The following is a 135,300-nucleotide window of genomic DNA, read 5'->3' as shown; positions in this document are numbered from 1 at the left end:
AAAAAAATAACAGATCATTACATTTAACAACTCCGTTTCCAATCTGACAATACTTTCTGTCACCCTCCCTTCTCGCTGCCCCTCTCCCTCTATCCGCACACCGTCAGGCTGGGGCGAGGCGAGGCGGGGCCACGGGACGGGCGAGGGAGGCATTGTGGGGGCGGGGCTAATATGGGGCGTGGTAATGGAGTGTAGCGGGCGGGGCTGCGGAAGGGGCGAGGCGGACCGGACGGTGCTATTGGAGGTGCTGAGTGGGCGTGGCTACTGAAAGGTCGTGGGTACGGAAGGGGCGGGGACACATGAGGGCGTGGTTGTATAAGGAGTGGGGTAGGTGCGTGTTTCCGGATCGCTCGGGACGGCGGGAGGTGACCGCGGGGCGCTCGGCTCTGACCGCTGAGGGAAGCTGGCTTTGTACAGGGGTACGGAGTGACAAGACGAGGGGCAGTGGGTATAAACTGGAGAGGGGCACATTTAGGCTAGACATAAGGAGGAATTTCTTCACCATGAGAGCAGTGAGGGACTGGCACAGGTTGCCCAGGGAAGCCGTGGCTGCCCCATCCTTGGAGGTGTTCAAGGCCAGGCTGGATGGGGCCTTGGTCAGCCTGATCTAGTGGGAGGTGTTCCTACCCATGGCAGGGGCGTTGGAACTGGATGATCTTGGGCCCTTCACCACAAGAAGGATGTTGAGGCTCTGGAGCGAGACCTGAGAAGAGCAACAAAGCGGGTGAAGGGGCTGGAGAACAAGTCTTACAAGGAGCAGCTGAGGGAACTGGGGTTGTTTAACCTGGAGAAGAGGAGGCTGAGGTGAGACCATATTGCTCTCTACAAGTACCTGAAAGGAGGTTGTAGAGAGGAGGGAGCTGGCCTCTTCTCCCAAGTGATAGGTGATAAGACAAGGGGGAATGGCCTCAAGCTGTGCCAGGGGAGGTTCAGACTGGACATCAGGAAGAAATTTTTCACAGAAAGGGTCATTGGGCACTGGCACAGGCTGCCCAGGGAGGTGGTTGAATCACCATCACTGGAAGTATTTAGGTAGGCGAGGTGCTCAGGGTTTAGTGGCTTGTTCCAGCCATTTTTATACCACAGTTTCAGAAGAATTCCAGTCTTACTTGTCCTCCATTTAGATTGAATGCCTTCAACAGAAGGAATAAACCACCTGCTATTCCCTACTTGGCAAATGTAGATCTAACTGAAAACACTGACTTAGGGGCAGTCTCAGAAACAAGAAGTTCTAGGAACTAAGCCCAGGGCAAAAAAACTGGAGCATTTTGGTGCTAAGGAATTTATTTAACGCTTTTTTAAAGGAGTTGCCATGTGTCTTTCTGTAAATCTGGGAAAAGCAAGGCAAGAGGAGAAAAGAGTAAGAATAGAATTGCGCTAAACCATACCTCTTCTGAAGGTACTGCTGATCTGCTTAATGCTCCTGTTGTACTTGTAGGATAGGCCAGGTGTTCTTGGCATAGAATGATGATCTTAGAACTTGCCATTAATTTTTACTCCATTTGATTTAAAGAATCAAACCATCTCAGGTTATTTTGGTTTGGAAAAACTAAAAAATAGTAATGCCTTCTGCTTCCAGTTGGTCTTTAAAAAAAAAATAGGAGTTAAAAGCATCCTTCACACTGGCTTTATGCACATATTACAAAAGGTTATGTATATCATACAAATTCACTGTATTTCACTTCTAAAAAATGTGTTCTCTTTCTCTAGAACTTTCCTCAGTTTATGGTGGTAACGAATGGTGCCTCTGCATATTTTCTTCAGTCACTGTCATATTGTTTATGATGTGAGAAAAGTTTGATTTGTTTCTTATGCTAAAAGTGCAAACATTTGCTGGTGTAATGGCATTACTGACTTCCACTGTAGAGTAAGCACAGTCATATTTAGAAGTAAATGTCCATCTCCAGTATTGTTTTTTACTGTGACCGCTGCCGTGGTATGAGTGATAATGCAGTTGCTAGCCTCATTTTCTGTCTACCCATGCGTGGTATCTGGAAGATCTTTAAGCTGAATTAGTACACAAGCATCTCAACCAAAAGCTGTAAAAATGACAAAAATAGCATTTTTGTTTCCTCGGGATGTCAGACATTCAAATAAGTAATATAAACTTGCATTGTATACTTCTTCTACTCTCAACTTTTTTAACCACTCTGTGTTGCTTTCTTTTCTTTCATCCAATATGTTAATTTCTTTGATTTGGGTTTTTGTGGTTTTTTTGTTGTTTTGTTTTAAGAACTGTGTTTTTTTTCTCCGTACTATCATAGAAAGCAGATACTTCAAGTATGTATTAATAAAAATGCTTTTGTTCAGTATGGATTTTTGTATTTACTCAGGATAACAAAAAGCAGGTCAGCAGTTTTGACAGTGGGCCTTTCTGTAAGGCAGTGATTCTGTCTTGTCTGTATGCTTTATAAACCCTTAATGCCACAGGTAGATTTGAACTGAATATGAATAGTATATAGAGGAATGATTTGCCCAGATTTCATGTGAGCTGTCAGGTCATTGTTAGTTTATATTCAGTGCACGCTTAACTCATTAATTTCTGCACAGAACAGTTTCATGAGTGGTTAGAAAATTAAGCCAAGTTCTGTTCGTGCACAAATTGTTTACTAGAGCATGGCTGTGTTTTTAAATTGCTCTGGGCACATCTGACAGTTTATAAATAGCTTATTGAATTAGCACAAATTCTAAGATAACTGCTCAGGAGATAACAACTGCACCACTTGAATGTTATTTTGCTATGCAAGTGTTATCAGCCAAGCTAGTGTAAATATTCAAGCATTTTCACTCAAGTGCACTTAGCAATGACATGGAACGTAAAGCTAAATATGCAATATGATGTTTTCATGCAATATAAAGACAGTAGAGTGGCTTCTGGCTTCTGAGTGTATACCTTTCCACTTCAAAATTTTGAAAAGGAATTATGAATTTTATTCTGAGAAGTATTTTATAACAGAACTACAAAGTCCTGTGGCCAAGATCACATGGGAATTCTATAGCAGAGTAGTAGAGTAGTGTGCTGAACCCAAGATCTGCCAAAGTTTATCTTAGGCCATCCTTCCTGTTAGGATTTTGTGTGAGTATATTTATTCTGTAGATCGTGTCTACCCACAGCTGTGTGGGTATAAAGTTGGATTTCTATTTCCCTCTTAAATGTTTAATGCTCTTTAATGCTCTTTAATGTTTAACCCAACCAGTAGCTAGTGACTTCATCCAAGTGTGGGGTTTTTTTTCTTTTGTTGTAGACTGATGTTCTATGTTGTAGACTGATGTTCTATGTTGTAGACTAATGTTCTATGTTGTTCTGTCCAAAGAATGTGCAGGTCACTTACTTTTCACTGATGTGACACTAGAGAGACATAAGTGAGATCCACTTCCTGTATTTTTTCTTGTAGCACCCTTAGATATAGAAATACTGAAAAGAAAATAACTCCTGAATTATTTTTACTTATAAGTAGCATTTCAAGAGCAAACTCAATCAAATGTTAAATCTTTGTGTGGTTTATGAACAAGATAATTTTGTTTTGAGTCAGTTGTGGGTTTTAGAGGAGGGGGGAAAGGCCAGGAATATAACCATTTTCTCCTGAAAACTTTTTAATTATGTTTTTCAGCACTCCAGGCTGAAAGACATTTTGTGATGGTCTGTAAGGGCTGTAACGTAAGCACTATAACAGTACTGATGGAAGGATCTGTACTTTGCAACGTTCAGAGGGTGAAGATGTTAGATAAGCTGTGATGATGTACTTCTTGTAGGATCCTGTTATATGATTCTTAGGCATGGATGCTGAAGTTGGTGAGGCCCATATTTCATCCCTAGTTTCCAAATTCCTCTGCCTGATATTCTTTTTCAAGACAATCCCTCAAACAATGTTTTCTTTTGTAGCAGCCCAGTGCAAAATTGTTGCAAAAGCAAGGATGATTATACAGAGAGTAGTGCTGAATTCACGCCCTGGTATGTATTTTTCTCCTGTGAAGGAGCAATGTGTTTGTGTGATGGTTGTCTAATGCTCAGAAATGGTGAGAAGGAGGCACTGACTTAAGAATCTGACATTATTTGTCTTAATACTGCATGCAGCAATAAATCAAGTTTGTCATGAAGTGTATTTTGGTCTGTATGTACAGATTTCTATACCTTTAGGTAAAGAAAAAGTCATACTGGATAATGCATGAGAAATCCCGAAGTGAAGAAAGATTAGCAAGCATTGCTTTTTAGTTCTGACATTTGTTCTTGCACTTTGAGAGATGCTTAAAATGTTTTGTTCCTGTTTGGGTTTGGTTCCTTTAAGTAAATATTGATTCTTTTCTTCTTCAGTGTTTCAAAGTGTTTGGTTTTTAACTTTAAACTTTTGAGGATATGTTTACTTCCTGACATACTTGCCTTGTTACAGGTGTCAGCACAATTTTTTGAATAGTGAGTGTCTGTTGTAGAAGGCCTAGGTGTATGCATTAAGTTTTTTGGGGGATATCATATGCTGCTCAATGTCAAAATAGTCATAGAAGGTACTAATGTTGCGTGACCTGCAAATAAGTCTTTTGCAAGTCAAATGTTAGTTAGTAGCCAGCTCTCTCTAACTTAAGATATAAGTGGATATCTGGCTCCATTCCTTTAATGCCCGTAGTTCCAATTGTCAGTCTGATTCACTGGAGGATGTGGTATCAACTGGAGGATGAAGCTTCCAGTTCTGGGTCTCTTGACATATGTTTTATAGATGTTTCTGGGAAGCTTTAATTTCAGCAGGTCTGCCTGTAGCTGCAAAGCAATGCTTTTGCAGCGTATGCATGCACAGTGGCAATGGTCTTTATTTCCCCAGTCTCACTGAGTCAAAAGAGGCTGAAAGGTGAGAGTTTAAAACTTACCTAGTTAAAATTTATGGTAATTTCCTATCAAAATAGTACACAGTTGTTTTGTTATGTGAGAGGAGGCCCAATGAATGTCTTTGGTTTTAAAGTTAGCGGCTTTTCAACACATAGGGTACATAGAATCATAGAATAACCAGGTTGGAAGAGACCCAACGGATCATCGAGTCCAACCATTCCTATCAATCACTAAGCCATGCCCCTTAGCACTTCATCCACCCGTGCCTTAAACACCTCCAGGGAAAGTGACTCAACCACCTCCCTGGGCAGCCTGTTCCAGTGCCCAGTGACACATAGAACCTTTTTTTTTTTTCTTTTTTTTTGAGAATGGGAGCAGCCTTCCCCCCCCTTTTTTTTTTTTTCATTTGGTCTAACTGTTCATAGGAATTATATGCAGCAAACAGCATGGAAACTGTCAGTCAGGGCAAGTGCCTAATATGGGCCCAGGTAAGCATAAGCTGGCAGGTCAGGAGGTCTTCAGTTTGGATTGTGGCAGTGCACATGTTTAAATCGTAGTCTCTGAGACAAAATCTGTAAGTTAGTTGGTAGTTTTATATCTGAGTAAAGATATAGCCTTACTTAAAAAGTATTACCTTAAAAAAAGGTCCTCATATTGATCAAGGGAAGCTCTGTATTGACTCATTTATTGGTTTGATTCTAAAATAATTTTAGGTAAGAATGGAGTGCCAGTGGCTGAAAATTTCCGACTGGAACAAAGTACAATACCAGATACGATCCAAGCAGAACAAGTGCGTGTTAGAACCCTTTATCTTTCTGTGGACCCTTACATGGTAAGTGATGGACTTAGAGCTAACCCAAAATTTGTTTTTTTAAAATGTCTTCAATTATGTACCTGTCATGACGTTTAAGCTGAAAAAGGGGAGATTTAGGTTAGATATTAGGAATAATTTTTTTCTGTGAGGGTGGTGAGGTGCTGGAGCAGGTTGCCCAGAGAAGTTGTGCATGTCCCATCCCTGGAGGTGTTCAAGACCAGGTTTGATGAGGCTTTGAGCAACCTGATCTATTGGAAGGGGTCCCCTGCTTATGGCAGAGGAGTTGGAACTAGATGGGTTTTAAGGCCCCTTCTAACCCAAACCATTCTAGAATTCTTGATTCTACAAAGCACCAAAGTTACCAATTACAGGACAAATGTATCTTTAGCAAAACTTAGTAGTTCTGTTCATTGAGTTACATTGGGAAGGAATTTGGCATTAATGTGCCTGTGACATATATAAGAATATGATTTTATAGGACCAGGAAGACACTGTGAGACCAGGTATACCGTTGCAGATTTGTTTGTGTTGGCTTTTTCTGAACTTTTCCTTTTTTTATATATGTTTATAACGTTGTTTGGGGTTTTTTTTCTGCTGAAGGAAGTATTTTTCGGTTGAGGGGAGTGTGAGTAGAGAAGGAAGAATAATGATGGAGCAGGACAGGGACATGATCAGGCAAAAAAATTGTAGACAAAACACATGAATCATTCAAGTGAAATGTTATTTAACTATTACCATTTTTATTTACAAATGAAAATCAGATTTTCTCCTTAAGTGAGTGATGGCAGGACAAAAATGTGTCAATACTTTGTAAATAATGGAAACGGAGAGAGAATTAGTGAAGCTGTAACCAGCACTTGCACCTAATTGTGCAGAACTGTAGAAATGCTGTGGTTGGGAAAGTTGTGAGTTGAAATGGAAGTGGAGGTAGGGGGAGGACCAGGCAGACCCAGCCTGCTAGTATATAACTGTTTGCTATAAAGAGAATTCTGATCATTTGTTCCCTGCATAGATGGAGGCAGTAGAAAAGAAACAATCTTAATTTCAGAAAAGTGAGTTTAGCTTGGGAATTAAGGAAAAGTTTAAGAATCCTGAATCAATTACTCGGGCTACAGGGTGAGATATGAAGAAAAGACTTCAGATTTCAAGGTGCTTCATTGAACAGATCTCTGGTCTGCATACTCGTATATTTGATTGTTCTTCAATGCCTAGGCATGGGCTAAATGACTTATGCTTGTTTTTTCAATCCTACATTTAAGCAATGGCATTTATAGTATTCTTGTCAGCCCCAAGCCAATTGTTTTCAGTTGCATGGCTGATTTTGAGGCAATGTGTGTAGAATGGCTTGGCTTTGGTGACACTTCTGGAGGAGATCAGAAAGGTCCATCCTCCCTCTGCACTGAGCAAGTAAGAGGAGAAAGAGGGATCTAAGAAAAGATGATAAATATTTGGGGCTTACTGAGAGATTTTTGAGTAGCCTTTTGTGTTTGAAGCTTTAAATGTCCCTAACTTCATTTGAACTCATAAACAAACTGCATGTTCCACCAGAACCTTTCATTAAAGTTTTGTCTTTCAGCGCTGCCGAATGAATGAGGATACTGGCTCAGATTACCTCCTGCCCTGGCAGCTGTCTGAAGTTGCTGATGGTGGGGGTGTTGGGGTTGTGGAGGAGAGCAAGCATGAGAACCTTGCTAAAGGAGACTTCGTCGTCTCCTTCGTTTGGCCCTGGCAGACAATGGCAATTCTAGATGGAAGCTTGCTACAAAAGGTAATATAAACGCAAAGCCCAGTTTGTCACTATTTTCTTTGAATAAACATTTTATTTTTTTTTTAAATAGTAGCCAATGAAACTATTTCTTAGTCAAAAACAAGCCAATGTTATTGGAGCAACCAGTTCTCAAAAGGCGGATCAACTCACAGGTGGCAAAATCTGTATCAATTGCTGTCTTTCCTTAACAAAGAAAAATACAAATGCCTTTGTTGGTTACCAGATGTGCCAGTATTGTTTCAGTTGTTGGATTTCTAATAAATTTCTCTGAAGCTGCTTCTGGTAATTAATTCTGGTAATTAATTCTGGTAATTAATTCTGGTAATTAATTCTGGTAATTGTTCTAATCCTAGTAGAACTCTTGATCCATGAGTGTAGTCATAAGAGGTAAAAAGCTTTAGATAAACGCTAATTCAATTTATTTCAGTAACGTGTTAATGAAAGCTTTTACTTGAGATTTTACATCCATACAGAAATGTGTTCAATATTAAGCTTGAAAGTGGAGAGGTAACAGTGCTTGAGGGAAGTTGTGTTAATCATCCTCATGTAACACAGAAAATAATTGTAGTTTAGGAATGCATACTTTCCAATAAACTCCTTCCAATTAATTCCTTCCTTTAGGACCCTTTGCCACTAATCTGCAATCAGAATGTTTGATAAACAGTACTATTTCATCTTTTGTTCTAACATAGGGGTAGTTCAACATTGCTGGAAACTTCTTATCTCCCAAGTGCTGTTTGACACCTCCATTATTTAAGTTTTTGTGAGTGATTTTGTTTAAAAACTTTGGAAATAAAATAGTTGCTTCATTTTAAATAAACATGAACTAGTTTATGGATAGGTTTTTTTTATAGTTTAGTAGAAATAGTTTATGGATAGTTTATCCCTAGCAATTTTATAATACATTGCCTGGTAAGTATCCTGACTTAGTCTTCTATGCTCAATCAAACAGCAAAGGGCAAAACCTCACCTTAAAAAGAAATAACCACCATCATGAATTTCTGTTTTGTAGATTGTTCCGCAACTTGTAAATGGACGCCTTTCCTACTTTCTTAGTGCAGCTGGCATCACGGGACTGACGGCACTGCTAGGTATAAGGGAGAAAGGGCATGTGACTGTGGGTGCAAATCAGACAATGGTGGTGAGTGGAGCAGCTGGTGCTTGCGGCTCTTTGGCTGGCCAGGTAGGCTTGAGACATACAAGTGTGCTCTCTTATCAAGTTTAGTAAATGTATGGAAAAAATCAGTATAAATGTGAGCTGATTTAAATCCATGGGAGGGGCCAAATTCACAGATTTGGCTCACACTCTCACTGAGAAAGATTAGGTGTGAAACTTAAATTTTGTGAAGTTGTAATAGTCCAAAACAGCCTGTGGTGTTTACTTGCCACTAACATAAATAAAATAGATGGTATAAGTAGATGTATTTGCTATATATTTATATGGTTGTCTGACATTTGAAAGCAGTCTTGGAGTTGACTGGCAGCTTCCATTTATTTCTGTAGTAGAAAAGGATAAGCAAAAAAAATGTACTAAGCCCTTCTTCATGTTGTGTTCCATGACATCCTTTGTTTTTGAGATTTACAGCCCTTTTATCCTCCTCAGCTTTGCAGAACCTGTTGTGGTGTGTTTGTGTGTATGCATGTGCATATCTACAAACATATATTCATACACACACACATACATGCAAACACAATAGGTATTAAGCAAGCTTATGATTTACTGATAAGAGAAGCTATGAAGAAACAACTAATAAGTGAATTTATGGAAAATGTATTTAAATTGATTATTGTCCAAACTTTTTTGCCATTTATTAGCTCTTTTACAGTGCTTGGCAGATGGTGATTTTATTTATATTTGGCTCTCAAATACTGCTAGTCATTGGTGACTCCACAGACTAAACCTCCTGCAGTCAGTGAGTTTGGAAAGGTGTTGGATTTTGATTGTACCTGCCCCTTCTCTAGGTGTGAGGAGGGAGTAACAAGGGGCAATTGTGTCACATGAGATGAGATTGTGTGCTGAGCTTTGTTGGCTGGTGTTTAGTGGGATGGGAGATAACTGCAGCATTAATGCCCCCTTCCTCCCAATGGTACTTTTCTGCAGATGTCTAACTTCTTTGTATTGTTTGGGATTTTTTGTTTAACTGTGCACCTACAGATTGGTCGCCTGGAGGGCTGCTCTAGAGTTGTGGGGATAGCTGGCACAGATGAAAAGTGCTCCATTTTGGTCCAAGAAATGGGGTTTGATGCTGCTATCAATTACAAGAAGGGGAACATGGCAGAGCAGCTATGTGAACTCTGCCCCAGTGGTGTGGATGTTTACTTTGACAATGTTGGTGGAGACATCAGTGATACAGTTATAAGTCAGGTGATTATACCAGCTGTGAAGTTTATTCTAGTCATTCTCCAATGTCTGCATACTGAACTTTGAATTAATTTATACTGGAGACCAGCCCGCAATACAGCAGAGAGGCTTTCCACTTTGTTGATCTAATCCAGGTGCTGATCCTGGTCTTCTGGACAAATCAGATATTTAAAGGCAGTGTCTGTCATTTGGACTAGCCCAGCAGTATAGTGATAGAAACATAATTTCTGCTTCTTGTCTTTTGACTCTTTGACCAGGAGACTCGCTAATATTCTGAAAATCTTGTCTGTCAGTGTAGTAATCTTGTCTTTTGTCAGCTTTAGTTTTCTGACTTCACAAAAGACCAGCTCTGCTGGACCAGCCCTCTTCATTGTTACTGTGAAACTGCTCTGTTTCATGGCAGAGAGGCTTTGGTAGCAGTGCCATCTGTGGAAGATCTCTGTATCCAACAGTTGTATCAAACTATTTTGTCTTGGTAACTCCTCTCCTCCTGACAAAAAAGGCACACAGTAAGATAACAGTTTGTTACATTCTTTGTGTTTAATGCTTTAAGTGACACGTAGGCTGGTATAGCATTTATTTTCCTACTATTGCCCTGCATTTATCTGTTTTAATATTGTTGTAGGTTGAATGGAACTGCCTGCAATTCTCCCACTTTTTACTAGGAAAGGTGGTTATAAATAAGGATAGCTGTGTGAAAATTTTGCAATATCTACTGCATCTCTAGCAAGTGTAGCTTCAAGAGCAAGGAATGTAAGTTTTATTGCTTTGTGCTATCCCAAACAGATGAATCGGAACAGCCATATCATCCTGTGTGGACAGATTTCTCAGTATAACAAAGATGTGCCTTATCCTCCTCCGCTGCCTCCTGACATAGAAAAAATACAGAAGGAAAGGAATATCACAAGGTACATTTCTCCTCCTGAACTTGTGACCACATTTCAGGTAGATTGTGCTTGTGGTGCTGTGACTCTAATGCTTGGAAGTTCGTTTGTGGATCTGCAATAGGCATGTGTAACCAGAATAGAATGCTGCCATACTGTAAAAGAAAACTGATTGCAAGATCAGTAAATCCTTTCTCTTACATTTGTCTGTATCGGCATTAAAAAATGGGAAGGGATGTTGTTACATGTTAACATAGTTATTATACTTCGCTTGTGGTTGCTTGATTTAGTCTTAGTGTCTTGCAAATTCTCCAGCGTGAGGGGAGGTGTTGCCATGGTTCTGTTCTCAGATGTTTTGCAGAGTGCCTTCTCTCCAAGTGTAGTTGTTCAAGCAGAGAGAAAATAAAATATTTTTAAAGTAAAGATGCAGCTGGTGCAGTGATTGTTATGAAATTGCATTTTTAGTGTTTGAGGGTTTATTAAGTGATGAGACTGTAAATGTGACAGATATGCACAGGTGAACCATTTTTTTATGACTCTAGGAATTGCTGAATCTTCTGTCAGGTGGAGCTAAGGCAGAGATTAGGAGTGAAGGAGATTTTTCATTCATTGTATTGCAGAAAGCTGGGGAAACTTTTGATTTCTGTGCAAACGAATTGATCGCTTCTAGTTAAAATTCTTTTCTTGTCCTTGTTACTGTTCTGCACCTTTAAAAAATGGATAAAAAATACTAAAATACAGAAGAAGGCATTGGAGAATTTAGGCAATGCATTGCTACAACTAATAATTATTTTTTATGATCGTTTCAGTTTATTGCTATAGACAACTGTGACAGCGGTATATGCAAAATTTTGGCAGGGCTGAATGTTAATTTGTACTGCTCATCGAGTTGCAGGTCTGTTAGTTATTCTCTATAGCATTAAAAAAAAAAAAAAAGATTTGCTCACGTTTGTTTTATGGACACTTTCTTATTCTGGCAATATTACTTGATTTTTATTACTTTCCTCTCTGATACTTGAACAGAGCTACTTGTCTAAGACCAATGCTACTGTCAAGCTCCCACTGCAGGAAGCTGTCTCGACAAGCTGGCAAAGCTCTGAACTATGTCTTGTTGTAATTAGTACTTCACAGCTCTTCAGTTTTGATAATGCTGTTTTCTGAAAAGATCTGTAAAGACTTCAAAATATGCTTACCAGTGTTTCTTAAATGAAGTCTCATTCTTTTCTTTCACAGAGAAAGGTTCTTAGTGTTGAACTATATGGATAAACAAGAAGCAAGCGTATTACAACTCTGTCAGTGGATCCAAGAGGGTAAACTGAAGGTAAGAACTTTTACAGTTGTCTATGGCGTTTGATGCTGCCTCCTCAGATTATGGTCTGACTACAAGAACTCCAATTTCTTTGTCCCTGACTCTCTTACCATGCTTCAGAACTAAACAGTTTTTCTTAAGTATGCTTAAATATAACTGAAAGCTTACTGGGTAGCACTGTTTCAGTAGGTACCTGCTGAGGATGGTGTGATGTAGTATGAGAGACTTTTCTAATTGCACACTGCTGATATCTATATTCTTTCTTTTAGCATATGCTGCAAGTTCTTCTTTACTTAAGGTGTCAGACCTTCAAAAATAGGTGCTTTCAAATACCTGACTAGTATCCTGAATTCTTTTGGGGATCTTGTCTGAAATTGTTTCAAGCTTTAAAGTCACCATTTATTATTTTGTGATGGGTAGATGCTTTACCTATCCCTTACCTGTGATCTATCTGTAGATTTTGATTCTTCAGGTGATCAATATATTTTTCCAAGGAAAATCCCAAGATGTGAAATGTTGGCCAGGGCAGGGGTGTTCTGGTTATGATTGAAGAGTTCAATTGCCTATTTGTTTATCAGAAAGTATTCATTCCTCTCTTGATGAAAGAGTCTGGCCTAAACACAGCACTGCCCATTGGAGCAAGAGAATTCTTTACATTTTGCTAGTTTCTGTGGCAGCTTCCTGGTACATTTCTAAGAGATGTTAGTCTTGTTTGAAGGAAGCTAAAATGGCTTGTTTGCATTGGCAGGTCAGAGAGACCATGGTAGAAGGCTTAGCAAACATCGGTGGTAAGATTTTTACATCATTTTCTAAGAATAACAATTGGATTGTGACAATGACAATAGAAGTTAACTACCTCTTTTGTTCCATTTGCCAATTCAGATTTTGTATTTTATTTAAAACATGATTTTTATGTTATAAAAAAATTTATATTTTTTTCACAAGATAAATGTTCTGTGAGAAGATTATTTTATGTTAAAAGTGTTTATATAAATTGTCAGGGTTTTTTTGTTTTACAGTTGAGAGAGAATTAATTGGTAAACCACTACTTTAGAAGCTGATGATAGTTATCCCGATCTTAGAGGTTTGAGGTTCATGTCTTTGAACTCATGTAAGAGAATGTAATTTTGGAAAACTTGAACTTATACTTTTAAAAAAACCCAATATCTAACAGTACTTGTTAATGGATTTCCTATGAAAAAATAAATTGAAAAGTACACACAGTAAAACGGAATGCATATTAGAAGTTGCCAAACAAATAAAAAACCAATTTCTATTAAAGAAACAAAGGAGCCTGTAGCCCATTCAGAAAATCTGTAACAAAGAAAATATAAAAACTAAATGAGTCTTTTGACTCCTGTGAGACAAAGCTAGAGAGCTAGGTGATTCAAGATGTTCTGTAAGAATGCTTCCCTATCAAATAACAGGGAAGAGTATGATTTAATCTTTAGTCCCACAAGACTGGAGGAATTAAGGGATAGACAAATCTTATAGATTTAGATTTATTTCAGTCATAGCTACTCACTATTTTTGAAGGAAATTGATTAAATACAGCAGTCATATTTCATATATTGTTTACTCAAAGACTTATTCTTTTGCACCAGCTTCTTGCATTTATTGTGCTACATAGAGTATTTATAAAACTTTTCCTTTCACAAAGGTTTGTGAATCCCACACCATTTGTGGACTCTCCAGTCACACATTGTCTTTCTGTTTTGTGGTTTGGATGGCATATTACAAAAGCAGCAAATGTAATCATTAACTTATATAGGGCCAAATGGTTGCTTGCAAATAATTTTTTTCAATTGCCTTAGCAGTTCATTACAGACTAACTTTTTTTCTTTACCTTCTTAATTTGGGTTGTCATTAAGGATAAAAGTGTTTACGTCCAAAACATGATCTCCTTTTGGGGAGCTGTTTAATACATTTGCTTCTATCATTTTTGTTTGTTTTAAAAAGTTACTTGGCACATTTTGCTTGGCATTAACTTTTTTCATTGTTTCCCTTGAAGCTGCTTTCCAGTCCATGATGAGTGGAGGCAATATTGGAAAACAGATTGTCTCGGTTTCTAAGTAAAAGTCATTACTTCGGGAAAAATAATTGGATTCTATCTCTACCTGTCAGCAAGTTTTTACTTATACTAATTTCCTTTTTCTTAAATGAACCATTACATTTTTCTGTGTGTACTGAAAGCAGAAATTCTGGGATGCTAATAAACTAAATAGAACTGGAAACAGGAATGCAATAATTTATACTAGAAATGAGTAATGTTCTTTGACATGATTTTGACAGTTGCCAGCTAGCACTTGCAAATATTTCGTGGGTACGGTTTGAAGGCTAGAACATCCAAGGAACCGTTTGCAATAAGCACTTTGTTCCTGGATCTGGATTCCCTCATCAGAAGACAACAGTTGAAAGTAAACCTCATCCTGGTACCTGCAAGGTTTAGGATTCACACACACACAGAATCACACAGAATAACCAGGTTGGAAGAGACCCACGGGATCATCGAGTCCAACCGTTCCCATCAAACACTAAACCATATCCCTCAGCACCTCATCCACCCGTGCCTTAAACACCTCCAGGGAAGGTGACTCAACCACCTCCCTGGGCAGCCTGTTCCAGTGCCCAGTGACCCTTTCTGTAAAGAATTTTTTCCTAACGTCTAGTCTAAACCTCCCCTGGCGGAGCTTGAGGCCATTCCCTCTTGTCCTGTCCCCTGTCACTTGGGAGAAGAGGCCAGCACCCTCCTCTCTACAACCTCCTTTCAGGTAGTTGTAGAGAGCAATGAGGTCTCCCCTCAGCCTCCTCTTCTCCAGGCTAAACAACCCCAGCTCTCTCAGCCGTTCCTCATAAGGCCTGTTCTCCAGCCCTTTCACCAGCTTTGTTGCTCTTCTCTGGACTCTCTCCAGAGCCTCAACATCCTTCTTGGGGTGAGGGGCCCAGAACTGAACACAGTATTCAAGGAGCGGTCTCACCAGTGCCGAGTACAGAGGGAGGATAACCTCCCTGGACCTGCTGGTCACACCGTTTCTGATACAAGCCAAGATGCCATTGGCCTTTTTGGCCACCTGGGCACACTGCTGGCTCATATTCAGTCGGTTGTCAACCAACACCCCCAGGTCCCTCTCCTCCAGGCAGCTTTCTAGCCAGACTTCTCCCAGTCTGTAGCACTGCATAGGGTTGTTGTGCCCCAAGTGCAGGACCCGGCATTTGGCCTTGTTAAACCTCATGCCATTGGACTCAGCCCAGCGGTCCAGCCTGTTCAGATCCCTTTGCAGAGCCTCCCGACCCTCCAGCAGATCGACACTTCCACCCAGCTTAGTGTCGTCCGCAAACTTGCTAAGGGTGCACTCGATGCCTTCATCCAGATCATTGATGAAGACATTGAACAGGGCTGGACCCAGCACTGAGCCCTGGGGATTCTTACAGCAGCATTCCTTTACTTGTGAATGCTGCCTCATGTTACCTCTTAAGAATAAATATAATCATCCGGCTGGATGGTTGTATTCCGAGAGTGGTGGTGCATGGCTCAAAGTCCAGATGGAGATCTGTGACAATGGTGTCCATCAGGGTCCGTACTGGGACCGGTGCTGTTTAATATCTTCATCAAAGATATTGACAGTGAGATGGAGTGCACTCTTAGCAAGTTTGCAGGTGACACCAAGCTGAGTGGTGTAGTTGCCACAGCAGAAGAATGGGGTGTTATCCGGAGGGACCTGGACAAGCTGGAGAAATGAGCCTCATGAGGTTCAACAAGGCCATGTGCAAGGTCCTACACCTGGGTCAAGGCAATCCCCAATTTAAGTACATGATGGGCAATAACGTGATTGAGAGCAGCCCTGCAGAGAAGGACTTGGGGGAGCTGGTTGATGAGAAGCTCAACAGGAACTGGCAATGTGCACTCACAGCCCAGAAGACCAACCGTATCCTGGGCTGCATCAAAAGAAGCATGGCCATCAGGTCGAGGGAGGAAATTCTGCCCCTCTATTCCTCTCTTGTGAGACATCATCTGGAGTGTTGTGTCCAGTTCTGGAATCCTCAACATAAGAAGGATATGGAACTGTTGGAGCGGGTCCAGAGGAGGGCTACAAAGATGATCAGATGGCTGGAGTACCTCTCATGCGAGGACAGGCTGAGAGAGTTGGGGTTGTTCAGCCTGGAGAAGAGAAGGCTCTGAGGAGACCTTCTAGTGACCTTCCAGTAGCTGAAGTGGGCTACAGGAAAGCTAAGGAGGGACCCTCTCAAAGGCTTGTAGTGATAGGGTGAGGGGGAATGGGTATAAACTGGAGAGGGATAGATTTAGACTAGACATAAGGAGAAATTTCTTCACCATGAGAGCGGTGAGGCACTGGCACAGGTTGCCCAGGGAAGCTGTGGCTGCCCCATCCCTGGAGGTGTTCAAGGCCAAGCTGCATGTGGCCTTGGTCAGCCTGATTTAGTGGGAGGTGTCCCTGACCATGGCAGGGGGGTTGGAACTGGATGATCTTTAAGGTCCCTTCCAACTCAGACTATTCTGTGATTCTACATGGTGCTTTTTGGACCATAGTGGAGTTGCAAAGAGCATCCTGTTCTAAACATCTTGATAAGCAGTTAGCAGAACAGACTAACGTTTGTTAATGGCAGAACTTGCACTAAGTAAAAGATCAGAGCACTCATAATCTGACATAAGAAATGCCTTGGACATCTGGACCAAAGCAGGACATATTAAATCAGGCCTTGTCTTCAAGATTGCTGATTTTGTAGACGAACATAAAAAAACCCACCCCCAGAAGCAGGCCCCCTACACACTGCGCACATCTAGTAGAGAACTTGTATTACACAATCACCTGTAACTTTCGTAATAAATTGAGCACAGACACTCCTGTCACATGTGCCTGGTTTGTGGAAAAGCCACTGAGCACCCAGACTTACGAAACTAATAAAAAGAAGTCTCAACTTGGCATGTGAGATTGTCCATTTACATGCCAGATAATGAATCTGACTTTTGGACAACAGTGTCAGCATGATGTTTTCCTGTTTTGTTCCAGCCTGGAAAGCCAGCCTCTTCCTGCACACAAGTTTCAACATTCTATGACATTTATTTCTCCATATTTGGCTTCCTCCTATCTGTCAACCTTACTTCAGATTCAGCAGCCTGTTGTGAGAAAAATGCCTTTTATTCTTAAAACAGAGCAGTTCTCCTGTTTTGCTCTAATCTGCTTGGAAGGAAATGTATCATAGGGTAGTATCAAAAACTAGCTAATTAAATATCTCTGTATTTCAGGAGTCTTCGACTGTGAATTGCACTGTTTGTTTTGTATGAATGTAAGAAAGCAATTATAACAATAACCACTACTGAAAAGGTGTTAAAATGTTGTTTTTCTTTCCTGTGTTATGGGTGAAGGACTCAGACTGATAGATTTCTGTTTCCAGATTTGCATTTGTTTGTCCGGAGTACCAGTTTTGTACTTTTGAACAATATTTGCTGAAGAGCTACTTTAGAGTGACCTCAGCTGTGGCACTGTGAGTGGACACACCTTCTAGGAAGGACAATCCACTAGGAAGTTATTTTTCACTGCTGAAAGAACATATGATAAATTATAAAATTCCTGGCGCTGTTATTTTTACAACAATTGCTTCGTAATCCACACAGGTCATACTCCTGTTGAGAGCTGATGATATGAGAGGTGATCCAGAGTGAGATACCAATTCTTTTAAAGGCAGATTGATTGCAACAGCATTCCTGTAGCCAGGAAAGCTGTGGAGGGCAGTATAGGTTCTGTCAGCATTAGTCAAATGGCTTTAGGAGAAAAAGGTAAAAATAAATAAGTGTTGCCCCCAAAATAGAGTTATTTACCTGGTGTGCATAAATCCAAGTAACAGAGTTGAAGTATTTGTGTTAATTCAGTTCTGATCAGAAAAGGGTGCCAGGAATTTAACACAGCCAGCACACCTGGTCATTTTGATTACAAGGTGTGTATACACATTCAATCAAAGATCTAAGGTACAGTTGCTTTTCTTATCAGTTCATTATGGTTTCACAGTAAAAGATCCCTATGTGCACACCTATCTTCTACTTAAATATCCACTTAGCAGGACGTGCCTTATTTACATCTAAGATCTTCTTCTGTAGGTGTGATTTTTAGTACTTAAATGCCCTAAGGTGTGTTAAGGTTACAAATTTTCTTGACTTCATTCCAGTTTTATTGTTTTAAGTTCACATAAGATTAACTACCTTCTTCATTAAAAAGTGACAGATAATCATTACTATGTGCAGATTCTCATGCCCCTGCACATGGTAAAAAGATCCTCTTTTTGTATGCCAAGTTCCTGCTATCCTGGTACTACGTGTGCTTTTGATTTTGGTTTCTATCTTCTTACTATTTGTACTTGGGTCTGGATTCCCTCATCAGATGATAACAGTCAAAAGTAAACCTCATCCTGGTACTCACAAGGTTTAGGATTGTCACAGCAGCATTTCTTTACTTGAGAATGCTGGCTCATGTTACCTCTTAAGAATAAATATAATCAAAGGGAGAAAATGCTTTAAACCAAATGCCCACAGTTGTAAAAAATGTTGGTACATATTTTCTCATAGAATCATAGAATAGTTTGGATTGGAAGCGACCTTAAAGATCATCCAGTTCCAACCCCCTTGCCCTGGGCAGGGACACCTCCCACTAGACCAGGCTGCCCAAGGCACCATCCAGCCTGGCCTTGAACACCTCCAGGGATGGGGCAGCCACAGCTTCCCTGGGCAACCTGTGCCAGTGCCTCACCGCTCTCATGGTGAAGAAGTTTCTCCTTATGTCTAGTCTAAATCTACCCCTCTCCAGTTTATACCCATTCCCCCTCATCCTATCACTACAAGCCTTTGAGAGGGTCCCTCCTTAGCTTTCTTGTGGGCCCCCTTAAGGTACTGTGAGGTTGCTTCTTCGTAATGTCTTAATTTCTTAATTATTGTACTAGTGTGACTTTTCAGCAATCATATATTTTTCACTATAGGAGAGGTCTCATTTAACAGAGGGTGACAAATAATTGGTAACAGAAGTCCAAGATGTTTTGGATGTAGTAGATAGTCACTGGCTGCAGAAGTACCAATGTTTATCCCATGAAGTTTTACCTTACAGAGGTGGTGGGTAATAGTTATAAGATATTAAGCAAGAGCAAGCAAGAATTCAGAGCAGGAATTGTATGAACACATGTTCAGCTATAAAATTTTTATAAATAAACATTTCTTGATACAGAGGGTAATAACCAGTATCGTGTCTTACGTCTATCATGAGGTTTAACAAGGCCAAGTGCCGGGTCCTGCACTTGGAGCACAACAACCCTATGCAGTGCTACAGACTAGGAGAAGACTGTCTAGAAAGCTGCCTGGAGGAGTGGGACCTGGGCGTGTTGGTTGACAGCCGACTGAACATGAGCCAGCAGTGTGCCCAGGTGGCCAAGAAGGCCAATGGCATCTTGGCTTGTATCAGAAACGGTGTGACCAGCAGGTCCAGGGAGGTTATTCTCCCTCTGTGCTCTGCACTGGTGAGACCGCTCCTCGAATACTGTGTTCAGTTCTGGGCCCCTCACCACAAGAAGGAGGTTGAGGCTCTGGAGCAAGTCCAGAGAAGAGCAATGAAGCTGGTGAAGGGGCTGGAGAACAGGCCTTGTGAGGAACGGTTGAGAGAGCTGGGGTTGTTTAGCCTGGAGAAGAGGAGGCTGAGGGGAGACCTCATTGCTCTCTACAACTACCTGAAAGGAGGTTGTGGAGAGGAGGGTGCTGGCCTCTTCTCCCAAGTGACAGTGGACAGGACAAGAGGGAATGGCCTCAAGCTCCGCCAGGGGAGATTTAGGCTGGACATTAGGAAAAAAATTCTTTACAGAAAGGGTCATTGGGCACTGGCAGAGGCTGCCCAGGGAGGTGGTTGATTCACCTTCCCTGGAGGTGTTTAAGGCCTGGGTGGACGAGGTGCTAAGGGGCATGGTTTAGTGTTTGATAGGAATGGTTGGACTCGATGATCCGGTGGGTCTCTTCCAACCTGGTTATTCTATGATTCTATGATTACTGCAGTTTACAGTAGCTGTGGTTATGAAAGTGGAGAGAGGAAAGGCAGATGCCTTTCAAATAGCTTCATCTCTTTATTCTGTAATTTAATGCATTAAATACGGAAGAAGCAGATGCAGGATTACTTAGCCCTGTTGTTTGTAACATTGCTCTCCTCTGTCTCCATGCTGCCTTTCTCTTTACTGGGTCCTCTTCGCAGTGAGAAGTGTTTATACAATCCATTAATAGACTGCCAGGGAATGAAAGACGATTACAGACAGATGGCATTATCCTACAATAAGAAAGGGTAACAGCAACTGGACTAAGTGTCAAACCTAGAAAATATTTTGTGAGACACAACTGGAAACTCTTTAGAAAAGAGCACAGAAAGAGGCAGGAATGTGTCAAGAATTTTTAGCCACAGGAACATAGAATTTTGCAACCAGAAAGGTACCTTAAATAGTAAAATTCTCTTTTGGTACAGCCCTCTGCTCTGGATGGATTGGTGGTAAGAGGATGGCTGAAGAGGTAAGCAGTGTTGGAAGAAAACTGAAAGTAGGAAGTAGCAAAGTAGTGTTTGTACAAGAACAGGGAGGTGCAATTTATTTTTATAGGAGACTGTCTGAGGGCAAACAGTGAGAGAATGCAGCTAGGTTTTATGGGGCTATGGGTCTACCCTCCTCTGCTCCACCCTTCTTGGACTGGCTTCTCGATATCTCTGAGACCTTCCCACAGTCCTCTGCAAGGAACCTTCCCCACCCCTTTAGTCCCTACTTGCTTTCCTTTGCCTCTCAGGCTGGTGACTATGGGAAGGGAAAGTAAAGGGCCAAGGACCAGGTTCAGATGGGGTGAAGTCTGCACAGGAACCAGCATGGTTGGACTTTCTTCTGGTTCTAGGGGTGACTAGGGGAGGCAGGATGCTGTCTACTGGTGCTTTTAAAGCTGGGATTGGGCTGCCTTTATGTCCCACTTCCCCAGATTAATACCTAAATGTCGCTTTAGGCAATAACAATCCCATTAGAAAGCTGCATGGGCAGCAATGAGCATTTCAAACTGGAACAGCCTGTTCCTCAGGTGCCTGCAGGCAGCAGTCTCTCACTTCTGCCTAAGCCAGGTCCAGAAGGGGGTTCTTTCTCTTTGAACATTTGAAACTGTTGTTTGTTTGTTTATTTTAGTATGCTATGGAGATCAGGAGACAAGCACATGGATAAATCCTCTCTCCTTACCTTATCTGTGTGTTTTCCACTACACTGAATGCCAAGATCTCCCTATTGGGATCACTGAACTGGACAGGCCTTCAGTGATGACAGTTGTAGGAAATTACGCATGACAATGGCATTCCCCAGGGAATTTCCCTCGGCAAGTTTTGCTCAGCCCTTAGACCACTAAGGGTAATATGTGTAAATGAATATTTTCTCTTCTTCCTGGTTCATGTTATGCATTTTGCGGCTTTTTGGATGTAATTTGCCAGTGAACACAAGAATCCTCTCATAAGCAAACTGCAGCATGAAAAATTACTTGTGCTTTTTCTAAGAGACTTTAAAAAGACAACAAAATGTATTTGAAAGACATGGTCAGAATTTTTTTCTTTCCAAATAATCATTCCAAGTGTCATTTTAAAGTAGATTGAAATGGGAATTAAGTATTTTAAAGGAGGTCCTCCATGCAGATTACAAAACAAAAACCAGACCAAAACAACAAACCCTGCAGAGCATTGTAAAACAGAAGCAGTTATACCATGAACAGCTTATTTGTCATAGATCATACCAACGTCTGCCAGCAGTAGGTAAAGTACTTGAGCAGCCTGGTTTCATGATCCACCACTTGCTTTGCTCCCTTCATGTAGCTCTCAGTCTTCCCAGTGAACAGATTGGAAAGCAAACGCTTGGCTTCCGAAGACCTCTGTATTCTCAGGCTTACCCCAAACCAGCCATGCAGTGCTGTTCTAAAAGAAACAGAACTATATCCCAAAAGTGATGAATGTGAGAGTAAAAATGTTAAATAAAAACTTTTCACCCATAATTCATCCATAAACTGGAAAAAACACATCATAACCCAGGTAACACTCTGAGAGATCTTATAGTGATTGATGTAAATGCTAGGACACATTTAGATGCTGTGTAACCTTCTCAGTAGAAATGCAGCTTTCAGTGGGCAAAGAGCTTAATTTTGAACCCAGGTGATTCATCAGGACAACACAGGGCCTGTTGTCACTGAAATGTCTCTCTTCAGTCCATTATGTTGATTTGTGCCTTCTGGGCACCACAGGCCAACAGAGGAGCAAACAGTTTTGTTTATAGAGTGGTTTGCATACTTGTCATAATATCTGCAGAGCTGTCAGAAGTTTGTCCATTTATCATTATCCAGTTATCAGTGGTTCATTTAAGTGACTGGTGATGTGTACTGGGAGATGGGATGCATTTTATGAAATAAATTTATTTCATTTGAATTTTCAGGGAAAAAATACGGTGTGGTGATTTTTGTAACTTAGTTAACCTGGCCAACCACTTGCCTGTATAATAAGGACAGCTAAATTAGAGGCTAGCTCCTAGTTTGTGCTTCTAAGGGCTTTCAGCCTGCTGAAAGAAAAAGAATTAAAAAAAAATTTGAGAAGAGATAGGTAAATGAAGTCTTCCTGTATTAGGAATTTCTCCATCTTAAACAGTTTTCCAGTATTTTAAAACCTTAGCAGGAAAATCCTAACTTTCCTACTTGAGCTTGTACACTTTAATACAGCTCCATTTGTGCAAGTTCTATTTGTGATCCTTATGGACATCCCTACTTTCTGTATCACAACAATAAAAGGGTTTGGTAAAATAATGTATCTTACCTTAATAACAGCCTGTATACTCGACCCAAAAGCCACTGGCAGCCTTCTCCCACTTTTAGCCCAGGGGATAAAATATATCAACAGCCCTCAGAATTATATGGAAAATAGTTCAAACATGAGTCGTGAAATAACCAGTGTCTGAGCGCTACACCAACAAAATTACACCCATATAGCACAGAGCTGGGACAAACTAGATGCTAGTTCCCAGTGGGAGAAGTCTAACTATTGATTTCAACCAGATTAAAAGGGCCCAGGAGCGTGAGATATGAGCAGTATCTTGCCCTGCATTAGTGTCCCAGGGAGCACCAAGTAGCACTATTTCAAATGGAGTACAGATGATCACTGCTTAAAATATACTCAACTGAAATACTACTTGGTGTCTTAAACACACAGATGCCAGGAAATTACTGCCCAGTTATGCATAGTGAATGAGAGAGCTTCTGCCATCTCGGTTGTACATGGGCAATGAATGATAACGGTCTGAATTGGATAGGAGGTAATGAGAGAACATTCCCACCCGTAGTTTCACCAATATGGTCAAGTCAAAATTCAGTGTGATAATATAGATGAAGCTTCTCTATTCTGGCTGATAAAATGCATTCAAAAGGATGCAGGCATACAAACAGGAGTTATAGTGGACCTCACGGTCAAAATTGTAATGGGGAAGAGCTTTTGTCCCGCATTCACCTCTAAACCGAGTCATGTGAAACTTCTGTTAACACGCTTTTCCCTGGAGCTCATGCGGGCCTGTTCAGATTGAGTGCTTTATTCTTTACAAAGGTTTGTAGTGATAGGTTGAGGGGGAATGGCTATAAATTGGAGAAGATTTAGATTGTACATTAGAAAGAAATTCTTCACCATGGGAGTGGTGAGGCACTGACACAGGCTGCCCAGGGAAGCTGTGGCTGCCCCATCCCTGGAGGTGTTTAAGGCCAGGTTGGATGGGGCCTTGGGCAGCCTGGTCTAGTGGGAGGTGTCCCTGCCCATCACAGGGGGTTGGAACTGTATGATAAAGCTTTAAGGTCCCTTCCAACTCAAACCATTCTGATTTAACGATTCCTGTCTCTATCCATCCATACCAAGCTTAGCCTGCGCATTGGTTGCAGTAGCCCCATCTCCCACAAACATATAAGGCATTTCTCTAATCAGTGGTGGGGCCAAGTCCCGTGAGAACAAGAACCAGGAAGGAGAGAAGGCCCCAAGTAAATTGGTTGGTGGTTACTGGGGTTATGTGGACTTGAGATCTCACGAGTCTGCAATGCATCTTAGACTTAGGCCACCAACTCGGCGTGCCCGCCAGTTCCACCACAGATGCTGTGGGACTGCTCAACAAACAACAACAGCGCCCCAGTACCAAGACTCTCCACAACAGAACGGTGTTAGATTTACTTTTGTTAGAAAATGCTGGTGTTTATGGCACACTAAACCTATCAAACCACATGTTGTGTTCACGTACCAAATGTTACTCTTCCCTTTAAATAAAAAACTTGGGAAATTTGGAAAGGTAGAGATCATTTGCAAGCAGTCATCACTGGCTTAGGTAGTAACTGACTAGAAGTATTCAATTCATTTGGAATTTTGTTGATAGGATGGATCGCTAGTTTGTTGCAAGCCCTCATTACCATGGTTATTGTGATAGTGATTACAAAGTGATAAGCTGTGTTAAGAGAAACACGTTAAAATGTTTCAGCTGTTAGACAGAGGCTGTTGAACATTTTATGCAGTGTGCCTTGGAAACCTCTGGATATCCCTGAGGAAAAGGATGTGTAGTGATTGCAAAGACACTGCTTGGGAGTTGTGCTCCCTTGTAACCTTGAAGGGAAGAGGTAACCGCACTAGCACTTCAGGGATACCAGTCAGATCATGGCTGTGACCACAGGGCGGATTGTGGCAGACACACTCACCCTTGAGAGGAAGCTGGACTGAGGTGAAGTGCAGTTGACAGGCAACTTCAGTCACAAACCTCACCCCAATGCTGCCCTGGAGACCACTCCAATTGATGGAAGTCATTCGGATCATATATGTCCGTGAGCTCCGACCTGACTAGGGCATAAATGAAGCCCCCGTTGGAGGCCATTTTGAGTCCTCCTGAAGCTGCAGGCCTGGGACACAAGGCCCTCCCTGTCATAGGGATGCCTATCACGGACATTGCCTTGAGGTTGCATGCCGGCACTTTAACAGGTGAGTGACTGCACTATAGGGTCCTCCCCTTTGCACAAAACCCTAAAAGCTTGCAGTATTGTCATCACTGCTTTGTGACCTTTACTGTTCTGTAAAATCCAATCCTGTAAACTGCGTGGACACCCAGTTTTCAAATTAAATTGTTGCTTGTTGTGGTTCCATCTCAGTGATTTTTGGTTCTGTGACAACTGTAGACTATATTAACGTATAATGTATAACTGTATAATATAACATGCATTATACAGTATATTGTACAATACAATAAAAAGTATATATCACAAATTGTTATACATTTACTGTTTAATACAGTTCAGCAGTGATAAAGGTTCAGCTTCAGATCGTAGCACCTAATGGTTGGGCTGCATGGAATTCCAGCATCACAAAACTATAGGTTGTGCTTTGACAGCTTTTAAGTCAAAGAACTTTGAATATTTGTACTGTGCTCAGGAGCTCTGACAAGTTTTCATCTCTGCTATGTAAGTTCTGAGCTCAGATGATTTCAGCGTCCAGGTTTTATAAATTAGAAGTGAAGTCAGGACCACCAGCCATGTTCTCATTGGGGAGAGGAGGAAAGCCAAGGTCCCGTAGGTTCGCTGGAGGAAATAGCAGGAATAGACCTGCCAGGCCAGGAGGAGACCCATTGTCAGGTGAACCAGCACAGCCATGAGGCGTCGGACATGACGGAGGTGAGAACGGAAGCTGTGACCCTGGCATCGCAGCAACAGGCACCAGCACAGATAGGCCATTAATGGCAAGTTGAAAAACAACATCTGTAAAGAACAGCAGAGAAAAATAAGACGATGAGCAAGCCAAAAGTTACATACAGGAGGGCACAAAAAGGTAAGAGCACATAAAACCATCCCATTCGAAAGGCTGAGTACTATTCCCAGAGCTGGAATCTTGGGATGCAGCTGATAAAACTTGGTGGTGGCTGCCTGTGCCTCAGTCCCAGGTCAAGCACTCCTGCACACTCCTCGTGCAGCGGGAGGCACTAACATGCATCTGACCCTCCCTGGAGCTGGTTCAGGGAGCTAGACCTGGCAAAATACTAGCACAGTAAAAAAGGAAAATCCTCATGTCAGTTTAGATGTCTGACCCCACCCACTGCGGTGTCAGACAAGTTTTAGCACTGGCTAAGGGAGTGACCATGAAGGAGCAAACACTAGCTTAGTCTGGCTCAAATGCCACAGAACTACACCCTCTCTTTCAGACCAGCAGATGCTGAGAAAACCAGAGGGAAGCCAGGTCAGACGGCTGGGAAAATGAGCCTCGTGTACTTGGAGAGTGACACCTACTGATCTGAGGGGTTATTTAACGTGCAAAGGCTGCCCTGGTCATTCAGTTTTTTTTGCTTAATTGCTGCAACCTGTGCTTGAGCTAAGGACGAACAAAAATTTAGAGTGGTAAATCTGTAGAGATAGCCTCTAATCCCGACATCAAGGGAGTCCAAAACAACATCAAGCAGAAGAAAAGAGAAGTTTGAGAACATAATGCACAACCTCCTTCCCTTCTGCCTGTTAAATTCGTAGAAAGGTAAGAAGGAGCTGTTGTAATCAGGCATGGCCACTAATCTTCTCTACCTTTCCAAGACTCCTTTATAAAGCTATTTTAAAAAAAAAGTCAGAAAAAATTCCCAGAAGAAAGAAGTTTGTCAAGTCTTAATTTTTCTAAATATGTACCTGCAAAATCCCAACCACAAATGTCAGACCACCCTGTAAGAAGGAACCACCAATGAACACTCCAAAGGAAAAACAGGCCCCCACCTGGCCATCTATCAGTTCACCTACAAACCACGGTCCTGAAAGAGAGGAAACCAAACATCAGCACCATCAGAAAATAAAGTATAGGCATGGCCCTTTGCAATGCCGAGCACAAAGCGGTTAACTGGGGAAAATGACTTCTCTATGCTTGTCTATGGTAATAAGCTCACTGTATTCACCTTCAACAAAGAGCAATTTGATGAACGTTCCTAACGTGAAAATATCATGAGCTGTGGCATGTAATGAAAATACTTTCAAGGTGGCTTCCTATCTATGACATCATATTTTCCTTAAGAGAGAAGTAAAAGGTAGATCCTTTGAAATGCTGGCCTTTGCCCAGAATTACAGTAAGACATATGACATATGGTCATAAACAACTCTAGCTTGACTCAGCTCAGAAGCCAAAAGAGTCAGGTCTGCACGGAGTTATGTAGCTACACAGACTGCCAAGGAAATAACTATTTTAGCAACATACTATCAGAGGAGAAAGAAGCTACAATTGTCAGCATCAGAAATGTGTCATGTGAAATGTACATTCCATATAGTCATTTTACTCCAAGGTACAACCAGCTTTTACTCAAAGAATAAATGAGAGCCAAATTAAATATAAAAAATACTCACTTTGCTTTCAGAGTAATTTATTATTTTAAGTGTTTAATTAATTCTAGGGCTTCTAATTTAGGCTTCTGCAAACAAACCTTTAGTCTTTTTGGACATTAACTTCTCAGGTCCCACATAGGTTTTGTGACTTAAATACATTTCCCCCATTATCCAAGATGTTAAAAGTTTCATTTTTCATCGGGACCTGATGTGCAATTTAAAAATACTAATTCATGGCCTCCAGTACTCCAGATTACTTACCCAGAATGGTGTATAAATTCAGAACCAGAATTGAGTAATAAAAAATGTTTGTTTTGGTGAAGACATGAAGGGAATACGAGGTCAGAGTAAGTAATCCTGGTTTTTCTGAAGAGAGACAACATTTAAGAAAAATACACTTGATTAGGGTTGCAGCACATTTATATATATATTAGTTTATTATATATATTAGTCTTTCTGAAACAAATCTCCACATTATTTAATGATTCTATTAAATAAGAAATATAAAAACAGAGTCTGGTATGTCTGCAGAACAAATGCAAAAGAATGCATTTCTACTGTTACTGTGATAATTCAAAGTAAGGAACCGATTACATTAAGAACAGCAGAAGAAACTGCCACTCTAAATGAGCATGCTTACTGCATGTAAATAAAACAGAACAACCCAGAAAATAAAGTTAGCTGGAATAAAAACCATGGAGACAGTTCATATTAAAAGAAAAATAAAAAAAACGGTAACTATGCAAATCCAAAAAGGCAGGTCAACATGGACTAGATTAACTGGATTTTCTTTGATTCAATCTGCTTGGGGAGATCTGATAGCAACTCAGACATAAGGAGGGCTAGGCATTAAAATGGCAGCATTCTGACAAGTATCTGATGTTAGCAAAAGGGAAAAAAGCAATATTCATTTTCTAACCAAAGCAAACAATTCACAGATTGAGATCAAGACTGTCTTCCAAATAAAAGTTAGCTTTTTAAGTTTCACCTGTTATGTGCTGTCCTTCTCACAAAGCATTAACTCCCAGAGGACAAGCTCGACCTTTGGAAATCAACAGCTCTAACAATTTTGTTCACTAATTTGTGAAATATTTGCCACGGTCTACAGGGACCCAGCTGATCACAGGGTGCTAGCTCTTTCTGGTTTTAGCTGCCAAGTTCCATAAAAGCAACTGAAAATACATTCTTTTTCTATGCAAGCAGTTGCTGTAGTTACCTCAGGATGCTACGTGATTACGAGTATAAAAGAAAAATCTCATTAATAAGGTATGGTTCAAACAATTGTTTAAAGGATAAGCACCATGAGCTTAGCAATATTAATTTTCATTTACCAGATCTATCTATCACAGACAAAATATCAAGTCATGACAGAACTGGTCTTAATGGTATTTTGAGAAAGACCCAAGCTTGTTCATATTCTTTGCAAAGATTGACAAAAATTATATTTGTAGAAGGAGATTTGTTTCTCCACTCAATTGACAGAGAATTCTGGGCCAGCTACAGCAAAACAAGCACACACATAGCACCAACACAAAATAAAATATTCCTTTCCCTATGTATTGGATTCTTCAATGAGAAAATTGAAATGAAAATTTAAGACAGATAAATAATAACAACAGTTTAGGGAAAACGAGATCCTCCAAACCCCACAGACAAACATTGGTTCATACCTTTGAGTGCTGGCTTTTGGAGGTATCTGAAAATAACAAGGAAGGCAATCTGGATCAGCACAATCAGTCCAAAGAGCACACGAACCTGAAAAGACAGTTTTAACTCTAAGCCAGCTCTGGAGTAGTAGTGGCCTTTGAGCATGTCTTATGGGCCCCAGAGCCTTGGGCTGTCATCAAACATAAAAGTAAAAAGAAACTGGAAAGTTTTTTAAGTTATTGGATTTGCATCTTAACTGACTTGAATTCAGTTGGGTGGCTGATAGACCCGAATTGTTAAAAAAACGGGGTTTGTAAAACACACCCATTGAAAAAGTGTAGATATACCTCCCGTGTAAAACATTTTCTGACCTGTGTACAGAGTGAAACTGCATTTCAAGACACTGTGGAGAATACTGGTTGTTGATTAACAAAACTAATAAATTTGAGCCAATTATGATACTATCTGCAGTCATGTGGACTTTGTTATGTTGTTCTGTGAGTGTACCTGGACTACCATGATATGACTTCTTTGCAGGTACTGAGCTGTAACACTTCTGAGGTCAATGAGCTGAGGTCAATGAGAAATTTTGCCTCCCTCTTCACTAGAGCTAGCTACAATGTCAGCAGCTGATGTGAGACTTCCCAGCATTCTTGCCAGTACACATATTGCAATAAATTGCAGTGAAGTTTTGATTTGATGTTTCCTTTTTCTATTATCTTTGATAGCTTCTTTTCCACTTCTTGCTTGCAAAAAAGTGTGTATGTACCTATGCCCAAAACTGGACAACCGAGATTAAACACAGGAAGTCAACTGCTGACGTGAACCACTACTGCATATTCATGTTTGAAGCATGCAACTCAGGAAAGGAAACTTGAAATATTTGTGAAATTCCGATGGAACAATGTCTGTAAAAGCAAAGTATATTCGAATCTACCAGGAATTAGGAAAATGTCTCTTGCAGTCTCTGGGGAAACATGAAATGACAGCTGTTTTGCTGAAGATACTTACTAGAACATAGTAGTCAGTGAGAAGAATAAAAGACTGCAAAAAGCCAAATCGAAGAGAGAGATTTTTTTCCATAGCAAATAAATGACCCCGCACACTGGTTCTTCCTGAAGCATCCTACATTGACATAAAATAAGAAAGCAATTAGATAACAGTAGTGCACAAAATGTTTAGTTAAAGTTGCTAATTATCATTGCAGCTTTTCTGGAAAGGTACAATTGACACGTGCATGGCTGGCATGCTTCTGAATTAAATATTTCTACCTACAAAGGATTACTTACTGTCAATTTTGTAGCTTCAGGTAAATTGGTGATTTTAAGATCAAAATCTGAAAGTGCTACATTTGAAGGAAATACTGTGAGATATTCAGCAATTTTTGGAAGACAGTGACTATTTATTGGCCACCACCACCAAAAAAAAGAAGCTCAAGTTTTCTGAAAGCTCAATTCTAGAATGATAGCCCTTCTTTAATGATTTTGAAGCTTTTTTTGTGCTTATTTTCTGTCATATTTGCTGGAAACTGATACTGATAAACAATAATGGTGCTACATTTATTCACTAGTTTGATTTTTCTGCATGTATAACACTGACACCTCATCTTCCAGTACATAATAAATGGTTTATGTATATTTCAGTATGTTTAGTGTGGTAACAGCTGAGACAGTATTTGGACAATCTCAGAAACAATGTGCAGCAACTGAGCATTCATATTTTCTTCAGGTACCTAACTCAAATTAACACTTCGTCCTCCTTGTCCTCCCAAAACTGCTCAATTACCAGAGGCAACAGTGATTCATGACTGGAGGGGAAAGGAAATAAATGTTTTCAAAATCCCATTCAGTTATCTGCACATATTTGCAAGCAAACTATTGCTACATAGGCCTGTATAATCCTTTTCAAATGTTACTCAGTTTTGTGCATATGCTTTCATCGTAATTTAAAAAATTACAAAATCCAAACCACTTATAAAATGCAGTTTTTCCCAAGAAAGTATTACAGCATCACAGGAAGCATCACAGAAATCGGTTACAAGGAAGGAGGCAGAATGCTGATGGTACAGAATGGCCATTAGAATAAAAGGCGCTTTTGTCTTGTGAGAAATAACGCTTAGTTGGGTTCCATCAAGTAGGACAAAGCTGACTTTTCCACTGCTGTTGAGCAAATGTGCAGAATATTAGAACAGTCTGATCGTGTTCTTTGAAGGCCACTTGAAGGTACAAAAATAAAATATAGTACCAAGAATAGAAGCATTCACTGAAAAACTTTTTTTACACCCAGTAATCTAATGTAAGTTAAGTCTTGTGTTCTGGGAAATAGAAACCATGTTCACTGTCAGCCTGCAAGAGATCACGAAAACAGCTTCATACATAATCAAAGACATCATTCCAATCTTCCAGTCTCATTTGCTTTGCCTTCTGGACTAAGATGATGCTACTTCCTATTTTCCTTGATCAAGCGTAATTATTTTTTTCACCCAAGACCACCTTAGAAGTTAATTGTTGACTATTATTTTTGACTAAATACTTCCTCTTCTATCATGTTTTATTGTATTTCTCAGGAAAAATAAGAATCTTTTCTTTGTCCAGACACTTTAGGAATGTTTTAGCGCTCAGCAGTCAGTGTTGTTTCATTTAATAAATCCTTTGAATTTTGTAATCAGACAAATATGAAGGGAAGTCTGTTATCACATATTTTGTCCCTGATTATGTGATGCAGAAGGCTGATGGACGAGGTGTGGCAATATAATAATTCAGTACAAAGAATGCCAAGAGTACCTTACCTGGACAGCAACCTCTATGCGATGGAACCCTTCAGTGTAGTTTTGTGGGCTCCACTTCAGTACATAGAGAGGGCCAGACACCCAATGAGCACTCCCCAAGTGAACTCCGTCTATATAGACTTCGATGGAGGTAATGAAAGAAGGAGAGAAGGCCAGAATTCTAAGGAGTGAATAAACAGCAAAATAAAACAATTTGTTACAGGACCTGGAGATCTGTCATTACTCCCTAAAGAGAAGCCCCTAGAGATTAAGCTACTCTGTACTTGAGAGTTCAAAAGAGTTAGAAACTAAAACGGTGAAGAATCTGTAGGTTAATGGTAACATGGTAGCTCTTTCCTACAGTTAGAAGTTCTGTATGGTATTATGCAAAAGACCAGGATAGAAAACTGGCCTGTGGCAGAGATCCTCAGGTCCTGTTAGACATAATCTTAGAACTAATGCTGTCAAAACATTTGCTAACACAAGTGGGATGCATCCTCCTGCACACACATGGACACTTCATCAAATACTTGTAAATGTCTTTAATTAAAAATTATCAGTCTCTCCAAAATTCCCTGTTGTTGAGTGTGGGGTTTGTTTGGTTTTGTTTTTTTTTCTTCTCTTGTTGGTTTTCTGGTGAGGTTTTTGTGTTTGTTTTTTTTTGCTGTGGATGTTTTTTTTTCTTTCTGCAAGTCAGAATGCAACCACTCAATCTTTTATGAAAAAGGGAGTGGAATACAAGACTGGTATTATAGATCTGAGACACCAATAAATGTGATATCACTTGGCAGGGCTTATATTCAGAGAAATGGTGATACTAATATAGACTCAATATATCGCATAGATTTTCGTTCATTTGTGGTAATAAAAAAGGCATTCCAGAGTATGATTCAGTCAAATGAAGGAGTTTCATATAGCTATGGTGAACAATTCTATCAGTTCATATACTTAATAGAATCATATGAATGTTCAGATAAGGTTCCAGGAAACTGGAAAGTAGGTAGACTTAGAAGTAGGTAAACTTGGTAGGACCACTGCTTCCTAACAGAAAAGCATGATGGATTTCGTTTGATTGCAATTCAGAGTATGCAATATACCCATATCATGCATATTGGTCAAACAGCAAATATAAGACATTGGAAAGGGCATAGAAATTTGAAATACAAATGAAAAAAAAAAGAAAGGTAGAAATGGAAAGGTAGAGAGATTCATAACAAATGAAAATTGGCAGAGGCTTAAGATGTTTTAATATGTAAGACATATAACACTGAAAAAAAAAAACCCAAGAAGCAAAGAAGTCCAAAGAGAATGAAGAAAACACTTTGAAAAACACATGGACAAAATCCCCAAATCAGTGGAAATGCGAACATGTGAGATAAATAAAACAGGTGACATGTTAATCTAACTCTACCAGCTTCGGTTACATAAAAGAAGTTCAGTTGACTTTAAGAGGAAATAACCGCATAAATAAAACAAACATTATTACTATATTATTTCCTTTTATCACAGATATGATACAAAGTGAGGTCTCAGGAAAAATCTTCCAGAGAGAAGCGACTTCTGAGAACAGTAAGCATTAGCATCATAGAATCACCAGGTTGGAAGAGACCTACCGGATCATCGAGTCCAACCATTCCTATCAAACACTAAACCATACCCCTCAGCACCTTGTCCACCTGTGCCTTAAACACCTCCAGGGAAGGTGAATCAACCACCTCCACCTGGGTAGCCTGTTCCAGTGCCCAATGACCCTTTCTGTGAAAAATTTTTTCCTAATGTCCAGCTTGAGGCCATTCCCTTTTGTCCTGTCCCCTGCCACTTGGGAGAAGAGGCCAGCACCCTCCTCTCTACAACCTCCTTTCAGGTAGTTGTAGAGAGCAATGAGGTCTCTCCTCAGCCTCCTCCTCTCCAGGCTAAACAACCCCAGATCTCTCAGCCGCTTCTCATAAGGCCTATTCTCCAGCTTCGTTGCTCTTCTCTGGACTTGCTCCAGAGCTTCAACCTCCTTCTTGTGGTGAGGGGCCCAGAACTGAACACAGTATTCAAGGAGCGGTCTCACCAGTGCCGAGTACAGAGGGAGAATAACCTCCCTGGACCTGCTGGCCACATTGTTTCTGATACAAGCCAAGATGCCATTTGCCTTCTTGGCCACCTGGGCCAAGTTAGAGCATTAGCATTTTAAAAAACAGGGTTTGTGTACATACATATAAATATAGATCTATATTATAACCAAGAAGGACCCCAGCTATTAAAATACAGTTAAATATTGTGAAATCTGGAGATTGCAGGGTACCTGATATGAGTGGAATGAAGAATTTTGACTAGTGGTTCATGAGCAGAACTGCTGTAAAGGAAGGATTTGGGATTGGTGATGAGAACTACAGGCCATTCTTCAAAGGTAAGATCTGCAAAGCTAAAGAGGTCGTGATCAAAGGCAAAGATCCGGTACCTATAATGAAAGGGAAAAAGTCTTGTTGATACAAACCACTGCATGCACAGATGATTTTCATGCTTCCCAAGTTCCTAAACAGAACTTGTTTTATTTAGTTTTCATTTCTTCTCTTCTGTAGTTGATCCTATATTAACCAACTCTGCTGTATTAACTGCGCAGCTGGTTACCTCTGATCAGGTTCATTTGATTATAAATTACTGAAGCACAACTCAAAATTCCAAATGCCAACATCTATTGAATTTTGCACATGAATCAGGTAGATGAACACCATGTTAAAGAATTCAGATATAGCGTACATTCCAACAGTGTCTGGATAGGTATACTAGTTACGGACAAAGACTCCAGTGTGCTTTCTTGTGTGCATACAAGTATCTCTGTTAAGATTATCGCAGAATAAAAGCTGATAAACTGTTATACATTCAGTGGAGCACTGGATACTCTTTTATATGCTGCTAAGGTAACATTTCTCAGGTAGACTATTTTTTGCATATGCAATTCTAACAGCTGGTTCAGAGCATGGACATTTTGAAGTAGTGATGCTGAATTTTATTACAATTTAATTATCTATTTTGAATACTAAACACACACTAAATAGACATTTAAAAGTCCCCTCTTTAATTTCTAAACATCAAGAAATAACAAAAAAATTACTTAATTTATTAGCACAATGGGGGGAAAAAACCAATCCCCAACTTAGACACAGAGACATTTTTCAGAAGCATTAATGGTAATAACCAGTCAGACAGACTTAATGCTTTTTTCTAGTTCTCCAAACAGCATAAAAGGGAATCACAACTTAACCAGGTAAGGTCCATATAATAATATGCTCCCATAGGGTCTAATTACCTCCTATTATCCTTCCAGTCACCTAGTTCAAGTTCTAGAGTCCCGCCACGGTGTTGACTGTGCAAGACTGGCATCAGCCCACCCAGTGTATGGAGATGTCCACATAAATAGGCTGTGGCAGAACTAAGAACATAGGAATTATGGTTATTTGCATGGGAAGGAAATACCACTGCAGAAAATCTGTAAAGTGACAGACAAGTATATGAAAAGAGGCAAGAAAACCAAAAGATCTTACCTCATTAATGTTCGTATTCCTGGGTCTTGGGAGATGATTGTTGAGGTGGGAAAATGGCCAAACCAGATAGTATGATTGCTGTGCAGACTTTCTGTTGCCATCAAAGACAGCTCTTTCATTTGATTCTGAAAGGGGCAGGTAGACAAAAAAACAAATAAACCTCTTTAACATTCAAGGCTATTTAGAAAGAACAGCAAAAGGAATGCAGAAATAAAGTGACAAAGAATGCAACTCATCCTTTTTTTTTTCTTAACAGAGAATATTCTAGTTGCTTCAGTTATGTGTACACAGAAAAACTGTAACACTAGACGTATCCCTAAAATTCGATGTTGGAAAAACAAAGTGAAAACAGGACACTCAACACCTTCCTTGCAACCAACCAAAGGAAAAATGCAATATAAAAAAAAAAAATCAGTAAATTCTATTTCTACCATTCTGCTGCTTATTTATATAGTCTAAGATGACATGCTTCAGTTGATTTTACAAACATCTGTAACTTACAACTGTAATCCCTACGATCTCTTGAGTTGCTAGACAGCCTTTTATAGGCCTGACAGACCACAGAAACTGTATACCACACGCTTCTCTCATTTAACTTGATGAGCTATGATGCTAAATCTTGAAAATATTACTCAGCCATCACTGTTAAAGTAAAGCAAAGTAATACTTCACACAGCAAGTAAAATTTCTCTCCTTTACTTGTTTGACTTCTAGTATTAGATCAACCATTTACAGTCCAAGTCCACAGAAATTCCCAATATGAGTAAGATCTCAAAGTCTAACAGAGCAGGCAAGAAAATTAAAACCAGAAAAGAACACAAATCCACTCTTCCATGATTTTGCAGATCATCTTTTAGGGTAACCCAGAGAACCACCAACATACTCTTTTCCCCTCCTACCTGAAAAAAAAATAAAACTGAAGAGCATGAATAAAAGAAACAGAAATAATGGTATATTAAACAAGAATGGATGCAGTTTAATATTCTAGGTTAATGTAATGGGCTTATTAAGAGAAATTTCCTTTACCATTAGGAATTTGGGCTTTAAGCATATTTTTACCTAAGCCAGACAATCAAATTACTGAAACAAACCTAATTTATTTTTCAAATTCCTGGCAGAAGTTTAATTCTTAACAAAGTTACAGGTACCTACCTTTACATTCAGTTTTGTGCAAAAATCTGCAGTTGATGTTCTCCTGTTGCTGGGTAATTAGCAAGCAGATGATTGATTTACTGCAGCCAAAGACAGGAGCTCTAGATCTAACTGCGTTTATTAGTTCCTTGAGAGTTTGTCAGCAAATCTGCTGCATCCACTATAGGTTACAGTAAACGATGAGAACAATGCTTGGCACTCCTATATCACCTTTCATCTAACTATCACCAAGCCTTTACAAATGCTTGATTAAATGTCAAGCCTCCTTTAGACAAAATTAGAGGGTGAATATTTTACTTTTCATTGCGGTCATTACCACAGGGAAAATACGACATCTGTTTAACAGAACACAGTAACTCTCTGCCCCTCTTCAGAAGGGCATCTCAAGAACAGAAGCATCAATAAACTACAGAGAAAAATCAAAAGGAAGCAAAATGTTATCTAAGCTGACATGTGATTTAAACATTGGGATTAATGTTAATTCTTTCAAAACAATAACACGTAATTTTTATCATGTCAGAAGATTAGACCTTACTTTCATAAATGACATATTTCTTTATAGCATTATATTTCACATTACTCCACTGGTAAATGAAACTGTTTTATCTGTAATATTAATGAAAAGGTATCTAACAAAGCATCAAAGAAGTGAAATTAGGAAGTTTGGGGTTTGTTTTTATTTTATTTTTTCTTAAACTTCACAGCCTATGAAGATACTATCACTCAAGACACCTAAATGCTAAGAAACTACTGACAGTGTCCTTAAAATGTCTAATTTGATATTTTTGTACTGGATTGTTTCTCAAGAGGGAAAACTACAGATACTTTATATGTTAAGTGACATTTTTCTAAATGTCCCACATGCATAATAACTTAAAAAAATTTAGAGCCTTCTAGACAAATCTTCTTTTTAAAAACAAACAAACCAACCCCCCAAACAAACCACTATAGAAGTAAAACAACCAAAGTAGAATGTCAAGGCTTATAAAAATACCATGTTTAAAATCCCAAAGAAATTATAGGGTCTCTTAGGGCCTGGGCTGAGCGTGGCATCCATGCAGATGAATGAATAGTTCCCAAAAGAGGTGGTGTGGATGTAATGGAAAGAGCCGTCTTTACGCCAGGCAGAGTATTTCCTGATGAAATTAAATGGAAATATTGCTGTTAGAATGTCTTGCAGCAATGACAAAAGGTGACTTGCATAGTATAAATGCAAGTCTTCCGGCATTATATCTAAGTCTACCTTCTTACCACACTAAAGTTCATAAAAATCAATGGCACTGATAAGTCTGTACTTCAAAGGAGATGTGTTACATGGGTCATGTGTTAAAACAAGCAACAGGTTAGCAAATATTTATAAAAAAATTTAGCACAAATACACTTTCCCTCAACAACACTGTGCTTTTTTATAGACAAAGCATAGGCCAGCAGTATAAATGATGCAAAACAAATAGGCAAGATGACAGGACAGCAGTATCTTATACCATTCTTAATTAAAGGAGACTTGCAAAGGAAAAACAGTTGTCTTGTGTGTATTGTTGGTATCTGAAAGAACTTTTCAGAACATCAAGTCTATTTTGTTAGAGATTTCTTAACTTACTCTGATGTTGAATGATCAGCTGTTGGCTAACAGAATATAATCTTGAATCAAAGAAATATTGAACCTTTTCAGTTATTTTTCAGAAGATCCAAACCAGAGACACTACACTACACCAAATTTATAAATGACAAAGAAAACAGCATTTCGTCTTACTTCTTACTTTTCTTTGTTTCTTGACATAGCAAATTTTACCAGTTCTCCTGCCACCTTTGTAATGTCAAAATTCTTCATTCAAAGAGTGAAAGAAGAGAGCAAAAAGGATTGCTGTTCTTTTGCATGCTACCTGATAATAATTCAGCTCTTGAATCTCAGTCTTAAAATGTTATAAGAAAGAACTGTAAACAGGGAAGGACATAAAAGACATGCCAACTAATTCCACCACTTTTCCCCCATGGTTTTATGCTAATATTTGCTATGATAAATACAAGCAATAATAAATATTTACATTGCTTTTCCACCTTCCATTGACAATAGATATTTTCAGTTTTTCTAACTTCTAAAATTTAAGTGCTTTTGATACTTTATGTTAGATGGGAATTGCATATATCCTCCACTGTCAAAACCAGATAACATTCCAACTAATGGAACCTACTAAATTGCTCAATTAAGAATTAAATTCTGTAACTAAAATGATTGTGAGTAAATCTTAGATTAGCTAAAACTTTAGTTTAGTTGAGGGGGTGTTTTTTGTTTTCATTTAGGTTGGGAGTTTTTTTATGGGTGTTTGGGTTGGTTTGTTTGTTTAACCACCCTGCATGAAATGTGAAAGCTGAAACATAACTGAGCTCAGATGATGAGTATAGTTTGAACGCAGTCACTCAGGAAACTCTTTATATCACCATTCCTCCACCAATCAGAATTGAAAAGAAAATTGCCAGAAATGTTGACCTGAACAGCATAAAATCCAATATATTAAGAACAAGTTTCTGGCATAACTCAGTACTTCCTGTCCTCGTTTTGGCTGTGATAGAGTTAAACCCAGACTGCCCACCTGGACCCCTTCCAAATTCACATTTTTATACTGAACATGTTGTTATGGTATGGAATATTCTGTTGACTACTTTTAGTTAGCTGTCCTGGCCCCGTTCAGTAGCAAAACATGGAAACTGAAAAATCCTTCATTTCCTAGGAACAACTAAAACTACCAGTGCATCACCAACACGTTTGTCATACTAAATAAAAAACCAGCAGCTACTGGGAAGAAAATCAGCTCTGTCCCAGCCAAAACCAGGACACTTCTAATGCCATAAAGATCCTTTCAGAATGTTTATTTTCTTGAAGTTAATGTTACCTTTATGAACATCATGAACTTCAATGAGAAAATAGGAAGCTCAATATCATGATCCTAATATTTCTGCATTTAGTCACACTTTCAGTATGTGTAACAGTTGAATCATCCTCTGCTCATGCTGCAGAGATAAAACAGGAACTCATGTTTTTGTATAAAACTGTAATTTTATTTTAATACAACTACTGCCTTCTTTAATTTTAGTACATAATGAACACCAGAATGTGGTGTTGAATAACTGTTTTCCCTAGCCTCTATTTTTATACCTACAAGTTCCAGTACACAGAACATTTCCTAGACAATGGCAGATTTACAGTATATTCAACTACAAAGCACAGAGGGCAAAGAAATAAGAATTTTGCACAAAGAATTCTCTATTTTCTCAGTCTATTTTGCTCTACTAACTGGCAATGAAAAAGATAGAGGGAATAGCAACTATGCTCCTGGACTATAGAAAAGTTGGTGAAAAAGCATTTATGTGATAACTGAAAACAGAATATTGTTAAGTTGGACCTCGAGTATTATGGCATATATATGGCAAATAAAAGTACCTGTAATAATTTTGAACGCTATCCAGGTGTGGAATGTTGAATGAATCTGTAGAGAAGAGAAAAAGGATATTAAGAAAGTTTCAGATCAAATTAACCTGTGATCTCTGTATTTTATTTCCTAATGTTGAAATAAAGCAGTTTCAGCAAGCACTGAAGAGCTATTTTTTAGAAAATGCGTAATTCACAAGCAGACTACCTAACTGCAGAGAAGACTTTATATACTGACCTAAAAGTGGGAATAGTTTCCTCATTTAAATTAAAATTCAAAAATAAAGTTGTTGTGGGAATGTAAATTGTTACTTCATGGCTAAAAGCTAACCATGTGTTTCCACTTTGGCCATAATGTTATTCAGTAGCTTTTTGGATTGGGTGCATTCTCTATAAGTAAGACCTAACTCATCCAAGCAAAACAAAGTAGCAACAGCATCAGAGAATAACATGTATAAAACAGCAACTTGGGGAGGCTTGTTCTGCAGCTGAGGTCCACCTCTCCATTAAGGCTGTTAACAGAAGTCTGATAGGAAAATTAGAGCAAAACATTATATACATATAATACATATGTATATGTATACATATATATATACATATATGTATGTGACAAAGCATTTTTTTCTTCAGTGCTTTCTAGTTTTGCCCTTCCTGTAACAGCTGGCTTATGAGGCCTACAAAATTCTTAGCTTGTGTTTGAATGCCTAGAATGCAGCCACAACTATGACATGTACAGACTTCCATTAGTTCTTGCTATCAAAAAGAAACCAAATTCCCTTTAATTGCTGAATATGTGAGACATTAACTTAAAACTGTGGGGGAAAGTCTGTGAAAAGTAAATTGAAACCATACCTTCAGCAGGGTAAGGTTACAGTTTGTCCTTCCATTAAAAGATGGGGTATATAAATTAATGACCTGGAAACTAAAATCTGAGGCTATGTTCTATCATTTGTCAGGCAGAAGCGATAAATCAAGACTCTTACTTCCCTGGTACTAAAATGTCAGTAAGTACCTGTAAAGCATGCCCTCATCAGAGCAAACATGTGGATAGTAAGCCCTTCTACTGATTCACAACCACCGCAAACATGCTAGTAAGTACTAACACTTTACCCCTATATTTTAACTTGCCTAAATCAACTCTAATGAGAGAAGAGGAAAAGATATTTAATGTCCTTCTTACCGTGATTTCCTTTGATGTCTATCCACTTGGTTTTCTCCATGACACTTGATCTCTTCAGGATTAACTGGTAAGTTCTCCATTCTATTTCTATCTGATCAGATCCCAGATTATCTCTTGTCTTAGCATCCGTCAGGTCACCTGGAAGTGTACAAAGGTAAGATATAACTAGAGGCCTATGCAGTTCACACAAATACTGTAAAAAAGCAAGCACACAATCCAAGTCTCCTAGTGTAAGTGGCTGCAAGTCTCCTGTGTGCAGTCTGGAGGTTCCTGTCATCTTGCCCAAGAGGTTACTATAAGGCTAAATGTCTTCTAGAGCAGATGCAGCAGCCTGTTCAAACATCTATCAACCATGTCACTGCAGCACATTTACTAACACCATGCCAAAGCACAGAAAATTGTTACACATTCATTACACCTGAAGATGCTAGTCATAAAAGCTTTAACTTCACACCTTCTGTATCCCCTCAAGCTCCAACTGAAGTCTGAACCATTCCCATTTATGTTCATACAGTAAAGCCTCCCTCCATTTCTAGTTAAAAGATGAATACTAGCTGTTTCTGAACTCTTAACTTAAAAAGCAAGCAGCAGATAAATAACAGTAGAAACAGAAGTCCACCTGTAGCAGGACTTGTTCCAATAGAGGAACTTGCTCTTAATGACTAATCAGAGACATAGCTCGCTTGTGTCATTTCAAATGTGAAGAATGATGTAGAATAATAACCAGGTAGACAAAAAGGAAGGTAGCTGCTACCAAGGACTAAGGTATAGTGACAAACACTGGGAAAACAACAGCTATATTGCATTTGTCTTTGTTACATATACTCCACACTGAACTCAACATCAGACTCAAGACATTGAACAAAAACTAATTCTCTTGAGTTTAGAAGTAATATTCTGCTTCTAGCAGTCTATCTTCAGCTGAAATTCTATTTCCATCGCATAAGATAGCTTAAGGCTTTCAAGCTTTCTCTTGAGATCATAGAATTTTGCTTATTTGCTCTTCCCTTGACAGCATATTCAACAGGAAATCCACACTTTTGAATCGCTCACCTGTTGCTAGAACAAGTGCTGGCCGAATTATATGAATTGTCTCAGAGCAGAATTTTTCAAAGTCAGAAGTTCTTTTGGGATCATGAAACCTGCTGATATGAATATCTGATACCTGCAAAAGAGGAAAATTAAACACTGTCCCAAGTGGAGGGTTACTGCTGCCTAGGTTGTTCTGCAAAGCCAGGTACGTAAGAACGCAACGTAAGAGCAGTGATTCACATCTCCCTTATAGGGACAAACAGAAGTGGATAACTAGGAGAGAACAAAAGCAAAGCAAGCATATGATATTGCATCTCTAACACGTAAAATCATATTTACATCAAGAAGATTTCCTTAAATACAATAACATGGGGAAACAGTAAGTTTTGATGGCTCAAGTGGCCTGTTGACTTTAAAATTCTGAGAGCTTCTGGTGCAACACAGCGATCTGGCTGCAAGAGAGAATACTAACATATTCTTCCTTTCCAGAACTGCTTAATGTCACCTTTGACTTGCAGCATACAAATAACTAATTTCGTACCTGGAGTAACATTTCCAGTAGCCAGGTGGAAGCATTTCCAACAGTCTCCCTATGCATTTTAATGGAGCTGATGAGTGTGTTTAGATCCTATTCCATTGGTCAAAGATTGCCCAAAACCTGATGATACCACTTGTACATAACTGTAAAAGATGCTTTCATCTCTGATCCAAACAGTCAAAGTCCTCACATCAGAGGGTAGGATGAGGAAAATAAGAAAAGGATCTGAACAGGCTGGACCACTGGGCAGAGTCCAATGGCATGAGGTTTAACAAGGCCAAGTGCCGGGTCCTGCACTTGGAGCACAACAACCCTATGCAGTGCTACAGACTAGGAGAAGACTGGCTAGAAAGCTGCCTGGAGGAGAGGGACCTGGGGGTGTTGGTTGACAGCCGACTGAACATGAGCCAGCAGTGTGCCCAGGTGGCCAAGAAGGCAAATGGCATCTTGGCTTGTATCAGAAACAGTGTGGCCAGCAGGTCCAGGGAGGTTATTCTCCCTCTGTACTCAGCACTGGTGAGACCGCTCCTCGAATACTGTGTTCAGTTCTGGGCCCCTCACCACAAGAAGGAGGTTGAGGCTCTGAAGCGAGTCAAGAGAAGAGCAGCAAAGCTGGTGAGGGGGCTTGAGAACAGGCCTTGTGAGGAACGGCTGAGAGATCTGGGGTAGTTTAGCCTGGAGAAGAGGAGGCTGAGGGGAGACCTCATTGTTCTCTATAACTACCTGAAAGGAGGTTGTAGAGAGGAGGGAGCTGGCCTCTTCTCCCAAGTGACAGGGGACAGGACAAAAGGGAATGGCCTCAAGCTCTGCCAGGGGAGGTTTAGGCTGGACATTAGGAAAAAGATTTTCACAGAAAGGGTCATTGGGCACTGGCACAGGCTACCCAGTGAGGTGGTTGATTCACTTTCCCTGGAGGTGTTTAAGGCCCGGGTGGACGAGGTGCTAAGGGGCATGGTTTAGTGTTTGATAGGAATGGTTGGACTCGATGATCCGGTGGGTCTCTTCCAACCTGGTTATTCTATGATTCTATGATTCTATGAAAAGCAAGTTATTTGTGGTTTTTTTTAAAAATTTTTTTGGTTTTTTTTAAATTTTGGGGCTTTTTGCTCTGTCCAAAATAAATTTTGGGTGAATCCTTTCAATTCCACTTTGATTCCATTTTAGTCAATCAATTAATAAATTATCCTCCTCAGCTTAGACATGATATTTGACATCCAAAACCACAGCGAGCACATGCTCACACCTATCTGATGGCATCACTAACCAAGAAAAGAAAAACATTAACGTTTACATTCAGTTTAATAAACCTGACTTTTGTAGAGTTTTTTTCCTTTCTGAAAAAAAAACCAAAACACATAAAACAGCTTGGAGACAAAATGGTTTAGCTTCTACTTATTCAGTCATTTGAACATGTAGAAAACATTGCCTGAATTCAGTTTTTAAATTCTGCTTAGGAAAATTCCCTACTTGGAACTTTTGCCTAGATCAGAATCGGATTCTAAAAAGGGTAAACACTTTCAGACATATCCTTAACTTCATTTTTATTGACACATTCAAGTTAGTGTGAATCTAAGAGCCCAGTGAACTACCTCAATAAGACTGATTTTCTACAAAGATCTTCTCACCTTTCTATCCTACAACAATACTAGTTTAAGTACTACAAAAGACTTTTCTTGTAAGTTCTGAGAGTTACAGTGGTCCAGGACTTTGCAGAGCTGGGACTAAGTTTCTGCAATCACTAAAAACCAGGAAACATGAAGACCTTGGGAGTGGAGCTTCTCTCTCTTTCTCTTTTTTTTTTAATTAATTTCAAAAGACATCCCAATAAAAGGGAATTCAGTTGGCAAGGGGAAAAGCTTGTAACACTCTTAATTTAATTTCCCAAAACATAGGTAAAAGCCCACTTGCTGCATTTCTTCTCTCTTTCCACTCCTGAGTGATGTGGAAACTTGGCTTCTCTCACTGAATCATAGGCAGTAACTCTCATTAAAATGGGTTGAAAAAGACTTAGGGGTGAGGAGAAATCACCATCCACATTGCTTATCTAGAGATGTGGCTTAAAAAAGGCAGGCATTAACAAGAGAGAATTATAAGGCCTATAGCAACAGTAGAGTGCATCCAGCTGATAGAAGCAGAGAAAAATGAACTCTAAGCTTGTCAAACATTGAACTAGAGCGCCTATTAGGCACTGAGTTTGAAAGAAGGTTATGCTATAAGAACAATTAAAGGGCCATTAACACAAGGTTATAGTACGATTTCAATTTAGTGCAGTTTAAGAAGAGACAGTTCTATAGATGGGAGGAAAAACAAAGCAGGAACTGCTGGGGTAGGAACTGCTCATCTTGAGCTCTATCCAGTGACCTAGGCTGGACCTGTGGAGTCACCAGGGAGCATCAAGCCTGTTTCCCACAACATCGTCAGGCACAATGCTGAATTTAGCTCTTGATTAATTTCCAAGTTAGGTCAATGATAAAGCAGCTGTTAAAGGGTACATCTGAAAGAGAACATTATGACTTGAAAGTAAAGCCAAGTCTCCAGTTAACTGTGCTGTGACCTGTCCTTGGGAGAACTCCACTTGCAGGAACACAACCAGGGAGAAGATAACAAGAGAAAGCATGGAGCTGCACATGCTGTTTGTCAGCAGAGCTCTGCAGCGGCTACACTCATATGCTGCAGTGGATGACTTTCTTCAAGATGGCAGCTCAAGACAGAGGCTTCATCTATATTAATTCAAGCATATCTCTCATCTTGAAATCTGTTCTGCAGTAAAGATGAGGCTTAAGTCACTTAGGGAAAAATTAATGGAAAAAATTGCGTTGAAAATGCACAGCAATTGAAGAGAACAAAAGGATTAATAACACGCTGGCTTACGTACTAAGAGCACTATCCACAACTAATACATTTAGGCAAAGCATCCGAACTTGAGAATAAAAGCAAAATAGTAAAAGCAGCCTATTTGTTAGAAGGAACAGCACAGCAACCCCTGTGACATCTCAGCCATCAACTACCTGCAAAAATGGAACAGATTGAGGTTAATTATACAATAAGTGCTTCAGGAACGCTCTGAGGAAGCTCAGAAAAGAGACCGCAGAAGTACCCAGACACAACAGTCTACTTCCAAGACCATATCAGGTAAATTTAGATCTTGTGCTCAACCTGGAGACAAAGCTGTGTACATTTAACCTAACATGCCCCCATCTTGCACTCACCCAGCACCCTGTTGCTAAAAATCTGTCTAACTGTTTTCACAGCCACGCAGCTTTTGGAAGGGGAGAGGGACAAGCAGAGCCTGCCTTTCTCAATAAGAATTGGGATACTGATGCAATAGAATCATAGAATCGTTAGGTTGCACAAGACCTTAGAGATCAGAGGACTGGAGCATCTCCCATGCGAGGATAGGCTGAGAGAGTTGGGCTTGTTCAGCCTGGAGAAGAGAAAGCTCCGAGGAGATCTCATATTGACCTTCCAGTGCCTTAAGCGGGCCTACGAGAAAACTGGAGAGGGACTGTTTACAAAGGCCTGTAGTGACAGGACAAAGAGCAATGGGTATAAACTGGAGAGGGGCAGATTTAGACTAGAAATAAGGAAGAATTTCTTCACTATAAAGGTGGTGAGGTTCTGGCACAGGTTGCTCAGCGAAGCTGTGGCTGCCCCATCCCTGGAGGTGTTCAAGGCCAGGTTGGATGGGGCCTTGAGCAGCCTGATCTACTGGGAGGTGTCCCTGCCCATGGCAGGGGGGTTGGAACTGGATGATCTTTAAGGTCCTTTCCAACCCAAACTATTCTATCTTCAACTCCAATTGTACCTGTCCACAACTAAATTATAGAATCGTGGAATAGTCATGGAATCAATAGTCATGGAATCAAGAGTCAAAGAATCAACTATCATAGAATCATAGAATCATGTCCCCAAGCACTTCATCTCCCCATATTTTAAACACCTCCAGGGATGGTGACTCTACCACCTCCCTGGGTAGCCCGTTCCAGTGCTCGATAACCCTTTCCGTGCAGGAATTTTTCCTCACGTCCCATCTAAACCTCCCCTGGCGCAGCCCGAGGCCGTAGGTATAATAATAACACGGGCTTTACTTGCCGGCTCCCGGCCAGGCTCTCCCACCGGGCTCCCCCGCGGGGTGTCCGAGCCCGTCCCCGCGCCCCTCACCTGCAGCGCCCACAGGAGGCTGCCTGCCGCCGCCCCGAGGCCGGGCCCAGCGGCCGGGAGCGGCGCCGCCGAGGGTCCGTAGCGATCGAGGAGCAGCGCCCCGGCGGCCACCGCCGCCAGCAGCGCCGCCGCCAGCTTCAGCATCGCCCGCAGCCGCCCCCGCCCGGACGGTTGGGTGCCGGCACCGGGACCGGGTGCGCCTGCCCGCTGCCGGGAGCTGCCCCGGCGCCTGAGGCACGGGCAGAGCAGTGGGAAGGGAAGAAAGAAGAAACGATTAGTTATAGGTTCGTGGGAATTAACTGATGAGTTTTGCTGCAGCTAGTTTGTGTGATTATCTTCTCATGTAAATCCGCCTTGTATCAAGAGATAATATGCAAGCAATCATAGAATCACGGAATAATAGAATGGTTTGGGTTGATAGGGACCTTAAAGATCATCCAGTTCCAAGCCCTCTGCCACAGGCAGGGACACCTCCTACTAGATTACGCTGCCCAAGGCCCCATCCAACCCGGCCTTGAACACCTCCAGGGATGGGGCAGCCACAGCTTCCCTGGGCAACCTGTGCCAGTGTCTCACCGCCCTCATCGTGAAGGATATGGAGCTGTTCGAATGGGTTCAGAGGAGAGTTACAAAGATGATCCGAGGGTTTAAGCACCTTCCATAGGAGGACAGGTTGAGAGAGTTCGGGTTGTTCAGCCTGGAGAAAAGAATGCTCCTAGGAGACCTTAGACCGACCTTCCAACATCTGAAGGGGCTACAAAAAAGCTGGGGAGAGACTGTTTACAAAGGCTTGTGGTGATAGGATTGAGGGGGAACGGGTATAAACTGGAGAGGGGCAGATTTAGATTAGGCATAGAGAGGAACTTCTTCACCATAAGGGTGGTGAGACACTGGCACAGGCTGCCATTCTCAGAGCTACAATCACTTCCCCCAGCTCCTTACACTGTCAAGCAATAAAAGCAGGACAGTAACTCCAGTCCCGCAAACTCGCTCAGGCGGCGGATTCGCTGGCACTTCCGCTTTAGCCCCTCCCCCCCCCGCCTCCACCTCCCCGGGGCGCGAGAAGCCCTGCACGGGCGGCGCGCACGCGCGGCCCGGCGGCGTCGGCAGCTACTTCCGGGTAGCGTCGGTATCGCCGCTCGCGTCCCTTCGCTCTCAAAATGGCGGACGGAGCAGACGGCGGCCCCGGCGTGGCGGGAGGGCGGCTCCCCGCGCACCCTCAGGTGAGGCGGGCCGTGGATCGGCCCGGTTCCTCACTGCGCCCGCCCGGTTCCCCCGAGCGTTGTCGGGCAACCCCGAGGGAAGCGGTTTGTCCGCCGCGTCCCCGGCCCGTTTGGCTCTGCTTCGGTTAAACGGGATTTGCAATGCTTCTAAGGCTTTTCGTTGTCTTTAAAGCATTGTAGTGTATACGCGTGTGTTTTATCCTTGTTGTGACTTTAGCTTTCTTAATAAGCTGATTGGTGCAGTTGTCACATGGGAATGGACGGGGTGGCATCCCCAGGGAGCTGGGCAGGCTGGAGAAGTGGGGCCGTGAGAGCCTCACGGGGTTCAGCGAGGCCAAGTGCAAGGTCCTACACCTGGGTCGGGGCAGTCTGCCGTTCCAGTACACGATGAGGGATGATGTGATTGAGAGCAGCCCTGCAGAGAAGGACTTGAGGTGCGGGGCGATGAGAGGCTCGGTGTGAGCCGGCAGTGTGCGCTCGCAGCCCAGAAGGGGGCCAGCAGGTCGAGGGAGGGGATTCTGGTCCTTTATTCCTCTTTTGTGAGACTTTATCTGGAGTATTGTGTCCAGGTGTGGAATCCTCAATGTTAGAAGGACATGGAGCTGTTGGAGCTGGTCCAGAGGAGGGCTACAAAGACGATTGGAGGGCTGGAACACCTCCCATAGGAAGACAGGTTGAGAGAGTTGGGCTTGTTCAGTCTGGAGAAGAGAAGGCTCTGAGGAGAACTTACAGCAACCTTCCAGTACCTGAAGGGAATACAAGAATGCCGGGGAGGGACTCTCTGCAAAGGCTTGTAATGATAGGATGATGAGCAATGTCTGTGAATTGGTGAGGGGTAGATTTAGGCTAGACATTAAGGAGGAATTCCTTCACTCTGAGGGTGGTGAGGCACTGGCACAGGTTGCCCAGCGAAGCTGTGGCTGCCCCATCCCTGGAGGTGTTCAAGGCCAGGTTGGATGGGGCCTTGGGCAGCCTGGTCTAGTGGGAGGTGTCCCTGGTCATGGCATGGGAGGTTGGAACTGGATGATCTTTAAGGTCCTTTCCGACCCCAACTGTTCTGTGGTTCTATAATTAAAGGTGATTTTACTGTAAAACAAAAAAGGGTGAGAAACAGTTTGCTGTTCTGCAGTGGGTTAAGTGGAGCGGCAGACAGTGAAGCTTAGAAGGAATGCGGATGGAGGCAGTTGTTTATTTGCTGAACAGAATGATCCTCCACTTTTTTTTAGTGAATTACTTTAATCACCTATAGGTTTAATATTCCCTTACTGAACACCACGCTGTGTTGAGTCTGGCAGGGGGAGTAGGTGAGGGCCTTCTGAGCTTGCCTTCTGAGCTTTCCTTCAAAGCCTGGACAAGTGGTGATGTTGTTGCGTGTGCTTTTGCTAGAGGAGTTTAAAACCCAAAGTTTAAGGAAGGGAATCTGAATGTGTATCAGAAACCTTACATTTTATGTTACATTTTCCTGTAACAACCTGAGTGCACAGTGTGATTTTGAAACTCTTGGTTGTGGTTGTTTAAAACTTGGGGCTGGCAAGGCTGTTGCATAGCTACTTTTTATGTGATGCTACATACCATTAATAAAATTAGGAAGATATATATATAGGGAGATTACTCGAGGAACTTATTTTGCAGGGGACAGTGCTAAGCCAGGAACTATTGTTTGTTGTACCTTTCCTCTTAGAATTGTAAGGGTGTTTGCAAATTGTAAGGATGCTTTCTATGGCTACAGAACCATTGCTAAAGTGATGTATATTTTTGTGGCCATAACAGGCCTATGTGTGGATTTTCTTCTATATTAGAAGCAATTTGATTTTCAGTTAGTAAAAATGCAGTTTGACTGTGTTATAGCGTCAAAAAAATGCACCCTGCATCAAGCAACTTCTTGAGAAGTAAGCTTGAGAGCCATGTATGGAGTCAGAGAGGTATGAGGGTAATAATTGCAATCAGCAGTAAAGCAGTGCAATCACTTTTATATTATTTGGGAACGTAAGAGGCTGAGCTAGCCCAGCTGATGTGTAAAACTGGTAATAGTGGTATGGTGAAAAACACAGGCAATGATGTTGAAGAGATCCTCAGCTGCTCAAAATAGATGCTTATCCATGAAGTTGTCTTAATTTTTATGTGGTTTCAGCCATTTCAGACTCTCTGTGCCAGAATTACCATTATTCCAAGAGAGGTGAGTGGCCACACTGGGTGTATTGTCTGCTGTTTTATCCAAGCAACCTGCAGGAATGTTGACGGGGATTATGGAGTGAAGTTGTGATATTAACAGAGAGGGGGAGCTGAGGGTATGGGCTTATGTTGGGTTTGACAGTGTTCATGAAGTTCAAGTGCATACCTGGCTGTACTGGTGCCAGAGACAGCTGTAATCTGGAAACACTACAGTCAATTTACAGCTGTACTAAAGATGGTACTAGTTAGGTGGGACTAACGTATCTTCTCTGACTCGTGTTTTCACTATGCATAGCAGGTCTGAATGTCCTTTCACTGTGGTGCGAAAACTGGGGAGTTGTGGGGGTGTGCAGTAGGAACAACTGGCTGAGTGGAGTGAGCTTCAGCCTTACTGAACTTGTCAAATCTGTCTCCATGTCAGCCCAGTCAGACTGACTCTTGCTTTCCTTTTCCATCTCTGGCTTTGGGTGCCATTGGTTGCAGTGCAGCACCACATCAGGCTGCATGACTAGCCAACTTCTGCAGAGAACTGGGTGCATGGTGCAGGATTACCTGCATGATTTTGCAGGTGCCAGCCTGATTCTAGAATGGATGGTGATGACTCCGATAATAAACTCTTCTGTATCCAGCCCAACTTGCTCGTTTGTTCTGTGCTCTTAACTCCAACTGTTTAGGTTGGATGACTGTAGCTGGAAGTACCCAAGTTGGTATTTCACTGTGTTAGTTTAAGTCAGGTCCTGTCTCTGCCTTTTTCTTCTCTATAGTGGCTGTATTGCTTCCTGAGTTGAGCTGCCCTGAAAGAAAGAGGGCTGCCCTCGCACTGACCTAGTAGTAAGTCCTGTCTACCAAACTTAAGTTTACTTTCTTTTCTTTCCCAACAGCATCAACAGTTTTCTTGGCTGACTGATGGGCTGGTCTTGGCTTGTCTAATAGTGGGCTAGCAGGCATTACTGGTGGCCTAATAAAAGTCTGCTTTGCAGGCTGGATCCAGCCCTATGGTTGTTTGTCCATCTGTGTCCTGAACAAATTCCACAGAATCACAGAATAACCAGGTTGGAAGAGACCCAACGGATCATCGAGTCCAACCGTTCCCATCAAACACTAAACCATATCCCTCAGCACCTCGTCCACCTGTGCCTTAAACGCCTCCAGGGAAGGTGACTCAACCACTTCCCTGGGCAGCCTGTTCCAGTGCCCAATGACCCTTTCTGTAAAGAATTTTTTCCTAATGTCCAGCCTGAACCTCCCCTGGCGGAGCTTGAGGCCATTCCCTCTTGTCCTGTCCCCTGTCACTTGGGAGAAGAGGCCAGCACCCTCCTCTCTACAACCTCCTTTCAGAGGAGGTTGCTTCTCTAGAAACAAAATAAAAAGAATCTGCCAAATGAATTGTCAGAGCTTAAAGAAAAGTTCTGTTTTAAAGTCTCACAGAATACTACAAATAACCTTGCAAAGGTGGTGATTTTTCTTTTTCTAGGGGAAAAGATTTTTTTTTTTTTCTTTCAAAGTACATATTTTGTATGTTTTTTTTGCTTTAATGCCTGATACTGTTTCCCCTAGAAGTGATGTGTAGGTTGTACATTCATATGACCTAACGCAGGTTTGACCAAAAAAAAGAAATGGTATATGCAAGGTGTTCAGATTGCATGTCTGAAAGACCTAAGAATTCTAAAATTTCTGGCTACTTTGTTTTGCCTGTTAAACCTACTTGTTAGTATTCTGCTGATTTTGTAGCGTATTTAGGCTGGAGTGTCCAGTAGGTAGGTGGTACCTTGAATTTCCCCTTGAGCACCTGTCTGCATTCAAGCACTTACTGCTGTGATCTGGGGAGGCACCTTGGTGATTTTATTTAAAACTGACAACTGATCTGCAGTTTCTAAGGGGTTGAACAGCCTGGGTCTGTGCGTTGTTTACCCTGAAGATGTCATTAGTTTTAGCTGTCCAGCAGCCAAAACAGTAAATGATGGTGGTTACTTTTGCTTCTCTGATCACTGTTTTGTTCCGTTTCAGCTAAACAGGTAGTTTTGGAGACTATTGGAATCAAGGTAGATTCTGTAGACAAAGCTTCCTGTTATAAGCCTCCTTCCCAGTGGGCAAGCACCTGCATCGTTAAAGCATCATTTAACATTCATTGGCACTCTGCTTTGGCTTAGAGGCCAAAATTTAAATGAATGTAGAGATCAAACAGTTCTTTTATGTCTTCATGTCAGAGTTGATGTTTTGTTAAGACAGTGTTAGACAGTCTTGAATGTTACCCATGTTGTGCCAATACAAAATAGCTTATGAAAGTGTAATTTCAGTGTAACTGCAGGTAGCCAGAACAGACCAAAGTTTAGCATGTTGCTGGTTCCCACCTACCTTAAATAAAGGAGCTGTATGAATGACGTATCAGAAAACAGATGTTTTGTAATTGAGTTCTAAATGGTCATTATTTAAATGTAGATTCTCTACTAATAAACATTGGCTATACTTTGCTGGAGAATGTGGAACACATCGTGAACAGCTACATAGTGCTTATGTGACCAAAAACTAGGGTAAGCTTCCATTTTAACTCCCTGAACTGTATTCCTCCTGAGACAGTAGAATTTATTCTGCTAAAATAAACCAGGAAAGAACAGATATGCCAGTTAATTTCTAGTACTTATTTTTTAAGCTACTTGTTAGGGTAATATATATCTTTTGAGGTTGAAATAGATTGCCTTGTCTCATTATTTCTACTAGAAGTAATGCCTGGTCATTTTATACTGTAGTTGGATCTTATTTTCAGTGCATTAGAAAACTGATAATTTTAAACCAAACCAAAACAAACAGAAGGAAAAGTTGAACTGAAAATTTGAAAGCAGAACCTTGTATCTAAGTGTTAAAGAATCTTCTTAAGTTTGCCTTCTGAAGAAATTTTAAGTATTCTGTATGCTATCAAAGAACTTCTGCGTGTTTCTCCTTTTGAAATGTCTTTTAGGGTTGCTCAACTGGGTAGACAATATCAGAGTAAAATTTTTCTGGGATCTGTTGTCCTGCTAATCTATTTAACTAGCAGCAATTCTTAACGTGCATTAAAGTAAAGCAGCCTCTTGCATTTGGCACATATGCTGAACAGCAACTGCTTGAAATCAGTATCTTCTCAGCATTTTATATTTTTACTTTTTAAATTCTGCTACTAGGTGTTTTGATGGGCAGCTGGCATTGCCATCTCATGCTTGAGTGATTTGTGTCATGCACAAACTAAGCTTTTTTACTACTCCTTTGAACTGGAATATTGGATCAGCTACAGGTTTTAGTTTGTGCAACTGGCAATGTCTGTTCCTTCATAATTTGTTACTTAATTTTTATAAATATTAATATTAATTCTTTTCACTGCTTATGTTAATGTATATTTCTGAGAATAATCTTGAAATTTATGCAGTCACTTTTGCACTTAAAGATCAGTGTGTCAATCAGTGCAGTTAAAATAGAGCTGCTTTTTATAGTATTGCCTGATGTAAACTGTTAATTTGAGAAGACTTTAGTATTCAAACAGAACTGTGCTTAGAATGTAAATCAAAACCCGTCATGGACGTAACAGCTACTGTATTAATGTACATAATAAACCCATTGCCATGATAAAGAAATACTGTCATAATGGTGGGAAATCTCATTTGATGCTTGATCTATAGGTGAAAAGTAAATTGAGAATTTGTTGTTAGTTTTTGTCTCTTTTTCCTCTTATGCTTACTTAGCTCTCATTTCTATTATTATTTGCATTATTCATGAATGAATACACCTTTGAACGACAAAACTAGATATGGATATATTTGATGTATTAAGGGCAGATATTTTGTTCTTTTGATAGCAGTATTTGTAGGTAAATATAACTGTTTGTCCTCTGATGTTTTCTAACATGATGCTTCTTTAGAGGGTTTGGAAAAGGGCTACAAATTGTCCTTTTAGACATAGGAGAAAACTGCATGTTTGGTTGGAATTGACTTTTGGAAAGGTCTCTATATGCTTTCAAATGGGAAGAAATGTTAGTAGTTTGTTCCTGCAGAGGAGGACAGATATCCCGTAATGATTCTTTCTCAAGTGGTATTGTGAGGTTCTGCTTCTGTAGTCATTCTTCAGAAAAGCCATTACAGATGACTGCTTTTGTTATACAGAACAAATCAAACAAATATCATGGACAAAATGCATGCTGTCCATGCTCTTTTGACAAAACTGCTTATGCTTGAGGAACATAGGTTTGCAACTCCTTCTGGTTCCTTTCATCTCATTTTTTCACACAGTCTAGGGATTACTGTAATCTTAAAGGCGGATGACAGGAATGCATCCTAAAAGGAGGAATTGAGATTGGGCTGGAGAAGGTTAGAAATAGAAAGTAGAAGAGTTAGAAGACAATGTGTTTTTTCGACTTGTGTTCTTCACTACTGTTAGATTCGAGCGTCACTTTTTGCTGCTTTTTTCAATAGCTGGGAAAGCCCTCCAATGTGGTGTGGATGTTGCTCCGTCCGCAGGAAAGGTGGTGGTGTGCTGCCACAATCATTCCCTTAACTCGTTCTGGTCATTTTTTGTGACAGTTTTATTTGTGGGCCTTGCATATTTCTGTATAGTCAGTATGATGGCTTGTTCTTCTGGTTACTTTTATTAAGAATGAGAAAATGACCAGAAAGCCCCTCAAAAGAACTTTGTTCAAGTTGATGATCCAGATATTTAAAAGCTGAGAAATTTCAGAATTCAGATTTGGGGTGAATCCTTAATGACTTCAAATGTATTTGCAGGTGCTTTTTATTTCTGTGTTCAGTAATTTTACTTTTGCCGCCCAGAAATATTTTCCAGTGGAATAGTGTCAGTTGGAGTGGGGTGTGTTCAGGCCTGGCTTCCTCTGGGCTTCCCTCGCATACTTACCTTCTGCAGGCATAGTAGTGTGTGAGCCTGGGGGGGCCAGGCAGGGTTAGTTATATGCCTATGTTTTTATCTTAATTGTGCTTTCTCATGGCCTCTGCCTCTTTCAGGACACTCATTCATTTTTGAGTGGCATCAAATTTGGAAAACAACTTTTCCATAGAGCTTACTTGTAGCAGAAATTGGAAGATTAATAGAAATTGAGAAGGAAGTAAGATTTCCTCCTGATGTGGTGGCATTTGAATTGCAGAATGGTTGAGGCTGGAAGGGGCCTCTGGAGGTCATCCTATCCAAACTCCTGGCTCAAGCAGGGTGACCTAGAACAGATTGCTCAGGACCATGTTCTGTTGTCTTTTGAGTATGTCCAAGGGTGGTGACTCCACAGCCTCTCAGAGCAGCCTGTGCCAGTGCTGAGCAGAAAGCTCCAGTGCAAGCCCTGTCGGCTGCTTGTTGCTGTCTTGCACAGCTCTTAAGCTTTTCTAAACTCCCAGCTCATTCCATGCATAGGATGGTGAAAACTTAATTAATGATGATGCAGTGTTTTATTTCCTCTTAACCAGTCAATATACAGTCAATAAAGAAAATCTAACAATTTGTTCATTTATATGGCTTTCATACCTGTAGCAACTGAATGCTTGACGGGTGTGATGTGCTCAGGTGAAGGAGTGAGCAAGCAGAGGAAAAAAGTTGGAATACTCAAAAGTGTTAATCAAAATATTCAAATCTGAATTTCAAATTCAGATTCAGATTTCAAATTCAAATCTGAATATGTGCGCACAAGGGCCCAAGCTGGCCTTTGACAGTCCTAACTTGGGGGTGTGCTTTATTTGGCAGCCACTGTATTTTTTGTAGTTTTGTGTGTAATTTTGAAGAGTTGAATATAGTACACTAAACAGATTTTGATGCAAGGAATAAGTCCCTTAGGAGACACAAAAGGTATAGGATAGCTCTGAAGTTTAGCCTGGCGCAGCTTTTAGAAGTAAGGAAAATAATATTGTAGTTTCTCTTGTGAATGTAATGGGTGTTGCCTGGATGATTTATAGGTTAAGGATATAATTTAGTGTGTTTACCAGAAGGCAGTCAGCATGCTTAAGAGTTCTCTATTCCCTTCTTCCCTCTTATTCTCTTCTTCTCGTCCTTCCTTCTCTGGGCAACATTTAAATAGAATTAAAAGCTTTGCATGAGAATGCTTGAAATACTTGGAAGTGAAACTGTGAGAAAACCCATTCTGCACTTCTGGCAGATTTTCAGGAAAGCTTAGCCCTGTGTTTCTTGAAGCTATGATGCGGTCCATTCCAACAACATACAAACTAAACTTACAACCATCTCTTGGGAACATGGCTTATTAAGATAGAAGAGATGGAAAACTGGGATTCTCTTGTGCTTTGGAAAGAGAGCATGCGAATAGGTCACCCCCTGCTCTGTTTGGACAAATAGAGTAACCAAACTGGGAAGGCAACTGGCTAAAGCCATAGTGCATTATAGGTAAGTTAAAACCTGGAAACAAGTTACAGGAGGAAACATGTTTGAGGAGGAACAGAATCACAGAATAACCAGGTTGGAAGAGACCCAACGGATCATTGAGTCCAACCGTTCCCATCAAACACTAAACCATATCCCTCAGCACCTCATCCACCCGTGCTTTAAACACCTCCAGGGAAGGTGAATCAACCACCTCCCTGGGCAGCCTGTTCCAGTGCCCAATGACCCTTTCTGTAAAGAATTTTTTCCTAATGTCCAGCCTGAACCTCCCCTGGCGGAGCTTGAGGCCATTCCCTCTTGTCCTGTCCACTGTCACTTGGAAGAAGAGGCCAGCACCCTCCTCTCTACAACCTCCTTTCAGGTAGTTGTAGAGAGCAATGAGGTCACCCCTCAGCCTCCTCTTCTCCAGGCTAAACAACCCCAGCTCTCTCAGCCGCTCCTCATAAGGCCTGTTCTCCAGCCCCTTCACCAGCTTATGGTGAGGGGCCCAGAACTGAACACAGTATTCAAGGAGCGGTCTCACAAGTGCCGATTACAGAGGGAGAATAACCTCCCTGGACCTGCTGGTCACGCCGTTTCTGATACAAGCCAAGATGCCATTGGCCTTCTTGGCCACCTGGGCACACTGCTGGCTCATATTCAGTCTGTTGTCAACCAACACCCCCAGGTCCCTCTCCTCCAGGCAGCTTTCTAGCCAGACTTCTCCCAGTCTGTAGCACTGCATAGGGTTGTTGTGCCCCAAGTGCAGGACCCGGCATTTGGCCTTGTTAAACCTCATGCCATTGGACTCTGCACAGCGGTCCAGCCTGTTCGGATCCCTTTGCAGAGCCTCCCGACCCTCCAGCAGATCGACACTTCCACCCAGCTTAGTGTTGTCCGCAAACTTGCTCAGGGTGCACTCGATGCCTTCATCCAGATCATTGATGAAGACATTGAACAGGGCTGGACCCAGCACCGAGCCCTGGGGAACCCCACTTGTAACTGGCCTCCAGCTGCATTTAATACCATTTACCACCACTCTCTGGGCCCGCCCATCCAACCAGTTTTCCACCCAGGAGAGTGTGCGCCTGTCCAGGCCAGAGGCTGACAGTTTCTCAATCAGAACGCTGTGAGAAACTGTGTCAAAGGCTTTGCTGAAGTCCAGGAAGATCACATCCACAGCCTTTCCCTCATCCAGCAGCCGAGTCACTTTATCACAGAAGGCGATCAGGTTAGTTTGGCAAGACCTGCCTTTTGTGAACCCGTGTTGACTGGGCCTGATCACCCGGTTCTCTTGCATGTGCTTCATGATAGCACTCAAGATCACCTGCTCCATGACTTTCCCTGGCACTGAGGTCAGACTGACAGGCCTGTAGTTTCTTGGGTCCTCCCTGCGGCCCTTTTTGTAGATGGGCACGACATCAGCCAGCCTCCAGTCCAGTGGAACTTCCCCAGTCTTCCAGGACTGTTGGAAGATGATGGAAAGGGTTTTGGCCAGCACATCCGCCAGCTCCTTCAGTACCCTAGGGTGAATCCCATCCGGCCCCATAGACTTGTGGCTGTCCAGTTGGGCTAGCAAGGCTCTGACCACCTCCTCTTGGATCATGGGAGCCTCATTTTGCTCCTCTAGCTCCTGGGTTTGTACACAGACGGAACGACCCTCCTTACAACTAAAGACTGAGGCAAAGAAGGCATTAAGTACCTCAGCCTTTTCCTCAACTGAATTATGAACACTGAATTATGGATTTTAATTATGATAGGAATAGTTTGCTTCTGTTCTTTTTAAATGTAACATATAAAAAATAGACACATGATGAAGGAATTCAGTTTTCAGTTAACTTTTACAACTCAGTATCATTCTGAGAACCCCTAGATAGCTGTGACATTTTTCTAAGTGTGTTTATGGAAGTTTTTGATAAACTTGGATTTAATTTTGGTTGCTTTTTACAACTTGGTATCTTTATACCCCATTTTTTTTCCTTAAAAAGTTGTTGCTAGCTGGTTGAAAAATTTGAACAAATTAGTTAAAATAAAAAGACACTGGGTTAATTTTGTCCTTTTCCCTTTCTCCCTTAGCACTGTGAATATGTGAAAATAAATGTGTATTTGAATGCATGTATGTTTCTGTATGTAGAGTGCATATATATGTATTACACGTGCGTGTATTCTAGATATTTTATGACTGATATGGTGATCACAGGGGTGCTTACTGCTGAAGTAACAAGTCTGTTCTTGATCTAGAATTTTTATTAGAATTGGATTTTAAATAAACAGTTCCCTTCACTTCATGGATGAATCTTTGCTTTCGTATATTTGAGGATGCGTTGAATGCTTTGTAACTCAGGAAATGAGGATATTCTAAAATGATTTGAGGACAAATTTGCTCTCCTACTTGATGACGTTATCCTTGGCTTCTGTTTTTTATAGGTGTCTGCCATGTGTTTTCTTCCATAACTTTGAGTTTGTGGATCACAGTGATAAATTAGGTAATAGACTGCCTAAGAGTGTGTCTATGGAAGGTTGATGGCCAAAATATCAGTAGAAACCTTAGGCTAAAACTAAACATGTGAGAAGTGTAATGTGGGTTTTTAAAGCCATAAAGTAAGTGTTCAGAGAGACTACTATGTGGAACAAACCTCCTTTAACAGATTAGCTTGGGGTAATTGATATTATTGTTCATCTAGGATGTTTCAACCTGATATCTCATTTACATACTCTTTCTCCTGTTTAGGTTTATATGTAGACAGTTTTTTGTATTTGTCTAGACTAGGGAGACATGCAACTTTTCAGAAAACAAACATGCAATTTCTACATAATGTTTGCAGTTCTGACTTTCAGAGCATTGGGATTTTAGCGCTTTGGGCTGCTTGTGTTCTAGGTGAACTTCTTTTGTGATGAACTGTTCTAACCTAGACAGTAAACTAGGGGGCCGTAGCCTTTTGTATCTATTTTGTAATCCCATCTTGTATCAATTTTTGGAGCGCAAACCATTGATTCAATTGATGTAGGCTTCATTTTAGGTCAGAGATCGGGGTTTTTTTTGCCTTTCATACAAGATGTCATACATTTTAAGCTGAAAGAGGGTAGACTTAGATTAGCTATTAGGAAGAAAATTTTTACTTGAGGGTTGTGAGGTGCTGATGCAGGTTGTCCAGAGAAGTCATGGATGCCCCATCCCTGGAGGTGTTCCAGGCCAGATTGGATGTGGCTTTGAGCAAGCTGATCCAGTGGAAAGTGTCCCTGCCCATGGCAGAGGGAGTGGAACTGGATAATCTTTAAAGGTCCCTTACAACTCAAACCTACTCAAATTCTATGATTCTATGATTTTCATCCTTTTAAAAAAGTTCAGTAGTTTGCTACTTTGAGCCTTCTGTCAGTCTGAACTCTTTAGTGGATGCTTTGCTCGTTCTCTGTTTGCTGCCCTAGAGGAATCCCCTTTAGAGCTATTTGTGAAGTTACTTTCTTTTCTCATGTAAAATAAATTTTGGGGCATAAAGCAAGGTTGTGTATCAAAGGAAGTTGTGTTTAGAGCCTCGATGAGTAAACCTGTTCTCTGATTTACAATGGGGAAAACCAAAAAGTATTTCTGAGTAATCTGAAAGACAGAATATTCAGACCTGAAGTACAGAAAGGGAGTAATTGGAGAGAACTGTTCAGGGAACTAGAGTAGTTGCAAGTGAATTTAGGGACTTAAATTAAGAAAACTAAGAACCTCAAGATAAAACATAAATGATTTTATTAATTGCCTTATAAATATGAAATTGTATTTTAGTCTGGTTTCCCAAGGTCATTAAGCTGATAAAATCAGTTGGGATCTTGTCTACCTCAATAACTACTGAACCTTGATGGCCAGTTTCAACAAGGTTTCACTAAAGGGGAATGATTTCGAAGACCATAAAATTGCTGCACATTTTGTGATCCTTAGCAGGCTAAGGAGTGAATCCCAGCTAAAATGGAGAAACTGTCTGCTATTGCTGCTGTTTCCATTTGCTGGCAGCTGAACAGACAGCAGGATTTGTGTATTCGCTGGCTTGTTGGCAGGCGCGTAGTTGAAAAGTAGTGTGTGGGTTGCTCTACAGCCTAGCACTTAACAACTCAAGATTGTTTTAGTAGAAAACTTCAAGGGAATAGAGGTTATTGTGATGGAAAATAGCAAGGAAAGTAGCAGAGAAATTATTGGGAAACCATGCTTTATTGGGTTTTGTTGATCACCAAGCTGACTTCTGATGTGGAAAATAAGTCTGGATCCACAGCAGAAGTGCTTAATCTAATTTTCTTTTAATTTATTCATTTATGTTTCTCCATGTGTGTACTCTTCTTGCAGTGGTGTGACGAGAGATTCAACTTCCAAGCTATGTTTTTAAAGTGCTTGGCAAAACATGTGCCAAATATTTACTCGGCTGAAATGGACCCTTTGCTGGAGAAACAAGAAGAAATGGTCCAGGCAGCAATATTATACCCTCTAGAATGTTATTTGTTTGGGGAAGACCCAGATACATTCCTCAAGAAACTACAACAGGGTGGAACCTCTCAGCTCTGTGGGAAGGTGTTCAAAGGAGGGGAGACAACATACTCTTGCAGGTAAGAATGAAGGTGTGTTATTATGAATGTACCGTGTAAGATAATGCAGCAAAGTGGTTTAATAAAATCTGTTGTGCTGCTGACTAGTCACAGAATCACAAAATCACTAGGTTGGACAAGACCCACGGGATCATCAAGTTGAACTATTCCTACCAATAACTAAACCGTACCCCTCAGCACCTCATCCACCCGCACCTTAAACACCTCCAGGGAAGGTGACTCAACCACCTCCCTGGGCAGCCTGTGCTGCCCAGTGTCCCTTTCTGTGAAAATTTTTTTCCTAATGTCAAGCCTGAACCTCCCCTGGCAGAGCTTAAGGCCATTTCCTCTTGTCCTGTCCCCTGTCACTTGGGAGAAGAGGCCAGCTCCCTTCTCTCCACAACCTCCTTTCAGGTTGTTGTAGAGAACAATAGGGTTTCCCCTCAGCCTCCTCTTCTCCGGGCTAAACAACCCCAGCCCCCTCAGCTGCTCTTCATAAGACTTGTTCTCCAGCCCCTTTAGTATTTTATTTTTTTTTTGAGTAGTATTTTCTTCTGTTTATGAAAATTCTGTGTTTGTTTTAGAAAGTTTTCTATTTACTATTTCTGTTTTTCTGTTGCAGAGACTGTGCAGTTGATCCAACTTGTGTGCTCTGTATGGACTGCTTCCAGAACAGCATTCACAAGAACCACCGGTACAAGGTAGAAAAGTCTTATATTAAAAAACTGTACTTGTATCTTTAGAGAAGATTTTCTAGGGGGGATACAATGAACTGCATATAAACCATTATTAGTATTTATTCAAAATAATAGAAAATCTAGAATTTACTAATTAGTTTATTATTTCTCTCTCATATTCTAACTACATAAAGCCTCTGTTAAGTAACAGCAGTAACTTTAAAATTCAAGAACTGAAGGGTAAGGGAATGCTTATGAATGCAGACATTGCTGTTCTCTTTGACAATATCACAAAAGTCTGTCAGCACAAAAAGCTGTGACTGAAAATGACAGTCCTGTCCCAACTCCCAGTCTGTGCAGTTTGAAAACTGAGAATGAGTGCGCGTATACAGGGGCCGTTACTTCACCATTTGTCACTGATGCAGTCTCTACATTTCCACTCTGTTCCTCCATGTAGATTTGCGTAAACTACTTTGTGCTTAGTGTGGACTAGAATAGTTAAAGCAAATGTTAAACAATTTTTTTTTTAGTAGATTGTTCTAGAACTGGATCGTCTTTTGATGGTTTTGATTCTCTTTGACCCAAATCTGTCTTGTCTTTGAGAGATAATTCTTTAATTGGAGAAGGATCTTCTAAGTAATTCTTAGCAAACTTGCCTCCTTACCTGTTATCTACTGTTTCCTTCCCAGGCCCCATTTTAGCTTGCCCTCTTCACTGAGAAATCTCCAACTTCAACAGCCTTCAAAGCATAAATAGAAAGCAGTATATTAAGTGTAATTTTTAAAGCTGATCTAACTCTGCTTCAAGAAGCAAGAAAATGTAAAGAAACGTTGTGTATTCAATTTAATTCTCTTTCACAACTAAAAAGTGGACTACATTTTGTTTTTTGCAGCTATTCCTTCTATTCATCGACGTGACATCCATTGGAGAGATTTCTTTTACTTGTGTTATCAGTTGGTTATAAATTAAGTGCATATGCTGCAATGAGAGTTTGGAAGAAGGTTCTGGCAGTCTCAAAATTAACTGGGACTTTGTATACTGATCTGAAAATCTAATGTAAATATTGATTCAAAGATGTGCAAAACTATTTGTGTAATGTAGTTATAACTTCCATATACACATGCACACACACAATTTATAGAGAGGTAAGTTAAAAAACAGGGCAAAAGGACGATAATGATTACCGAGCAATTTGGAATTAAGGCTGGATTGAGAAGCTGTTGTCCTTTCCCTGTTTTTCAGTTACTTCAGGCAAAAAATCATCCATGGAAATTGGTAGTCAAATGGGAGCGAAATTTTTGCATTTCCATTTTAAAGATGCAGCCTAAAGAATGCAGATTATGCTTTTTATATGATAGATTCATAGAATAATTTAGGTTAGAAAGGACCTAAGGAGGTCACCTAGTCCAACCTTCTGCTCGAGGCATTTCTAATTAGATCAGGTTATTTTAAAATAATTATTTAAGTAAATAACAAATCTTTTTGATGTCTTTTTATTGGGTCACAGTGGTTTTATAATTATTAAAATAATTTTGGAGCTGTAGAGTAAGCTAAGGATAATTATTTTTGCCTGAGTTTTGTCTGAACCTTCTGCCAAAACGAAGGGTCAGAATTTTTAGTTCTCTGAAAGTGCAGTGCAAAGCTAAAGCTGCAAGAATGTATTTAGATGCCGATTATATCTGCTTTTTTTCCTTTGGTTAGAAGTGGAGGTACTAATAAACGTCTGTTTAATATACACCTGTTCTTGTTTAGATTATGTTCAAACTTTACCAAGTCAATTGTAAAGAAGGCATTAGGCACCGTTGCTATAATTTTGCTAATAAACCCAGGAATTATTATTTTGCCATTTATGAAGTGCTTATTCATTAGTCATAGACTCTTTCACCTACTTTCTAGTTAAATTTGCTTAAGACTTGTATACTTCTTTGCAGTGGCAACTGTATTCCCTCCTTTATTTTCTGCCCAAAAAGCTTACATTTTTTCCCCTGCTTCTCTGGTAAGTCTTTATCTAAGAAAAGAAAAATTTTGTGGCAAGTCTGTTGGTTATACAGCATTTCTTGTATTTTGAAAGTACATATTTATACCTATTTGACTTTAATAAACCACGTTTTTATTTTTATCTTGCTTTTTAATGTGCATATTTTGTGACTAAAATAGATGGTTTTTACAGATGCATAGCTCGACTGGAGGTGGATTTTGTGACTGTGGGGATACAGAGGCATGGAAGGCTGGACCGCTGTGTACTAAACATGAGCCTGGAGCATCAGGTTCTGCAAAAGAAGTAAGTTATACTGCTTAAAGTGAAAAAATAAATATTGCACTTCCTTCAATTTTCTTAAATAAATGTCTGTTTCCTCATATGAAAGAGCATATATTGTATGGTTCATGCAGCAGGTCCAGTCGAGTTGAAACAGGATTTCCTTGGTCAAGGTGTTTGTTGGCATCAAACATATTCAACATTCTTTGCCTCCAAACAAAAGGCAAACCCCGTAGAACAGTTCCATCTACCTGGTTCGTGCATTTCTGTCTTTGATTCAGAATTAAAACTGCAGTCTCTTGTTCTTTTCTTTTCTATGTGTATTAGTAATTTCTTATTTACAACTAACTGTTTTCAAAGTAGTTAGTAAACGTTTTGATATAATATTTGATTTTAATGGTATTTTCTGTTTTCCACATTACTGCATTATTGAACAACTTTTTTTGTCTGTTACTTCTGGTGTGTTATCTGTCACAATGACTAAAATAACGCCTTGTGCTTTAAAGCTGACTGTGCTAGGTTGTCTTGTGCTTATTGTACCTCGTAAAGCAGCACATTCAGGAGAAGTATACCATCTTATAAAAAGAGAATATGGGCAGATCAGTTGCTTCAGGCAAAATTATTTCTTCTGAGGTAACTGGGGAAAAAAAATCATATCTTTTGTCATGCTAACGAGATTCCTTATTCCTCCTGGTTTTGTTGTGAAAGTACTGTCTTTAATGATCTGGCAACAAATCATATGAAAGAGGAATAAAGAGCACTGTACTTGCAGAAAAATGAGATGGACTTTTCCTTCATTTATTCATCCTTTAAAAAAAACATGACTCTGAATGGATTTCAGGAGTCAACATAGTTGAAGCTTCAAGAACAGCTCAGCTGACGATCACTTGGAGCTTGCCACTGTCATGTTCAGCTGTCTCTACTTCAGTGAAGTCTCTTTTACTGTGCAGTGCTTATCTCAGAGTACTGAGGCATGTGATATGTATATGCAGCTGATATCTACATATTATTTTGGTTTGCAGGTTTTCATAAGAACCAAATTGTTTCCACGATATTAGAATACCCAAAAATAGCTTTGGGTAGTTAATTTTACTGCTGTCACCAGTATTAAATGTGCTCAGTGCTTTTCCTAGCGCAATCTACATGTAATTCCAGACTAAAACTTACACAGTTCCTCTTTAGAAGGTATTCATTTTTGTCCTTGTGTTGGGAAGGAAATTAGGAATTTTTTGCAATGCTAGGTTCCTAGTATGGTGGATAAAAAATATGAAAAGGTTGAGAACTCGTGTCTAGCTTCAAAGCCAACTTTGGATATTATGGAAAATTTATGTTACAAGATGCTTAGTATCAGATTTCTAGCTGATTGCTGAGAGGTCCTTATCATACCACCAAGAGAAGTTAGCAATGGTTTTAAGACAGGTCTGGTAGCTGTATCTGTGACAGCACGTTTGGCTTTTTGCCTCACTTATCATTAGAACAGCTTTTTCATAATATAAAAAGAAAAGTTAGGAAAACCCCCACCAAAACAGGTATAAAATTTTTACAGAAAGCTGTTTTGCTCTTGTTGAAATCTTGTTGGTCCAAATTTTTAGGGCTTTTTCTCAAAATCGTATTAAAAGAAAACTGGAGAGGAAACTGCATGCATTCAGAGTCCATAGCATTTTATTTCTGTTTGGATGAAGGTAAGCTGCTCAGAACGTTCTTCAGGCTATTTGTATCCAAAGGACATAATGTTAAAGGACAGATCATATCAATAATGACAGCAACCAACACAGTATCACTTGGTTTAAACTTTATTCAGAGATGCAGTCATACCTGTGCTGATGAGGAAACAGGAAATCTCCAATGCTTCTTTGAATAATATTTCTCTTCCAATCTCTGGTAAGATCTTCGGTTTGCAGTGAATTTGTGCACTTCTGTTATGGAGTTGTGCAAGTCCAAAGCTATGTTACAACTGCTGTCAAATGAATTGGAATGTAGTCATACAATGGGTGCTGCCCGAGAGTCTGGAATGATAGAAAATGCATTATTAGATAATTACTTGAATTTGAAGAAGTAGAAAGTTACTTATAATCCTGGTTCTTTGTTGTCAGAATACATTGTAGTTATGCAGTCGGTAGGTGTAGACTCTCTAGTAAATGGACAGAAGTACAACCACTACAATAATGAAATGCATCCGTGTATTATTATATACTTCACGTAACTATTGGATAGATTGCATTGCATGACCATCTTCCTTCTTATATCAGCTTTTTGGGTTTTTTTTTTTTATGATGAAGAGGCTCATGGATATTTGGATTACTTCATAGTTTGCTTTCTGTTTTGAGAGTGAAGGACTTGCATAATGTAGGAATTTGCTCTTGTTGAAAGAGATGAGTTTCAAAGCTCATTAGGAACAGACATCTTGCTATCTTGCCTATTTCTTTTCCAGTATGTTTTCTGATAGTATTGAAGTTCAGCGCATGCTTGTCAAAGAAAAAGTGTTCTCTGGATGATTCTGACCAGTGTTCCTTCAATTACTTTAAGTGCAGAGGCTATATCATGCTAGGATGTTAATAAACTTACTCTGATCAGATAGGAGCAAAGAAGAGGGGTATGTTTGCTTTATGTTTATCTGCTGTGCAGAACACAGTAAAAATATGCTTAGGAACTAGCTGCTATTTTTAAAGGGTAGATTAATTTAGAGTTCAGTCTACAGAATGACCTCCTTTTAAAAATAAGCCCTTAGTAGAGGACAGGTTTCAGTCTACAAGATGAAAGATAAGTACCACATTTCTTAGTACTTCTGAGATAATGAGGTGACCATTAAATTACAGTATCTTTACAAAAATTGTAATTAAACTTGAGTAAACCTTTTTTAAGTTTCACAATGAGGAGAAATTTACGAAACTTATTTGTTCATATATAATGTGAGGCTCAGAAAAGCAATCCTTTGTTTAAAAATCCACACTCCAAGCTTTTAGGAGTCATCTGTTCCTTATTGATTCCTAACTAGTGTCTTCACTTTGTCAGAAATATCAAAAACTTTTTGCCTGAATGCAAGATCCATCATGAACTTATCCAAAATTAAGCGTCTACACACAGTGATATTGATAGACCATGACTTCGTTGGCAGACATTTGAGATTGGATGTTTGACACCAGGCTATTCCTCTAATGCCGAAGAGGTCAGAAATATCTTGTTCAGAGCTTTGGAAGCAACTGGTCACGTTAGTGCATTTTTACTTGTCTTCCACTACCTTTTTAGCTTTTCTATTAGATGGACACAAAATGATTTTACCTATTTTTTTTTTTTTTATAAAAAGCAATCTGCTTCGTAAATGAATAAACATGACTGTATAGTTGATTTAAGAATTGTTCAAAATCATATTTCTTAGCTATATTAAACACATCACTGTTCCTGTTCTTTGTTTAACATCTGTCAGATTGTGTATTGCAGAGGTAAAATTATAGGAAACTTTGTGTATGTACTCTTGAAAATAGCCTTCTCTTTGTGTCATATTTGTATATAGAATCACTGGATTTGGTTGCATTAACAGTAATATTAGATACCATTTATATATGCATAGGCTGAAAGGAGGTTGGTATGTGCAAACGATCATCAGGGCCATTGGATTAAAGCTGTCTTTCACACAGTGTCATTGCAATGTGTCTGTCTTTTATCTGAAGTGCAGATTTGGTAGTGATTTTCTTAGCTTATAACTTTAATTTCTCTCTTGCTTAATGCTTATGGAAGGGGTTAATAATGTTATATGATGTAGACAGATCAATTCACAGCGATGTTTTGAATGATTTCTAAATCTGGGATGGAATCTGAAAAGAGCAGACGTAGGTTTCCTTGGATGATTGTGTTGAAGTGGCATCATGAATGTTTGACAGAATGCCTACACCGAAGAGTAGGCGATGCAGGGGGATAATTTTGATGCAGACTGCAGATTTTTAATACCTTCAGATGTACAGGAAACTGTTAATCAGCTTTTTAAAGCTTTAATTTAAAAAAAAAAAACCCTACATTTCTAAATGCGTTTGGTGAGCCCTTTTGTAATCTACTTCTAGATAAAAACTGGATGTGTGAAAAAGGTAGGTGGAATTGTTGCAATAATACTGAGAGCCCTTGAAATGAAATAATTTTAAAGAGGAGAAATTAGGTGAGATCAGTTTGCTTGAAAATCATGAAAAGGCTAATTTTCTAGAACAAATATAGTAATGATTTATTCTGCCAACCCTCTTCTAATTTTTAAAATTTCTTTTCCATATTAATATTACCTCCTGTTTTACAGAATTCTGAATGGCAGTTGAATGAAGAAATTTTGGAACGCTCTAGGAGGGTGTTTCCTTCTGTGATAAAATACATTGTAGATATGCTTATATGGGAAGAAGCGAAGGAACTGCCTCTGGAGCTCACAATTAGGTAGGGAGTACTTCCACCTTTCTCTTCAAGGCATTAGAAACTTTGATCATTTTGCCTTTAGTTTTCTTACACCCATATTAGTACCAAAATCCCTGTAAACAGTGCATTTTTGGTCTAGTTATGTAGATAAGCTTTTGGTACTTCATGGGAAAAGAAGTGTGTGACTGCTCCATCAAAACGGACAACATGTCATGTTAAAAAGACAAATGGGATCATAAAACAGCAGGGAGAGGAAATAATAATGGAATAATAAAATAATTTTGAATCTTTTGTACTTGGCACATGGTTTATGTGGCTTATTCTGGTATAGATGGTAAGGGAATTTTTGTGTGTGTCTGACATGAAGAACATGCTTTATTTTCTTCTATAGTTTTTTTTTTGTGTTTGAGATTTCTCTTAACCTATTCAGTGAGCTGTTGCTTGTATTGGATAGGACAGTATTTACAATTTTATTTTTATTTGTATGATAATACGTTGGCTTTTTCCCAGTAGAGAGAAGGTAGACAGCTACTACTGTGTCCTTTTCAATGATGAACATCATTCTTATGATCATGTCATCTATAGCCTGCAAAGGGCACTTGGCTGTGAACTTGGTGAAGCCCAGTTGCATACTACTGCCATAGATAAAGAGGTTAGTGCATTCTGGATATGGGAGAAAGTAACATTTAATCATTAAGAAATACTAATATAGTCTCTTGATCATGGAATCTTTTGTTTCTGAGATACTGGAGCTTGAGAGAGAAAGGCATGTTGCAGAGTATATCTGAAGTTGCTCCTTTGCTATTTGACGTATTTTTCCTTACCTTTTTTTTGTTGTTCTCAATTGAGTTTAATGTTTTATTTCAATGGCATTTGTCTGAAAAGTTTACAGATCAGCCATATGCATATTCAGTTATATACGATCAGAAGTGTACCTTATGTTTTGCAAGAGTTAGTGCTCGTTCAGGCCCAGACTTCATTTGAAAATCTTGAGACTTCAATTAAGCAAATGAAACCAGGAAGAATCATGAAGGAATGTGAGCAAACCTGGTAACTTTTACTACTTTGTTCTTCAAACTAATGTCCCATGTAAAGACCTTACTCTAGTAATATTTTTTTTTTTTTTCCTCTGGAGGAAGGAGGGAAAGCATAATCTTTATTTTGAATTATCCCAAACAAACCCGTAAGTTTTCTCCTGACAAAAGTACAAAACTTGTTTTGCACGTGGGGAAAATTTGTCTCTAGCTTTATATGTATTTATTGTATGTTTACATGTAAAACATTAGTATCCTTTTTTTAATTTGTAAAAAGCTGGGGTTTTTTTTGTTTCTCTTTCTTCAGGTAATGGAAGTTTATTTGTATTTAGTTAGTAGTGTTATTCTTACATAATTATAAGGTTTTTCTCACGTTTTGTAAAATATGTATATACATGCATGTTTAAGGTTTCAGTTATGAAGGTTCCTTCTGATTGAAACCTAATTTTTAGATCCAGAGTTGATCAGACTTTTTTTTTTTTTTTTACAAAGCACCTGTAGCACAGGACTAGGTTGTATTGTTTTAATTATAACAGTTCCACAACATACAGCTACTTCCTCTCCTCGTGTGAAATTTTGCTGTGTGGAGAACTTATCTCCGATTTCTTTTAGTGGAATTTGAGGTCCTGTTCCTGGACCTGAGGTCCTGCTGGACCTGTTCTAGGCTTTACTGAAAGGGCTGTCAAACCCATGCTTATAATGTACCCTGCTATTTCATAAACATAAGTAGGAAATAGCAGGAAAGACTGTAGAGAAGCAATTCAGGATGAATGTACTTTGTGCTAGGAAGAAAGTTGATGTAGTTTGTATTCAAAGTAATTTGCAGAAATCTGTATACTTTAATATGTGTGCACATTTTCCTTTTCTAATAGTATTAAGATACCTAGGCTTTACTTTCTTATTAATTTAATTTAAACAGTTTTTTTTTCCTAAGGACATTTGTGTTAACTCAGATTTCCTTCTAGATGTCTAAGAGCACCATGAGTGATACTGGTCTCTGTTTTTATTTTGTGTATAAAAACATAGCAAGGATCAGGCTTGTGACATTTTGGTCTTGCTCAATGTGTTTTTTAAACAGGGTCGTAGAGCTGTTAAGGCAGGACATTATGCCTCTTGTCAGGAAGCAAAAGAAGAAATCAAGGTAACTTCCCAAAATTTTTCTAATCTAAAAACCAAATCAACCTCATCATTGTTAATACTGCAGACTTATTTGTCTGCTGTACAGCCTTTAACTTGGTATTTCCGTGCTTTTATAACCTGCCTATCAACTTTTGAAATGGAATTTACCCCACCACATTTGGTAGAGGTAGATACTTTCAGAAATATAACTTATTTCTTTATTTGTTATGGTTGGCCATTAACATGTAATGGGTGGTAAGGACAAAAATGAAAATTCACTTTATCTTTACTTAAAATTTATTAATATCTGATTCTTAGAGGCATTCTGAAAATGTATCTCAACGACCACTTCACGTGGAGGTTCTGCATGCTGATGTTATGGCTCACCAGAAGTTTGCCTTACGCTTGGGTTCTTGGCTCAACAAACTTATGAGCTATTCGAGTAAGCATAACTGGTTTGTTTTTTTTTTTTTTTACAATAATGCCATGTCAGTCTTTGAATGAGTAATTCTCTCAGAAGGTATTAGCACTGTTATATGTGATATTCCCTTATTAAAATACCTTGACATCCTCCTAGTTGGTAAATAAATAGTACAGTAGTGTGGGTGCTGATATTCATCAGTATGGTTATGGCACTTTCCAGGTTTAAGCATTACCTTTTTAGGTGATGAGATGAGCTAAAATTAAAGAAGTCTCTCATATGGAGTGTAGCATTTTGCTTTAGGAAACTAGTATAGGTTAACTAATACTTCAGTGTATTTTATGAGAGTCTTCAAGCACAAAGGTTGAAGTCTAGTGTTTCTGTCCTTGTTTTTCTGGATTATGTGAGTAGATGATTTGAGAGCCTGATGTTCTGTGTTCAGCTGGAACTTTTTGGTTCCCATTCTTTTCCGAGTTTTGCTTCAAGTGGTAGAACATGGATGAAGAAGCATTCAGTTATATTTATTTCCAGGTTATCATCAGCTGGATTCATGAAAACCCCCTTTTCCTTTGGAAATTAGTAATGTCAGGACTAATTTCTGAATGTTAGTAACATATGTGTGACTCTGGTGATCACCAAAACTGCTTCAGCAAGTAATGTATTTGCTGATAGGTACAAGAAAATATAAAAACATGTTCTGAAATTTTACAGAATACTAACATTCAGGGCCCAAGGCAAAGACTAGCACAGACTTGCCTAGCCTGTGCATTTCTGTGCTGACATAGTGAACTGTTATGGATCTGCTTTGCAAAGCCATCTAAATGATTTTGATTTTAAAATGCTCATCTGCATCACTGGATTTGTTAAATAAAGCAAGTAAGAATAATAGGAAGAAATTAGTAAGGAGGAGAGTGTATATTGGGAGCATGTTCACTCAGAAAAAGCATTGTTAAAAATATTTCATGTGTAAGTGCTGCCTTTTTTCCCCTTCTGTTGAAGAGCTTTTGTTGGCTCGTATAATTTCATTATCAAAGCATTCTTGTACAAATGAATAGTTTTGTCTCTATAGGTGACTTTCGTCAGATCTTTTGTCAGATAAGTCTCAAAGAAGAAGCTGGATCTGAAAAGCCATGTTTCATAAGCAAATTGATGCTGTGGGATGCAAAACTTCATAAAGGTTTGTGTATCCATGTTGCTATAAAACTGAAGAGGCAAAGTAATTTTTCATGGGTATAACAAATGTGTAGAAGTCAGTAAGTGCGGTGCAGGTGGAGTTACATTTCTTCATGGGTTTTATATTACATTTTTTATACAGCCTTTATTTTTATGTCTGAGGTAATAGATATTTTGGATACGTATTTGCCTCTTAAATTTTTCCTGCTGATGGATTTTGAAGAATCTTTCCACAAGATGTAGCCTGACTACAAATGACTTAATGCTTGCCCTGTGTTCTAAATATGTACTGGTAGTGTTAAAAATAGAAAAAAACACGTGAATTAATTTGTTCACATACTTTGTAACCATTTCAAGGCTTTTAATGATTTTTAATTATCATCTAATAATCTGTTTCTCTTTTCCACAAGAAACTATGTCTTAGTACAGTAAAGTGACATGCATTGCATTGGCTCTTCACAGGGGCAAGGAAGGTTCTTCATGAACTTATCTTCAGTAGTTTTTTCATGGAAATGGAATACAAAAAACTTTTTGCTGTGGAGTTTGTGAAGGTAAATGGTTATTTGTTTTTTTTATGCTATGAATATTTACTAGCTCTGTATAATTTCTCCCAAGTTGTTTCAATATAAACTGAGTTTTCAATAAGAGCAGCTTCAACAACTAGCTCAGTCTTTAGAGTGTGTTAATTCCAGCGTTATTGTTTTTTTCCTTATAATCATGTAGGTGTATCTGTTCATTTTGAATGCAGAGTTAATAGTATTCTGTGTATCTTTTGAACTGGCAGATGAACTGTGGCTGAAACTGGTCTTTTGTATATTTCTTCTATGTAATTTTTAAAAACATGAGGCAGTGTTTTTTGTTCTAGGGTGAGACTTTTTAGTCCTAATAAAGATGACTGACATTTTATGGCTTTCTCTGGGCTGAAATAAAGCAAACAAACTTCCATTACTCACTGTACACATCTTCTACAGACACCTGTTTAATAACTGTGCCGCTCACTGCATGAGGAAGACTTCTTTTATAAGTTAATGTCTTTATTGAGCCTTTCCCCAGATATTTAATTTCTTTTCTTGGGTAAAATTGGTTGTAGGAGAAAAAATGTTTTGGTTCCAGTGTGGCAGAACAGTTAAATTTATGGTTGTCTTCAGTATTAAGGTGTTGGGACGTGTTTAATTGCTTTGGTGCATTGATGGCACCATAACATTTTTGTTGTTCAAACTGCTTCTGTTAGAAAGGAAGAAGGATACTGACATGTACTCTTGCAAATAATGAAGTAAACATTTTAAACTGACAATTGTTTTATTCTCTTTTCCTAGTATTACAAGACATTACAAAAAGAATACATCAGTGATGATCATGACAGAGTTCTGTCTGTGACAGCACTCTCGGTTCAGATGTTCACTGTACCTACTCTGGTATGTACAGCCTGTCTCCGCTGGAAGTGTGACATAATTGCTAGCAGTACCACTTTTGCAGACTGCTGTACTTGACAGAGTTTATGCATTGCTGAGTTGAAAATAAATGATTCCGAGATTTCTTAAGGTCAATACGGAAACAGGAGTTTGAATTTATGTCAAAGTTCATTACAGAAGATAGACTGCAAATGAGTAGAAGTTGTAGGTAGCATCATTCTCTGTGTTAACGTGCACATTTACTGTTCACATTTACCTGCTTATGTAGCTTAAAAAACTTGGGAAGGGGGCAAAAAGGTGTTTTTTTTGTGTGGGTGAAGTATAGAATTATAGAATCATTAAGGTTAGGAAAGACCTCTAGGATCATCAAGTCCAAATCCTGTGGGGATAATAAGTAGACCTGTAGTTTTTAAAGGGTAGATGTTTTTTGCCTGAAATACTAATGTGAAAGTCCTACATGATCTTTCTAGAAAAAATAGCATGTCTGTTACATTGAAGCTGTCTGAAAGAACGAAGATAGTTGATAGAAATTGTGTTTGTACATAACAAATACTATAGGAGTGTTTGTAGCTTGGACTCTTTTTACAAATGCTTAAAATAATTTTTAATAAAAAAAGATGGATTCAATGGAAAAATGATTTTGACGGTTCTCATCAACAAAAATAGGAAGAAAAATTTTTAATTTTCCTCTTGCAGGCCCGGCATCTTATTGAAGAGCAAAACGTAATCACCACCATTACAGAGACGCTCCTAGAAGTGCTTCCAGAGTACCTAGACAAAAATGACAAGTTCAACTTCCAAGGTTACAGTCAGGACAAACTGAATCGGGTGTATGCAGTAATATATGACCTCAGGTAAGTGTCAAGATAAGAATTGTCAGTAGGATGAGGTGTTTCAATTCAGGAATCTGATGTTAAAACTCCTTTAAAAACAAACCCCATACCAAACCTCTCAAACGCACATGAAACCTTTTAATGTTTTATTTTTCAGTGGAAACTTAAACTTTTAAAATATCAAAGTTATACTTCTGTAGAATAACTGTATTAATAAGCAAAATATATTTACTGTAAGACTAAGTGAAATTTGGCTTCTATTTATTGTCATTCTGGGAGAGATGTATAATCCTCATCTGCATGTCATTTTCCACTTACAGAGGTCCCAAATTACTCTAATACACTGACTATTATAAAAACAAACCACTTCAAATACCTTGAAATGTAAAAAATCTTTTAATTTCAAGTGGTGGAGTCGCACCAAGCAATTTTGGTGTTTGGTGATAATTTGAAGAGGACTTTGAAATGGGGATGGTGATATCAACTGCATCATCACATTATTACTTTAATGCAAGGAATGCTTCAAATAGAAGCATAAGCAGAAGAGAAGTGTGAGCAAAAGATGTTTGTTTTCTTTGGGGACAGGTATGTCTTAGTCAGCAAACCTGCATTATGGACAGACCGTCTGAGGGAGCAGTTTTTAGAAGGATTTGTTTCTTTCCTAAGGATTCTAACTTGCATGCAGGTACAACACAAATATTTTTTCTAATATGCTGCTATAAAAGTATTACAGCGCTTTAATTTATTTGTCTTTTTGTCCATAGCAATGTTGTAGATATAAACATGCAATTGTGTTGGTGAATTTTTCACTCACTGTCTTGGGTGGGTGAAAAACTAATGTTTATCTAAGTAATGTTCATCAATTTTAGCTACGTTTATCTCAACAACCTTTATATTACTATTTGCTGAGGGGATTTTGTGTTGTTTTAAACCTATGATCACTGCTTGCGTATTTTGTGGCATCTCCGTTTTAGGGAATGGAAGAGATAAAAAGACAGATTGGTCAGCACATTGAAGTGGACCCTGACTGGGAAGCAGCTATTGCTATACAGATGCAGCTCAAGAACATTCTTTTGATGTTCCAGGAGTGGTGTGCCTCTGATGTAAGTGTATCAGTTGCCTGGGGATCTTATACATGTGCCTTTTCTGGATATTTCTAAGTGCTTTTTAAAAAGCAGCCTTTCAAAAGGTCTCACTATTGTTCAATACAGATCCAAAGAATTAATCTGTGGTTTGACAAATAGAGAAAGGATCTCAGAAAAATATAATCTTCTAGCTGACAAAGATGTAGAGGTTGCTAGGCAAATCATAAAGACAAAAAAATACTCATAATTCAAGATTTTGAGAATTAGGTTAATGGTACCAATGTCAAGTTTTAAGGTTTGAAGCACATACTGTTCATTTTTAGTTGTAGAAGTGAGCTGCAGAAACTTTGTGCTAATTGGGCAATTGCAGTGTGAATAGTCTTCATCAGTGCTGGTGCTCATTGCTGTGCTGTGGGAAGGGAGGAGATTGTAAATCTGAAATTCTAAATTTAGATATTTTGAAGTGTGTTGGTTTTTTTCAATAGGGAGAAAAAGGGAGAATTGCAGCTTCTTAATCCAATTTGGGGTGCAAACTGTGCAAAATACTAAAATATCTCAGCTTAAATAAGCACATAGATTTTAGAGCATTTGAGAGAGCAACTTTTATGGACAGAAGCATGTTCTCAGTTAGCTTCAGTGGATATTCCACTGCTCTAGTCTGGTACTCCTCAGCATTAAGAAACGGAGTAGTCAGTGGGGATTTTTAGCAACTGCTTATGCTGTCAGAAAGAAACAAGTGAGGAATTTTTGTGCATATATATGATTTTTACATATAACAGTAAACACTAATTTTAAATTTTAGGAAGAACTGTTGCTCAGGGCCTACAGAGAATGTCATAAAGCTGTGATGAGGTGTAGCACAAACAGCCGCTCACGAGACAAGACAGTGTTTCACTTGTGTGGCCATACTCTGGAGAGCAGACCTTACAGAGTGTCTGCAGATCCTGTCAGCATACATTTACCGCTGTCTAGGACTCTTGCTGGTAGGTGGTGTATTTTGTTTTGATTGCTATTTGAAGTACATCTATTATCCATCTCTGTTCTAGAAAGCGTTAAGAATAAGTATTACAGAGATCTGTCACTCTCTGACTTTGATATTCTCATGATCAGGAAACCTGTTTTCCAACATGTCCCACTAAGGGAAAGTTTTTCTCAACCTCTTCCCTCTCCATGGTTTCCCACCGGGGCTGGAGGACATTTTTAAATGAGAGAGAGAGAGAAAGTCAGGAGAGAAGGAAAAGTTTCATGTTTTAATGATATCTGCAGCTTTCTCTGGACTGTTTGAATTTGTCATCTTTTTTTATTTCTACACATTTTGCCATAAATGAATATTCATTATTACTATACCTCAAATATAATTTCCAATCTCATGTTTCTTAAAATGCTTTTCCTGAAAGACATATGTTTGCAGTGTGCTGGGACAGATTTCCTGTCAGAATACAAAGGACCACAGCAGTGGGTGATGGACACTTTCTGTAGAATACAAATGAAATCGTATGCTATTATTGAACTGTAGATTCTTCATCACACCTTTTGATACCATCTGTTAAGCCTTGTAGTCTTGAAATCCATTTATTACTGGCATACAATTTTAATGTGAAATTGAGATGCTAATTAGTATTAACAAAATTTTAATTTAAGTAGCTTTAATGAAATAATTTATAAATTTATTCATAAAACTGCGTTGTAAGACTGGTAAGAACTGTTGTGGTAGTGTGATTAGGGGCAAAAAAAAAAAGTAACAAGTCTTTCCTAAATAAACTTTGACTCTTTTTCTGTAATTCTGAGTTGTAGGTGATTTAGCTACGATATAGAATGGGTTGGAGGAGAAAGTTGACAGATTTTATCTACTTTCTAATTTTTTTTCCCTGTTGATTTTTGTAGGTCTTCATGTCCGATTAAGCAAGATCGGAGCCATCTCAAGGCTGCACGAGTTTGTTTCTCCTGTAAGATTAATCCACACCCCACCCTCCCCAAATGCTTCTTGTGATTTATACTCTGAGAAGGAAAAGGCCTGCAGTTATATCCTGTAACTTTCACGAAACACATAGCAGCTGTCAGTGTGTCTTTGTTCGTTAGGATTTACACTTTTAATATCACTGACAGATGTAATCTTGCTTGATTTTTTTTTTTTTTCTTTTTTACATTTTAGGAAGAATTTCAAGTGGAGCTGCTTATAGAATATCCTTTGCGATGTCTTGTCTTGGTTGCTCAGGTTGCTGCAGAGATGTGGAGAAGGAATGGGCTCTCCCTGATAAGCCAGGTACTCCCTACAAGATTCAGTAGTGACTTGGTCCTAATGATGTATGCAAATGTTTCTCAATAACGCCCCCAGTGGTGGCTTCATCCAGTACAGAAAGGGGTCGTGGGGTCACTTTTACACTAAATAGGAAGCTTTCTGTGTGGGAATTCAGATGACTTGGTTTTATTTCGAGCTTCATCCAGGCTTGTCTCCTCCTGTTAATCAAATAGTACATTTTCATCTCTTATGACTGTTTCTGACTCTGTGAAATAGTATTAGTGTTACTGACATAGATGGCTACTGTAAATGACTTTGAGATCTGATGAATCAGTGCATAAGTATTGTTAGTACTGTTGTTAATAACATAAAATGTTAGAGGAAATTCTTGGTGTATGGTAATCATTACATGCAAAAGTTAAACTATTTTTAATCTCATACTAAACTTTTGAGTACCAGATAGGTGGACATAACAAACATTTTATAATACTTCCAGGCTTTTATGCTGCAAGAGTAAAGGTAAAAGTAAGTGTCTACCCTTAAATGCTTGTATTTTGCCTTCATACTTTTTTTCTTAATATGACAGCAGAAATTTTCTGTTCTACCTTTCACAGGATACTGTGGTGAAATCAAAGCAAATATTGGTAGCCACCTGGAGAGTTATCTCACTGAGAACTAGAGTAAGAAAAGAAGGACATTTTCACTTTAGTTAGTAGCAACCATTAGAATTATGTTGTCCTTGAAGGGGATATTAAGTACAGCATAGGCTTTCTCTGGATAGGTGGCAAAACATTTCTCACTTCCATCGAAGTACGTGTTTGTTTTGAAACAAATGCAGGACTTGCCCATACTCAGTAAAGTTTCTGTATAATATAAAAAAGCTTTAGATAGTAACTGTCATTAACTGGTGCACATTTGATGGTGCATTACTTCTCTGCTCTAAATCTTGTTTTCGTCTTTCTTAGGTATTCTATTACCAAGATGTTAAATGCAGAGAAGAGATGTATGATAAAGACATCATCATGCTCCAGGTATAATGTTCTGTATCACTTCTTGCTTGACTCAGAATTTTCATGGTATTTCTTTTAATTTTATTAATTTTTATGATTTAAAATTTTTTTCATAGTAAAAGAGTATTTTTCATAATTATTGAAGAACTGTGATAGTAACTGATGTTTATATTAGTTTGTGTTTTTTGATAGATGGGTGCATCTCTTATGGATCCAAACCAGTTCCTTCTGTTGATGATACAGAGATATGAGCTTGCTGATGCTTTTAAAAAGATCAAGCCCACCAAAGATCAGGTAAGTGGTGCAAGCATTTCTGGCGATTAATTAGTTTGAGTGTATGGAACATTAAAAAGCTACTGTTGATAATTGCATTTTTATGACCACACTAAGAATCAGTCAAGGCAGGACTTAGTGGTTAGACAAATGACTTTGTATTCTGGATTTATAGAAGTTTACTGAAAATTAGAAAACAAGTTTTACCCCCTTTGTCCTTTATTTCATAGGACATCTACCAAAGTCTGTGTAAGTAACTTCTCTGTAGAATTTCTGTGTCTTAAGCCATATGTGTTCTTTTTTTGGCTAGAATTTTCTTGGATTATTGTGCTACTTCTCAAGGCTTAAACTTTGATATAAGCATTCATTTGAGATACATTTTTAGTTGTTTATTTCCCTGCCTGTGAATCTTGCACTGTAATCTTGCAGAATAATGTTTCCTTTACAAGTGTAGCATTTTTTCAGCTTGTTAGAATGGAGATCTCTGAAGCAGTGCATATGAAGGCTGAGCTCAATGTCAGCTCAGTGTTGTTTGACTGATTTTCCTGCCCATTTTTTTTAAACTGGTTTCTCTAATTGTAGGATTTGATCAAACAGTATAACGTGTTAATAGAAGAGATGCTACAGATCCTCATCTATGTTGTGGGTAAGTTTCATTTCTCTCTGCTGTTGTAGTAATGGTTTAGTACAGTTAAACAAAACAGGCTGTTGGTGACTTTCTTTAACATAGGTGATATGGAGATGATATGGAGAATGCCTGTTTTAAATATGTGGTTTATTAACACAATTGTTCGTCAACTAGAAGCTGTAGGGACTGCATAGTGAAAAAAGCTGTTGGGTACCTCCATAACTGACTTTTAAGATCAAGAGAAACTCTATCTCAGCCTAGTTTGTTGGGAAGCTAGGCTAGGAAAAAAACCCGAACATTTTTCCTCTCAGACACTTGGGATAGGTTTTTGGGGAACGCAAACCTATACTATGAAATATTCCAGCAACTGCATTACCTCTGTGCAAAATTCAGAATTACTCTATCACTGTTATTTGCCATTCTTCTCCTTATGATCCTTTTGGTAGGGGAAAGATATGTGCCTGGAGTGAGTAATGTGACAAAAGAAGATGTTATCATGAGAGAAATCATCCACCTGTTATGTATTGAGCCAATGGCTCACAGTGCAATTGCCAAGTCCTTGCCTGAAAATGTGAGTCTGTTTATTTTTTCCTAAATTTACTTTTTCTCAGTTTGTCTTCTCCTCCCTTCAGCTTCCATATCGTTCTATGGAAGCATTGTATTTCTGGCATAAAGCTTAAAGTTTGGTTTCAGAACTATCAAATAGCATGACAAAGAGGTTTACACACCTTACTCATGTAAAGGCAAATGTCATGGATACAAGCATGGCCTAAGATGAAAAGGCTTGTGTTGAGATTGTGTTTTCTGGTGAAGAGGTGAAATTTTTTTGCTATGTTCAGCTGTAGTTCTCCTAGATACCAAAAGAAAAGTTTTAAAATTATTTTCCTTTTCAGCCTGTAGGACTGTGCAGCTGGTTCCGTTTTTCCTGTGTACCATCTCTAAATTTGATCCTGTAGTTTTGATCATTTAAACTTGTGCAGATCTAGAGGAAGTCAAGTACTGTACAGATCTGTTCAAAAGCATAGACTTTCCTGCCATTCTATTCCAGCTCTTGAAAATTCAGACAAATGAGAGAGATATGGATTAGATTTATAGCCTTTATATAGGTATATATAAATCTAAAATATCTATCTATCTAAAATATTGATTTTGTGGATTTTATAGTATAAGCTTTTAGGGCTGGCAATCAATGTAAAAAGACCTTCAGTTTCATTTTAAAATAGTCTGGGATATTGTTGGAAGCTGATATGATGGGTGATACACCTTGACTGTTTTGAGAGACTAACGTTGTGTTTCACCCTCTGAGAGGATTAAACGCACAGACTTCGATCTGATGGATTGATCTGATGGATTGATCTGATGGATTGATCTGATGGATTGATCTGATGGATTGATCTGATGGATTGATCTGATGGATTGATCTGATGGATTGATCTGATGGATTGATCTGATGGATTGATCTGATGGATTGATCTGATGGATTGATCTGATGGATTGATCTGATGGATTGATCTGATGGATTGATCTGATGGATTGATCTGATGGATTGATCTGATGGATTGATCTGATGGATTGATCTGATGGATTGATCTGATGGATTGATCTGATGGATTGATCTGATGGATTGATCTGATGGATTGATCTGATGGATTGATCTGATGGATTGATCTGATGGATTGAAGACGTTTTATTGAACTTACCTGTTTCTTTATATACCCTTTTTAGTTACATAACTGAGTGCCCACTAGGTTATCTACAGTGTATTGTTGGCTAAAGGTAGCTGTCCATGAAGTTATTACTAACATATTATTGACTAAACTACGTGCATGCTAAGAAACCAAGTTACTCTAAAATTAACTATGTTGATAGTTCTCTTCTGTTGTTTTTCTTTCAGTTGGTACTTGTTCCCACTGAACTAGCTCTTGAATCCCTTTCAGCTGGCCTTTGTTTATCAGAATACTGTCTTTTCTTCTCAAGGAACTGGCCTTTGTTTATCTTTCAGTTCTCTGTTTCAAGGCCTTGTTAGAATTGCTAGCTGTCAATCAGTCCTACAGCATCCAGGCCTTCTTCTCTGTAAAATGTCTCCACAACCTTCCACTGAGGTTGGGTAGGGCACTGCTCTGTTTCTGGAGATCAACTCTGTTACAAATAAAATTTCACGTGATTATATGAAAGTATTATCTGTCCTTTAATACTTCCTTGTAAGCTGTCAGTTATGAATACCTGCTTTCTGAATATCAGTAGGAAAATATAATAATGCTTGAATTAGGGAATCAATCTAAACCTATGTGTATCTATTTTTGTTATACCTAGCATAATACTGAAGATATTTGAATCTTTATGTATTTATCCCAAAATATTTTTTTTTACCAGGAGAACAATGAAACTGGCTTGGAGAATGTAATTGATAAAGTGGCTACATTTAAGTAAGTTCTTAATATTGTTAAGTAGCTTGAATGTGAAACAAGATCTCATTAGATTATAAGGGTTAAACAAGCTGCATTACACAGCCTCTATTCTGCAAAACTTTTGCTGTCTTGAAATATATACGCTTTAAAATAATGCAGAGGAAAGAACAGTGTATGGAATACCTGAAGCTGCTGCTTTTATCCTTTTGCCTGTTTTTTCAAATTCAGTCTGAGGGATCTCGACAGTTTAGTAATCTTAAATCCTAGTGGGAGAATCTCCAGAAGTTAGTTTTATTTCAAAGCTGTTTGGAAACTGTAACAACTGGTTGTACCTTTTGATAATCACCACCTAATCATTGATTTTGATATTATTTAGTCACTAATTTGCTGTAATTTTCAGATGGGAGTTAATGTTTTTTAATGTGCATGTATATGGAAATATAGAATAATCAATTGTAGCAGTGGAGAACAACTAGCTCAAATATCTGCTGTTTTTGTTCATGGAAATGTTATTTAAAATTTAAAATAAGTTATGCTAAAAAAATTAACGTGGCTTATTTTTTTGTGTTTAATCAAAGGCAGCTATAGGCATACCTAGGAATTTTGCTTTGTGAATTACATAGGAGTTTCAAATAAAATTCACTTGCTGGAAAGTAGCTCTTTGTATTACTTGATTTTTACCTTGGTTAAAGAAAGTAATTAGTGTTATATGATAATGTCCAATGTCTGAAATTCTAAACACTAAAGTTGAAAATAATTTATCTGTGTGTCATCTGTATGATGTACTGCAGATAGTACAGACTAGAAAAATTTTGCTGCTGGGTAGGATTTACAGTAGTAAAATATTGAAAAGTAAAGACTGATAACTGTACTCACTCTTTATAAGTTAATGAAGCAGCATCAGTATTCCACTTTGTATTAGCATTTCTGTAGAAAATAAGTTCTGTTACTGGTTAGTTTATGTTCAAAGGTGTGCCAAACATATTATTAATCTGTATGTCATGAAATATTTCTCTGTAAGGAAACCAGGTGTGTCTGGCCATGGAGTTTATGAACTGAAAGATGAATGCTTGAAGGAGTTCAATATTTTCTTCTATCACTATACTAAGACTCAGCACAGCAAGGTAAGCAGTGAAGATTCACTCTGAAAGGTGAAAACATAGTACTTACCGTGTCTAAGTAATTTTGCTGAATCAAAGGAAGTAATGGAATGTAAAGAAACTGATTTGGTAAATAGTATATGCAGCTAATTTGAAAACTTATAATGAAGTTTTTTGAAGAATGATTTTTAATACAAATGCTGTGGTACGGCTTGCATTAGTATTTTTCCTAAGGTGAATTCATCAGCTCTGTTAACTATGCTAAGAACAAATTATGATAAGAATTATCTTTCAACTGGAGAAGCCCAAACTTTGCTTTTATACAGGAATCGGGTGTCTCCAATTATTTATTTCTGCTACAGCTTGGAAATGCACAATGCTATATTGTTAAACAGCTTTCAGAGAAGATTCTATTCACGTGATCAAATATTAATATGTATCTTGCCACATTTCTAGTGTAGGGTTTCTCACCGTTTCATTGTGTACCTCTGTAGAGATGCTGATATAACACCATCACTTTTTCTGTAGGCTGAACATACACAAAAGAAAAGAAGAAAACAAGAAAACAGAGATGAAGGTAAGTCGAAACTGATGACTCAACAAATGCGGTAACTTAGTGTATGTAGTTGTGTATATTTAAAGACCTTTGCAAGATGTCTTGTGATGTAATAGTGGGTATTTGAGTTCATATTAGTTTTGTTGTGACTTGTAATAATTGTGATTAACACTTGACATCCCGGTGCTGCCTACTGTCTTCATCAATGACATAGCATCAAGATCGAGTGCACCCTCAACAGGTTTGCAGATGACACTAAGCTAAGTGGTGTGGTTGACATGCCTGAGGGATGGGATGCCATCCAGAGAATCCTTGATGAGGTTGAGAGATGGGCCAGTGTAAATCTCATCAAGTTCAGCAAGGCCAAGTGCAAGGTCCCACACCTGGGTTGGGATGACCTCTGGTATCCATACAGGCTGAGGAATGAAGGGATTGAGAGCAAGCAGCCCTGTGGAGAAGGAATTGGGGGTACTGGTGGATGAAAAGTTGGACATGGACGCTCACAGCCCAGAAGACCAAGCATATCCTCAACCGCATCAAAAGAAGCATGGCCAGCAGGTTGAGGGATGTGAATCTGCCCCTCTGCTCTGATGAAACCTCACCTGGGGTACTGCATCTAGCTCTGGAGTTCTCAGTACAGGAAAGATATAGGCCTGTTGAAATGGGTCCGGAGAAGGGCCATAAAAATCACCAGAGCGATAGAACACCTCTGCTGTGAGGACAGGCTGAAAGAATTGGGATTGTTCAGCCTGAAGAAGAGAAAGAAGGCTTTGGGAAGACCTTATTGTGATCTTTCAGTACTTAAAGGGGGCCTGTAAGAATAATGGGGACAGACTATTTAGCAGGACCTGTTGTGATAAGACTAAGGGGTTATGTTTTTAAATTAAAGGAGAGTAGATTACCACTAGATTAAATAAGAATTTTTTTACAATGAGTGAACGTTACATTATAACAGGTTGCCAAGAGAGGTGGCACGTGTGCCATGCCTGAAAACATTCCAGGTCAGGTTGGATGGGCCTCTGAGCAACCTGACCTAGTTCAAGATGTCCCTGCTCATTGCAGGGCAGTTCAACTGGATGACCTTTAAAGGTCGTTTCCAACCCAAACCATTGTACGTTTTCTTTTCTCTCTCTTTTTTTTTCCTTTTTTTTTTCCAACACAAAAGACAGCAGGTTTGGAGTTTGTATTTCAATTTCCATGTCGATGAATAAACATGGCATAGTACCCATTGACAAAATGAATAACTTAGCTACTTCAGCGTATAAACTCCAGGAGGCAAAAGTTTATTTTTTGTCAATAGTTTCTGTAGCACAGTCTTGAGACATAATAATGTCATCTAGAGAAGGTTGCTGCAGGAACTAGTGCTCATATCCATTCTGTAAGTAGCCTGAGACTTAAGTTTTATAAATTGAAATTTTCTTTTGTAGAAGCTGCAAATACATATAACAATAAATCCATATGTTTCTATTGTAATATACATTATTTCCCCTCTAAGTTTACTTTTACCATTCAATTAATGAGCATTAATTGAGTTGATTTCAGTAAGACTGTAAGGTGAATGAGAATAAGTACAATGAACAGTTTAGTAAAATCAACTGTCACCTGCTTTTGTGAGTTGCAAGAGATGATTATCTGTCTCCTCCCAGATTGCTGTTCCAATCAAAGAACTTAATCTTTACTTCCTGTTCTAAAGTGTATTTTGATTTTAGAGTAAAGGCAGGGACACTACGGCATTTCATACCCAAGACAGTTAAAACTCATCCTGAGTAAATTTTATTTGCTTTAGGTTCCTTTCAGTTTAAAAACTGAAAGTTTAATTTCCTTCAGTTGTAAGTAACTTGGAGTAGAACAGCTAGAAAATAATGAGGAAAAATATCTTGGGATTACTTTTGGTTTCTTCTTCCAATGTTTATTCTGTATAGTGGACAGATGTTGGACAGTACCTTCATAATACTTTTTTCCCCCTGTTTGCTTAGCAACTTAGAATGTCAGCAAGGTTGTTTATTTTGTAGAACCTTTTGAAACTGCGGAAATTAGATGCAGTTGTCAGAAATTCATATAATAAGACAGTAGAGTTCCACAATAGAAAGGTGACTGTTTATATTGATGTGTGTTCCCCCAAGGCTACACATATTGTTGCAAATACTTTTTGCATGTGCCTTTTATGTGTCATCTTTGTCAGTAACTTTTTATAATTCTTTCAGTCTTAATTGTCAAAAGATTCGTGGTTTCAGAGATGCTACATTCATAGAATTTTTATGAAAATAAGTATCCAGGTACCAAAACAAGACTTAAATCAGTGTTTCCAGGTAGGGAAAGGCTGCAGTGTTGAACTGCTGTTAGATGCTAAGATTCCAAGTGACTTCTGGGTGAGACACAACGTGACACAGTTTCAGCATTGGCTTAGAAGATGCACATCATTAGTAATGATCAGAATGCCCCATCAGCAGGAAAAATGTACCGCTTTAGCCGTATTAGGTATGGGACACTGTAATGTGAGACACCAGACTCTGGAAGATCAGCTGCTTATTCATTTAGTTGTTTGAAAACTTTATCTGATGCAAAACGCTATATGTTTATTAGCAATACATAAGTGATAGGACAGCACAAAGTACTACAGATTTGCGTTTACAGATAAAACTAAGTACTTATTATTAGTTGTTTAGCTTAGTTGGCTTGTGATTTATGAGAACTCCATAAAAATACTGATTTTTCTGAAGATAAAAGCTGACTTGGGTAAACAATTGTGTTTGAGTGTGGCTTTATTAATTTAAAGGTCCAGTTGTTCTTTCAGTGGTATGAGTAGGTTTGCTGTCTGCTTTTTGCCCGTGATCTTTGAGATGCCAGTTTGTTAATATGTTTGCATATCTCCATTTTCTAGCTTTGCCACCACCACCTCCTCCAGATTTTAGTCCTGCATTCAGCAATGTGGTGAGGATTCTGAACTGTGACATTATGATGCACATACTGCGGACTATTCTTCAGAGAGCAGTAGAACTAGAAACCCACTTGTGGACTGAAGCTATGATCCAAATGGTATGGTTAGCATTTGTCTTCTTCCTATGGCCATTCCTGTGTTGACCATGGTGACTGCTCATAATAAGGTCAAGAAGTGTAAAATTAAATCTTATCTTTAGATGATAAGAACTTAGTTTTTGTCTCAAAACTTGGTTTTATAAATCTTGCTGACAAAGAAAATATTTCCAATTTATATCACTGTGAAATAGCAATACAAGCAATGATAGTATTAAATTGGGAATATTCTTCAGTTTTCTATTTTCCTTTCCCCCTGTGTTGCCCTATCACCTAAGCTATTGATATGTTTTTCTCCTTGCACCTCATCTTTTACTTGAAACTTCATGTGCAAATGATCTTAGATGATCTTGAAGAAATTCTAGTTGCTTCATCTTGTAAGCTGCCAAGCCTCCAAATACGTAAATGTCTTTGGGGCCTCATTCATGAAATGATTTAAGTATTTAAACATTTTGTTTTCCATGGTGACTTTATGCTTTAAAAAAAACAAAACAGAATTACCGATGTTGTTCAAGTTTTGTCTCATTGTTTTTTGTTTGTTTGTTTTTTTTAAATAAAGATATTTATAGGATTAAGATCTAAATTGACAGACTGGTTGAATTGATCGGTTTTGTTAATGAGAGTGCATAGCTGATTTAATTGCCTTGCCTTACATGCTAATCTTTGGAGTTAACCAAATATTCATAGATTTGTATCAGCAAAATGACAAGTTTCATATGTTCTTAATGTGTTGTGTGCAAGTTTATTAGTTTTAGTGCAAGTAATATGCAGGAAAATTATGTTGTGCTTTGTTATTTCACTTTCCATGTACAATCTCTGCACTTTTTCTCATTTCTGTGTTTTGTCATGGATACTATCAGCATATAGTACAGAACTATATTAAGCATCCTTATTTTATATGCCAGTTTTCCAGACCTCTAACAGTTAATGAGATTTCCTATTTTATTTTTTTTTAGGCACTTCATCTCCTTTCTTTAGGGTTACTAGAAGAGAAGCAGCAATTACAGAAGTCTCTGGAAGAAGAAGTAACCTTTGATTTTTATCACAAAGCAACCCGTACGTTTCAAAGCGCAGAGTAAATTAGGCAACTTGGTTTTGTGAGGACAAAAATAAACTAGTAAATGGGTTTGGAAAAGCTTCTTTTGTTCCTAATGGCAAATATACTGAAGAGGACCAGTGCTTCTCTGCCTGGGAAAAAATTGGAAAAATTTTACTAGTGGTAAATAAATGAAAATGGGTCTTCCTTTACAAGAATGTGGTTGAAGTGGAAACTAGGAGTACACTAAAAGTAATAATAATTGGGAAGCTGGAGAATTCTTTTCAGCTTTGGTTTTGGATAACCAGAAGATCTGAAGATCCATTTATATGTAAGGGGTGCAAAAATAATCAGTATTTTTGTAAGAAAATGCTTACTGAGAAGCGATTATTTTAAAAACAATAATAATAATAAAAAAAATTGGTAATGTATTCATCACAATTCTAAAAATGTGTAAAATTATTTCTAAAAGTGCTGCCAAAAATACAGTTGAAGAGAATGGTCTCAGTTTTAAAGAGTGCCTGTGTTAGAGAATGGCCTAATGTTATGAGCGGTTACCAAGGTGTGAGGAAGCAAATAATTGCTGTAATTATAGTAGTTTTTGTGATAGAAATGAGTTTGTGCACACAAAACTATTGGCAAACTATTGTAAGGCATCAGAGATTCGCTGCTTCCCCTTGAAGCAAAAGGCGATTCTGTTCTTGTCTGTACTTCTGTTCTTGGAAGTAGAAGAAATTAATGATCCACAAGGGGGAAAGATTATGCTACATTTAACTGGAGTAAACAGATAAAAACAAAATAGAAAAGTAACTATACAGGTTGTGTTCATATGTGTTATACAATCAGGGATATTTCAAGGCATGTCTGTGGTTATGAATACATGAAAAAGTTGAGTTTTTTTTTCCCTGGAGACCATGCTTTTCTGTTCTTCTCTCCTTTGTAAAGGAATGGGAAGCTCAGCATTGAATGCTGTGAGTGTGTTAATGCTTCTGGAAAAATTAAAGAGAGTTCCTCAGTTAGAGGCGCAGAAGGACACAGTCAGTTGGATACTACAGGTATGCAGCGGGGAGATGAGTATGGCCTGATTTTAGTAATTTAGAAAGTTTATGAAAGATGTTCTGATGTTCCTACATATAACCAAGCGTTTGCAGTTGCAGTGATTTTTTTTTTTTTTTTTTTGAGAAGCTTAATCCATTGGAAATTTTTTTCCCTCTAGACGAGATGAGGTTTCTTGAATACTGTGGTAATGCTTAAAAGTCATTGTACTGCTATTGCTTCTTTCAAGTATTGGGTCTATTTTTGTTCAGATAACTCATTCCAGTAATGACATTTTTATACATGAACTTTGTTCCTCATATTTCTGTTGCAGAATAACAGCAAGTGATAAGTGAAAGTTTATTAGGAAAACATTTTTAGAGTCTGTTTGTATTATGACTTGAGTTATACAGATCTGACTAACGGCCACCCTGTACGTTTGGTCTGTGGAATTTCTCCATCCAACTGCCAGCCCTTGCCCAGCAAGATGGGGGAAGGACTTCTACAGCTATGACACCTCCTCTAACGTAGGAGTCTGCTGCTTCTTAGCAGGAGTGCTACTGTCCTGTTCCATTTTGGGCCTCTTGTTTTAGGGGGCAGACATAGAGGACAGTGCTTTTGGAAAAGAGGATAAGAATCCATAGTAGAGTTCCAAGACTACCCTCTGCTACTAAAATTGCAATCTCCTGGTCCACTAGGCAGGCAAGTTGGAAAGTTTTTTTTGAGAAGTTATGTTTCTGAAATTCTCAGGCAAAATTAAAAATGTACTTTAAAAAGTATACATAACTTTAATGACGCATATAGTAAATGTTGAATATTCAGTATTATCAAAACTGCCAGGTGCTTGTTGAAGTAAAGATAGCTGGAGATAGTAGTAAATTAAAATTGAAGGCTCAGTTTTAAATAATATGGTATGTGCTGGAAAGCTTTCTGTTCTAGATGTACAGGTTTTTGCATGACTTTAGTCCCATGACATGATCCACATATCACCTGCTTGAAATAAGCTAGCAGTCTCTGTCCATTCTTCTGATGTACAGATGCTTTAACTGGTTAGCAGTTTTAGTGCTAGAAATCTGGAAAATTAGGATGAATTTTCAATTCCTTTGTGTTCATCAGCTTTAGGATGCAGACACAGCAGTGTTAAAGGAGTGCAGATGAGATCTCAGATGTTTTTGTTATTTAGGAGCATGGCAGTTGGTTACAACCATTTGTAAATCTGAAAATAACGTGGAACTAAATGTTGAGCTTTAATCTTGTCTATATTTTAATAAGAGCCAAGTTGTTTTATTTTTAACAGCTAAGTCTTTGTTCCTAGATGTTTGAAACAGTGAAAAGATTGAGAGAAAAGTCAAGTTTGACAACAGTAGCAGCTACATCAGGCTCAGAAGCTATAAAAGGTGATGAGGTAATAATAAAAAAAATGTTCAGTAGAAGCCCTGTATTTTAATGTTTTGAATGGCTGCTTTCACAAAAGTGCCTAAAGGTATTGTTACCTAAAATAATAATTTTAAAAGTTTTAGTTTCTAATATATTGCCTACAAATCCAAGATTAATATTTTTAATAAATGAAATTTGTGCTAGACATGTTCCATGTAATTATCAGCAGCTAACATGGGCTTGATTGTACTTCCAAGTTCTCCATTTCTTGTCTTTGATTTGATCACTTTTTTCTATTATGTTGTCATCGTGCAATAATTAGAAATACAAATCTGCTTTGCCTTGATTGTTATGAAGACATCAGGCTTAGGTGATTATTCTTTCTGTGTCTCTTCCTCCTCTCAAAATAACTTTTGAAGCCGGTGGTAAAATGACACAGTGAAGTGGAGATTTCAGTGACTGCTGGAGTCCTATGTGGCGTGGGGTTTTTTTTGTTTGTTTAACTTGGTAGTTGAATAGAAAAGAAAAATCTAATTACACTTAGGTAATGTGGAAAGAGTCATTCTATTTGGCTACAGCTTTCTGCCAAGCAATCTCTTGGCTAGTCATTGCATGCATAACTCTAAACCTATCACAGCATATGCTGTATTTCTAGTTTTAAAAAAGGTGTCATGATATCTGGTATGGTAAGGGAACAAAATACAGAAGTCAGTAAGAAATGACTCGTTACACTTGCACGACTTGTGGAGCTATTTGTTGTTTCATTTCCTCTAATGGTATTGTGAATTGAAACAGTGTGTAAAATGTTGAGTTTGTGCCTTAAGTGTAAGGTGAATTAGGTTCTATACACTTTAATTAAGTCTACCTGTGGTTTTTGGATTCTACATTTCCAAAGCGAAGAAATAATTTTTTAATAGTTTTTGAAAACATGCTACATGGGGAAGTATTGAAAGAATAGTTTTTTGGTCTACAATACAGAAGAACAGGGGAAAATCAATCCTCAGATGCGTAAAGTACTGCCACAAAAATGTAGGAACAATCTGATTGTTGCATCATCCGTAGATAGTTCAAGATACAACTTTCTTCAATTTCTGTAAGGGAGATACTCAGTAGAGGTTTCATTTATGGGGGAATAACAGTACACCAGGGGAGGTTTGTGTTGTTGCCCTCACTGAAGTTTCTTAAGAACAGACAAGCACCTAATTAAAATGGATCAGGTATTATTGATCCTGTATTTGGGCAAGGGATTGTAGTAGTGACCTTTTGTGGACCCCTCGGAAATTGTTCTTCTGACCAGGTTAATGAACTTTAGTCAACATCTAAAATTTTATTTTACATTTTTCAGATGGCAATTTACTCTTTTTTTTTTTTTTTTTAATCGTTGAAGTGTCGTCATTTAAAGAATTTGATGTGAATGGTTATAGTGCATGTGTTTGGGGAAAGATTCTTCTCATTATCTGGTGTTCTCTGATTTTTCTTCTCCTTTATTGTAAGACACAGAGCACTCAGGATAAAGAGAAAGCTGAGCGAAAGAGAAAGGCAGAAGCAGCTAGGTTGCACCGTCAGAAGATAATGGCCCAGATGTCTGCACTGCAGAGGAATTTCATTGAAACTCATAAGCTTCTGTATGAAAACACACTGGAGGCACAGGGGAAAGAAGATACTATTATGGAGGACGAAAGGTAGGAAAAATTGGGCATCCAGAGTTCTGGTGGGAAGAATTAATTAACTGCTGCATAAGTTCATTATGTTACTTGAAAATTGTGAAAAGTACATTCAAGGGACAGACTGTCATCCCTGTCAGCAGACTTGTATGTCTGTTTGCTTTTAAGTCATCTTTTGTTACAGAATTATGTGTAAACTGTGACGTGTTCTAGTGTAAGAACAGTGGACTAACTTTGTAGAGCAGTGTAAGATAAACTAGAAGAAAATTAATTCTTTCTCCAAATGGTGGATGGTTCTATTGCTTAACACTTAAAAAAATGTCATTAGAAAGCTGCTGAATTGACAACACTAACTTTGCAGTTAACTTGAAAATATGAAAAAGTTAACTTGAAATATGAAAATTGAAGTACTTAATATGGAAACAGTCTTAAAGCTTTAATCTTAATCTCAAATTGCAATGAAGAAAATGTGCTTCTTGTAGCTCAAATTGCTGATATTTCTGTTGGTTAGTTTTTAAAATCTTATTTCATACTGAAGGTGTTTGATTTATATTGGTTATGATTTTGTTGGTGTGAATTGCCACTGTTTTATAAATGCTGTAACAATATACTATACAATTTTGTGCTCATTGGGGCTGCATAAAACTAATCAGGACAATAGAGATACTTGCTGGAAAAAACATACAGATCGCTTCTGTGTGCTTTGATCTTTAATAACTTGTGTTCTGTAAATTATTGTTCAACTTTGGAATAAGGAATATTTAAATAAATATATGGAAGCTTATTGTGTCACAATGTATTGAATTAAGGTAGTGGCATTTGTTTCCAGTATGTTTTCTTCAAGAATTGGAAACAATTTTAAGGTGCCCAAGTTTAATGTATATTTCATCCAATCTGCATGGAATACAGCTTCCTGAATTTCCTGCTCTCTGAATCCACTTAATTGTGTTATTCTATGTTAGCTGGCTTCTGCTTTGTTTTTAAAGGATACTACATTTTAGCAAAGTATTTCTTCATTGTTTTGGTCATCATTTGGTTTTGTAAAGCACTTTGATATAAAACCAGGAATGTTAGCAGTGTATGACATTTTTAGATGCCTGGAAGAATAAGATGGTTTAGAAAAAGCCATCTGATTACTTTATATCTGTGTCACTTCTGGTTTTACAGCATGTCTTCGGCAATTGATTACTCCAGAATTGCTTTGGGTCCTAAACGAGGTCCGTCTGTTTCTGAGAAAGAAGTTCTGACCTGTATTCTTTGTCAGGAGGAACAGGAAGTCAAGTTGGAAAGTGCTGCCATGGTATTATCTGCCTGCGTCCAGAAATCAACTGCCTTAACTCAGAATAGGAGCAGAATTCTTGAACTCTCAGGGGGTAAGCGATTTTTCTTATTTTAGACTACAAGCAGTTCCGTACCTAGAGCTCGTACTCTTTGAATCTAATTAAACTCTGCATTCAGATTGCTAAATGGCTTACCCTGCTTAATAACAAGAAAATGAAAAATTTTAAGTTGTTCCAAAATCCATGCTTTAAAAGTTAAAAATGAGAATAGTATGATATTTTTGATTTGTCCCTGGGAAATCACAAAATGCCTTAATCCATGAAAAGATTTTGTAAAACGTAGAGATTGGGTAGGAGTGGTCGGTCGGGAAAAAAATTGAAGAATGTTAGCAGTTCCTGTTTATTCAAGTGCAGCGCAAACTTTCCCAATATGGAGGAAATACACGAACATTATCAGAGGCCAGTATGACAGCCTCGGGAGGGTTTGGTTTTTTTTTCCATTTCCAGGAATAACAGCACATAAAACCCCCCCAAAAAATTTAAACAAGGATCATATGATATCATCTGATTAATGAAAAAAAAAGAATACAGGAGATTGACAGAAAAAATAGTGTTAAAATTTCATAGTAGCTTATTGGTAGCAGGAAACACAAAGACCAACCGGACTTTTTTTATGAATAAAAGTTAATTAAACATGAAAAAGGTTTAGGTGAGTTACTTAAGGGAAAGAAAGAAAATAAATAGAAAGAAATGGGAAAACCTAAGTTGGTAAGTATGTTTTGCCCTGTTTTTGGAAAAGAAAATTAATAATAACTCAAGATCATGTGCTTGATAGCTGTTAATTTTAATGAGAAATGCAGTCCAGAGAAGGGTTGAAAACAATATCTAGGCAACTTCAGTGCATTCACCTTGGTAATTAGTCAAAGGGCTGGAGCAACTCCCATATGAGGACAGATTGAGAGATTTGTGCTTGTTCAACCTAGAGTAGAGAGGGCTCCAGGGAGACCTTACAGCAGCCTTAAAGGGTACTTAAAGGGGCCCTACAAGAAAGCTGGGGAAGGGCTCTTTTATTAGGAAGCGTAGTGATAGGACCAGGATAGGGTTTTGAAGTGAAAGAGGGGAGATTTAAATTAGATATTAGGAAGGAAATTTTTCCTGTGAGGGTGGTGAGGCACTGGAACAGGTTGCCCAGAGAAGATGTGGATGCCTGATGCCTGGAGGTGTTCAAGGCCAAACAGGATGAGGCTTTAATCAACCTGATCCAGTGAAAGGTGTCCCTAACAGGGGAGTTGGAACTGTTTGGTCTTTCCTGACCCAAACCATTCTATGATTCTGTGAATATACATTCTCTTTATATGTCCATATCTTCTTATAAAGCTGAGTCAATCATCATTTCAAATTCTGTTAATTCAAGTTGATGAATGTATAAGGAATAAGGATGCAGTGTTGAAAGATAATAAAATTGGAGGTCTGAAAGTGCTCTCAAGATATTTTCTAGTTCGTTGCCATTGTGCAACAACTTCTAGTTTTTATTTTTTTAATGACGCTACACTCTAGCAAATAGCTTAGAAGTCTGTCTGTGCAGTTCATAATTCCTGCTTTAGTTTAGAAGTACGCTCTTGAATGTTATCAAATGGAATTCTAAAGCAAGGGAAGTCAGCATTGTTTATTGCTCTAGAGTATTGCCCTATTCTGTCGTACTTGCAAACCCTTACCAAGTTGTTTCAGTTAATAAGATGTTTTGTGTTTTGTCCTCTAACTCATTAACAAATACTGCATAGTCCTAGAACGAGGACAGACTCCTACAGAATCCTGTTTGATCCATATTCTTTTTCAGCAGTGAACTACTAATAATGGCAATTTTGAGCCAGCTGTTATAGAACTTCTCTGGTACTCTGAAGTACAGATTAAATCCTGTGTCCTTGTACTTTGATACATTTGTAAGCTTTCTGCAGCGGCATATTTGGCTACTGAAGTAACTGAAAAAAGGAAGAGAATTACGTTCCTTTTTCCTAAAGTCACTTCTGGATATTGTTTATAGCACTTCTCTGCTGTGCAGTCCTCTGCAGCTCATCAGTTAGAATTAGGCTTGTAAGCCCTCTCTTTTTATTATAGAATCATAGAATAACCAGGTTGGAAGAGACCCAACGGATCATCGAGTCCAACCATTCCTATCAAACACTAAACCATGCCCCTTAGCACCTCATCCACCTGTGCCTTAAACACCTCCAGGGAAGGTGAATCAACCACCTCGCTGGGTAGCCTGTTACAGTGCCCAATGACCCTTTCTGTGAAAAATTTTTTCCTAATGTCCAGCCTAAATCTGCCCTGGCAGAGCTTGAGGCCATTCTCTCTTGTCCTGTCCCCTGTCGCCTGGGAGAAGAGGCCATCACCCTCCTCTCTACAACCTCCTTTCAGGTAGTTATAGAGAGCAATGAGGTCTCCCCTCAGCCTCCTCTTCTCAAGGCTAAATTAATTTGAAGATCTAAACAAATGTGAAAATGCTTGTGCCCACAGCAGAAAGGCAAATAGTGGCATGTTAGTGTTATACCAAAGTTCGCTTTCTTATTTCAGTGTTTGTTTGATTTGGAGCTGCTGTCAAATAAAATTATATTTTCAGTGAGACTTGGATGCTAGTTTTTGGTGTTTGTTTTTTCTTTTTTTAACTTTATATGAAAAATTCGGGTGCATGTCTTCAAAATCATGTGATCCACCGAGTGAGGTTTGGAGGACTGTTGTAGTTCCACTCAATATTAGATCTCCTTAAGGGGAAAATGGAATCTCACTTTGAGTGCATATGCAGCAGAAAGACACTATTACATTCTCATAACATTGTTGCTGTTAAGAATTATGCAAGATTAATATTTATTTCATGTCAGTCATTTGAAAATATTATGGGATTAGTTAGAGAAATACTGATAGTTTCATTATTTTTCTTTTTGATTTTAAAAATATAACAAATACACTAAAAGCTTTATTGGCAATGAATCCAACCACAAGAGCTATTTGAATACTGAAGACCTTTTTTTATTTATTTTTACTATTGCTTTTGAATTTTGTTGTCTTTTTCTTCATAATTAGTGGAAGGTCCTTCAGTGTGATTACTTTGCTGGAATATTGGTTTGGAGAAGCTGGACAAACAGGATTTTAATGTGACTGTGTAAGCTGTGGGGAAAACAAAATCTGAAGACTTGTTCTGTGTATACTGTTGTTAATTTCTTTCATACTGATGTGAAATTGTTATTGTTCTTTCAATAATTTCTTTCTACTGTGTCTTTCTAGATACACTAGATCCTCTCTTCATGCACCCTGACTTACCGTGTGGGACCCACACAGGAAGCTGTGGCCATGTGATGCACGCAGTCTGCTGGCAGAAGTAAGGATGAGTCTTTGAAGCCTTTAAATGTTTTTTTTATTGTTCTGTTTTCCAAAACATCTACATGCACACTGAAAACACAGTACAGTAAGTGGATATTTAATTTAGGAGTCAAAACTATTTGTATTTGTCTAAAAATGAAGTGTGGCATGAGAAGTTTTGACCTGATGAAGAAAATCACCATCAAAAGTTTTTTCCTTTTGTGCTCCAAGGCAGAATCTCTAAGGAGTTACTAATCTATGCAAATAAAATCCATGGGGTAAAAGTGGTCAGCAATAAGAAAGCACGTCTAGTACATTTATTTTTACCAATCCAATGAGAACCAGTAGGAATCTTCCTGGTGAGTGTTTTATAGCAACAGTACTTAAAGGATGAAGCTGATATATTCCACTGAGTCTTTAGATGAGAATCTGGCATTTGAAATAGAATACAAATGGTTAAATCTACCTGTAATTCTTTCCTACCCCTTTGCTATTGGTGAATAAATTCTTAATAAAAAGTAGAAGGGAAGAATTGATACAGTTCTTAAATGCTTCACTCAGTTTCTATTGTTTAGGGGAACCTACAATTTAGATTAGGTATGGTAGATCAGAATGTAACCTTAAATACTAAAAGACCGAGTTACTTCATTTGTAGAATATAGTCATCCTGGTTGCAGCTACCTTTGTAGGATTACACAGAGCACAGCTAATGCTCTCTGCATTTGACTCTGCATATGTCTGGCAATTCTAAACAAGATAAATAGTGGGAAATGATAATAGAAATAATCTCACTGTAGTCTTATCAACAGATAGAGAGTTGGCTTATGCAGTTGCAAGCTACTTTGCATTATTATATGACATAAACAATCTCTTGACATTTGTTGTTAGTAGTTGTGCCATTCTGCTCTAAAAAATAATCCAACTACACTTCTAGTTTATCATTTACTTTTCTGTATGTGTGTATAAATATAGTTTTTCTTTTTTACAATAAAACAGAACGAATAGGTTCACGCACTTAAAATGATATGGAGGTGTGTTCTTTGAGTATAATACATCTGCTCTTGGCAGATCCATCTACATTTGCGTAGGTCTAAGTAGTGCAACATTGGAGCTCGGTTCCCTTGCTCTTTTTAAGAACAGATGAATTGCTGTATAGGTAAGTGGGATTAAAATGGACAACATGCTCTTCTCAGATGGGATTGCACAGAAGGTTTGAGTATAGTCTTTTATTTATTATATAACAGACATTCTAACTTACTAATATTTCTCCCAACAATGTCTGCCGCACCTTTCTAGAGTATCTGTGCAGCCTAAAAATACTGCAAAATACTCTCTAAGACAGTACGAGTTCAAATGAATGGAGTATCTTTGTAGTAGGAAGAGGAGTTGCTTACAAAACACATAGTTTTTTGAATGTGGGAGAATAAATGCTGTTTTTATTGATTGTAACGCAATACTTTCCTAAATGTTCTGTAATCATTAGAACTTGTGCAGATGCACCACTCCACGTACTTTCTTATTACATAAATGGGATTTTATTTTACCCTTAAGATGCATGATTTAAAGCAAAAATTACCTTAGTGGGAAAGTTAGATAATTTCGTATCTGTCTTTAAGATCCCACACGCCCAGTCTGAACATTAGTACTGAATTTAATTGACTGCATCCAGGCAAGAAGATTTTTATGTTGGATCTTTTTGTTCCTGATAACACCACTGAGATATTAATGAAATTTGAAGGCTTACTGCATCCACTGAGTGGGTGAAATAATAATGAAACCTATACAAAGATAACAGCTATTTCTTAGTTTCCTTTCGAGTGTGAAATTGCTGAAGTGTGATATTGTAATGTAAATTATCCTCTTTTCCTCTTAGATTTTTACAGTTTCTTTGCCTAGTCATGAGACTCAGTCATTGCCACGGCATTATTCATTAAATGCTACCGATAGTTTTTCCTAAAATAAAATAAAAATATGTACAATCCCCGTTTCAGACTTGCTGTAATGAGTTGCATAAGAGAGATATGTTAGAGACAATGTTTCATTACATTGAAAATGTTGTGAGGAGAAAGTAGAAAACTTAAGGACTGCTTCCCTTAAAAAAAGGTAACGAAATTTAAAAAAACATCTAAAAAGCAAGGAAAAGGTGCCATCATTTTTGCATGAGTGGTATACCATGAATTTCTGCATGAGTTCTTGTGTGTGCTCAGTGGTTTTATTTTGTTTCCTCATCCAAGTACATGAAAGAAGTACATCAAAGGAAAAGACTTGTTTGTTCGTTTGGATAGGTATTTGCTAGATAACACATTTAATTACTTGAACACTTGTTTTCATGTCGTAATTGAGCCATTTCACTTTCTAGTGACTTCCTTTTCAATATTTTAGGTACTTTGAAGCCATGCAGCTGAACTTTAGGCAACGTCTACATGTTGAACAGATATTTGACCTGGAGAATGGAGAGTATCTTTGTCCACTTTGTAAATCTCTGTGCAATACTGTGATTCCTATCGTTCCATTGCAGGTTCAAAAAATAAACAGGTGAATTACCAGATTGCATAGCCTTTAAATTAAAAAAAAAGCAAAACTTAACTTTGGGTCTGGTTTGCTCTTCAAATGTTTGGAAGGGAAACTTGGCCTGACCTTCCTAATCAGTATAAAAGACTGCTTGTCTCTCTACTGACTATTCAGACAAACATGCTGCTTTTGTTATTCAAATTTTCTTTTAACGGTTTTGGATTGGCTGTTTTTTTTTGGAGCTGGTATCAAACGAGAAAGTACCTAGATTTAGTATTTAGCCTAACACTTCATTTTGTACTGTTTGCCTAAAATTTACAAAGCCAGCAAAACTGTGCAAGTACTGCATTATTCTGTTTTGATCTAAACTTGTCCTCTATTTCTAAGATGATTCTTCGAGTGTTAAAAGTAAAGCCTACTTTCTATTTCTGTTTGCAGTGAGGATGCAGAGGCAGTATCTCAAATTCTGTCTCTGGCAAGGTGGCTGGAGATTATCATAGTCAGGATATCAGGCTACAGTGTGAAAAATGCTAAAGGTTTGTTATCCTAATTTTGAAGGTTTTCTGCAGCATATCTAATATACCAGTACATATTGTAACTAATGCCAAAAGAAAACTTAAAATTAAAAAATTTTTTTTCCTGTCAATTAAGTCAGTATCAAGTAAAGCTTGTGGTAAAGTCATGGCCCTTTCTGAGCTGATGTCCTGATTTCACAGTGCCCTCACCAGTTTTCTGGTTTCTGTTAAATTCTTTCCGTCTTCCCTGTACAATAGAATTATGTACCCTAGGAGAGGGTAGCCGCCATCTAACACTCAGTGTTAATTAAACTATTGTAAACTTTTGTATTGACAGTGATGTAGCATAAAAGAGAAAAATTTAATTTAAAGGGCCAAAATAAAAACGTGTTCAGAAAACAGAAGATACAGAGGATCAACATATTCCTTGCACTCTTAAAGTACAGGACAGTTCTTCTTTTACCTCACTAGCAAAGCGCTACTTTTAATCTTCATATTTCTGGGAATGGAAGAAAGTATTTCTTAAGAAGGGGGGTTAGAATACATTCTGGCTGGTGAGGTCCATTTACAATTATTTTCAAACTAGTTTAAAATTAAAAGACTTTTCACTTCTGTTACTGTTGCAAAAACTGTAGCAACCTATTTGTTTCTTTAACCTGGTTTTAATTTTTTTTTCTGGAAGGCGAGAAACAAAATCTTCCAGCTTTCACCAACAAGGGAGTCGGGAACTCTGCTTTGGAATTCCATTCCATCCTTAGTTTTGGAGTTCAGTCCTCGTAAGTGTTACTGGAAGTGCTCTCTGCATTATGTTAATTCTCCCTAAAATAACATAGGTATAGTTCATGATTTGTATTGAAAGAAAGGCACGTGATTTGCTTGGTCTGAATATGGGCTTATTTATGCTTTTCTGTAAGCATTTACTTAATATCGGATCTGTGCAGAACTAAATGGACCTCTTCGTCAAATTCAGGCTGGTAGTTCTCATGTCCTTGTTACGAAGCTAGCAGCCTGGAATTTACTAATCCACAATTCCACTGATTTGGGATATTGCTGTGCCTCTCTGCAAGTTATGTAATGTCTGTCTGTCTTAATTTTCCTGCTGTATGTCTGTTGCAGGAGTAGATTTCACTTAGTGTAAAGTGCAGTAATGCAGGATAGATGAAAACGTTTTAAATGTCCTTTCCATTTTTAGTGCCTTATGAGATGGCATGTATTTTTCACTCCAGCACTTATAATTGTTTGCTTACTTGCATTTTTTTCCAGTGTATTTTATTTTGATTTAAATCTTTGCATTTTTTTATGTGATGTATAATACAGTGTATCTACTTAAACAGACTCCTTCCAGCCTGGCAGCTCCTAATCTTTCAATTTTTAGAGCCTGTTATGTTAAGGTACTTGTTTATTGCTAGAAGCTAGTAATTTTTTTCTCCTCTGAACAGACCAAGGGCCTTAGTATTCAAGAATTCTTTCATAAGTAACTTAGACTTTCTTAGTTAATGGTTGACTGGTAAGTAAAAAACCACTATTATTAATTCAGACTGAAATTATCTTGGCTTGCTTTTGCAGAGCCAAATACTCAAGTAGTATCAAGGAGATGCTTATTCTCTTTGCCACCACCATTTATAGAGTTGGTCTAAAAGTTGCTCCAAATGAAACTGATTACCGGATTCCTGTGATGACTTGGAGCACGTGTGCTTTTACCATCCAGTGTATAGGTAAAGTGTAATTTGGGTTTATTTCTTCTTATGACTTGAAAATCTTAGTTGGTTGATTGTGTAAGCTTATACAGTCTGACTGTAGTAGTAACAATAATAATAATAATAATTCTACATAAATAAGAGCAGTATGTGATAGTATAACAATATATATGAAATGTAATTACATATATAATAACAGAATGGTAATCTATAAACCAATATAAATAATGGAATGTTTATGTTAGGTGGTAGTTTATAAAATAAGGTATGGAATGCCAACATTGAGTTTAATCTGGGAGAGCAGAGTGAGCATTGTCCATGTTATTAATTGTAATATTAAGCATGTTCAATGATTATCTTCAGGCTGCCAAAGATCATTAACCTGCAGGCATCTCCTACACAGTCAAATATCTAACAGCTGTGAAATAGTGCTGCCTTGCTCATTATTTCTGTCTCTATCCTTGAAGAATTCTTACGGAGAGACTGGAAGCCACCCAGCTCTGTTAGCATTAATGCACTTAGTGCTGTGCAAATTGTTCTCATTTGATATCTTAAAAGACGACCTTGGTGGCTGTCAGGGATGAGTTTGCCAGCAAGTGTATAAATACAATAACTATTGTCACAAATGTGATATCGAAAGCATATGGCAGAAGTAGGAAAATTCAGATGCCTTACCAGGCCAAGATTATAAAACCAGAGGCACCACTGTTACAATCTGACTTATCCTAGGCCACACAGCTTCCTTGGGTTAATTTTTGTTTATGGAGTGAGCTTCTGTGAAATGGTAAAGCAAAACTGCCTACTTGGCTTCTAGTCTTAGGGTGCAGCATTAAAACAGGCCTGTAACCAAGCTGCCTAGACAGGGAGCCATAGCTACCTGTGGTAATGGAGTCTCTAGAGGAGGTTCAAAGCATCATTGACTTCCAGGTTGTGAGTTGCTTTTTATTACTTCAAGCCAGATGCTTCAAAAGTCAAGTCTGACTTTTCTTGTGTTTCCTCAGCTCCACACATTGTGTTGAACTGATGTATGGAAGTGCTAAGTTAAAACACCTTTTTTAGGGGTAGTTTAAAAAAGAAACAAAACCCAAAACAATTGGAAACCTCCCAGCCAAAAAAGTCCCCAAAGAAAATAACAAAAAAAAAAATTCCAAGGTCTTGAAGTGTACCAGTTCATCTCTGAAAAGCAACTAAAGCACAAAAACTTGATTTAAATCTGTTTTTAAATCTGTTGGAATTGATATCTTTTTGCTCAACTGAGTAATGTGGTTTCTTACTGGCTTATTTTCTCTTTATTATTCTGTTAGAGCCAGTGCACTCAGGGAGGAAAGTTGAATTGTATTCCAGCTTGGAAATTTTGTTTCCAAAATATATTTCTTAAACTACTGTCAAGTTCATTAGTGTGAATCTCAGAGTAAGATGATTGTATAGCATCCCTGAAAGCATACCTTGATATTTTTGAGCATTGTATAAGCATAACTGAAAATACAACTAAATACATAGAATATCTTATCCTTCATGTGAAACAGCATTCCTTTAAATCCATAGTTAGTGAGATCTGAAAACCAAATGTTTTTTAAAAGCCTCTTACAGCTATTTTTCGGGGAAACACTTAGTACCATTATGCTAGATTTTTCAGAAGAGTTCTTTTATCCGAATAAAGTTGTGCTTTAAAAAGAAGTACATATACCAAGAAGAAATCTTGGACTAAGTGTATTCTAACAGAGATGTTACGCTAGTTCCTGTAGAACAAAGCAACTTGATTTTTTCTGTGTTTAATTTTAAGAAAACCTTTTGGAAACGGAGAGCAAGCCTTTATTTGGATCTCTACGAAATAGACAGGTATGGGCAAGTAAGATATACAATACATTTTAAACCAAAAATGATATATATGTAAAATACACAGGCATATATAAAAGACCTTACTGTTGAAACTGTTGGCATTGAGGTCATTCTTTGAGGGAAGCTCAATGTTTAGATTGATAACCAAGAACACTTTGGAAGACTAATATTTCTGCTGATACTTGGAAGTTCATATTAACTTCACTTATCAGTATTTTTTTCTGTTTGTAGAAGAAGATATGCTTTTACAACTTTATTTCACTATTAGAGTTTTCCTTTTTTTCATGTTCGACCATTTTCTCTTGCGCTGTAGCACAGTGGCCTTAAAGCATTAGTGCAATTTGCAGCTGCTCAGAGAACAACGTCACCACAAGTCCTGATTCAGAAACATCTGATTCGTCTTCTAGGAGGTATTGTATTCTTTTTCTTTACTACCTTTTGTATTGCAGAAGTTTTTGTTGCAAAATGGTACACAGGTAAATACAGCATAGAAGCAAAGGTTAGACCACTGACAAACAGTGATAACTTCAGTTTCTGTAATGTTGCTTGTAATCATGGAGTATTGCTTGAATTTAAGTAATCAAAAATACTGTTAAGCCAGCTCTGTATCACTGAAGTCCCCCCCAAAGTCCTCTGCCAGATTACCTAGGCCTGGAGATACTTAGATCTGGATTATTTACAAGTGCTTAACAATCTGTTTCTGGCAGTGTTCAAAATTATTCTATTTCAGTGCTAGACAGGCGGATAAAACCATAAACCAGGTATTCCTCTCTCTTAATTGTGAGACTTCATCTTTCTACTACTTTCAAAAGGCTCCTTGCAGCCAACCTAAAGACATTTTGGTCTCAAGGAGGAGCTAGTCGGAGACACACAGCTATCCTCAGTGTTTCTTACTGACTGGGTTAGCATGGTAGCCTTTGTGAATGCCCTTGTTTCACTTGCATTGTTTTCAGTAGGATTTTTAGGTTAGGGTTTTGTATTGGGTTAGATTGTGAGGCATCTAGTGTTGCAGTGCCTAAATACACATGTGGACTTTGTCTTTAACGGAGTGTCCTTTATTAGAGCTGGAGAAATGAATCAAATGTTTTTATCTCAGAATTCTGAGGATACAGTCATTAAAATTGTGAGTTGATTTGGCATGTGGAAATACCTAAACAGATACACAATCAATTAAATGAATGGTAAGCAGCTAATTAGATACTTACTTAGCTCAGAGACTTGGACATTTTCTGATGAAAATACAGAAATGATAAAAGCTCTAAAATCAGATTGTGATATTGCAGTTCAATCCCAAAGAAGAAAATACATATCAAATGTATAATTGGTATCTTTGTTTTGTAGTTCTTCTACCAGACTTTAAAGCGGAGGACACTCCATCCCTCTTAGAAGTAGATATGTTCCACGTTTTGGTAAGCAGGTTAATTTCATTCTTCATTGTAATGCTTTTCTTTTTTTGAGCATGCTTCTTTGTGTACTTTACCTTGTAGGTAGTCTTGCCTTATGTGCTCACTTGCATGAGTCACATGGTTATACATGAGGACTGCATGTGAGCAAATGGTTACATATGACTGCTATATACAAGCATTTACTTTTAGTTATGCTGTTCTTCTAGCTTTCAAGTCTTTGCTGTCTCACTCCTGTTAAAATTCATGTTTGCAGTCTCAATCATCTTTTTCTACTCTGATTGCTATCAAACTTCAAAAAAATACCTGAGAAATGCACCCATTCAGCTTGTTTCCCCCACTTTCCTTTTGTCTCAATAGACCTATGATAACCTTCTGATTCCTTTATGTTCGCTCTCATCTTTTTTACTCTTCTTAGCCTCTTCTTTCTGTTCTTAATACAAATCATAGTTTCTTCTGCTTCTAAAAAAACAACTGAAGAAACAAAACCACACAACAAAAAGCCAACAAAATGCAAACAAGCAAATAACCAAACCCACCAGAATAAAACCTGTTTTGCCCTGCTTGCCTTTTTAACTAATGCTTGGTCCCTCTTCTCACTTTTTCCCATGTGCTTTGTCTTCTGTCAAAACCCAGAAATTAAGTTTTCTAGGAATTGGACAAGCTTTCCCAATGTGTCTGTAAACTGGTAATTGCAGTGGAACTAAATCTGAGTTTCCTACATGCTAGAAGGGACAAATGGTTAACATTTTCCAGTGAGTTTTTACTACACTTCGTGAATAAGACTAGCAAGATAAATGGATGTATTTAAATTGATTACAGAAGTGAAGTGTATATATAGCATGAGAATTTCTATTAACAGTGTAGCTATTACCAAATTTCCTTGAATATTTGTTTCTTCTCTTTCACTGTAGGTGGGAGTTGTGTTATCATTTCCATCTTTGTACTGGGAGGATACTGTAGACTTGCAACCTTCATCAATTAGTTCAGCCTATAACCACCTCTACCTCTTCCATCTGACAACACTGGCACACATAACACAAATCGTCGTCTCTTCAGCAAGAGGTAGGTGTGCATTTGGGCTAGATTATTCTGGCACTTTTACACAATTTTTTAAAAATAATGGATAGGCACCAGTAATGTCTTCCAGGTGTAAACTCCCTCAAATAAGTGGCAGTGCTAGGTAGCAATAACTGTTTCTAGTGAAAAATAAATAGCAGTCTGTCATTTTCTGAGCATTTTATTATATCACTTCCATGTGCTTAGACTAAGAAAACAAAATATTTATTGATATATCAGTACTCAATCAAGTCAGGTCATTCCAGAGTGGTAACTGTTTCCTCTTCACTCATTGGAGTAGCAAAGCTCTGCCCAGCAGCAATGCTCTGAGCTGTGCAGTGACAGTTAGCGTGGATGTGGGAAATAAACTTTTTTTTAAGCCTTCAACCTAAGCCAAAATACAGAATCCTATAAACTGATAAGAGAGAATTCCACTTTTCTCTGTATTTCATGCTGCTGTAAAATGGTCGGTAGCCTGCAGGCTTCCTAGCTACTATCCTTTTTCTTCAGCATGATGGGAATTAAAAAAAAAAAAAAAATCCTATAGTGTTATCTGCGTAGGACAATATCTTCAAAAGTTCAAGGGAAGAAAGCAGTTTTTATATGAGGTTGAGCAGTAAGACATTAATCCTGATTCTTCTTAATAGCATGAAGTTTTAGGAGAATATTTTATTAGATTAAAAACAGCAAATAGAAAAGAGTTAAGCAAAATAAAGTGGAGATATTTCTCTAACACGATTTTTCTTTAAAAAAAAGTAGAGCTCAGTGTGTGTAAAGAGACGTGTGTCACAGATGATGTGCATTTGCAATGAGATTCATCTTTTTGTGTGTAGAATCCCCTACTGCTCGATCACCTGACAACAGTGAGGAGGCACGGTCTGCAGAGTCTTTCTGTAGAGAGGTTTACCAGTACACCTGTGGGTAAGTAGCAGTTCAGTTAGAGCATTGCCTTTTCCTAGAAAGATGGCAGGTTATGGGATTGACCTGAACAACTCAAAAAACAGGAAAACAAAATATCCATTTTGCGTGGGGATTTAGCACAATGCCTTGTGCTTTCTTCCCATGCTCGTGAACATTGAAATAATGGAAGTGGGTAAAAGGAATATTATTATTTAAAATAACTACTTTTTAGGGACAGCAGAGTAAATGATGAAAGGATGAAAAAATGCCAGTATCCATTGTGGAGTGAAACACAGCCACTAACTATAGGAGTTATTTTTTCTTTGCCTTGATTTGGGTTTTTTTTTTCAGATCTCACAATTACAGATGGAAACTGGAAAGAAGGAAATGGCTCTATTTTAAAAGGGGGAAGAGTTGTAAAGCTAAAAGCAGTGACCATCTTTTCAGACTTTTTTGATAGATATAACTACAGACTCTTTAGTAGTTCAGTATCTGTGTGTGAAATATGGCAGAAAATATGGATGCTGCTTTTGCAAATTAGGGCTTTGATTTATCTTCACCAAAGCTAGTTGCTAAGATATGTTTCTAAAGAATTGACAATGCTGCTTACTTGTCTAAAAGTTTTAAGTTGAAATTTCTAAATATTTAAAACTTGATAGTTAAATGATATGAGTAGTTTCTCTGAGGCATGAGTTACAATCATAGGTGCTGTGCATTTTGGAAAATTGGGTCACTGTACTGAGATGCCTTGGTACATAATTAAATGCCAAAGTTTAGGCAACCTATCTCTGAAGTTTTTCGTGTTTAAATTTCTGGCTGCATTGTTGTCTCCTAGCTTTGACCCATCTGTGCTTAAACAGCACAATTGGCATGATAATTTTGCAATCTCTGTGATGCTGCAATACGGCTTCAGCGCTTGTTCCTCAACAGGTCCTAGTCAACACTTGTGTGAACATCTTCACATAAATGTGGATTTAATTAAGTTAAAAAATTTTAGAAAACAGGGACATTGCAAGTTAGTTAAATTTACTATGAAATGTAGACTAAATTTTCATATCACTCAAACTACAAGATTAATTACTGAGATGAGTATCACACCAGTATTCTTTGTCAAAAAGGGGATTAGCATAGTTTTATTTTAAACAATGAGCATTACTGTTGTGACTTCTATAATGATGTATGAGGAATTAATTTTTTGATTCTGTTGGTTTTATTGTTCCCAAAGAGTGTTTGTTTGTTTTTATTTCCTCATTGTGGAATTGCATTCAAAATACCAACTGTATGGGAAAAACTTTAACCATTAAAAAAATTGCTGGCTTTCAGTAATAAAAAAACAATTGCTCTACATGTGATGCTGTATTGCACAGTTTAAATTGGGCTATCCTGAGTTGGTTTTTATAATTCTGAAAAATATAAGTTAAGATAATGTGAATGCTTAATGTAAGTGTTCAGCATAAACTCAGTACTCATTCCTTGGGCAAAAGGTCTGACTTTGCAAATTTGCAAGTCAGGTGCCGGTGGCTGAGTTTTGCAGAATTTGGGGTACACCGGTGTTACTTCTACACAGCTGCTATCCTATTAATGCTGGGCAAAATGTGAAAGTGCCAGAAGGATTTGCACTGTGAATTACTGCAGCTATTTCTCGTTTGTGTATTACAGTTGCTTTAATCAGGATATTCCAGGGTGGCATGTGTGGGATCGTGTTAAAAAAGGCATCATGCCTTACCTCCGCTGTGCTGCTTTATTTTTTCATTATTTGCTGGGAGTCTCTCCACCTGAGGAACTACTACAAGGTAAATATGAGAAAGCAAATCTATGTGTTTATTGACTTTGCTTACTGTTTTGGGTTTTTTTAAGAATGGAATTTTTAAATGGTCACAATAACTTAAAAATACTTAGTGCATTAATGTAAGACTTGGCAAGAAAAGGAAATACTGATTTATATAGGATGGGGCAGGCATGAGAAGCTGGGTTGTCTTAGCCTTCTTTGCGTGGAAAGGAGTTGCTTCTGAGCAGGTGCAAATGTGTGAATTATCAATGATATGTTAGTGGTAAGTATTTGTGAATACAAAGATTCTATGATTTAAGGGTAATTCTAGGGGTTTATATTACATCACCTGAGAAATATCCTGGAGTATATTTATTAAAAAAAAACAAACAGCCCCACCCTTTTATACATTTGCTGGTGTTGGTAAATGCTTAAGACACAGGAATTCAGCAAAACAGAGCCAAACAGAAATAAGGCATGTTATAAAACTTAAAACTCTTCCTTAAGGGATCCTAATGCATTACAGGTGCTAAACCCAAAAATAAATATTTTGGCTTTTATCAAAATGCAGTGAAACAGAGTCATCAGCTGTTTGGGAAAGAGAAACAAACTTGCTATGAGCAACTGGGACAAAATATAACATCATAAATTGATTTATGTAAACTGAACTAAGCTGGAATTTGATTAGGATGTGTAAGTCAAAATCTCTGCACTTGGTGATATGCTGTTGTCCTTACCATTAGTCTGGAACTTTGATTCTATAGGGATGACTGTTCCTGGTGTATCAGAAATGCTATTTTCTGTAGCAAAGCAATTAAATGACCATCCCGCCCAACTTTATATTATGTTAGCACTGACTTGATCAGGACAAATTTTAATGTCATTGCAGGCCAAAAGAATAGTGAAAAGCTAAAACATGGTATAGAAATCCTCTGCACTAACCTGTTACATATTGTGCAGCAAAATGGAATTTGAGCAAGGAATTCTATTTTATAGAATGACAACTTAATTATTTTATAGAATGACTTATGCATGACTTACTTACTTACTAGTATGTGTCAAATAACTCAAACCTAAAGCAGATTCTCAGCAAAATGTTTTATTATATTATAGCTCTGATTAAGTCAGTGGAATTACATCAAATTGTACTAGCTAGGAGCTTGCTGAAGCTGTTAGATGCATATTATTCGATGGAAAAGGGATCAGGAGATTTCTAGTTTTGAGTGAATTATTCAGCAGTGCTGAAGCACTTAAAGTTATTCATGGTTTCTTTTTCTTTTGCAGTTTCTGAAGAAGGGCAATTCAAGGCACTTTGTAATTATCTCTCTTTACCTACCAATTTGTTCCTGCTTTTCCAGGAATATTGGGACACAGTAAATCCACTGCTTCAAAGGTACTAACTGGGATGGGACAGGCCATGTATTTCTGTTGTGGTGCCCTTTGGGTATCTCTGGATCAAACTTCTTGATAAATGATTGAGCTCAAATTCATACTAGAGTCCCAAACATTTGTTTGATGTGCATAGGTATACTGAATTTATTAAAGCGCTCAAAAAAACATGAACTATTCTATATTTTATGGTAATTAAACAGTTGTAGATTAAGCGACTAGTGCCTGCAGACCTACATGAAATCGTTCTAAATGAAATCATTCATGCAGAAAGAAGCTATAATAAACTTTTGCTTGCTTTGTCTACTGCAAAAGTGTTGATGATACAAGGTATAACATGAGAATATGGAAAATTGTCTATCTGTCAGTGTGAGGCTTTGTACTATTTCTTCTCTGGATTTCCAAAATAGATGGACAAATGTCAAAGTTAGCTTCAGAGTTAAAAGGTACAATTTGAGTATTATGCACAATGCAATCCGGCTGAAAAGAAATAATTGGTAAAATCCTCAGTTCAAAAATACAAGTTAAAATAAACAGGCACCATTCCCTCAACTCTGAGAATAATCCTGCTATATTGTGTTTAACAATGTTTTCATGTACTTACTGTGACCATCTGAGCACTTGGTTGCATTAATTATTATTCCTGGTTCTTGACAGAATTCTCTCTCACTAGTTTTTCCTTGGATTATTTTTGCCTCTGTTCTGTTTTGTTGCCTAGATTCCTTTGATGTAGGGATGTTTTGAGCTGTTGACTCCAACTTACAGTCCATAGAGCTAACAATTCCCTACATGCAGTTTGCTGTAATTAATTGCATTATGGTACTTGTATTATATGTACTTGTAAATTAACAGCATTTTCACAAGTAAATTATTAAACAAGTTTGTCTTGTGTGTTCCAATGTGTATGCTCAATGACATATTCTTAGAGAACACAGAGGGCAGGTGCTTGTAAACCTTAGAAAACAATCACTAAAGGCAGGGCTAACAAATCCATCATAGTGCTCCCAGTCAAAAACAGGTTTCAGGAAGGAGGCTACATGTTTAGTGTAATAGTAACAGTTGTCAAATCATCATGCAAGCTCCCATATGTTATTTCAGAAGACTAAATTCGGTGATTGTTGAGAAATGCATTAAATGAAGCGTACTACGTTGACCATCTGCTACAGTTCTCTCTGCCTTCTCCTTTTTTGTAGAAATAACTTGAAAGAAGTCATTGCTGTACCAGTTCTTCCGTTTAACGTGCCAACATCGTGCTAATATCTGCCATTGTTTTGGTAGACACATGTGGTCATTCAAAGCAAACATACAACACGCAGTAAAGCATTGTAAAATAACAATTGGGTGATGGTTAATAAATAAAAGCAACAATTATTTTCATAGTAGAATGTATGGTATTTTCCTACATGTGGCTTTCAGTAGGTATATTCCAAAAGTGGAAGCTCACTTTGAGAACCCGAACACGCCTGAAGTCTGCTTGTTCATTTTAACTGTGTTAACTCTGTTTTCATGTGCATGTTGATAAATAAGTGGGGGTTTTCACATAGATTTTTTTCTTGTATGCAAACTTAGATTCTTTTCCTGAAGTAAAACTGTAAAGAATAGCTGTTTCACCTTGTAAAGTTTTAGCTAAAACTGTCAATGCTTTCTCTGCTTTTTGTTTGCTTATTGCTTAGTAGTTTAGTTTAGTCATCTTGAATGTATATTATCAGACAGTGTCATCTGCAAACATTTGTTTGAAATAGGTGGTGTGCTGACCCAGTGGTGTTAAGTTGTTTCAAGGGGAAAAGCGTTGCAATAAGGTAAGTTTGGTTTTGTTTTTATTTTTTTTCTCTTCTGCTTTTTAAGTTAAACTGTTGAAAGAATGAAGTGCCTGTTGTGGGCAAGTTAGAGTGCTCGTGTTTTTCTTCCTCCTGCTTTACTACCAAAGGTACATTTCTCTTTAAATGGCTGTTTATTATTCCTTGTGCAGTGATTTTCATTGAGAATGTACAACATTATTTGACAAGTTATCTGGCTAACTGTACAAAAAACCCAAAAGCTAATTGAAATATAAAATGTCCTCATACATGTAGATTACATGTGAAATTTAATTTCATCACTTTTGCTGGAGTATGGAAATGCTGAAGTTCCCATATTGAGCCTCTCACTTGGTTTCCGGGACTGAAGAGTTGCTCTAGAACTACAGAAGTTTGCAGAAAGGACTGAAAGCTTAGCACGACAGTGACTAACTATTTTGTTCTTTGCTGTAATCTGCGTTATTCTTGTAATGATTCTTTCACTTACACAGGTATCCTAGGAAAAGAAATAGTTTAATAGAGCTTCCTGAAGACTATAGCTGCCTTCTAAACCAAGCCTCTCAGTTCAGGTAACACGTGACACATTTAGTTGTCTTCCTAGGTATTTAGTCATTTTTGTTTGCTTTTATACTCTTGCAGTTACTGTAGCAGGTGTTAAAAATATGTACTGAAATTACTTTGCAGAAGTGAAGGCCCTGTTATGGTTGTACTGGCCAACACTGCCCCATGTTCATTCTAAATCTGAAACACATGCGATTTAGTTAGTGGTCATATGTGATTTCTTTATCAATTACCTGGATGAAGGCATTGAGTGCACCCCTAGCAAGTTTGCGGATGACACTAAGCTGGGTAGAAGTGTCGATCTGCTGGCAGGTCGGGAGGCTCTTCAAAGGGATCTGAACAGGCTGGACCGATGGGCTGAGACCAATGGCATGAGGTTTAACAAGGCCAAATGCTGCATCCTGCACTTGGGGCACAATCACCCTATGCAGTGATACAGACTAGGAGAAGTCTGGCTGGAAAGCTGCCTGGAGGAGAAGGACCTGGGGGTGTTGATTGACAGCCGACTGAACATGAGCCAGCAGTGTGCCCAGGTGGCCAAGAAGGCCAATGGCATCTTGGCTTGTATCAGAAACGGTGTGACCAGCAGGTCCAGGGAGGTTATTCTCCCTCTGTACTCGGCACTGGTGAGACCGCTCCTTGAATACTGTGTTCAGTTCTGGGCCCCTCACCACAAGAAGGAGGTTGAGGCTCTGGAGCAAGTCCAGAGAAGAGCAACGAAGCTGGTGAAGGGTCTGGAGAACAAGTCTTATGAGGAGCGACTGAGGGAACTGGGCTTGTTTAGCCTGGAGAAGAGGAGGCTGAGGGGAGACCTCATTGCTCTCTACAACTACCTGAAAGGAGGTTGTGGAGAGGAGGGTGCTGGCCTCTTCTCCCAAGTGACAGGAGACAGGACGAGGGGAATGGCCTCAAGCTCTGCCAGGGGAGATTTAGGCTGGACATTAGGAAAAAATTTTTCACGGAAAGGGTCATTGGACACTTGCAAAGGCTGCCCAGGGAGGTGGTTGATTCACCTTCCCTGGAGGTGTTTAAGGCACAGGTGGACGAGGTGCTAAGGGGCATGGTTTAGTGTTTGATAGGAATGGTTGGACTCGATGATCCCGTGGGTCTTTTCCAACCTGGTGATTCTATGATATGATAGTGTGTAAAAATATTATAGCTTAATCTGCTGGTCATTTTTCACCAGTACCATGTGTTTGGCCGTAAGCCTGAAAACTGTTTTTGCGCTGGACAAAACAAGACCAGAAGGTTGGCACTGCTTTATACCAGAAAGAGTGAATCATAGGATCAATCAGGTTAGAGTGCTCAAAGCAGATATTTGCAGATAAAATATTTTAAGCTATGTAAAAACATATCCAGAGGAGAGAAGTTTGTCAGTATGTTTATGACATATGTCTTAGGGTTGGTGTCTTATTGGGGGGTTTTTATCTTGTTTTTTAAGCAACATTATCCGTAGTTAACATTTCTTTTGAAGTTTTAATTCCTGGCTACCCTTCTTCTAGATGTCCACGGTCTTCTGATGATGAACAAAAACATCCAGTATTGTGTTTATTCTGTGGGGCTATGTTGTGTTCCCAGAATACTTGCTGTCAGGAGCTGGTGAATGGGGAGGAGTTGGGAGCGTGTACTTCTCATGCTCTTCAATGTGGAGCTGGAGTCTGTATGTTCCTCAAGTAAGTAGCTAGCCAGAATTTAATCTGTTCAAGACTAAAGGGAAGTATTTCAGGTCAAAATTCGCAACGCTGTCAAAGCACTTGGTTCTTGTCTGAGATGAAGAAACATTGCTTTGACCTAAAATACAGCTTACTAAAAAGTTAAGAAGCTGCTGGGATTGTATTTTGAATGTGGCTTTTTTTTCTATAAGAATCAGGGAATGCAAAGTTGTCCTCATTGAAGGTAAAACCAGGGGCTGCTTATATCCTGCTCCCTACTTGGATGAATATGGAGAAACGGATCCAGGTCTGAAGTAAGTTCAATGTTTGATTTGTTTTCTTTTTACGTTTTGTTTTGGTGTTTCTTTCTTTGGCATGTACAGCACTGTAATGTGTATGTTGGCCTGGTGAGCTTGTTTAGTTTCAAATTCCTGATGGTAGTTTCCAGTCATGAATGGGCCATTCACAATGGAAAAATACACTTTTTTGGTACTTGTTGAGCTTTCTTATTTTTCTCAAGAATACTCGGTATGCTTTTCATCCGAAGTGTGTAACAACTGCTGTTGCTGAAATGTTATCTTGGAAATGGCAGACATTGCTTGTGTTGCATGTAGAATTTTTTTCATTCCAGTAGACTTGTTGGAATTGGTGTTCTTACAAATATTTAATACTTTCTGGGTATTAAGAATGTTAGTGCTGTTAATGGAACAGTTCGTCAGTTGCTACTCTGATACGTTTATTTTCTCCTTTTTTCCTCCATGAAGAAGAGGCAATCCCCTGCAATTATGTCGGGAACGCTACTGGAAGCTCCATCTGCTGTGGCAGCAACACTGCATTATAGAGGAGATTGCCAGGAGCCAAGAAACAAATCAGATCTTCTTTGGATTCAACTGGCAACTCCTCTGAGTGTCTTGATTTTTAGTGAAAAGTGAAAGTTGTTTTTTTTTTTTTTGGCAGTGCTTCAGAAAAGGAAAGTAGGGTGGCAGTAAGTAATCTACTCTCAAGTGTTCAGACACAATTGGTGGATTCTCTAGGTTGGATATACTACCAATACACTGAAAGAGAATTTCACATCATAGGTTTTACTTCCCCCCCCCCCATTAAAAAAAAAGGGAAACTGCGTTTTATATATAATTATTTTATATATATAAAAATTATTCCTGAACATTCAAGTCCAGAAGTATTTCCATTTTTTGAGAGGTTGTATTTGTTTCATGTGTTTTGATAAGGACAGCTTCCCAAATGCTGTGCTTCAGGGCACGTACCACATTTCTGTCTCTTCCATGCCTTGAGAATATACCTAAATGATGTTGCTATGGAAAACCTTCCTTTACTTTCTTCCTGGATTCTCTCCCCAAACTTAGTGAAGCTTTTAAGTAGGTCAAGATCTGTGGCATAATACTAGAGTGCAAGTGGTGCCAAGCCTTTTAGTAGTCTGTAGCAAAAGGTACAGTAAACACTGTTGTGCAGAAAAAGCCTGCATTCAGCTATATCCTGGGCTTTAATGAGGAGTTTTCATTAATGAATTCTTTAAAGGACAGGTGTAGGATAGAAGGTGCATGGGGGAATTACCATCTTGCTTGTTGCATAAGAAGCTGAAGTCTGTGCATTTTGTGTTGCCAGAACTGCACTTTATCTAATGAATTTGTCCTCTATTAATGTTGTATATCCTAAGAGGTCTAAGGCTACACCATCTGACTGGGTCGTGTCTAGTTTTACTGATTCTACAGTTTGTCTTCTGAGATTTTTCTTGACAACTAAACATGAAAATACTGTTAGGGTGTTGTAGTGTAGCTTTGCAAGTTATACAACGCCAAGGACTTCAGTAAAGTAGAAGACCTTCAAAACTGTCACTGGACTAAAATCAAGGCCCAAAAGCAGGGCAAGTTTTAGAATCAGAAATGAGTTTGCCCATATTTTGAGGAGTTTCCCACTCTTCATCCTTTTGTTACTATTGTTTGGAGCCCTGACTGCATAAATTAAATTGTGTGTTTTGAGAGGCATATTCAGCGCTTCAATGCCAGTTAGAACAGAAGAGGGAAGAAAAGGTGGCTAAGTCTGTCTCTTTGCGCTTTGGTAGTTGATAGTATGTTGTGATTGAACTGTCTTTCAATGATATGTGACTGTGCTTCAGATCTAAATTTTGTTCTGTTTTCAGGATTTCAGCTGTAGTACACATGACAGAATTTGTAATGTGATGGGTAAAATTGTTTTCCTAGGAAGTACTCTAAATTTCCCTGTCCCTTTGCTATTTGGCTGATTTTATGTAATTTTAATAAGGTTTACAAGGGGAGGTTTTCAAATTAATGTCTGAGATTGTGCTTTTTATATGATTTCTCTTCAGTTTTGTTTTTTTTTGCTACTGATTTGTATGAGAGACAGTTGAATCACAAATAATTATTTACATTTTAATGTAATTGTTCTAGTTTTTTTTAAAGCTTTTAGAGTATGTATGAGAGCACTGGACTGATCTAAACATGGAATACCATAACTGATCTAAACATGGAATACCAATGAACTCAAATATGTTCTGATATCAAGTACTTTTTTATAACTTTTGCTATAATCCTTCCCTGGTGATATAAATAGTTGGCTTTGGTATAGTTTTCATGTTTTCTGGTCCTTGGAATTCTTGCAGATTTTAAATCTATGTATGAAACTCTCTAAAGACAAGCATTAATTCTGATAGTCTTCTGTAAAATGTATTTGAAACGCGTACTGAATTTAGAAGAACAGTTGTCATGAAAACTTGCTTCACTGATCTCTGGGATGATCAAAACACTTGTTACCAACAAAAATACTGGGTTAAGACTAGCAAATGTATGCCTGATTGATACCAAAACTGTATTCACTTGCTGTTTCCCTCTGATATTTACCTGTTCATTCATCAAAAAAAATCAGTTACTTTGCACTTCTCTGATACAAAAATTCTGTTATCAAGTATGCAGTGAGATCACTTTATTTTGTTTTCTGTCTGAACTGTTGTCTGTAAGGACAGGAACTGGTCTGAGCAGGTGAGCTCATGTTTAAATCTCTAGGAATGTCTTTGTTTCTGAAGTGGGAGAGGAAAAATGCATCTTTCTGTAAGTTTGCACATACTAGTTTAGCAGATGGGCTCCCGCATCGCTCACTGACCAGCGTGCTCATCTTTCATTTCATAAACTACTATGCATTTTTGTTCACTGTGAGTATAATCTGTATGTAGTGATCACAAGACGCTCACACCACTGGTTTTTGTTCCATCCAAGCTGACAGAAGGAAGTTATTTGATAATGCACATATTGGTATCTTTAATTGCAAAAATGTAAATTTGAAACTTGTATAATGTTCTTGTGCTTTTGAAATAAAATATCTTGTATATGTATATTTAAAAAAAGGAAATAAAGTAACTTCTCATAAATGATTCAATTTTTATTTGGAGTCGCTTTGACACTTCACAGTTCATTTTACAAGTGCTCTATAGTAGCATCTGTCAGTCTGGAAAAAGGGAAGAGTTAGTAAATGGTTTGTAAACAGCACCAGTTATACCTATAGGGCTGTATCGTCGCTGTACCAGTTAGAAATGGTGGCACACTTTTTCCTTATTGAAAGAAATATTCTACTTGAAACTTGTCCTACTATTTTATGGATGCAGAGTCCTGCAGTGTCCATCTCAATTTGTAAAAGAATTTAATATTTAGGTGTCTTTAAACTGGTCAGTTGAGTGATTCTGGTTTTGTGGCTTCTCCAAGAAGAATTGGCTGTACTGTCTGTCAGATAATTCACCTCTAAAAAGGTAAAGTTTGTGGTGTTGATCTCTAATGTGCTGTGATGCTTTTTTTTTTTTTTTTTTAAAGAATTATTTTATTGCAGAGCTAAGCAAACAGCAAAGAACTCTCTTACACAGAAACATCCACTGCTTCTTGCCCCTTTTTATATTACAGACTGCTGGCTGTCATCAGTTTCTCGCTGCTTTGTCGTAGCTTCGGTCACCATTGTGCTTACAGAGTTTGGATGTTAATGGCGTTGCTTTCTATGCTCATTCTTAGTAAAGCAAATAGTTTTTAAGAACCAGTTACCAAAAAGGCCTAAGGTGAGGGCGGATAGAGGAGAGTCTAGCAGCGAAAGTATTCTGAAGAACATCAGAAGAAGAAGCCCATTCATTAGGGAAGAAAGAAAATGGGGAAAAATGCCACAGCCCCATTTCTTATACAGGAGAAATCTCACAGTGGAATGTACAAATATACAAAGCTATATACAGGAGGATTTGGGCCATCATATATATATTGCTTTATAGTTGAAATCAACTTTGTTTCCTTGACAATATCCACGAACATTTATGAATGTAAGCCAGTCAGACTCATGCTGTGACATCTAAGTTTCTTACTTAGTTTCTTCAACCTATTACTTGATAGATCATCAAGGATAATTTTTTTTTCCTCTGGCACAGTGTCTTCTATTTGTTTTTCTCCATTTTGCAAGTTTGCTAAATTTGGGGTTTGATAGAGAAAACAAATGGATAAAAATGAAAGTCCCCTCCTATACAAGCCTCTCAAACCCATTTTTTTCTAATCCTACCTACATTTCTCTAACCTTACACTTTCAAACACTGAATCTATAGGAAAGAGAAACCTTGTAAAGGAAATGTGTGTTGAAGGACAGTGTGATGAAATTTTAGTGTTGAGAAAGACAAGACCAGGTATAGAGTTGAATAGTAAACATTAAAACAGGACCCAAGTTTTCTTTGTATTTCTGTGTAACTATTTTTCAGGAGAGCACTGTCAAAAAAAAAAGGACTGCAGTTTGTGCTGTTTAATTAGTTTGTCAAACACCTTAGAATCCATCAGACTTAACTTTAGGCTTCATGTTTGAGTGAGCCTTGATAAAATGTTGTGAAGCAGGTACTGGGGGACTGTGAATTTCATGGTCGTTTCAAGTCCTCACTGTATTTGTTAAGATCTGTGGTTAGTCTTTTTCAGCAGACTGCAGAACCTTGTGTCTCCTTCCTCTTAATAGTGCCTGGAATGTACTCTTTGGGTACAAGAACCGGGATACAGTCTAGTGTCTGGAGAGAGGTCATCCTGATGTACCAGAGTTTCTGCTTGAAGGTTACACTGAGCAGACCATGTCAGCCTAAGGAATAGTACACTTTAGATGATAAAAAGCCTCCAAGCTTCTTCCATCTCTTTTTTTTTTTCTGAGGATCATTTTGACCTTTACTAAAGGTGGCAAAACCAACGTGTGTCAGGCTCATGATACTGCAAATGATCTAGGAATATTTATTTTCCCAACTCAGACTTCTATGCAACTTCTTTAAGCAATCCAGTTTACATAGTCCAGTTAGTTGGCCTCAATTACTTGATATACAGCAGCAGGATGTGATGTGTCTCCTCATAAATAAGATCTCCCCCTGTGCTCTGTGAGCTTCACACCATTATGGGTCTTTGCTAAACTCCAGAATACTGCATGCAGAGCCTCAAGCATTCCCATAATGGGAAACCGATTGAAAGCATGTGTACCAAACGATTTGTAAGATTTTAAATATAATAAATCTTGTGTTGTAAAGAACAGCTTTATGGTACATGCAATTAAAAAAAAAACCAGCTTTGCAGAAGGGAGGTTTCTAGCTTCTGAGGAAATAGCTGTGTTCATTTTTTGAATATAAAAATTCTAAATGTGCCTTATTTGTATATTTTTTTTAGTATCATTATTTTTTCTTTATGTTGACTGTGTAGAGCAAGTGTTTTCAGTAGTAATCAGAAAGATTTAAAGGAAGACCATCATAATTGGAGTTTACAGGAACTGTCGTGATGCCTGCACCAGAAAGTGAACGTTGAAATGTTTCAGTTATTTTTAATGAAGACCTTCATGAAGAAGATAGTTTTATGCATAGGTGAGTTCTATACTCTGGAAGCTGTTGTATAAATGTATTGTTATTGACTCTGACTGGATTAAGCATTAATAACAAATAGGATAAGAGGTGTCCCCCAAATCGTATTTATTTCTGTATCTGAGCAGATGCTTTGGCTTAAAGGCTTGGCTAGCTAATGCCATTTCTGTCATTGTAAGTTACGGAGAATTAAAGATGGAGTCTGTGCTGCTACCTCAGTTTGTTTTCTTGGTCCCATGGCCGTAATCTTAAATAGTCAGGGAAACCCAAACTATTGTGCCAGGTGCTGTAAAGGAAGCTGGATCTGTAGCATGTCCTTCCGCTGTCTGAGGAAACTAATACCTATAACACCAAGAAGAAAGCATTTATTTAGTCACGTAGAATTTAACCTGATTACTGTGAAATGAGCTGTCATCTTTTTGTTATCTATCTGGATTGAATGCCTGTACAGAATAGAAATTACCAAACTAATGACTAAGTAATTACTTGTTACAGTCAAGACAGGGGCGGTTCCCTGTGAAAGGTGTGCTGATACTTGGTAATCCCAGTGCTGGCCCCTGTTGCAGATTTTGGCAGCTCACTAGTAGACAATGGTTAACTTGCCAAATATCAACTAGTCTTTTATGGTAAATTGCGTTCTCTTTGCAAATGAGTTGTATGGGGGCCAGGGAAAATGTGTAGCTAGACAGTTACACCTGCTCTTTATGCTAACGTGTTACAGTAACTACTGCATGAAATTCTTGTGTCTCTACAGAGGTGCTCAGGCTGGATGATCCTTTTAGTTAGCTCTTCCTTCCAAATTTGTTTTTCAGAGCAGGTTCTTGACAAATCCGTCATACAGGGACCTCCACCAGAGAGTTACCAAAAAAGTAAGACTGCATCTGTTGTTGTTCTGCAAGCTGAATAGATTACGTAGAGACATTTGTTGTTTTTAAGTGATGCAGGATGTTAGGATGTCTGCTTCTATAGTTAAATGCTTTTTGCCATGAGGAAATCCTTCCTAAAATACAGAGTAAGCTTTCCTTCTTTCTTCCCCTCACCGTTTTTTTTTTAAAAATTTATACTCTTATTTCCTGTTTTATAAGCTTTTTCGTCAAGCTGAACCTTTCCTCACTTTTATTTATTTTGCATTTGTTAAAATTTGTATATTCTTAGTCCTTTTGATTCAATTTTCCCTAATAGAACAGATCTCCTGTAGATATGATTTGGGTTTTTCTTCTTTTAGGTATTTCTGAGTAATTGAAAACTGGTTTTCCAAATACAGATAAACTGAAATTGTTTTTGAGGAAGCATTTGCTGTTGACTGACGTGTGGCACTTTGTGTACTCATCTGAGAAAAAGTAAGTTGCATTTTTAAAACTCCTATTGCAAAGTCTGATTAATTTATAGTACATAACTGTCTTTATCCTTGATCTCTCAAGGTAGTAAAACTTTTCAAGTTCATTCTTTTCCGGTGTGTATCAGCTAATTTTAGTGCTGCTGGTAAGGCTCAGGACACTGTTGTGCTCGGTGTTCTGCAACACTACCACCACAACAGACTGGGATGCAACAGTCATATTTTTGGCTCTCAAAAATAGTTGAAGAACTCATGTACCAGTTAAATTTAATTTCCATACTTATCAAAGTAATTGAAATCAAGAATAGAAGCAGACACATGGGTAAATGCAATACAAAGGAAAGTGTTAACATAGTTCTTGCAAAGGGAAGTTTCAGCTTACAAATCTGACTGTTTTAAGGAGTCAGTGAGCATGGTGAGGGTGTTGAACCAGACAGTATAATGTTGAATTAAAAAACCTTTGAATAGTGTCCTCCAGTGAACTCCTAAAAGAAGCTGTTATGAGATAAAAAGAAAGAACCAGTCCAGCGACAAAGTAAAATATTAAATGGTGTATTTTCAAAATGGAAGAAGCTTAAAAACTGACTTCTACAGAAATCTGCATATTTTCTCTGTCCAACATTTTCAGAAGTGATTTGAGAAGCTGAATTAGAAAGTGACAAATTCTGCCAATGATACAGAGATGTTCAGTTAAAAAGCCTATAATGAGTGTTTACAGGAGGCCATTATGAAACTTAGTGTCTGGATAATAACAAGATCCAGTTATTGCTGCATGCACATTAATGGACCTATGCAAAACTAACATCTCACAATATGGTTTTGTATTTGTATCAATGATTTTTCTTAGCATTTTTATGGATAGATCTTGAAACATGTTTTCTCTATACTCAGAAACAGTCAAAGCAGCAAGCAGGTATTCTTAGGAAAAGAAAAGGAAAACCTTTTTAGTTCACTATGTTTTCAACTCTGCACATGCAGTGCTGTTCATTTAAAAATACTGAATAGAGGAGAGTTAGAAAATTATCAAAGTTGTGAAACAACTTCTGTAGAAGGAAAGATTAAGTAGCTGCTTCTTCTAACCTGGAAAAGGTTGTAAAATCAGAAATGGCTTGGGAGGAATAAATAAGGAGTAACCATCAGCTGTGTCTCGTAGCATTGATTAGGGGATACCTGATTATGTTGTCAGGGAGTCAACAAGCAAAGAGAAGCAGTTTTTCATGTGATGCAGAATTGAATCAAATTAAAAATTGAAGCTTGTTGTGTGTGTTTTGGATGTCATAAGCATGGATTGATTTGAAGTACTACACAAATTCATGGGTGGGGGTGGGAGGATGGGGTGTGTGCAAAGTCCACTGAGATTTATTAAAGCACTGATATAAATACCTTATCAGTCATACTAAGATCCCAAACTGCTGTTCCTTGGCAGTTAGGAGGCTTTGTCAGGGAAAGAACTTTTTTCTAATGGTCTTGCTTCTCACAGGTCATCTGCTACTGCAGACAGTCAGCCCTCTTCTCCCCATCTGTTCAGTTTTATTTTTATCATACTTAAGTATAGACCTAAAATTTTAAGAAGTGGAGCGATTGCCTTTGACATTACAATAATGCATTTAGCCTGCTACGATAACAGTATAGGTTTTTATATCACTTTATTTACAACATAATATTTTGCTATAAGTCTTGGTTATTCTAGTGTCATGGGAGAAAACATTGGACAGGTAAGAGATTTTTGTACTGTTACATTTGTACAGAGTGATATGATAACTTTTTATTTGATTATATACAAAGAATGCACAACCTGTCCAAAGTTATATTCAAACAATGTATTATTTACAAGATAAACAAATAAAATATTTTGTGCAGTGTTTTGTTGTCTATTCTGAGTCTGTAGTTTTGGCTTGCTTGCAACTGTTAATGCTGTATTACAGTCATAGGGCATCCTGTAACTATAAGTGCCTTGGACGTGGGACAGTTTCACTCATGCATCAACGAAGTTCCTAGGCTCAAAGCTAGGAACGTGATGGGGGAGCTGTCAGTCTGTCTTTGTCTTCATCGGTTCCAAATAATGCCTTATATTCCAGCCCCTGGATTTATGTAGATTATTTAAAAATTAGGAGCTCTTTAACATCTAGGATCATAGATTTTTTTTTTTAATGGGAAGTATTTGTTCGTTTTTAAACCTGTGCTATCACATGCTACTTGGAATTTTAATATTGCAGCATCAGCTGTCAATTTGTTTGCTTGAATAGAGATCTTTTAGCAGTACCTGTTGACTTTCAGGAGATGTGTAGCAGCTGGCTTTCTCTAAACCATGAGGGGAAAAATGAAGGAGATACTTCAGATTGTTTTGGGGGGGGGAGGTGGAAATGAAATACATGATGCTAACTTTCATTACCTTCAACTCAGTTTCACCTAGATAGTAGGCTCTTTCAAGAACAGCTGCAATATATGTGTATTTGGGCTACAATTTCCCCTGTCCCAGCTGGGGCTCTATTCTAACAGAGTTTACATTTCAGTGTTTTGCATTTTTTTGAAGAATCTTTTTATCTAGTGTAGTAATTTCTTTTGTGATTTCTCTCCTGCTGGGATTTCTATAGGTGTAATGACAGTAATGACCAACTTTGGTATGTAGTAGGCTCATCTGTGCATTAGTAGGTGTAGATCCACCCTACATGGGGAACATTTTCTCATGTATAATGTTTATTCTGATGTGTTTAGGCCATGAAAGAAGTACGTAAGCAAGGGGAAGGGAGTAGGAAAATTCCATAAGATTGTTTTATGTGGTGCTGAAAATTGGGGATTTCACAAGAATGAGTAAAGAAAATACATTCAGCGAAGTAGTACCAATATTTTTGGATCTGTCACCAGTCTATGGCTTGTTCAATTACCATAGTAATTTTCCTACTTTTACTTACCTCCCACCCTGACCCGCAGTGAAAAATCTGGCAACTGTAAGACTGTAATATGTCAAAGCTACACCTGTGATGCCATTTCTCTGAAGACTTACCTAGCTAGCTGCTGGGATAGATTTTGTTGTAACATTGGGTTTGCCACAGTTTGTGTTTTGAACATCAATGTTGGGGTCGTTCATGCCTGAGACAGTGGAGATCTGGTTGGCTTTGCCAAGGTTCTTAATTACATTGATGTTGTGTTTGGCAGTTTCTACAAAGCTGTTTTCCAGTAACCAACCATCCGATTCACCCTCCAGATCTCCTAGCAGAAGGACGTTCTTCATTGCTGTTTGTAGGTACCGGACACCAATAAGTACAGTGAGCTGTAAGAAACAGTTAATGGTTAAACAGTTTAAATTACTGCCTCAATCCCACCACTAAATCAGGTTTCTGACTTGTGTGTTTACAGGCCTAATGATTGATATAGAGTACAGCAGACAATTTCTGCAATATAACCATTCTCCCAATTAATTACATTTTTTTATTTGAATGAAAAGTACCAGAGAGAGATTGATTGAGTCTCTCTCCATTCTTTTGATTGCTTTCCTGTTTGCACATTATTAGCATAGAAATACCTAGAATTACTTGGGAACACTGCAGCCTCGGAGACTACAACCGATTGCTGTGGAATGAGTGATCAATTAATGGAACTATCAGCCTTTGGGGGAAAAAAAAAATAAAATTGTTGTCTATTAATTTCTGTAGTCTTTTTCCACCGACCTTTATTAAATTGGTATTTCCTCTAAGGAATTTAATGTTTCATATGTAAGCCATATGTGTCCTACATGTCACGGCATTCAGATTAAGAAGGGGGGCTGATAGTAGAGGCTTAAGTCTAAGTTTAGGAAAAAGCCCTACTTTCATAGTTCTGTTGGAATTGACATCAGCGTGCCTTGCTTGTCAACATTTAAGGGAACATGGAGAGCAGGCTCACAGCTGTTTTATGTGCTGCCAAAGGCCTTTTGTTCCTAGTACCACCACCTCATCTAGCACTGCCTGAGGACTACTGTGAACTATTTTAATTATAGTGCTAATATTTATGCATAAGCAATAGAGCAATAACCAGAAAAATAAAACTTATTAAAAAGGGAAAAAGCTTGTGTACTTATGGCTGTGCCACTGAGTTGGTCCTTGCCAGCAGAGGACAACCTTCTTCCCAGGTGCCAGTAGAGAGACTGCACCTTTGCAGGCGTATGTACTTGCATGATAAGCAGTGTAATCTACATCTAAGAAGGTATGCTTTGCAAGTACTATCTATGTGAAGCTTTGAAATATTAACACACATGCTCAAACTTTACTATAAACGAAATGAATGTATTCAGCCAAAGACCTCATCAGATTTCATATATTCTTTGTTAAACCTGATTTAAAACAAACCTTCTACCTTTTCCTCTAATATTCTTGTAGTTGTGTCCCCACACTTATCCTGTATCTGACTCCAAATGCCTTGGGGAAGTGAATATGCCATAGTCTCTTGAAAAAGCTCTGTAAATATACAAAATTATATAATGTTTCTCATCTTCTATGAGATTTGCTTCTGCTCTGGGGACTTTGAGAAAGTTGTCTGTTCTAAAGGAAGTCCTTCTTGAAGTGCTTATGGACTTTATATTAGATCCTGAAGCACTTATGGGTTCCACCGAAGTTGTTTCCCATCCTAGAGAACAGAAAGTGTCTGATTAATCCAACACAGACCATTTTTCTGCCTCTTACCTCAAATAACCAAATAAGCAATGCTGCAACACCAATGGATCGCATAATAGCTGTGTAGTAATCCAGCAGGGCCTCTCTGCACCCCTTCACCCAGATATTGAGCTCCTCTGTCAGGAAATCATAGTTGTAGTGAGCGCTGTTGTTTGTCAGCTGGTACTGAATACAGGGTCGAGGGGAGCTTGGGTTGCAGCAGCTGAAGGGTACTCCATCCACCAAGAACTTTCCATCAACATTGCTCTTTAGGCGGCTGCAACAGGACAGAAAATTTGGGCATTATAAATCTGCCATCAGCATCAAGCAGTGTCTGAGAGTTTTATAAAAGGATATAATGCAAGTCAACTGCAATGCAGGCCTTTCCACTGCAACTAAAGGAAAATGAGGATGTATTACCAACTGAAAGAGTTGCTTATGGCAGGAAAACTAAGTTTTTCATTTGTTGTGTTTCGTTAAGTGTGGTATCAGCACAGAATCTCATGCGGTTCTTGGTATTGTGCATCCAAGATGTGGATTCAGTGTTCATGGACGTGTTGCCCTTTTGGGTATCTTTGTGTTGAAAATACTGAAGACAATTTGTGTACTTATTTATCTTAGTGGAACTCTAATGGAGGTTAGGGCCCTAGGAATCTTGTGTTTCACTTCTTCTGGATTGATTTCCAAAACAAGCATTCTTGAAGAGAGAACCTAATACAAGAATAGATAGCATGCCGCAGGAACCTGGCATTTCATCGTTGTGTCCATGTGCAAGAGCTGGTTTCACACATGTTTTGAGATGAGGTCACAGAGGAGTTTCTACTTCTTGTAACTATGCTTTTTGAACTTTTGAAACTTTTTATTTCATTTTCCTCCCCTATAAGTTCAGGAGAAAAACAAACAGGAAAAGAAAAAAAAGAATCAGGAGGGAGAAGAAAAAAATCATAGGATGGAAAGAGGACACAGGCTCAGATTAATCAAGAGTTTCTGGAACGGTTAAAGAAACCTTGGCATTAGTTTTCATTACCTGGTCTTTAGTTAGCACGTCCCCATAAGGACTGCTGTTTCTAAGTGGGGTCTTCAGAGAAATAGATTTACTGTAAAAAGAGAGGATATAAGATGCTGAGAGATGCTCTCACATTTTGGGGGAGTAGTCTCTAAGCATGTATCTCTTTTTCATGCCTATTGCACAAGGCTTAGTTCCTGAGACAGCCCCACAGGTGAGAACCAGGGCCCGTTTGCCTGTTCTAAATGAAATTCTCACCTATAGCCTTTTTTAGGGTGCCATGATGCATGAAAGACAACTTTCTCTTAGATAGCCTGCTTTCAGCATTTACTAATAGAATTTTTAATACTTTCCAAAACATGTCCTCATTAATTAACAATTACAAATCACGTTTTCCTGTTCTACTAAACATAATCTAAAGGGAAAGAAGTCATCACAAGAAATTCATTGGGTGAACAGAAGAAATGAACTCTGTAGCCCAGTGTTTTTCCAGCATTTTAGGACTAAATATATAATGCAAAAAAACCATAAGCTGCTAGGAAGTTCAGTATTTGTGGCTGTGCTGGGCTGGCAGAATAGTTGCTCTCATTTTATTGCTGTGGGCCTGCTAAATACAACCTTCTTTTGTTTTCCTTTTTTTTGAGTTGTTGTTGTTGGCATGTTTTGTTTAACATCCGTAAAAAATATTTTCCTTAACATCTTTCCACATAAGTTAGGAAGTTCATCTGCCATTTCCCATCTAAGAGTGGGTTAGGCATGAATTCTTTTCCATTTTAAAGTGACTGTCATGTTTCTGGTAATGGCAATAGAATGAATCCAATAAAAAAGAATCCAAGTAATCCACCGACTTAAATGTGCAAGCAGCGTAACAGGCATTAGGCAAAACCATTCAGTGGGGGAAAACAAGAAAGGGAGCCAGAGTTGTACAAAGCAGAAGGCTTGAATGTAGGAGGAGGAAAATAACCTCAGACAGGAAGGCGAGTACATTGTGCATGGGGAGATTTTACCTGGGCCAGCACAATCTCCTATATATTTCAGTGACATGACCCAAATGTAGTACAACATCAAAATGGTTAAAATACAGTCTCTTACACCAGGTCATGAGCTATTCTTTTGCTCCCAAGCACCAATTTAATTTTTTTTTTCTTTCTGCCACATGTTAAAGAGGAATCTTCTTTCTACTGCCAACAGCAGCAGTTTCCAGAGTTTGGTTACGTCTCCCTGCCAGTGCGTTTCCTCTGCTACTGGCAAATTACAGAATGTTGTATTTTGGTACTGTTAGAAGGGAACACCTTGGTAACAGAGCTCAGGGAGCAACACATTCACTGCTATTTGTTATTGCAGTTCAAAGTTGTTATGGTAGTGTAAAGCAAAACTTGCTTTTGAGACTATAAAATTATGAGGTTTTTTTTTTACCCCCAACCAAAGCAATGGTAGGATTGTATGGCTATAACCTGCTTCACTCTCCTACCATTCCTATTGGTTCTCTCCATGTCTTGTTACCTTGTGGTGTCGGCAGTGGAGATACAGGTGAGAGGGGAGGGAAGAGGATTATGAAAGAAGGTGAAAAGTTCAGTTTTGTGAAGGTTACATGCAAGTTGACAGCGTGTCAGTTCTCACCTGCTTGGTTGACTAAGAGGCAAAGTACTAGTTGACGTACAGTACAAATTGAAACCAAGGAAAATATTTGGTTTCTTTGCCATCCTTTGTGACTATTACCGACTGGACTTTGCTTCGAACAACATTTTGTATCAAATGTTTCACTACCAGGTTTTTGGAAGTCGTAGTATAATTTGGTTATACAACACCAACTTGGGTTCTAGCAATCAAGATGGAATTATCCAATATATACACAGGAAAAGAAATTCTGCGGTGTACTTAATTCCTTTACACACATTTCTCTGGCATCTTCTGCCTCCATGGGGTAAAAATTAGCTGACTGCATATTCTTGAAATAATGGCAGAGCACAGGCGACTCCAGAAATGAAAATGGATTTTAGCTAAGATTCTGGGTAAAACATTACTGTTTCTACATCTCACAGAAAGAAAAGGCAATATGTTTTACTTTTACCTTCATAGTAAGATCCTACTCTCAAGTTCCTCTGGACCATCTTTGTTGTCATGTCACTTTTCAGTGTAGAACCAGGATTTAAAACACATTTTGGATCAGTCTGCTTTGTGTCACTGTTGCTTTCCAAGTTCTCTCTCAAGAACACTTGTTCTAAAGTTTGCTTTATTTTGATAGCCAACTGCTTTACATGTGTTGATGCCCTCCTAGATCCTGTCCTCTAGTATATTTGCAGCTCTGTATGTATGCTTTGCTATGGTGGCAGGTTGCAGATTCTGTGAAACTAAGATCTTTGGCCTCCCTTCCTCTGGTTTTATTGTCTCTGATTATTGAGTTCAACAAAACAGAACGCTTGACAAATACCAGTCAAGCTTTTTGTATTTGTCTTTCCCAGGAGCTGCTTTGCTCCATTCAGTGAAGGCTTTTCTTTTCAGCTTTAGAAGAATTCTTATATATTGGATTGACAACGTGTTAATTTTGCGTTACCTTTTCTATGACCTGTAAGAGTCACCAACTCTTCTTTCTTGAGCATGTAATTTCACAATTGCTACACTGTGTGAAGCACCACCAATGAAAAGTTCAGGGGGTTTCTCTTCCTTTTTTCATGCAGTATGTGTGGTGTTGGCAGCTTCTTACATGTGAACATATAGATTTGAACCTGGGTTTGCAAAATCTAATATCTTGAACAAAAATCTTTGTGTTTAGGTTTTACTGCACAATGTATCAATAGTATAATCCTTTTTTTCTTTCTATTATCAGCTCACTAGACTTGATATTTTGAGGTAGCTAATCCACCACATTAAAAAAGCAAAGATACACCATTGCTTTGTTTAGCAACTCAAAAAATCATCAAAATTCAGCTTTTGATTGTTCATGCAGTTAGCATATTTTGTGAGTAATGTGGCCATTCTAAGTTCTTTGGATTAAGAGATAAAGGTCCAGTTAAAACTAGTATCTACTTTGCTTTCTTGAATGAGTTTTTCTCCTAGAATTTTTTGTTACGACAAATATATACTTACTCCAGAACTTCCTTGGAAGCCATATTCAGATAACGAGCAGATACCCACTGAATTTCAAACCAGTCTCTAAAGCCATTGTTTCCACAGCATTGGAATCCAATTTGTAACATATCCACTGTTTTCTTTAAGAAACATCGGCCGGGTATGTCCGTGTCCTTATAGAACTTAATAGCATCCCTCAGGCCCAGATACAGAGACTCTTCCAGCTCATTCCTCATGGTATAGCACATGAGAGCACCCACCAGGATGCAGAAGGTAAAACAGAAGGTACATACGATGTATGGCAGCATAACTAGTTTCCATCGAGAGAACTTATTGGCATCTGAGCAGTCATAGCAGATTTTGCCACCCAGAAAGTTGATGATACATGCTATGACCCCTACAGAGATCAGCATGTTGGGGACAGAGTTAACATCCCCTTTTGCCATCACTTCATTGCGTTTCTTGATTTCTATTTTCAGAAAGAGGCCAAGACTGAAGAGAACGATCCCACTCACTACAGAAACCCAGTTGAGGATCCACAAGATCTGAGCCAATTTGTCCCTCTTAGTTTTTGTGAATTTTACTTTGAGGACAGCCATAGTCAGACGTGCGCTAGGAAAAGCAGCGTAGGTCAAGGAAAGCTTGAAAGCTGATTAGGAGCATTTATCCAAGGCATGCAGTAGAAATCTGAAGAAGAGAGAGAGAGATTACTGTCTATTTGACTAGGTATTTATAGAGACTACAGAAAACTTCCTGTACAGCCTCTCACGCTCCGAGTCCTACCAAAAATTTATTGGTTCAATTTCATGCCATGGGAATCATTTATTTAAAAATAAATAATCTAAGAAACGACTAGAGCAACTAAAAACAAGTGAACAGTAGAACCAATGAACCCTGAATTCCTATGGATTTTTGTTGACCAATTTTCTTTGTAGGCTTTCTTGTGTCTGGAAGTGAGCTGATCTGCTCTCTTTCCCTCTAGGAAACTTGTGGTGCCTTTCCCTTCTATTTGTTGCCTGTATTTTCTTGATAATTCTAGGAATAATTACTTCTTAGATTACTGTGTTATGGTCAGATTTGCATTCAGAAGTTGAACAAGCAGCGCAAACAAGCTGATGCATACAGCATAATCACATAAGCTTTTTTTTTCCATATGGAAACATATGGAAAACATTTTTTTTTCCATATGGAAAAAATTGTGAAAATAGCTCTAGAAACAACATCTTATGGGTATTTTCAGTCATTTCATGGATTACATGCAGTAAAACATGGTTTTACTAGCAAAATCGAATTTTATTTCTACAATTGTACTACTAAGATGATCACTCTGGCAGAAACTGCAGGGGAACTGACTGTGGTTATCCACAGACACAGAATGTTCAACGAGTAGTGGAACTATCAATAACTGTATTAGTTTTCTAGAAAATATTATCAAAATTTTATTAACTTCTAAGAGCTATCACCCAAATATATTACTAGTAAAGAAACCACTTCACCACTTTTTTTCCTCTTGATCTGGCATAAAAACACTATGATTTTTATGCAAATTAATATATCACCCTCCAACTAAGGAAAAAACCAGCAGTTTAAGATCCTCTATTTCTTTCTCTGCCTGCCTGATCTTCCTTTCTTTCTGAAAGTTCTTATTAAAAAGAAATGGTTGGAATAGTGTGATGTATCAAACAGGGCCTATTTAATCCTTAGGGAATCACTGTTTCTGTCTTAACCTCTGCTCCTGCACCTCAAGTTGCTTGTTCTTTCCCTTTGGCCCAAGAACTGTGACAATTGCACCTTATTCCAACCGTTCTACTGTAGACTGGTTTTCTTTCCAAGTCCCCCATATTCCAGGCAGAATCCTACACTTAATTCTTGGTTGCACTTTCTGCAATAACCTTGACTTCTTCACTAACCATTGGAACTGCTTTCACTCTCCCAGCTGAAGAAGACTGCAGACCAAGTGATGCCACAATAATTTTTTGAAGGGGAACCATTTGAAAAATATCAGGGAACCACTGATATGTTTAGTAATTTACATCATGTGTATTTTATTATCTTGTGTTTGTTACGCCTGCTATTGTGTTATTAATGGTCCTTTAATAACTTTCCCACATGATCTACAGACTCTTTTATTTTTCTCTCCAAAGATTACAATGATGGGCATAGATTATACTCTGAGAGACTTGCCCCCCTGCCAAGTTTCAAATCTGATATTTCAAATTTCATAGCTTCTGTGACTTCTGTGTTTCAAGATCTGTCTTCTTTTCCCCAGCTATCAGTGGAGAAAAAGACACCATTTTTCCCAGGACTCTTAACCTTGCTTCTCTGCATCACTACTAACAATTTCTCCTTTTCACTAGAAAGCAGCTAATAATATCCAAGATCTATAGGCTGGTAAAGCTGGAGACAATGTGTTTTTGGTGTACGTGATGTGGTTGCAGAACTATGCTGCGCTACCTCAGGATCAAACCATGAACCTTTATGCTTCTTTAATGCTTCTGATGCTTTGCGATTGCCTTTCTTCAACATATGCAAGATATATGGAGTTTTTCTCTCTTTCCTCCCCAAAAAACCTAGTCTGAGCATGGTCATGTTTTTATATGATTTTAGTCATCTAATTCCACTAACATAATGGTATCTATACACGATAAAATGCAATCCTGTGAATACAGGGAAAGAGAAGCATAAGCATAATTATTCTTGTGTAGTATTTTTTAAGCTAGTGGACTCTACTGCTTAACTTCTTCTGAATAAAACAGCATGAAAACCACCTACAGACAAGCTGTACGGAAGTAGGGCTACACTCACGCACTAAAGGATCCACCCCTGCCACAAAGCTTAACATTAGGTAAGCAGATTGTTGTCGAGTACTATTTAAAAAGGCAGTGCTCTCCGGTACCTTCATCTGTATGTGTCAGAAGGTATCAATTCTATTTGTACAGGCAAGCAATATGTTTTTTCATTCATATCAGGATATGGTTAGATCACAGAATCACAGAACAACCAGGTTGGAAGAGACCCACTGGATCATCGAGTCCAACCGTTCCTATCAAACACTAAACCATATCCCTCAGCACCTCATCCACCCGTGCCTTAAACACCTCCAGGGAAGGTGAATCAACCACCTCCCTGGGCAGCCTGTTCCAGTGCCCAATGACCCTTTCTGTAAAGAATTTTTTCCTAACGTCTAGCCTAAACCTCCCCTGGCGGAGCTTGAGGCCATTCCCTCTTGTCCTGTCCCCTGTCACTTGGAAGAAGAGGCCAGCACCCTCCTCTCTACAACGTCCTTTCAGGTAGTTGTAGAGAGCAATGAGGTCACCCCTCAGCCTCCTCTTCTCAAGGCTAAACAACCCCAGCTCTCTTAGCCGCTCCTCATAAGGCCTGTTCTTCATGCATTTGAATATTAAAACATTTTAATGCCTGTGAGATCTATTCCATTCATGTTGCGTTTATTTTCTCCTGCTTTTACAGAAGAAACTAATTCCCCTCAGAACTATTCATCTCTTTATATCTTTTGAACAATACACAGAATAGTGTGCAAAATGCACAGACAACAATTTCTTTACACCATTATTTTACAATATTCTTCGGATCTCATTTAAAGGGATCATGCTCTGCCAGCTCAGAGTTAAGCTTCCATATGAATTCAGCTGACAGCTTGTCTGCTAAGCCCAGAGACAGTATCTTGGATTGCTTTGCCAATTAAGCAGTTCATGACTTGAACTTAAATAGCTGTAGATGGCTGCTGCAAATAGGTTTATTTGCCGCTGATACTCAGGTCTCAGAGCTCACAATAGAGAGAATCTGTTGTGAAATTTCCTAGCTGCTGATGCGCAGTTCACATTTAATGGCCAGTGTATCTGAATACGTCTCTCACTGTTATGCCTCCAAATTGTCAGGCACACGTATAGTGGTGGTGTCACTGACAACACCCTACTTTCCAAACATCTTTTGCTTTAACATTTGAACAAAAGTTGCAAACAATTCTACCTTTTCTTAGAATTCATGTTCTTGAGAGGCGTTTTTAATTTTGGAAGATGTAAATTTGAGATTTTTTGTCATATTCTAGCCTTAAAGAAACTTAAAGATAAATTCCATAAGCAGGAAAACATTCAGTCTCTTGTAGCTATTCTGATATATCTCCCTCCCCCATCTTCAGATGCCCAAAGATAAAAATATGACAAATTTATGTGCTAGCGCTACTCTCCTAGTAAGTCCTTGCCTCCAGTAATTCTCATACGGTATTTCCAGCTTACTTGGTGCAAATGTTGTATTGTTAGAAGACCAGATTTCATGGAATATTCACATTCATCTAACAGAGATACCAATGCCACGGTCCTCCAGCAGTGTAAGGTCTGCTATTTCATATGAGTCGTTCTGGCAGAGGAAAGCGGAGGTGAGTGACTGGTTGTTATCACTCGTTGACTGACCCTGACTGTCACTGACCTACCTGTGATTGCACAAAGGATCTCTGCGACTACTGTGCTTGCTGTGAAACTTTGAATGTGTCAAGTCTAGGACAGAACAATTTATCTAATCTGTTCACGTGTTCCCAGCTTCTGCGTGAATAATTCTCATGAGATTATTTTTTCCTATTTTGTCTGATTATTTTTTTGACTGAATTTCTTTTAACAATGAGAAGACATTATTCCCATCATAATGAATTTTATAACAACACCATAAGATTATTCTTTCCCTAACCGTTCAGTGGAGGATGGAATATATTTATTGGCATAAGATGTGTTGCCACACAAATGCTGCTGCATCGTAGCATTTTTTTAAGCACCCTGAAGAAAGTTCTTCCAGATGAAAAAACATGCAGTTATGAGTTAAAAGTGTCATTGTCTTGCACTGCGATATTTACCTATTCTTCTCCAAGTTACATTTGGCAATGGGCTACTGTAAACCACAAATGCTCCCAGTAGTTCAGTGGAACACTTCTATAAAAATTCTTGGAAACACACCTCACTGTTGCACATGAGCCACTCCAGAGATATGAAGTACAGAGACACAGACATTTTTTTCCCAGCTATCAGAGAGCAAGCTGTATTTTATTCTAAAATGGGAGAAATGTTTCTTTAAACAGAAGAAGCCAAATAAACATGGAAGTCTCTCACGTTACCAATACTATTGTCATGCTTCCCTTGTCTAACTCACTTTGAACACAGCTTCCCTCAGCATATAGCAGCTTTTTGTTTCCAAAATTTTGCCACCTACCTGTTCCTTTGCTATTAAATTCCCTAGCTACATAGAACAAGACATAGCACAGCTATTTATTTGTTTGTAACAATTGCTTATCAAATGCATATTGTCCAAAGAAACTTGGCTTGCAGTTTTGTCATAAACAAAGCAAATCTTATCTTACTGATTTCACTAAAATCTGACATTTTAGCTAAACACGCATTCACGGGTGTGGTTTATTGTAAAAAAAACCCCAAACCACTTACCTGCTTCAGAGGACTGAACAGGATCTTGAAACTGGTAACTTGCTGAATACAGGGGAGAAAATACCTGGATCAAGCATCCTGAGGAAGATTGAAGCGTTGATTTCTTGATGCCTGTGTAGTTCTTCTGCCTTTACACTGACTCGCCAATGGAGATGGAAAAAAAAACCAACAGACTTCAACTCTCCTGCCCGCACTAATCTCTCTTTCATCTCTAATCGTAGCTAAGAGATTTATTTCAAGGTTCTTATGCCACCAGGTTAAATCCCTCAAAACAGGCCAATTAACTGAGTGTGAACTGAGATCTCACCAACAAAATGGATTTATAGTAACTTCTTTTAGTTTTCACTGCCAGAGGTTTGGACTAGTAAGCAACAGAGACTGTTCTTCAGTACCTGC

General features: G+C 38.4%; 4 protein-coding genes across 11 annotated transcripts; 2 read left to right on the top strand and 2 right to left on the bottom strand.

The window, feature by feature from the left end:
* Positions 1 to 342: 342 nt before the first annotated feature.
* Positions 343 to 14,527, top strand: PTGR2 (prostaglandin reductase 2). 3 transcript variants are annotated; one of them, XM_069858150.1, is made up of 10 exons: positions 343 to 419; positions 3,884 to 3,952; positions 5,530 to 5,648; positions 7,207 to 7,398; positions 8,411 to 8,581; positions 9,554 to 9,763; positions 10,547 to 10,668; positions 11,878 to 11,965; positions 12,702 to 12,741; positions 13,965 to 14,517. In XM_069858150.1, the coding sequence occupies exons 2-10, from the start codon at positions 3,916 to 3,918 to the stop codon at positions 14,027 to 14,029; spliced, it is 1,044 nt and encodes a 347-aa protein (XP_069714251.1). In that variant the 5' UTR covers positions 343 to 419; positions 3,884 to 3,915; the 3' UTR covers positions 14,030 to 14,517. The 3 variants fall into 3 exon arrangements, with proteins under 3 accessions (XP_069714251.1, XP_069714249.1, XP_069714252.1); XM_069858148.1 differs by lacking the exon at positions 343 to 419 and adding an exon at positions 1,189 to 1,399; XM_069858151.1 differs by lacking the exons at positions 343 to 419; positions 9,554 to 9,763 and having other exon boundaries at positions 13,965 to 14,527.
* A 10,645-nt stretch (positions 14,528 to 25,172) lies between these two features.
* On the bottom strand, positions 25,173 to 42,212 carry TMEM62 (transmembrane protein 62). The gene is made up of 13 exons (XM_069858147.1): positions 42,101 to 42,212; positions 41,048 to 41,185; positions 39,880 to 39,925; positions 37,435 to 37,576; positions 35,289 to 35,413; positions 35,054 to 35,176; positions 34,049 to 34,204; positions 31,777 to 31,936; positions 30,000 to 30,113; positions 29,012 to 29,096; positions 27,603 to 27,707; positions 26,661 to 26,779; positions 25,173 to 25,751 (listed from the first exon to the last, which is right to left on the bottom strand). The coding sequence occupies exons 2-13, from the start codon at positions 41,085 to 41,087 to the stop codon at positions 25,425 to 25,427; spliced, it is 1,542 nt and encodes a 513-aa protein (XP_069714248.1). The 5' UTR covers positions 41,088 to 41,185; positions 42,101 to 42,212; the 3' UTR covers positions 25,173 to 25,424.
* A 5,676-nt stretch (positions 42,213 to 47,888) lies between these two features.
* UBR1 (ubiquitin protein ligase E3 component n-recognin 1) lies at positions 47,889 to 116,960 on the top strand. Of its 4 annotated transcripts, none has more exons than XM_069858157.1 (47): positions 47,889 to 48,001; positions 60,831 to 61,087; positions 61,689 to 61,767; positions 63,914 to 64,024; positions 68,280 to 68,410; positions 68,903 to 69,041; positions 70,502 to 70,564; positions 70,861 to 70,984; positions 72,033 to 72,140; positions 72,599 to 72,687; positions 73,453 to 73,551; positions 74,245 to 74,402; positions 74,967 to 75,066; positions 75,356 to 75,484; positions 76,269 to 76,449; positions 77,351 to 77,412; positions 77,619 to 77,729; positions 78,671 to 78,736; positions 78,908 to 79,009; positions 79,571 to 79,634; positions 80,063 to 80,187; positions 81,990 to 82,042; positions 83,046 to 83,148; positions 83,653 to 83,701; positions 86,562 to 86,716; positions 87,670 to 87,769; positions 88,695 to 88,804; positions 90,100 to 90,189; positions 91,662 to 91,843; positions 92,993 to 93,198; positions 96,388 to 96,481; positions 98,845 to 98,997; positions 99,412 to 99,509; positions 100,171 to 100,264; positions 101,055 to 101,203; positions 102,969 to 103,024; positions 103,338 to 103,434; positions 104,366 to 104,433; positions 105,342 to 105,492; positions 106,320 to 106,407; positions 108,046 to 108,179; positions 109,439 to 109,547; positions 111,286 to 111,342; positions 111,831 to 111,908; positions 113,403 to 113,573; positions 113,765 to 113,866; positions 114,317 to 116,960. In XM_069858157.1, the coding sequence occupies exons 1-47, from the start codon at positions 47,939 to 47,941 to the stop codon at positions 114,456 to 114,458; spliced, it is 5,250 nt and encodes a 1,749-aa protein (XP_069714258.1). In that variant the 5' UTR covers positions 47,889 to 47,938; the 3' UTR covers positions 114,459 to 116,960. The 4 variants fall into 4 exon arrangements, with proteins under 4 accessions (XP_069714258.1, XP_069714256.1, XP_069714257.1 ...); XM_069858155.1 differs by having other exon boundaries at positions 91,656 to 91,843; XM_069858156.1 differs by having other exon boundaries at positions 68,900 to 69,041.
* Positions 116,961 to 119,245: 2,285 nt separating this feature from the next.
* LOC138721259 (photoreceptor outer segment membrane glycoprotein 2) lies at positions 119,246 to 135,075 on the bottom strand. 3 transcript variants are annotated; one of them, XM_069858161.1, is made up of 5 exons: positions 134,905 to 135,075; positions 129,479 to 130,147; positions 125,416 to 125,662; positions 123,762 to 124,028; positions 119,246 to 119,756 (listed from the first exon to the last, which is right to left on the bottom strand). In XM_069858161.1, the coding sequence occupies exons 2-4, from the start codon at positions 130,057 to 130,059 to the stop codon at positions 123,762 to 123,764; spliced, it is 1,095 nt and encodes a 364-aa protein (XP_069714262.1). In that variant the 5' UTR covers positions 130,060 to 130,147; positions 134,905 to 135,075; the 3' UTR covers positions 119,246 to 119,756. The 3 variants fall into 3 exon arrangements, with proteins under 3 accessions (XP_069714262.1, XP_069714261.1, XP_069714264.1); XM_069858160.1 differs by lacking the exon at positions 119,246 to 119,756 and having other exon boundaries at positions 123,266 to 124,028; XM_069858163.1 differs by lacking the exon at positions 119,246 to 119,756 and having other exon boundaries at positions 123,266 to 124,028; positions 134,969 to 135,061.
* Between the last annotated feature and the right edge of the window lie 225 nt (positions 135,076 to 135,300).

The sequence above is a fragment of the Phaenicophaeus curvirostris genome, chromosome 5, assembly GCF_032191515.1.
Source record: "Phaenicophaeus curvirostris isolate KB17595 chromosome 5, BPBGC_Pcur_1.0, whole genome shotgun sequence".
NCBI classification, from domain to species: domain Eukaryota; kingdom Metazoa; phylum Chordata; class Aves; order Cuculiformes; family Cuculidae; genus Phaenicophaeus; species Phaenicophaeus curvirostris.
Note: the sequence above shows the minus strand (reverse complement) of the source record. Positions and strands in the feature narration are given on the sequence as shown.

What these genes read in the sequence shown, in the direction of transcription:
- TMEM62 (XM_069858147.1), bottom strand. Translation starts at nt 41,087, where the DNA reads ATGGAGAAAACCAAGTGGATAGACATCAAAGGAAATCACG. An exon ending in CCAAAAGCCAGCACTCAAAG is followed by an intron (nt 27,708 to 29,011) that starts GTATGAACCAAT and finishes GTCTCTCTTCAG; the next exon opens with AAAAACCAGGATTACTTACT. An exon ending in GAATTTATACACCATTCTGG is followed by an intron (nt 26,780 to 27,602) that starts GTAAGTAATCTG and finishes CCTCTCTTTCAG; the next exon opens with GACCGTGGTTTGTAGGTGAA.
- UBR1 (XM_069858154.1), top strand. Translation starts at nt 47,939, where the DNA reads ATGGCGGACGGAGCAGACGGCGGCCCCGGCGTGGCGGGAGGGCGGCTC. An exon ending in AAGCAAAAGAAGAAATCAAG is followed by an intron (nt 70,565 to 70,860) that starts GTAACTTCCCAA and finishes TCTGATTCTTAG; the next exon opens with AGGCATTCTGAAAATGTATC. An exon ending in GATCCTCATCTATGTTGTGG is followed by an intron (nt 79,635 to 80,062) that starts GTAAGTTTCATT and finishes TCCTTTTGGTAG; the next exon opens with GGGAAAGATATGTGCCTGGA.
- PTGR2 (XM_069858150.1), top strand. Translation starts at nt 3,916, where the DNA reads ATGATTATACAGAGAGTAGTGCTGAATTCACGCCCTG. An exon ending in ATGGAAGCTTGCTACAAAAG is followed by an intron (nt 7,399 to 8,410) that starts GTAATATAAACG and finishes TCTGTTTTGTAG; the next exon opens with ATTGTTCCGCAACTTGTAAA. An exon ending in GCGGCTCTTTGGCTGGCCAG is followed by an intron (nt 8,582 to 9,553) that starts GTAGGCTTGAGA and finishes GTGCACCTACAG; the next exon opens with ATTGGTCGCCTGGAGGGCTG.
- LOC138721259 (XM_069858161.1), bottom strand. Translation starts at nt 130,059, where the DNA reads ATGGCTGTCCTCAAAGTAAAATTCACAAAAACTAAGAGGGACAAATTG. An exon ending in GCTTCCAAGGAAGTTCTGGA is followed by an intron (nt 125,663 to 129,478) that starts GTAAGTATATAT and finishes GTCCTGTTGCAG; the next exon opens with CCGCCTAAAGAGCAATGTTG. An exon ending in TGCTTATTTGGTTATTTGAG is followed by an intron (nt 124,029 to 125,415) that starts GTAAGAGGCAGA and finishes TGTTTCTTACAG; the next exon opens with CTCACTGTACTTATTGGTGT.